This window comes from Wyeomyia smithii, chromosome 2 (assembly GCF_029784165.1).
Source record: "Wyeomyia smithii strain HCP4-BCI-WySm-NY-G18 chromosome 2, ASM2978416v1, whole genome shotgun sequence".
Classification (NCBI taxonomy): Eukaryota; Metazoa; Arthropoda; class Insecta; order Diptera; family Culicidae; genus Wyeomyia; species Wyeomyia smithii.
Genome location: NC_073695.1, coordinates 187,507,597 through 187,647,814, shown reverse-complemented (window position 1 = coordinate 187,647,814; position 140,218 = coordinate 187,507,597). Strand labels below are relative to the sequence as shown.

The 140,218-nt window shown below is 39.4% G+C and overlaps 9 protein-coding genes across 14 annotated transcripts; 5 read left to right on the top strand and 4 right to left on the bottom strand.

Moving 5' to 3' along the window:
- Positions 1-24,126: 24,126 nt before the first annotated feature.
- Positions 24,127-76,721, top strand: LOC129721788 (dynein beta chain, ciliary). The gene is made up of 31 exons (XM_055674736.1): positions 24,127-24,287; positions 42,109-42,314; positions 42,410-42,540; positions 42,607-43,062; positions 43,131-43,283; positions 43,345-43,518; positions 43,596-43,633; positions 58,004-58,519; positions 58,574-58,839; positions 58,898-59,349; positions 59,418-59,778; positions 59,835-61,044; positions 61,105-61,377; positions 62,033-62,062; positions 62,190-63,026; positions 63,087-64,033; positions 64,091-64,292; positions 64,345-65,057; positions 65,110-66,286; positions 66,344-66,705; positions 70,537-70,693; positions 70,750-72,099; positions 72,158-72,327; positions 72,392-72,889; positions 72,985-73,063; positions 73,120-73,722; positions 73,785-74,101; positions 74,156-75,572; positions 75,635-75,783; positions 76,184-76,316; positions 76,373-76,721. Exons 2-31 carry the CDS (start codon positions 42,202-42,204, stop codon positions 76,532-76,534), a joined length of 13,446 nt encoding a protein of 4,481 aa, XP_055530711.1. The 5' UTR covers positions 24,127-24,287; positions 42,109-42,201; the 3' UTR covers positions 76,535-76,721.
- Positions 76,722-94,718: 17,997 nt separating this feature from the next.
- Positions 94,719-97,962, top strand: LOC129722845 (zinc finger protein 436-like). Of its 2 annotated transcripts, none has more exons than XM_055676638.1 (3): positions 94,719-95,459; positions 95,519-96,895; positions 96,952-97,962. In XM_055676638.1, exons 2-3 carry the CDS (start codon positions 95,522-95,524, stop codon positions 97,921-97,923), a joined length of 2,346 nt encoding a protein of 781 aa, XP_055532613.1. In that variant the 5' UTR covers positions 94,719-95,459; positions 95,519-95,521; the 3' UTR covers positions 97,924-97,962. The 2 variants fall into 2 exon arrangements, with proteins under 2 accessions (XP_055532613.1, XP_055532612.1); XM_055676637.1 differs by having other exon boundaries at positions 94,721-95,459; positions 95,516-96,895.
- Positions 97,963-107,692: 9,730 nt separating this feature from the next.
- Positions 107,693-108,989, top strand: LOC129721885 (probable oligoribonuclease). Of its 4 annotated transcripts, none has more exons than XM_055674972.1 (3): positions 107,693-108,107; positions 108,222-108,289; positions 108,350-108,989. In XM_055674972.1, the coding sequence occupies exons 2-3, from the start codon at positions 108,241-108,243 to the stop codon at positions 108,940-108,942; spliced, it is 642 nt and encodes a 213-aa protein (XP_055530947.1). In that variant the 5' UTR covers positions 107,693-108,107; positions 108,222-108,240; the 3' UTR covers positions 108,943-108,989. The 4 variants fall into 4 exon arrangements, with proteins under 4 accessions (XP_055530947.1, XP_055530946.1, XP_055530949.1 ...); XM_055674971.1 differs by having other exon boundaries at positions 107,694-108,107; positions 108,166-108,289; XM_055674974.1 differs by lacking the exon at positions 108,222-108,289 and having other exon boundaries at positions 107,695-108,038.
- Positions 108,990-108,995: 6 nt separating this feature from the next.
- LOC129721886 (succinate dehydrogenase cytochrome b560 subunit, mitochondrial-like) lies at positions 108,996-110,097 on the bottom strand. The gene is made up of 2 exons (XM_055674975.1): positions 109,937-110,097; positions 108,996-109,642 (listed from the first exon to the last, which is right to left on the bottom strand). Exons 1-2 carry the CDS (start codon positions 109,954-109,956, stop codon positions 109,147-109,149), a joined length of 516 nt encoding a protein of 171 aa, XP_055530950.1. The 5' UTR covers positions 109,957-110,097; the 3' UTR covers positions 108,996-109,146.
- Positions 110,098-116,179: 6,082 nt separating this feature from the next.
- LOC129721895 (dnaJ homolog subfamily C member 11) lies at positions 116,180-118,752 on the top strand. The gene is made up of 7 exons (XM_055674992.1): positions 116,180-116,458; positions 116,555-117,236; positions 117,293-117,500; positions 117,558-117,674; positions 117,731-117,922; positions 117,997-118,261; positions 118,317-118,752. Exons 1-7 carry the CDS (start codon positions 116,390-116,392, stop codon positions 118,455-118,457), a joined length of 1,674 nt encoding a protein of 557 aa, XP_055530967.1. The 5' UTR covers positions 116,180-116,389; the 3' UTR covers positions 118,458-118,752.
- Positions 118,753-119,071: 319 nt separating this feature from the next.
- Positions 119,072-120,467, bottom strand: LOC129721641 (GPI mannosyltransferase 1). The gene has a single exon (XM_055674432.1). It carries the CDS (start codon positions 120,465-120,467, stop codon positions 119,127-119,129), a length of 1,341 nt encoding a protein of 446 aa, XP_055530407.1. The 3' UTR covers positions 119,072-119,126.
- A 214-nt stretch (positions 120,468-120,681) lies between these two features.
- On the bottom strand, positions 120,682-120,879 carry LOC129721643 (NADH dehydrogenase [ubiquinone] 1 alpha subcomplex assembly factor 8). The gene has a single exon (XM_055674435.1). It carries the CDS (start codon positions 120,877-120,879, stop codon positions 120,682-120,684), a length of 198 nt encoding a protein of 65 aa, XP_055530410.1.
- Positions 120,880-121,084: 205 nt separating this feature from the next.
- On the bottom strand, positions 121,085-121,804 carry LOC129721642 (cx9C motif-containing protein 4). 2 transcript variants are annotated; one of them, XM_055674433.1, is made up of 3 exons: positions 121,687-121,804; positions 121,398-121,576; positions 121,085-121,263 (listed from the first exon to the last, which is right to left on the bottom strand). In XM_055674433.1, the coding sequence occupies exons 2-3, from the start codon at positions 121,459-121,461 to the stop codon at positions 121,085-121,087; spliced, it is 243 nt and encodes an 80-aa protein (XP_055530408.1). In that variant the 5' UTR covers positions 121,462-121,576; positions 121,687-121,804. The 2 variants fall into 2 exon arrangements, with proteins under 2 accessions (XP_055530408.1, XP_055530409.1); XM_055674434.1 differs by having other exon boundaries at positions 121,398-121,571; positions 121,687-121,754.
- Positions 121,805-130,628: 8,824 nt separating this feature from the next.
- LOC129722515 (uncharacterized) lies at positions 130,629-132,475 on the top strand. Its single transcript, XM_055675980.1, has 3 exons — positions 130,629-131,119; positions 131,184-131,892; positions 131,951-132,475. The coding sequence occupies exons 1-3, from the start codon at positions 130,990-130,992 to the stop codon at positions 132,090-132,092; spliced, it is 981 nt and encodes a 326-aa protein (XP_055531955.1). The 5' UTR covers positions 130,629-130,989; the 3' UTR covers positions 132,093-132,475.
- The last annotated feature ends 7,743 nt before the right edge of the window (positions 132,476-140,218 follow it).

Here is a 140,218-nt window from a genome sequence, read left to right as displayed (position 1 = left end):
TTGAACCAATCTTTGAGAGCTAGAGTTATATCAAAGAAAAACTTGAGTGCATTATATTTTTCTGTTGAGATGTGCATTCTGCCGCTGCAAGCATAACTGTCCCAGCGTCCATAAGGTTTGCATAGATCATGGGACAAATATGCTTGGAACGGCAGTATTGGTGTACGATAAAGTTATTGTACTGGCCTTTATAATACTCTTCTGCTTTTCTTGTTGAACTCTCCGTGAAAAATTTGTTTCTGGTGTTATATGCCATTTTGAATGGCTTAGATTTTATAACAAGCATCCATGTCATTTCAGGCCTCAAAAAGACATTTTCGCAGGTGTTCTATTTTCGGGTGTTCACAAACTATTACAAAAAGTCGGTTTTGCAACAGGGGTTCAACACGAATTTTTACATTTTTGAGTCTTGAGCCATCAAGGCAAACGATGCTATACTGTTGAGTTTCATGTCATGAAGCCCCTTTTAAGAATTCAAAAAAAAAACAAAGTTATGCATAGAAGTGCCATTGTAGCTCGTATCGAAATATCGCTATAGAAGTAGTAAAAACAAGGTTTTAACTTATACAACGTGCTAATAATATGTTCATGATGAACCCAAACAAGTTCAATAAGAATTGGAAGTATTAAAATTAAAAGTTTTCTTGGAAAATTTCGACGCTAATTTTCTAATGGGTTTTTCTCGAGACTATGCATTTTGAGTTGCACTAGTACTGCACAAAACTGACAAAATGTGTTGAATCAACGCATGGACCAAGTAAGATTTGTCATCCATTTCTCGCGCTCCGACATATTTGATAAAACATCCACTTATAGTAACGAAAAATCAACTAAGAGCCGAGTTATCTAGTTTTAGCACAAAACCCATTTGTTCTACGTTGAGATATTTAGTTTTGTAATTGATGAATAACATTTTTTCTTGTTATCGTATTAAAACGAGTTTTAGATATGTTATAGAGCTTGACGCGATAAGTATGATGGCATACTTAACTCAAAATCGACAAATTTCGAGTTATTTAGTTCTAGCATTAAGGGGACGACATGTTCAATCCAGTTTTCCCAGAATGTACCTTAGTATAGTGAAGAAAGACATAGTCCCACGTCAAAAATTTCAGTATACCAGAATCAATGAAATGGTAACCATGTTTTGGCCCGGCGCACAGAGGCGTACCTAGAACAAAAAGCTGGCCAAAATAAGAAAAAAGGTTTTTGTCGCTTTTTTTTGGGAATCGAACCAGTTATAGTAACTAGCTGCGCCATGCATCAAAAAAATGATGATTGTTCGCGCCAAAAGTCCCGCCTCAGATGGGCACGACTGTAAGTCGCCAACCACACCACCACACAGGCTGAGGCCCAAGCGACGCCAACTTGCGCGCGCTTGTTTGCGGCTTTGTTTGCCGCTCGACAATGCTGCCCACTGCCCGGCAGCCTATAAAAGCGCTCTTCGCAGCAGCGCCAGGGTTCAATTTGTATTTATAGTTCAGTTTAATCGTGAGTCGTTAGCTGGCTGCTCTGCCAGTCGGCCTATGGCCGTTGCGCTAGCCGGCCCGCTGCCGGTAGCCGTCGTGTCAGTGTAAAACAAAATTGATAAGTTAAATATATTTCGTAGTAATTGTTAGTACGCGTGTCTTCAGTTTTCATCGCCCGAAAACCTTCCCGCTTCCCATCTGCTGCCGTTCCAACTGGGCCTTAATTGCCCCAACGACATTAGGAAAACGTGCGAGTTTACCGCCGGTTAAAATATAACACAACGTAGGGTCGGTTTGCGCCAACAACAATTGATCAATATTTTGCAGCAAATGAGTTCTTTATATTCAATGCTAATGAACCGGTTGATAGAAATTCCGAAATTTAAAATTACAGCTACTCTTAAGAAGTCTTAGATATTAGTCATTTTTACGTATTTTCGAGCATTTTCAATATTAAAAAAGTTATCAAATCTCGCGGAATCCGATCCTATAATCATCGGAGGAATGGAAGTTCATAACATCACGAACACATCCTCGCAAATATCCCATCCGGTAACGTCCGGATTGGCATTCGCGACCCGTTCGAAAAATGTTGTTTATGACGAATTTTGACGTGATGGTGCCTGCCTCACGCCTAAAACAGCGTTTCAGCTCAACAAAGATAAAATGAGATTAGTTTAGTGAATGAATTTCAACTAACTTAGGTTAACTTAAAAATAACTTGATACACATAATCAATAATCCAGGTAAATAAAACTCCGTACAAAAGGCTTTTTCCAACCTACGTAGGTTTCACGATGCATCATATAATCTGTGAGCATCAACTGGCAGGTCTAAATGAAGATATTTTACTACTTCATTTTTTTTTGGCAAATCCTTCGATTTGTTTCGCTGCCCGTTTTGCGAAAACAAATAATTCGAGCGTATACTGCCGTTCTACGCATAGTTGTCCCATGTTACTTTTGGTCGATTCTCGTTTTTTATCACCAATGAGTCTATTTTCACGTATATTTTTCAAAAGCTTTTTAAAATAACATTGTTTGTTTCGAAAATCTTGAAAAACCATATCAAGTCTGTTTGTCCCATCGATGATCGATATCTTTCTACACATATTTGTCCCACTAGATTTTTTCTATTCTAATTCATCCCAATAACCACTAATTCCCACATTTATAACTTGGGAAGTGCTACAGAGCACTAAAGACTTCTCCTAACAACGTTTGGTACATTACGGGTTTCAGAAATTCGGTACCGAAAATCACTTTGCTTGATTATTTAAATGCGGTACGTTAAAATCTTTGTTAGGGATAACTAAGCAATGTTTGCTGGTTTGTAATCTGAATGTGCTCTTCCTTTTCGAGCATAGAAAAGATAATCGCATGATATTCATACTAATTGCCAGTTGGAAGAACTGTCTTTTGTGTGTAGTCAAAATGGTGAAAGCCCAACAACGTTCAAATATGATAGGAATGGGCGATCTAAAAAAACAGCTTTCCTTTTTAATGGTAAGTCATCTGATACTTATTCAATTAACTAAACTTTCATCTCGACTATCATCACTTGCGTATAAAGACAACAAGATTAGCGAGATCATTTTCGTTAAAGGTTAAACAGCCTTGTATCCCCCCAGTATGAACTTTGTATTGGGAAACATCGAATGCACGTGGTGGGACTGATATGCGTAGAAATTACATATTAGAAGGCAAATTTCTCGGCATTATTAAATGCAAAAACCCTCAACTAGATTTGTTGAAAACAGTCTATTACAAGGTAAACCTGGTTACAAGCCCATAATTGCATTTGTCACATTGACGCAATGCGTAAAAGTATTGTAAAACTTCAACATCGTTTTTCTCGTTTGCATGATTTGAAACATGGGACAAATATGCGTAGAACGGCAGTATACTGCCGGTAACCGCAATTCATTCCCATCTGTAATTTTGTCGATTTTGAGTTAGCATCGTATTTTGGCCTAGCTTTGAGTATATTTTCAGATGTACCGATAAAAAATAGTGGTTTGTTTAACAAAAGTGGAAATCAATACCAAGTCGAATTGTCACATTAGGCAAAGTAACCGCAAGTCAGTCCCAGAAGAAAAATAACCGAAAGTCAGTCCCGATTTACAAAAAAAAACATGCATAATACAGTAAAATGAATGGGGAGTAAAAAAGAGTTCGATACGACCGTTTAGATGAAAATAAGTTATCTAGTAATAATTATCAATTATTGGGATTATTTTTTAGTTGGAATTGGTGATGAATTTATGTGGAGCAGTTTTCTGCTAATACGAATTCAAGTCAATTTTTCTTGGTTCGCTTCTTCGTAGATCTATCCGCAAAATCTTGAGTCTCGAAAAAACTTCCATCTGAATCAAGGGAACCGTTCCAAGAAATCTCCAAAGGTGATGCTCGAACCTCAAATGGATTCGGATCATCTTGACATTCGTTGTCGGATGAACTAACTGCAGTCCCGGCTTCAGTTTCTTTATCCGAGTCCTCACCAGATAAGCTTTCATCGGTTCCGTAAATCATGAGATTTTCCAACGTCGACATTTCTTAAAAGGTTCTCATGGACATACACTTCCTAACAGCGAAGGATTGACAGTTTTCCACGGCAACGAATAACAACACGTCAATACGCACTATAGTTTCAACATGGCAATGTGACTGACTTGCGGTTACTTTTCTCTTCGGTGTAGAATGTAACGGCAAGTCAGTCACACTCAAGGTTTTTATAATAAAATCAAATAATTCAATCAATAATTAGTGCAGGCTAGTATGCAAACTATATTTTAGCATAAATATTGTCAAAATAATTCATCTTAAATAAGTGATAACTGAGCGTGAATTGAATATCTTTCGAAGCTGTTTTCTCGTTTTAACATTTTTACAGATGGGACTGACTTGCAGTTACCGGCAGTTTAGTTTGTATAGTTTCGGAAGAAAAGTAATTTTGAAACACGGGCAGCGTAGCAAAAAGACCCGATGTGCTACCAAATGGGACCAATTACTCTACGTACGTCGTTCAGGAGCTAGGTAAGGTTGAACTGGTATACACAAAGAGAGATGTGAGGGAACTCTACTGTTTGTACGGAAATGCCGTCAGTCGAGACGTACACCAGCCACTTTTGCGTTAGAGAGAGAATATCGATGTGCTGTCTTGCGATTGATCCGACTACGCATTAGTCGAGCTGTGACACCAGACATGCGGCCTAAAGCGTGTGTAAAAGGACTGCGGAGCCGCCACTAGTGATCAGTTCCTGGGACAAGCTTAGACAACCCGTGCGGTAAAATCAAGCGTGACTGCCCGACTGCCCCAGTGATATCAGCTGTCCATCAACATACGGCTAAAGACGTGTTGGGCCATAGTACATCGGCCTGTTCAGATACCGCACATTTCACCACCCGCTGCGGCCAGTAGGCGAGTGCCCTGTTCTTGGCCGTTCGTCAACATACGACTCAAGAACCCGTGTCGGACAATATTACTCCGGCCCCGATTTGACCCCGCTACGGTCTGTACGCGAGTGCCCCAGTTCCTGGCCGTCCTTCAGCACACGGCTTTGCATCGGGAAAGTCCCGAGAAGGGCGAATAATTCGGGTCAAGGCTGGCCGAGCACGTTCCGATCACAGCTACATCACCAGCGGGTATCTCGGAGTGTAACTATAAGCAGCAGAAACCGGCGGACGCGCCGGTGTGATTCTTTAAGACAACGATACGAGAGAGCAACTCGACAGTAGCAGCTTCAAGCGGCGGCAATAACGGACAGCAGTGGGTCGTAGAGCTTTGAGAAAATAACTAAATAAATTCCGTAGATTTTCCTTTAAACTTTGACTTTAATATAAAAGTTTTGCTTTAAAATTCACTAAATGCTGTGGTTGCCAAACGATTAGTTTATTGGGTTTTGCGTGAGCCGAAATTTCGATTTTAGGTTGTGGCCGATCTGAAGCTACATTGCACAATGGTCCAGAAACCAAATTTAGGGGGAATTTTAAGTCTTGAACTCTATTGCAAAATTTTAGAGAAAAACTTTCTTCTACAAATTTGGTCTATATGATAAAGCGCGTTTCGAAAAATTATCAAAAATTAGGGTAACCAACATTTTCGATGCAATCAAGTATCAAACTTTTTTTCTTTGTAGATAGAAGAAAAATTTGTTCTACAATTTTATACCTGCATTAATTTTAAATAGCTTTGTAGAAAAAAGTTTTTCTCTATCTTTGAAAAACAACTGATTTATATTGAAAAAACACATTTTGCTCTCTAACTATTTTATTTCAAGGTTCATCTCAAAACTGTCTATGAACGACTTTTAGAGCTTTTTAAGAGAAACAATTTGCAATGCTGACATCATAAAAATCTCAATTTTACTCAAAGTTATTGATATTTTTTATCAAAAAATATGCGTTTTTCATTTGTATGTCATTCTTTTTGGGGCAAACATAAACAATATCTCTTGGTCTCATTTTGAAGGGCATACTTGACTCTATAATTGGAGGAATTTTAAAATATATGTTATTTTTTAAATTAGAGTAAATTCAAGTTAAAAACAAGACAAAAATTTCAATAATTTTATAGATTATGCATATAAAAACACCCAGATCTATTTTCTGATATTTTTTTCCAGTAACTAGGATTAATTACGTTTGATTTGATCCAAAAAGATTGAAAATCGATCAACTGGTTCAAAAGTTATGATTTTTTGAAGTAGAATACTTCTCTCAGGAAGTTCGGCTACATAGGGATGTGAAATGAAAATCTAAAACCGAAAAAAGTGAAAAATATGTCCAATTTCAAATGCTAATAAATCGGTTAGTATTCGATGGATTTTCTTTGTTTTTGTAGCAATAGATTGGAAAATCTTCTAAGATTCTTTTAAAATAAGATAATTGTAATTTTATTATTCACACTACTGTACTATTGAAAATAGTCAAGCCTTGTCAAAACGAAAAATTCGACCTCTGATTGGTCGTTATATGCTTGCTTCCCAAGCACGGTCGACAGGATCATATACCTTGCAATCAGCGTTACCAGGTATCCAGATTTAGCTGGATTATCCAGATTTTTGAACATGTATCCAGGTAGACAGCTTTGATGTCCAATTATCCAGATTTTTCATGGATGATCCAGATTTTATCCAGATTTTATTTTCTCTGTTCCGCAAAAAGGTCATCACTTCAATTTTGGCGCGAAATTTTGCAATTTTTTCACCTCAAATTTTGCGTACTTCAAGACTTTTATTCGAAAAATTAACCTTTCACACCACGATTTTTTCCAGATTTTTTATTTTGCCTTTTCCAGATTTAAAAAAAATGACCTGGCAACGCTGCTTGCAATTGAAAACATGCTATTTGGCCTATATAAGAGCCTGTTTCAGCCGGAGCCGCTCATAATAGCTCTAGACAGCGACAACAGCAGTCGTCCTTCCTTAGCAGCAGCACTAGCCCTGTGGTTGGTCACCACGTCTCAGGAGCAGCGCGGTTTTTCTCGGCCTGTGTCGCCAGACAGCCTTTATTCCCCCCGTGTTGGGGCAGCATGATGATTGCCATCAGGAAATCCTGTTTCGGAAATCAAAATGCCTTTTTTAAGGCAAATAAACAAGTCATTGGAAGTTAATAGTTTTTGTCAACGCAAGCAAGCATTCTGTGTTGCATCCTAGCAATTCAAATTTGTCGCACCCGTTTAATTTGTGAAATAGCTTCCACAGTGCATGTTGTCCGTGTATCTTAATTCCCCCAATGTTAGGGCAGCTCAAAGATTGTAATTAGCAACCGATTTTGAACCGTAACATGCTTTTTTCAAGGCAAATAAAAAAATTATTGAAGGTTAATAATTTTCTGGCATCAACACAAGCAGACATTCTGTGCGGTATGCAATCAAATTCTGTTGTAGTTGTCTAATTTTCACTTTATTTAGTAAACCCCCCACTGTAGGGGCAGCGCAAAGGCTGCGATCAGCATAACCGACATTGAATAATTAACTACCCTGTCAGTACGCATTCACAAAAGCAGTTAGTTCGACTATGCAGAGCTAATATGAAGTCGATTCAATCAATCAGCATAAACAGAATTTCGTCGTCTCCCAGCTGCCCAGTTGCAACATGATGCAACACGCAACAGCAAGCAAACGAAATCGCTTGATGTTACAAACCGCAATAAGATACGGGTTAAAACCGTTGCGTGTGTGAGAGCACCATCGGTGTTTATTCGCTGTATACACTATCTACTGTTTACTAAACGCAATAATCTGCTTACATGCGACACGGGGACGGGAACATTTTCTTCAACCAAGCTGCACAACACGACGCAAAACATGTTATTTTGTTGCTTCAATGAGAGTGCTATCGGTCCGGCTCGACAAGAAATCATTTTTGTGCATCCGTACTACGAAACTGAGGAAAAACTTTAGAAACTGAAAAAAGAGGTGGAGCTTATCAAATGATCGCTCTGAGCCGGAATGAAGTCACACATATTTTTCAAGTTATATCATTCCACCACGTACGATTAATAATTCATTCCTATTTTAATCCCTATATAAGAGCCTGTTTTAGTCGAAGCCGCTCATAATAGTTCTGAACAGCGACGACAGCAGTCCCTTAGCAGCAGCGGGAGCGAGCAGTGGGTACCATCGATAGCGGATAGCGGCCACAACTGTGGCATAACTGCGGATAAGCGTAGCAGTTTCAGCGGATCTCACCATCGATAGCAGCAGGGCCAGCAGATGCAGGTACAGCGGATACCAATGGCGGCCACAACTGTGGCATGGCTACGGATAGCGTTGCAGTTGCTCAGCAGTTGGGCCAGCGTATAGCTGCCACAAGTGTGGCATGGCTATGCATAGCGTAGCTGTTGCAACGGGTATATCAGCATCGATAGTATCAGGGTCAGCTGATGCAACGACACTCCCTTCACTAAAATGCTGTTTCAGTGTGGTAGCGGGAAGCATAAGCAGCAGGCTTGCATGAAGTGAATACATCAGCCAGCAACTTTCTCTAAGGCCTCTGCCATAGTAGACGCGAAAAGCGGCGCGAACCGATTCGCTCGGCCGTAGGTTAATGTACAGCTCTACTGATGGCTGTACATTAACCAACAGCCGAGCGAATCGGTTCGCGTCGCTTTTCGCGTCTATTATGGCAGAGACCTAATAGGAAAGTTGTATCATTTTGTTCAGAAGAATATTATTGTCGGTAATATTACAGAGATGCGATTGCGTAAATCCGATTTTGAATTGAACAATTGTTCTTTTGAGAACAAAAAAAAACACTTATTTGAAGAGTTTATAGCTTTTGGTACCAATAGCAGTATAGTGACAGCCTCAGCGGTAGATGCAGATGCAGCCGGTACTTCCCTGAGGCCGATGTAAAGGTAATGTGAACGACGCGCTTTCGTATGATAGCGGTGGTATTAGCGGTAGATGCATTTGCCAACACTTCCTCCAGTAAAGCCGTGTCTAGTTTTCAATGTGAAAACACCTTTCTAATTGTGTTGACCGTGCGCCTTAGTCCTCACTATCAAGGTAACACAGAGATGTAAGAGAAACACTACATCCTATGATAAATTGAATGTTATGTAATGTTGTTGTTATGTTATGACCTAGTAAATTGGGAATGCATCATTTGGCCTATATAAGAGCTACATCAGATAATAAACAAACATTTCATCGGATATTAAATTAAACAACTGAAATTTAGAGACACAAATGATTATTTGAAGAGTTAATATTCTTTCGTTTTGCGCTATAATCCAAAGTTAATTATCTTCATCTACATGCATACTCAGATTATTATTACGTGTTTGCGTCGCTTTGTGTTTGGCTACGGTCATGCAGAACGCAAATAACGGCGCGATGCGATTCGGCAAGACGAAATCTGTTGAAATGTATAGCTCTACTTCGCCTTAAAAAGAGCTGTACATTTCACCACGATAAGGCGAATCGCATCGCGCCGGCATTCGCGTTCTGCATAACCGTAGCCTTTGTTCCGTTTAATGATGTCGTATTAAATGTGCATATTACAATTCGGGAGCACTTCAACTTCTCATTTGCACAAAATTTAAAAATATTCAATGAACTTCATTCAAAATATCAGACAAAAAGAAATTACAATACTGCCAATGAACGGTCAACGTTAATTTACTAGAAGAAAAGACTGACACGCAAGCAGCCGGGTTATCTTTCTTGTAGAAGTATTTTACTTCAACCTTGCGGTCGTGGCTTTGCATACAACCTTCTTGTGATTTTTTTAATTAAATACATCGAACACAGTCGTTTTTTATGGTCACCCTATTTCGAAGTTGGTTTCGCAAAGTGCTTCAATTGTGCAAAAAATCGCAGGGATGGATCTATGTTGAAAATAATCAAACCCGGGTTGTTAGGGGGACTATCTCCGAAATAGGGTGACCATAAAAAATTGCAATATTCGATGTATTTTATTTAAAAAAAATCATAACTTTTGAACCAGTTAATCGATTTTCAATCTTTTTGGATTAAATTAAACGTAATTATGTGGTCCCCGTGGCTCTGTGGATAGCGATGTCGGTCGGCTAACTATCCCACACGGTTGTGATATCGGGTTCGATTCCCGATCGAGTCGAGGATCTTTTCGAGCTGGAAGATTTCTCGACTCAGAACTGGGGCACGGTGTATCGTTGTACTTATCCTACACATGCAAAATGTGCCAAAAACAATATCGATAACGAATTCTCTCAACTGATCTAGTTGATCAAGACCGCTATTAGGCTAAGCGTGCGATATTGTTTTGTAAACGTAATTATTCCAAGTTATAAGAAAAAATACCAAAAAATGAATCTTGATGGTTTTATATGCATACTGTATAAAATTATTGAAATTTTCGTCTTGTTTTGAAATTGAATTTACTCTAATTTAAAAAGTAAGATATTCTTAAAAATTCTTCCATTTATAGAGTCAAGTATGCCCTTCAAAATGAGACCAAGAGATATTTTTTATGTTTGCCCTAAAAAGAATGACATACAAAAGAAAAACGCATATTTTTTGATGAAAAATATCAATAGCTTTGAGTAAAATTGAGATATTTATGATGTCAGCATTGCAAATTGTTTCTCTCAAAAAGCTCTAAAAGTCGTTCATGGACTGTTTTGAGATGAAACTTGAAATAAAAAGTTAGAGCACAAAATGTGTTTTTTCAATATAAATCAGTTGTTTTCAAAGATAGAGAAAAACCGATTTATATGGTTGTTTTCAAAGACAGGGAAAAACTTTTTTTTACAAAGTTACTTAAAATTAATGGAGCTATAACTTTGTAGAACAAATTCTTCTTCTATCTACAAAGATAAAAAAGTTAGATACTTGATTGCATCGAAAATGTTTTTTTTTCTTCATATGCATCGAAAATGTTGGTCACCCTAATTTTTGATAATTTTTCGAAACGCGCTTTATCATATGTAATAACTTTGTAGAAGAAAGTTTTTCGCTAAAATGTTGCTATAGAGTTCTAGACCAAAATTTCCCCCTAAATTTGGTTTCTGGACCATTGTGGATTGGAAGGTAAGTCTCCTTGAGCGCATTTTGCCGACCCTGTGAAAAAGAGTGACGCCGGGCAATCAAATAGTAACAGTAGTCAGCTGTGGGCGCTGTCGTTGGTCTAAGGGATTCTTACCCACATACACATCCCGCGGTTCTAGAGCGTGGCGTTGGTGATGGCTTGGGGGCCGTATCCAGGTGTGGGAAGCTCCCACAGGTGTTTATCGAGAAAAAAAACGTGAAAATTAACGACGCGCACTATAAGGCCGATGTTCTGGAGAAGGTTGTGGCCCCGACAATTCGGGATCTTTACGGGAAGGATCATTACTGTAGGGAACAAGGATAATACAAGAGATATTAATTATAATACGATGGTGATTTCCATTAACCAGTTTTCAACAAGATTATTTCATTGGAAAGTGTTAATCATCGGGAAATCAACACTAAATTACTTACAGTATATGTGACGAGTTGAGTCAAGTGCAAAAACACTGTGTGTGTGAGAGAGAGAGTAGCATATGTGTGTGAGAGTAGTGTATGTGGGAGCAAGGGGTGTGCTTTCAACTAATATGCTGTAAAGGTTCTCAACAAACACTGCTTCAAAAAAAATAATTCAGTAAAGAATATCTTGTATTTTATTTTTTTTAACACATTTTTAAAGTCTATTCGAACTTATTGATTACAATTAAAAAAATAAGAGAAATTAATAGCAAACAAAAGTCTGTCAAAAGCAACCTTCTGAAAAGTACTGTCTTTCCGTAACCGCAAATTTTAGACCAATTCGTCTCTCATTGTATTGCACAGCTCTCGCTGCTCCCCATACATTCGGTACACAGCACGACAGCCACTGACGATAGTGCACACATGCAGTGCCTGATGGACTATAATTTTTCATCTCCTTATGTTTGCTGCTTCTTCCAACCTGTCGCTAATGACAGGCTTTGCAACGCGACATCCTTGGTCACAAATCCGAGCGGGTGATTATGATTCACAACAGTACGGTCGACTTTATAATGAAAGCGAGGCGGTGCGAAACACGTTTTTCGCACGTGGGAAATAATATCAACAATGGGAAAATATACGAAACAGTTTGCTTCGTATTCATTAAGGCATCGGCCCACGAAAAAGGAGAAACGAAGGATTACCAGTTCAATATCATCGATGACAGCCGCAGCCGATCAGCAGGCTGTCAACAGCGCGGGCCAAACCAACAAATCACCCTCAAAATGAACAAATGAGGCTATCATATCAACACAAGACACCTTTCTTGCCTGTAAACATTAGCATTATGAATAGTTTATTCATGAAGTTGTTATAGTAAAAAGAAAGCCCAGTCGTCAATATAGTGTCGCACCGCAGTACTTTCCCGAAGCCTCGTCACACGACTGTAGTTTTAAATCGGTTTTCCAAACATTTTCTTTGCAGAGAACATTTTCCCCTAAAAATTCCATCCTAGAACATCCAGAGAAGGACGCTTTAATCGTCTTCATTCCAAAAATACTCATATTTGGTTTTTGATAGCATTTGGTAATTTTAGTCTGCTTTCGGAAAACCGTAAGTGATTATCATGGATTTCAAAATTACGTCTAAAGTCGATTTTCGACCTCAATTTTGGCTGAAACTAGAACGTGATTTTAAACTTTATAACGGTCTTTCTGGAAATGTTTATGGATATTACTAAAGTTCCCAAAAACACTCTTATTGGATGATATTGACCTTGTTGTTAGTTCTTATGAATCGATATCTGCATGCGTATATCATATTTTATTACTACAAAAATTAGCATAAGGAAGTCACGATTTTCCCCCTTTTAGCCTTACTATTTTTCCAATCTATTGCTGCCAGAATTCGGAAAACATGCTGAGAACTGGCTCCTCTCTCAGAATGTTGCCAGATGACGTAGTTCTAAGTCAAAATGTTCTGACATTTTGCGAACCTTTCATTAGAAAAACAAACTTGAATAAAGATATCGTATCAATCAAAGAAATAGTTATCGGTTTCCGTTATACTCTACTAAATTTTTTGGAAATAAATATTGAAATTCAGTCCGCAAATATATATTTCGACTGTGACGTACAGTCTTCCTCAGTGCTTATGTGGACTGGTAAAGAGCAAAGCGTAAATCCTGTTTTTTTATTTGTAGTAGGTAAAAATGAAAATTTAGCACCCTTAATTGGAGTTAGGTAGGGAATTATGCGGTCGATTGTTTACCGTACCATGTCTGGGGTTTTTGGGAAGCAGATTGAATAGCCATGAGGGGTGATTACCTGCGTCTTTATTGAAAAGCGTGCATGAGTGTTGTTTATAAATTTCTAAACTTTCAGCTACGTCTAATTTCCATAAATTATTAACGGGGCGGAGGAGGTGAATGTTATCCGAAGTTAGTGGATGTTCCTCGTTAAAAATATGTTCAGCCACTTTTGATTTGAAATGGTGTGGTGGGGCATTTGTTGAAACTTTACTTGCTTTGGTCACTTCTGCGAAATGTTCTTTGAAACGTATCCCTAGGTTGCGTAAACCATGTCACAGTGACTGCATGCAATTTTATAAATTCCAGCTTTGTTCAGGGTATCAATAGAGTCTTTGGTAGACCCTAATTTTGTTTTGAGTTGGGTATTTCTACTAGTGTAGACAATATCCATCCCAAATTTTCTAAATTTTGAACGAAGTGGGCGTGTCAAGTTAACGTCATATTCAACGGCTACCCTTTTCAGATCTTCTGTAATTGGGTTGAGTGTTGTAAAAGATTTCCGAATTTGAGCACGCTTCTTTTTATCAACAATGGCTTGAATGATACTTTCATTGTAGCCATTAAGTTTAGCAATTTCGAAAATATATTCCAGTTCCTTTTGCTTGGCTACTTCACTTAGAGGTAAAGTTTCCATGCGGTGGATCATATGATGGAAGGATGCCATTTTATGCTGGAAGGGATGGTTTGAAGTGTTAGGTATTACCCGTTTTGTATTCGTGGGTTTCCGATAAATTTCAAATTCCAAGTCCGTAGACTTTCTGACTACAACGACGTCCAAGAAAGGGAGTCTGTTGTTAAGTTCTTTTTCAATTGTGAAGTTTATATTTTTATGGGTATTATTAAGGGATATGAAAAAAGTTTCAAGATCCGCTCTCTTCAAAATACAAAAAATATCATCCACATACCTCCACCATCGAATCGGTAAGATGTTCCTCTTCTCTAATGTACTTTCTATATTTGCCATGAAGAGCTCACATAGAAAGGGAGGAAGAGGATTCCCCATTGGTGCCCCTTTAGTCTGTTTGTAAAATTTACCACGAAATGTGAAGAAGTTTTCTTTCATGCAAAGGCGTGAAAGTTTCAACAAACTGTCAACTTTCTTTTTCCAAGTATTATCAAAATATTGGGAAAGAAGCCAGTCCTCTAAAAGGTTTAAGGTTTCATTCACTGGAACGTTAGGAAATAAGGCCGTAACGTCAAATAAAACCATTATCTCATCAGATTGGATGTTACCCGAGGATCTTAAATTTCCAACGAAATCTCCGGTGCTCTTTACTGATCGACTTGGAAATTTCTTGGGCATGGCTTTAAATTCTTTTACCAGCCATTTAGCCAATTTTTCTGTGGAAGCCCCTACCGCTGAGATAATTTCTCTCATTTCATTTCCAGGTTTGTGAATTTTGGGGAGACCCTTTATTCTTGGAAGAACTGGATTTGAAACACGAAGATTTTGTAACGCATTACCCAAAACGGGTTTGCATTCTTTTATTGTATTTTCTACACGTTTTACCATATCAGTAAGAGGATTAAGTCGCAGTTGCCAATATGGACCTTTATCAATTTTTTGGGTTATTTGTTCATCATAGTCAGACTTGTCCATGATGACGGTTTTGTTCCCCTTATCTGCTTTTAAATAGAAAACAGGTTTTTTACGTAATTCCTCTCCTGTCTTTAAATCAGACGAATTTTCATGACGTGGCAGTGTCTTAGTAATTTTTGAAAAAATTTGGCGTACTTCACCAGTTTGTTCTGTGGAAAGTTTACAACTGTCCATCCCAGCTTCTATATCGATGATCGATTGTTCAATATTGGGTCGTGAAGGAATGGCGAAATTTAGGCCCATATTTAGAAGATTTTGCTGGGGTTGTGAAAACTCGTACGAAGACCTATTGACCACAAAGTCGTCAATGAGGTGTACTTTGGCTGTCTTTCTACTACTGTTATTTCGTAGAAGCAGTTGATTTAACTTTTTCAATCCCAATTTTCGTTTCCTTTCCCCTTCACACTTTTCGGCTACTTTAAAGCCATGCCCAAGAAATTTCCAAGTCGATCAGTAAAGAGCACCGGAGATTTCGTTGGAAATTTAAGATCCTCAGGTAACATCCAATCTGATGAGATAATGGTTTCATTTGACGTTACGGCCTTATTTCCTAGCGTTCCAGTGAATGAAACCTTAAACCTTTTAGAGGACTGGCTTCTTTCCCAATATTTTGATAATACTTGGAAAAAGAAAGTTGACAGTTTGTTGAAACTTTCACGCCTTTGCATGAAAGAAAACTTCTTCACATTTCGTGGTAAATTTTACAAACAGACTAAAGGGGCACCAATGGGGAATCCTCTTTCTCCCTTTCTATGTGAGCTCTTAATGGCAAATATAGAAAGTACATTAGAGAAGAGGAACATCTTACCGATTCGATGGTGGAGGTATGTGGATGATATTTTTTGTATTTTGAAAAGAGCGGATCTTGAAACTTTTTTCATATCCCTTAATAATACCCATAAAAATATAAACTTCACAATTGGAAAAGAACTTAACAACAGACTCCCTTTCTTGGACGTCGTTGTAGTCAGAAAGTCTACGGACTTGGAATTTGAAATTTATCGGAAACCCACGAATACAAAACGGGTAATACCTAACACTTCAAACCATCCCTTCCAGCATAAAATGGCATCCTTCCATCATATGATCCACCGCATGGAAACTTTACCTCTAAGTGAAGTAGCCAAGCAAAAGGAACTGGAATATATTTTCGAAATTGCTAAACTTAATGGCTACAATGAAAGTATCATTCAAGCCATTATTGATAAAAAGAAGCGTGCTCAAATTCGGAAATCTTTTACAACACTCAACCCAATAACGGAAGATCTGAAAAGGGTAGCCGTTGAATATGACGTTAACTTGACACGCCCACTTCGTTCAAAATTTAGAAAATTTGGGATGGATATTGTCTACACTAGTAGAAATACCCAACTCAAAACAAAATTAGGGTCTACCAAAGACCCTATTGATACCCTGAACAAAGCTGGAATTTATAAAATTGCATGCAGTCACTGTGACATGGTTTACATTGGACAAACTAAACGCAACCTAGGGATACGTTTCAAAGAACATTTCGCAGAAGTGACCAAAGCAAGTAAAGTTTCAACAAATGCTCCACCACACCATTTCAAATCAAAAGTGGCTGAACATATTTTTAACGAGGAACATCCACTAACTTCGGATAACATTCACTTCCTCCGCCCCGTTAATAATTTATGGAAATTAGACGTAGCTGAAAGTTTAGAAATTTATAAACAACACTCATGCACGCTTTTCAATAAAGACGCAGGTAATCACCCCTCATGGCTATTCAATCTGCTTCCCAAAAACCCCAGACATGGTACGGTAAACAATCGACCGCATAATTCCCTACCTAACTCCAATTAAGGGTGCTAAATTTTCATTTTTACCTACTACAAATAAAAAATCACAAGAAGGTTGTATGCAAAGCCACGACCGCAAGGTTGAAGTAGAATACTTTTACAAGAAAGATAACCCGGCTGCTTGCGTGTCAGTCATTTTTTCTAGTAAATAAACGTTGACCGTTCATTGGCAGTATTGTAATTTCTTTTGTCTGATATTTTGAAAGAAGTTCATTGAATATTTTTAAATTTTGTGCAAATAAGAAGTTGAAGTGCTGCCGAATAGTAATATGCACATTTAATACGACATCATTAAACGGGAACGGAACAAAGGCTACGGTTATGCAGAACGCGAATGCCGGCGCGATGCGATTCGCCTTACCGTGGTGAAATGTACAGCTCTTTTTAAGGCGAAGTAGAGCTATACATTTCAACAGATTTCGTTTTGCCGAATCGCATCGCGCCGTTATTTGCGTTCTGCATGACCGTAGCCAAACACTAAGCGACGCAAACACGTAATAATAATCAGAGTGTGCATGTTGATGAAGATAATTAACTTTGGATTATAGCGCAGAACGAGAAAATATGGACTCTTCAAATAATCACTTGTGTTCTTCAAATTTACGTTGTTCAATTTAATATCCGATGAAATGTTTGTTTATTATCTGATGAAGCTCTTATATAGGCCAAATGATGCATTCCCAATTTACTAGGTCCATAACTCTGCCGACCGTGCTTGGGAAAGCGCGGTATAACGACCAATCAGAGGTCGAATTTTGTGTTTTGGCAAGGCTTAAGAGTTTTCAATAGTTCGAATGATAAAATTGCAATTTTATGCATTTGGTAGGAATCTTAGAAGATTTTCTAATTGATTGCTGCAAAAACGAAGGAAATCCATCGAAAACTAACCGATTTATTAGCATTTGAAATTTTTCTCACTTTTTTCAGTTTTAGATTTTCATTTCACAGCCCTATGTGGCCGAACTTCCTGAGAGAAGTATTCTAATTCAAAATTAAATCTTCATTATTTCATTTGTTGTCCTTATAAGGACAATCGTTCAATTTATCATAGGATGTAGTGTTTATCTTACATCTCTGTGTTACCTTGATAGTGAGGACTAAGGCGCACGGTCAACACAATGAGAAAGGTGTTTTCACATTGAAAACTAGACACGGCTTTACTGGAGGAAGTGTTGGCAAATCCATCTACCGCTAATACCACCGCTATCATACGAAAGCGCGTCGTTTCATGTGGGGAATATCAACAACGAAAAATGACGCGCGTCTGAGCATAACCCGAACTGTTTCGTCGTGCTGCTCCCATTTACCTTTACATCGGCCTCAGGGAAGTACCGGCTGCATCTGCATCTACCGCTGAGGCTGTCACTATACTGCTATCGGTACCAAAAGCTATTAACTCTTCAAATAAGTATTTTATTTGTTCTCAAAAGAACAATTGTTCAATTCAAAATCGGATTTACGCAATCGCATCTCATTATTTCAAGTCCTTGAGGCTGAGGACACAAAATTAATTTGTTTTATGTTCGTGTATAGTTTAGAAATTATTGTAACCAGTCTACATATATGATTGACGATATAAATAAATAAATATTACCGGCAATAATATTCTTCTTAACAAAATGATACAACTTTCCCATTAGGCCTCTGCCATAATAGACGCGAAAAGCGACGCGAACCGATTCGCTCGGCTGTAGGTTAATGTACAGCCATCAGTAGAGCTGTACATTAACCTACGGCCGGGCAAATCGGTTCGCGCCGCTTTTCGTATCTACTATGGCAGAGGCCATAGAGCTGGCTGATGTATTCACTTCATGCAAGCCTGCTGCTGATGCTTCCCGCTACCACACTGAAACAGCATTTTAGTGAAGGGAGTGTCGTTGCATCAGCTGACCCTGCTACTATCGATGCTGATATACCCGCTGCAACAGCTACGTTATGCATAGCCATGCCACAGTTGTGGCCGCTATACGCTGGCCCAACTGCTGAGCAACTGCAACGCTATCCGTAGCCATGCCACAGTTGTGGCCGCCATTGGTATCCGCTGTACCTGCATCTGCTGGCCCTGCTGCTATCGATGGTGAGATCCGCTGAAACTGCTACGCTTATCCGCAGCCATGCCACAGTTGTGGCCGCTATCCGCTATCGATGGTACCCACTGCTCGCTCCCGCTGCTGCTAAGGGAGGACTGCTGTCGTCGCTGTTCAGAACTATTATGACAGACTTCGACTAAAACAGGCTTTTATATAGGGATGAAAATAGGAATGAATTATTTTTCGTACGTGGTGGAATGATATCGTCAGTTGAATTCAATACTGGCACAACTCAAAATTCATAGTTTCGAGAAAAACGCGTTTGAAAATTTGCGTCAAAAATTACTTTTTTCGTTTTCGTGAAAAATTTCATTTTTAAGATTTCCCATATTTATTGAACTTGTTTGGGTCTATCATGTGCATGTAATAAGCAAGTTTTAAGAATTGCAACCTCATTTTTCTATCTTTTTAGGGATATTTTAGATTTGTGCAATAAAGGCACATCTACTTATATTTCCGGAAATATTGTGAATTTTAAAACGGGTCTTTGTGAGATGAAACTTTATAGTATTTGCCATCGTTTGCCATCGATAACTCAAAACTGCAAAATTTTGAGTTGTGCCAGTTTTGAATTCAACTGACGATATAACTTGAAAAATATGTGTGACTTCATTCCGGCTCAGAGCGATCATTTGATAAGCTCCACCTCTTTTTTCAGTTTCTAAAGTTTTTCCTCAGTTTCGTAGCACGGATGCACAAAAATGATTTCTTGTCGAACCGGACCGATAGCACTCCCATTGAAGCAACAAAATAACATCGTCGGCTTCGTGCAACACTGGCACAGCTCAAAATTTTGCATTTTTGAGTTTTTGATGGCATACGATGCCAAATACTGTTAAGTTTCATCACACGAAATCCCATTTCGAAAATCACAAAAATTCCAGAGTTATGAGTAGAAGTGCCTTTGCTGCACAAATCGAAATCTCCATAAAGTTAGTAAAAATAAGGTTTTAACTTGAACAACGTGCTCATAATATGTGCATAATAGACCTAAAGGTGTTACATAAGAATTAGTAATCTTAAACTTCAAAGCTTTCTTTAAAAACGAAAAATAAGTTTTCGACGCAAATTTTCAAACGCGTTATTCTCGAAACTATGTTTTTTGAGTTGTGCCAGTGTTGCACGAAACCGACGACATGTTTTGTGTCGTGTTGTGCAGCTTGGTTGAAGAAAATGTTCCCGTCCCCGTGTCGCATGTAGCAGATTATTGCGTTCAGTAGACAGTAGATAGTGTATCCAGCGAATAAACACCGATGGTGCTCTCACACACGCTACGGTTTTAACCCGTATCTTATTGCGGTTTGTAACATCAAGCGATTTCGTTTGCTCGCTGTTGCGTGTTGCATCATGTTGCAACTTGGCAGCTGAGAGACGACGAAATTCTGTTTATGCTGATTGATTGAATCGACTTCATATTAGCTCTGCATAGTCGAACTAACTGCTTTTGTGAATGCGTACTAGCCACATCCATGTCACGAACGTCATTCCCATACATTTTGCTTGAAGCCAATTTTCTCTGGCTCTCTGGCTCGATTTTACGTCAAAAGGCTGTCAGTGCTTTCGAAACAGCCGATTAAGCTTCGTTCATGCGAGATCAGCTTTTTCTGCAAGTGGTGTGTAGAAATGTAAAAAGCGAAGAACGTTTTTTTTTTGTTTCGTTAGTTCTCTAGATGTTGTGCAGGACATAAATGAATATGTCCAGACATGTTTCAACACGTTCTGGACCATAAATTCAATATTCATATTGATATGTATTCATTAGAACTTTTCACGCAAAAAAACGTGCAACAGCCTATGCGGCACAATGAACGGAACTTAAGACCATATCATTAACAGTAGCGCCATCATCATCGGCGGCGGCTTCAGGAAACAGTCGCCGTGACATGGGTCTGGTACTAACAGGGTAGTTTATTATTCAATGTCGGTTATGCTGATTGCAGCCTTTGCGCTGCCCCTACAGTGGGGGGTTTACTAAATAAAGTGAAAATTAGAAAACTACAACAGAATTTGATTGCATCCCGCACAGAATGTCTGCTTGTGTTGATGCCAGAAAATTATCAACCTTCAATTATTTTTTTATTTGCCTTGAAAAAAGCATTTTGCGGTTCAAAATCGGTTGCTAATTACAACGTTTGAGCTGCCCTAACATTGGGGGAATTAAGATACACGGACAACATGCACTGTGGAAGCTATTTCACATTCAGTAAATTAGACGGGTGCGACAGATTTAAATTGCTAGGATGCAACTCAGAATGCTTGCTTTCGTTGACAAGATTATTAACTTTCAATGACTTGTTTATTTACCTTAAAAAAGGCATTTTGATTTCCGAAATTGTATTTCCTGATGGCAATCTTCATGCTGCCCCAACACGGGGGGAATAATGGCTGTCTGGCGACACACGCTGAGAAAAACCGCGCTGCTCCTGAGACGTGGTGACCAATCACAGGGCTAGTGCTTCTGTTAAGGAAGGACGACTGCTGTTGTCGCTGTCTAGAACTATTATAAGCGGTTCCGACTGAAACAGGCTCTTATATAGGCCAAATAGCATGTTTTCAATTGCAAGGTATATGATCCTGTCGACCGTGCTTGGGAAGCAAGCATATAACGACCAATCAGAGGTCGAATTTTTCGTTTTGACAAGGCTTGACTATTTTCAATAATACAATAGTGTGAATAATAAAATTACAATTATCTTATTTTGGGAAGAATCTTAGAAGATTTTCCAATCTATTGCTGCAAGAACGAAGGAAATCCATCGAATACTAACCGATTTATTAGCATTTGAAATTGGACATATTTTTCACTTTTTTCGGTTTTAGATTTTCATTTCACATCCCTATGTAGCCGAACTTCCTGAGAGAAGTATTCTACTTCAAAAACAGGATTTACGCTTTGCTCTTTACCAGTCCACATAAGCACTAAGAAGACTGTACCTCACAGTCGAAATATATATTTGCGGACTGAATTTCAATATTTATTTCCAAAAAATTTAGTAGAGTATAACGGAAACCGATAACTATTTCTTTGATTGATCTCAATCACTCTGCTAAGACGCTCGTTATAGATTTTCTAGAAAGATATCGTAGCCAAGAATTCACACTCGCTCTAACACATTCTCCGTAAAAGGCACCTTCTGTTAGACAAGCCATCGTCTTATTGCAGAAGATGAATGATCGGAACGGAGCAGACAGTGTTGCATTTTTTGCTCTTTGTGGTTGAAGACACCCAACAACTTACTCTTCCGAGAAAATTTCGAAAATTCTAAGAGAATGCTACCAGAACCTCAGTTGAGTTGGCGCAAAATCCTTCAAAAGGTAAATAAAAACATAACAATAAAAACAGCCAATAGTTTCAAAATGTATATCAAATGTATGTATATCAAATAACCTCCCAGCCCCAGCTGGTCTCGAGGTACGTACGATGCTAGCCTTAGAAGCCAGATGTCGTAGGTTCGAGTTTCGGCCCGGGAGAGACTGTTAGTGTCAGTAGGATCGTAGCAATTGTCCTGTACACTAAAACAGTTAGCTGCGAAGTCTGTGTATAATAAACAAGAGGTCGAGTTCCGATTCGGAATGTAGCACCAAGGCTTTACCTTTTAATCAAATGTGAATTGTATAAAATCAATCACTACTGATCCTCGTAATCAAGCATTCTGTGAACGTGTTTAAAAGATAAATGAACTCAAAGATAGGCAACACCCTACTTGCTCGTTTTGGCAAAATAAAATCAAATTTTTGTTTATACTGAAAAACACAAATTTGAAGGCAATTGTGTAAATAAGAATTTTCGAAAGAATTTTTGAAAGAGTGATCTGAATAAAAATGTAATATTGTCATACATACTCCGATCGAAGAACCCAACCTCTGAGCAAATATGTTTGAAAAGAGATAGTCAGCACTTTAGTAATGGTGGCACCATTCAACCAAACAGCATTTTCGATACCGTTGACACCGGGAGTGGCATCGACTAAATTGATATTGCAATGACATCAAGCAACCAATGAACCAGAAGCTCTAAGCTACCAGGATGTGGGCAAACTTTTACTTTACGAGTTTTTCATAGTCGTAATACGACAAGCTTTTAAGTGCAAGCGCACCAGGTACTACGAAAGGGCAAAAAACCACCCGAAAGCTAACTGCTATCACAACCTACTCAAAGAGGATCGAAATAATGGAACTTTGTGTGGCTCTTATGAGTCGTCGGTTTCGGCATACTCTATTGTTCAATAGCATTTCAAAATGTTTTCAATTAGAATCCATAGTTTGCAAAAAATTAAGAGCACCACAAGGAAAAATGTTCTACTGAGTATGATGTTGACTAGCATGATATGACAAACATACTACTAAAACGCAATGAGGCTTTCAATACGCTTTTACTGATGCGTGGAACACACATATACAGTAAGGTCTTTTTTTTACACGAAGGATGCGTCCCAAATTTGTATGGGATCGCATAAAAAAAACATTTTTGAATTGCAAATATAACGAAAAAAAAACCGTTTTAAAATGTTTGAACTTCGTTTGAATATGATAGTGGTCAATCTAAAGACCAAAATTCAATATTTTAAATTTTCAGTTTTTACACCAAATTGTGTTTTTTTTTCAAACGGATATATGATCACCTTTGGCCTAAAACGGAAAACGTGATTGTAATGAGGTCGATATCTTGTACCATTTTTGAGTAATTAAGAAAAGCAACCCGCGTAAAAAAACCGTGTAGAAAAAACCGTGTGAAAAAGAACCTTACTGTATGATGAAGCATGTGGAAATACAACTCATCAAATTGATTGCACTCTCGTAGCAAGTTTGAAGATGAAATCATGAAACTATTTACATTTACCTGAGCAGCTCGGGCATGGTGAAGCAACAGTCAAATATAAAATGTCCTAGTTGCGGGAAACAAAAAGAAATGCCCCTATCGGAATATGTCAGAAGGAGCCTACCCACAAAAACTGGAAGCCATAAATTATGTATGATAGTTGTTTAGCCCAGGTGCAACGCGGGGCAAAATTGTTCAAAATGATACAATGATTAATAGTTTCACATTCCGTCCTTCTTTTGCATAAAGTTGAAAAGTGGCACTGCTTCAGCAGCCTGACAAGAAATAGGTTCCCCGATCCATACAACAGCTCAAGGCTGACATCGACTAAACAATAACCCCGAAAAGGAACCCCCGACTACCGGCGTACACCACAATCACACTGTATCATCGGATATCGTGCTGCTGTAGTTCAGTGAAACAGAACGGAATGGGACTATATCACTACCATAGATACGGAATTTATTTATGAAAATAATATTCATAAATAAACTGCTAGCACGAAATGTGCACTTTCCAGAACTAGGATGTCACTCCGTTCGCTGTTACGAGCAAACTTTTTGCTAGTCTTCGGACAGATCTTAATCGGTGCGGACCCATGCTGGGTGCGGTCGGTGGTCTTTGAAAATTTAAAATATTCAAACACTGTGTGTAATACCCTCACGATTATATGTGATATTAGCTATTCTTACTGTAGATGATGTTTTAACTCGTTAAGTTTCTTCAAAAAGAGATTTTAGGTATGTTTGAGGTGTTACGTAATCATACCGATAGAAAATTCAATTTAAAATTGTATGTATTGTGTTGAGAGATGCCTAAAAGTGAAGAAATATTATATTTTGAAATGTGTGAATGGAAACAACACCAAAAAATAACGTAAAAATTTTCGGATATAATCAAAGGATTACACATCAAACTGGATAACATTACCATTTGACAAAGGATTACCCCTATTTGGATACAAGTAAACTTCAACATACCGAAATAATGGATAAAATAACACAAAAGCCGAAAAAATTGGATTATTTCGCAAAATTTTCCAGTTTTCAATATGGCGCCCAAAGGATTTAAGTCGCAATACAGTTGTAACCTTCACCTAGTGGAAATCGATTTGTTTATTTTTAAAAACGTGATTGACAGAATAAAAACTTCGCAGTATCATTTCGCGTGCAACGAAAATCGCCGATTTCGTGCAGGCTTGCAACGTTTGCCGGTGGAAAACTTGGTTATTTGCAATCGGGGCACGTGGCCGATACGGTCGATTTCATGTGATAACCGGTCGCGCGGCAAGAAGTGCCTTGTTTGTGGGCGATTTTCGCCTCCTTACACCAACACTCTGATTTATTGTAGAAAGATGCCAAAAAAGTGAAATGCTTATAGTCTCCGAAAATGTGTCTCTTTCATCAGATAACATTAAGTCATATCACTAAGGAAATTACTCCTGATTTGTTTATGGCGCGATTTGTTTAATATGAAGATCAAATTAATGTTAAGTGAAAGAATAAATGCCAAAAATTGTGAAAAAATAAAAGACCAAAGCGGAAGCAAAAGTGTCATAAAAATTTCTCAGTACAGCATATTCAATCATTTGTGTGTTACCTGCGATTAAAAATTGCTGAATTTTACAAAAAATCAAGAGTTTTTGGAAATATTAGTTTAACATTTTATGTTCCTAGAAACCAAGGAATCATCTGTATCACTCACAAGCATCATAGAAACTCACAGAACAACGCATTACAACCTGAGAAAATATCGTGGATAAAGTCTCTGAGCATAAAACCAGTATGAGATACATTTTAACATCCAACTAACTATTACAAATAGAGTTCTCAGATAATCAGAATATGATGGTAATTTTACTAAAACTTCATGACTGTCTCTGAGTAAAGGAATACTCTTAGATGGGATGCTCTGTAACAGGCTGTTATTTACATGAATACTTTCACTTTTACTTACTTTTGAAAAATTGCGCTCATAATGCCGCAATATCAATCAAGCACAATCAAATATCTCACAGGTTATGATAAAAAAATTTAATACCAAATCGGTTTTTTTTATTGATATAGTAACTTCGGTAATGTTGTAGATAATATTTTTGTAACTCAAAAAAAAGTTCAAATTGTGAATTTACTTACCTTTTGTAATTTTTATGGAAAAAATAGATTTTTGATATTCGGACTGTGCAATATCTTGAAAATATAACGACTTTGGTAGTATGTGGCCGAGCGTTGTCATGCAGCAGAATCACTTTTTCGTGCCTCTGCTCTATTGTGGCCTTTTTCGCGCAGTGCTCGGTTTAATTGCATCAATTGAAGTCGATACCGTTTCCCAGGGATGGTTTTATTCGGTTGCAACACCTCATAATAAAAAGCACTAACCTGGTCCTCCAAATACGCAGCTTGTGTATATTCAGCCGAGCAGCCGGAAGAAGCATGACCGATCAACGCAATGACCTTTCCTTCAGGTTACTGTAATGACTTCATTTTTCATCGCCTGTCACGATACGATAAATGCAACCCTTCCTTTTTTGTCGCAACAACTTTGTTCACAGGCGAAAACATGCCACTCAACGTCCCTTGGCTTCAAATAATAAAGAAAAACTATGTTCTTTATTTTTGAATCGATCCCAAAGCAAAGCATGGAATGGCCTGGTGGGTAATTCCTAATACCGAAGCAAGCTTCTCCTGCGTTTGCCATGGATCCTCACCGTGTAATTCCTCCAATTCAGCCTATTCGAAGGTTTTCGGCCTTTCTTTGTCCGGACAGTCGTCAACATCAAAATTGGTGACTTTGAAACGGCAAGTTTTTTGTTTAACTATCGATACCCTTTAGTCACCGTTTCTTTGAATGAAAATTGCCGCAAATGAAGATTATTTGGTACGAAACCAGACATTTTTACATAACCAAAAGTACATGTGGGTCATTCCATACGAAGTGTACATGCCACTTGGACATGACCATCACAGATTTTGCTCAAAATTGGGGGAATTATTCATCTACTGTCTCTTCGGAAAAATCCCAATTTTGGTATCGATTGGAATACCCCCGCTCTTTAGGACCCCCCTCTTTATTGCAAAGTCACGCAATTTTTGTCAAAAATCCCATTTTTTCTTTTTCTTACAATTCATAGACGTAAGATGCCCGAAAAATACTGATAGATGATTTTTGAAGAAAATAAACCAAGGAATCCAGAAAAAATATAAATTTTGACCGGAAGTGTTGCCAGATAAAATATTTTTGTATTTGAAAACTATATTTACATTTTTCGGCAAATGCAGCCATTTTTATTTTAAATTTTATAATTTCATCGTGTTCCTTGGAAAATTTCACATTAGAAACAACTATCATCCCGAGATACAATGAGCCAATCTCGAGATATAACATTTTTACGAAAAAAGTTCCAAACTTCGTAACTATTTTATTTTATAATTCATAGACGTAAGGCACCCGAAAAATAGTGATAGGTGAATTTTGAAGGAAATAAACCTAAGAATCCAGAAAAAATATTATTTTGCCCGGAAGTGTTGCCAGATAGAATATTTTTGTATTTTGAAATTAAATTTGCATTTTTCGGCCAATGCACAATGGTCCAGAAACCAAATTGAGGAGGAAATTTGGGTCTAGAGCTCTATAGCAACATTTTAGAGAGAAATTTTCTTCTACAAAGTTGTTACATATGATAAAGCGCTTATTGAAAAATTATCAAAAATTAGGGTGACCAACATTTTCGATGCAATCAAGTATCTAACTTTTTTATCTTTGTAGATAGAAGAAAAATTTGTTCTACAATGTTATAGCCCCATTTATTTTAAGTAGCTTTGTAAGAAAAAATTTTTCTCTATCTTTGAAAACAACCGATTTATATTGAAAAAACACATTTTACCCTCCAACATTTTTATTTCAAGTTTCATCCCAAAACTGTCTTTGAACGACTTTTAGAGCTTTTTAAGTGAAACAATTTGCAATGCTGACATCATAAATATCTCAATTTTACTCAAAGTTATTGATATTTTCCATCGAAAAATATGCGTTTTTCATTTGTATGTCATTCTTTTTGGGGCAAACATAAAAAATATCACTTGGTCTCATTTTGAAGGGCATGCTTGGCACTATAGAAGGAGGAATTTTAAAAAATAGGTTATTTTTTTAATTTGAGTAAATTCAATTTAAAAACAAGACAAAAATTTCAATAATTTTATACATTATGCATATAAAAACACCAAGATTAATTTTCTGGTATTTTTCCTTATAACTAGGATTGATTACGTTTAATTTGATCCAAAAAGAATAAAAATCGATCAACTGGTTCAAAAGTTATGAATTTTTTTAAAAATAAATACGTCGTTTTTTATGGTCACCCTATTTCGAAGTTGGTCACGCAAAGTGCTTCAATTGTGCTCAAAATCGCAGGGATGGATTTATGTTGAAAATAATCAAACCCATATTGTTTCGTTGGGTTGTTAGGGGGAGTATCTCCGAAATAGGGTGACCATGAAAAACGGCCATATTCGATGTATTTTATTTAAAAAAATTCATAACTTTTGAACCAGTTGATCGATGTTCAATCTTTTTGGATCAAATTAAACGTTATTATTCCTAGTTATAAGAAAAAATACCAAAAAATAAATCTTGGTGCTTTTATATGCATAATAAAAAAAAAGTTAGAGCATAAAATATGTTTTTTCAATATAAATCGATTGTATTCAAAGATAGAGAAATTTTTTTTTACAAAGTTACTAAAAATTAATGGAGCTATAACAATGTAGTACAAATTTTTCTTCTATCTACAAAGATAAAAAAGTTAGATACTTGATTGCATCGAAAATGTTGGTCACCCTAATTTTTGATAATTTTTCAATGAGCGCTTTATCATATGTAACAACTTTGTAGAAAAAAGTTTTTCTCTAAAATGTTGCTATAGAGCTCTAGACCCAAATTTTCCCCTAAATTTGGTTTCTGGACCATTGTGCAATGCAGCTAATTTTATTTTAAATTTGATGGTTTCATCGTGTTTCTCAGAAAATTTTGCGTAAGAAGTACTCACCACTCCGTGGTAATATAAGCCAATCTTGAGATATAACATTTTACGAAAAATCAATTACGAAATTCAGAACTATTTTCGTAAAAATGCTATATCTCGAGATTGGCTCATATTACCACGAGGTGATAAGTGTTTCTTACGTAAAATTTTCCAAGAAATACGATGAAACCATCAAATTTGAAATAAAATTAGCTGCATTTGCCGAAAAATGCAAATTTAGTTTTAAAATACAAAAATAATCTATCTGGCAACACTTCCGGTCGAAAATATTAATTTTTCAGGATTCCTTGGTTTATTTTCTTCAAAATTCACCTATCACTGTTTTCCGGGTGTCTTACGTCTATAAATTGTAAAAAAAATAATTACGAAGTTTAGAACTTTTTTCGCAAAAATGTTATATCTCGAGATTGGCTCATATTACCTCGAGATGATAGTTGTTTCTTATGTGAAATTTTCCAATGAACACGATGAAATTATCAAATTTAAAATAAAAATGGCTGCATTTGCCGAAAAATGTAAATTCAAATACAAAAATGATTTATCTGGCAACACTTCCGGTCAAAATTTATATTTTTTCTGGATTCCTTGGTTTATTTTCTTCAAAAATCATCTATCAGTATTTTTCGGACATCTTACGTCTTTGAATTGTAAGAAAAAGAAAAAAGGGATTTTGAACAAAAAATGCGTGACTTTGCAATAAACAGAGGGGTCCCACAGAGCGGGGGATATTCCAATCGATACCAAATTTGGCATTTTTCCAAAGTGACAGTAGATGAATAATTCTCCCAACTTTGAGCGAAATCTGTGATGGTCGTGTCCAAGTTTGTGCTTTTTCGTGGTCACTTCGTATGGAATGACCCATATATAACACGTATGGAATGACCCATATATAACACTCAAAAAACAGATATATAACGCCCTCTAGGTAAAACACCTCAGTCCATTTTTTCGGAATTTGCAAACAATAAATATTAAAATATGAGACTACTGGGAATACCCAGTATTTTATGGGACAGATCTATTATACAAATTTAAGAGTTCACAAGGAGCAAAAATAAATCGAAAAAAAATTTTCGTTTGAGCTACTTTAGACATAACTCACATAGCTTTCTTATGAAAAAATCGTGAGAGTTGCATAATTTGCCTAAAAATGTAATGTTTTTGACTACACTGCAACTCCTGGCGATATGCCCCTTTTCCAGTCGGGATTATATACCCAATTGCTTTTGGTTTCACTTTTGAGACTTCAAGCGCTTTATCCCTTTCCACTATAATCTCTACTAAAGGCATAATAACGTGTGAGGAAAAAAATCCGAACAACTTTCCACAAAATGAGGATCCACTTTTATATAACTGGTAACACGACCAGTCGATTCTGTCAAGTGACGCTTGATTGAGAAAAAGGCGTTGTCGGAAAAAGACCGTCGTAAATTGATTTTCAATTTTGTGAGCGAAATAAAGAAAAGTCTAAAAGTGAAGTGTTCCACTATTTTAAAGATCTTGGATATAAAAAACATTCATATACATTACTGTCAAAGTCTTCGAGAATAGAAATACCTTCAAAAGAAAATCTGTTTCCAGACGAAAATGCACTTTGAAAGAGAGCAAAGTTTGAACGAAATTGAGAGCAGAAACGCCTGATCGGTCGGCGAAATCATATTGTGAGCTGAGCAATAAATATCAGATTGATCCAAAAACGGTGAAATGGGTTAAAACCTAAAATAAAACCTTGAAATGGGTTTAAAACTTAGAATATAAGTACCATGAAAATGACTGAGTAGTGTTTTGGCCAGATCTTGCACTGTCACACTATGCTAATGCAACTTCAGCGGATTTGCGGCAAGGCAATATCGGGTTTATTCCGAAAGGATACAATCCTCAAAATGTGCCACAGCCGCAGTCTATTGAAACTTTCTGAGCAAATTTGTTGATACGTATTTACGATGTTGGCTAGAAAGTGAAAATTTTGAGGGGGGGTCAGGTTGTTCAGCGTTCAGCGTTACGTAATTTGACGGAGGGGAGTCATATCGAACGTTACTTATCGTTACATAGGGGGGAGGGGGTCTGAATTCTAGATTTTAAGCGTTACTTTAATACTTTTAATGTCTTTAAGCTTCTTTAAGCTGGTTCGCCTATATCGAACGAGTTTCATATGATTTAAAATAAAATACAAGTAGTGTTTTTTTATTTACTTAGTTGAATATTAAAAAGCAAGATTTCAAAGCGGTTTTCTTGACATTTCGGTCTGTTTGTATATAAATTTTTATTTTTGGTGCGAGAATACTTTCAAAACACGCTGTCTGTGTGTCAAGCATTGCTAGCATCACATTTGGTGAAACGGTTTTCCCTAATCATATGCATCATATTTTAGCAATGAATTTTTACGAAAAAATAAGCTTCAGTTAAAAATTGAAAACATTCATCCAAGAAGCTATCGATCTCCTGTCATCTCAGGCTTATTTTCTAAGCAACTAAGTTCTACAAACCAATATTTCCCTACCACGCAAATACTGCTCAAATGCTGGTTAGGTTTCACACTGTCTTAATTTACCAACGCCATGGTCTTTCTCCAAGGCTCAGAAAGAAGCATCTTGTACGATACTAGGAGAATGATAATTAATGCTAATAATATGCCATTTTACGCTGCTGTTGCCTTTTGAAAGCGGCTGCTGAATATAAGCAAAGTCAAAAAAAATTATTTTAGCTTTAGCATTTAATAGGCAAGATAATCGAAAATTCTAAAATTAACAAGAAATCGCTGTTTTTATAAAATGTTGTATAGTTAGCGGATGAGTCCGAAAATGTATCATGAGCAGAACAAAGATAACTTCATAATGTCATAAAAAATCATTAAACAACTTCTCCTAGTGATGTTTGGAAACTTCCATTACAAGTTTCAAAGCAATATTATTTATCAATAATATGAAAAAAGATCCATTTTTAAGACAATAATGGAAAAAATATATTCCAAGGTTAGAGTTTTTTTTCAGTAACATGCTTCTGAAACATTTGAAGTACGAATAGAAAAACTTTTCGTGCAAAAAATTTACTAAGAAACATGAAGACTAATTTTGTATTATAAGCAAAGCGTTGAATCACAAACCGATCTTTACTTCAAGGACCTCACCTCTTAATTTTACCTGTATGTTTGCTTAGCAACACAAACAAAAGTGGGCAACCATTTTAATCGACCATTTGTAGAGATGGTCGTTGTAGATAACTAGATAACACTGGTAAATACAGGCAGGACTAGAATTTACCACAGTGCAGACAGAGCCATACAAATTTGTCATTACAGAGCATTTTGGAATGCTGGTAGAGGGTCTTGGGTTTTTTCTAAGCCCTTTCTTGGCTTTAGATAAAACCCGAATTTTTGAAACAATGCGGTTTTATTACGCTACTGATTTTTCAATTACCGCGTTCTTTCACGCGGATTTTCGAATTAACGCGGTTTTTTACGAGGTGTGTTTCCCCGCGGCGTGATTGTTTTTATTTTTTTCGCGATATGTTAATTTTGATACAGCGATGAATGTATTAAATCGTTTTGAGACGAAAAGTATTTAAATATCAAAACCCAGAAATTCACCTATAGTGAGATTTGACATTTTTAGCTAGGCCACCTTGTCTCTAGATGATTCAGATCTATGGTTTTGGGCAACGTAATTTTGATCACTTCATTCGGCTTCTACTAAAACAAGTTTCGCTTTTTTGACCGATGAAACAAATGCTCGGGTAGTAGTTCATGAAAGTATCGATATCGAAGATTTTTTTATGCCAAATGTCTTAGAAATGCATGAAACGTCGAGATCAGGTGTTATCTTAAAAACGACTTTCTTGGACTTTGTTTTCCTGTTGGGGGGTTTTTTGGACCACTGCGTCCATTTATTTGAACTATTGTGGTATTCCTTGGTTTGCTGTACTGCGCTCCAAGCTTGTCTACCACTTATTGAGGAAGTGATAGTCGGCGAGCTATAGCGAGATAGGTGCCAATCGGAAATAACTTGTTTTATGTACCTAGTTACCCTGACTGGCGGCGCATACCAGATTTCATTGGGTTCTATGGAGCCTTTATTGAAGTACCTAAGTCTGCGTCTAATTAGTGCTCCGCAATTGCAGAGTAAATGTTCCGATGTTTCGCTTTCTGAGTTGCAGAAGCGACAAATATAATCTTGTGTGAAACTAATTTTCTGAAGGTGATGTTTGCTCGGACAGTGACCAGTTATTAGGCCAGTGAATATACTGAGATCGCTCTTATTGAGACTCAGCAACTTTTAAGAAAATTTTGTGCTTGGTGTTATAAATCTTTTTGATTGGTTAAGAGATTTCACTGCCTTCCAATTGGCGGTAATCTCTCGTTGTTCCCTTCAGGACACAGTCTGAGATACCACAAAATGGTTCTGGATCAATGAAGGTTGATTGGGAGCCAAATCTGGCGAGTTCATTTGCAACTTCATTGCCCTCTATTTTGCAGTGACTAGGAATCCAGTAAAGATTTACAAAATTCAACTGGCTCATCTGTTGTAGAAGGCCAATGCTTACTTACTTTACTTTTATGGCGACAGATCATTAAGATCCTATGCCGAATCCAGAATACGTCTCCACAAAACTCGGTCTTGGACTGCTACTCTCTAGTCTCCCCTTACACCCGCAGCTCTGGCATCCTCGTCGACAGCACACATCCAGCGCGTGCGCGGTCTGCCTCGAAGTCGTCGGCCTCTATTCGGTTCTCTGCTGAATATTACCTTTGCCGGTTGCTCATCCGCCATCCGTTCTACATGGCCAGCCCACTGCAACCTGCCGTGTTTCATCAGCTTGACAATATCAGCGTGTTTGTATACTTCGTTTAGCTCGTGATTCATGCGCCTGCGCCACACTCCGTTCTCTAGTTTGCCTCCGAGTATTGATCGCAGGGTTCTACGCTCGAAGACCCCAAGCGCTCGTCGATCGGCCTCCTTCCACGTCCACGATTCATGTCCGTAGAGCGTCACCGGGAGGATCAGTGTCCTATAGAGGCAAATTTCGTACGGATCTGTAGGCTACGGGACCTAAGTTTGCTACGCAATCCGTAATAAGCCCTATTCGCCGCCGCAATCCGCCTCTTCACCTCGCGGCTCACCTCATTGTCACATGTCACGAGAGTACCAAGATAAACAAATTCGTCGACCACTTCGAAAGTATCCCCATCCATCTCCACCGCAGCACCAACACCCGTAGAACTACCACGCTCTCTGCCAACCACCATGTACTTTGTTTTGGCAGTGTTTATGGTGAGTCCAATTCTCGCAGCTTCCCTTTTGAGAGCCGTAAAGGCCTTCTCAACTGCTCTACGGTTAACACTAATTATATCAATGTCGTCCGCAAAGCCCAGAAGCATGTGAAACTTAGTGATGATGGTGCCGCCTCTCTGCACACCTGCCCTTCGTATTGCACCACCTAAAGCTATGTTGAACAGCAAGTTCGAGAGCCCGTTACCTTGCTTCAGACCATCCAACGTAACAAACGCGTCCGAAAATTCGCCCGCTGTCCTGACGCATGATGTGAAACCGTCAAGCGTCGCACGTAACAGTTTAATTAGTTTTGTTGGGAAACCATGTTCTAGCATTATTCGCCAAAGCTCGTTGCGTTTTACTGTGTCGTACGCCGCCTTAAAGTCTATGAACAGAACCTGTCTCAAGGTGAACATCTGATCCATTGTAGTTCGCCCCACTCAAAAACCCCATTGGTATTCTCCAACAAAGGCTTCCTGCAACGGCCTCAGTCGCTGGAACAGGATACGGGAGAGAATTTTGTAAGCGGAATTGAGGAGGGTTATGCCTCTATAATTACTACAGTCGAGCCTTTGTCCCTTCTTGTAGATAGGGCATATGAGTCCTTCCAACCAGTCCGTAGGTAGTTGTTCCTCAGACCATACCCTTAGGATAATCTGGTGAATTGCACTACACAGTCACTCGCTCCCAACTTTGAAAAGTTCGGCCGGTAAGCCGTCCTTCCCAGCGGCTTTGTGGTTCTTTAGCTCTTTGCAAGCATTCTCCACCTCGTCCAATGTTGGTGGGTCCACAGCTTGTCCGTCCTCCCCAATATCTATCCTGTTCCCTTCGACGACTCTCCTACCTTCCTCACCGTTCAACACTACTTTAAAATGTTGCTTCCAACGCCTGGCCACCTGCGATTTATCGGTTATCAGGTTCCCCTCCCTGTCATTGCACATGGCAGGTACTGGCACAGTCCGGTTCCTGATTCCGTTGATCGTTCTATAGAAGCTCCTCGTGTCGTGCGTGGTGAAGCAATTCTCCGCCTCCGCGAGGGCGCGTTCGTAGTGCTCACGTTTCTTACGGCTATGAAGCCGCTTTTCGGCAGCTCTTGCCTCCCGCATCTGACGCGTTACACGATTGGCTGCTACTGACGTGTTGGCGTAGCACTGTGGGGCAGAACCTAAAAAAGTCGCGACAAAACTAAAAAAATTGAAATTCAGTTTTCATGCCTCATTTTATTTTCTACTTGCAGTAGATATGTTTTCGACTGGAAATCATGATCATTCACTTTGGAAAATAATTTAGAAAATGTGCTATAATATTGTAAAAGTGAGGATTTACAAGGCTTGTAAAATGGAAAAAAAAATTTCTCAGATATTTTCCAGTAGAGCATGCACATACTTAGAAATTAATTAGCTAACTCATATGATCCTCATAAAACAGAGTATAAACTAATAGGTAATGTGATATTAAGACAGTTTTGTTGAAAATAGGGTCGTAGGAGGCATAGTGTGTAAAACAAGTTTTTTTTTGTAATTTTTCGTCATTTTCGGCAATATGAAAAACATAAAGCTCTACGTTGTTCTGCTATGACACTATTTTTGTACTAAAATACAAGATATTGGCTAGTACTAAACCAAAAATTAGCTGCTACTGTGCGTAGGCTCGGTTCTTCTCCTCCGTCAGCTCTAGGCACTCAGCATCGAACCACCCACTACGCGTGGTTCCCGTTGTCATGCCTATCACTTCTCGCGCTGTTTCGCTGACCGCATCATGGATGTGCTTCAACTGCTCGTTCAGGTCCACTCCAGCTTTCCGAGTATACTCTGCAGCAACTCCTTCCGCTGATAACCTCTGGATGTCCAGATGTATCTTCTTCGCCGATCTCGATTAAAATACATTGGACAACAGGGCGCGAATCTTGCCTACCACGAGATAGTGAACCGAGTCGATGTTGGCCCTCGAAAGGACCGCACATCTATGACGTCTGAAAAGTGCCGGCCGTCGATCAGCATGTGGTCGATCTGGGAGCAGGCCTCTCCATTGGGGTGTTTCCAGGTGTGCTTCCGAATGTTCAGACGTGCAAAATGGGTACTGCAGTTGGCCATTCTCTTGGCCGCGGCGAAGTTCACTAACCTCAAGCCGTTGTCGTTGGTGGTAGAGTGAAGGCTTTCCCTACCAATAACAGGACGAAAGAACTACTCTCGTCCGACTTGTGCGTTCGTATCTCCGATGACGATCTTTATATCGTGCTGTGGGCACTCTCCATACGTTTTCTCAAGGAGCTCATAGAACTCCTCCTTTACGTCATCGGTTTTATCGTTTGTCGACGCGTACACGTTGATAAGGCTGTAATTGAAGAATCTGCTCTTGATCCTCAATACGCATAGACGGTCATTAATAGGCCTCCACCTAATAACACGCTTCATTTGGTTTCCAAGTAGCACGAAACCGACGCCCCGTTCCGCTCTATCGCCGCCACTGTAGTAGATGTGATACTTGAAAGATGTAAAGATGTGCCCGCGGTCGGATCAACCGCCCGAAATTCACGTTCTCCGGTTTTAGGCCAACGCACCTCTTTAATGGCTGCTACCTCCACATTTGCCTTCCGTAGCTCTCTGGTCAAGATGCCCGCGCGTGCCGGTTCGTGCAGAATCCTAACATTCCAAGTACCAAGTTTTCAATCGTTGTTCTTTTTCGTTTGCCTAGGTATATACTGATTGTTCCGATTCATATCATTCTCTGGATTGTTCGTAGTATGTTTATTTTCAGCATGCTGCCTTACTAGGGCTGCGATGCCTAGTCTCGCGACGGGGCCGCTGTCTTGGGTGTAGCTGGCGAGACACCGCATTTCATAGTCCAGCCGTCCGCTCCGGATCAGTCGCTGTTTAAGTCGCCCCTGACCTGGGGAACAGACGCTCAGGCAAGCTGCTCTCCAAGTAGAACAACTCCCCCCCCCCCTGTAAGCATACCACCAAGTTCCCACCGGTTCACCGATCTTCCCTTGGTTGCTCGTATCCCAGTCGGTACCACGCGGAGGTAGGGATAGGAGTTGCTGGGCTTATGCTATGGAGTACACTGGGGGCTGGTACGCATTGCCCAGCCGTTCATCAACCAGAAGGCCAATGCAGTCCCAAACAATTCTAGACATGCACTTGTAGGCTTTCAGGGCTTTAAGTGCCGCTTGATTGTCCGAGAAAATGCAGATGTTGGCGTGTCTATACGTCTTCTATAATGGCCGCTATTTCAGCCTGGAAGACTGTTGGCCAGTTTCCCATAGCTATTGATATTTTTGTTCTAGGACCGTACACTGCCGCCCCTGTTACAATCCCCATTTTTGAACCGTCAGTATAGAACTTGATCGATCCAGCCTAACGTTCAAGGTCCTCCCGCATCCCATACTGAACGAGAGGGTTCATACACTTAGTATGGAATATCGTAGTTGGATCTAGGTTCCATCCAATCACTGTTCATGTTCGTTGCTGGTTCAGCAGGTAGGAGATTCAAGACCTCCAAGTGACCTATCTTATCCCCGTCTAGTATCATCTTTTGTCGTTTGAGCTAGTGTGTACTTTTCTTGGCCTCTAGTTGAACGTGTTGATTCAAAGGAAGTAGATGGAGGATAGCTTCTAATGATTTAGAAGGTGTACTCCGCATTGCTCCGGTAGTGGCAATACCAGCTAGCCGCTGAAGTTTATCTAGCTTACTCGTTGCCGTGGTCTCCTTGGTTTTTGCCATCATACTAACGAAGCGTAAGAAATTCGAGGCCTTACTATTGCGGTGTACACCCATATTACCATTTTTGGTTTTAAGCCCCAAGTTCTTCCCACCATCTTGGAGAAAACCCACAACACTGAGTTTGCCTTGCTTATTATTGAATCTAAATGTGCGTTCCAGGTTAATTTAGTATCTAGGATTACACCGAGATACTTAACTGAGTCGCTGTATTTGATTTCCACCACACTAAGATGTAGAGACTGCAGGTGCAGTTTTCTTCTTTTTGTGAAGGGAACAATTGATGTTTTTGCTAGGTTGATGCTCAGGCCTTCTTTAATACACCAAGAGCGTAAGGTTTAGGGCCTGCTGCATCCTATCTGATATCACATTGTCGAATTTACCACGAACCACTATAACTAGGTCGCCAGCAAAGCCCACAACTTCTTGGACTTAGAAACTTTCGAGCCAATGTGATGATTGGGAAAAATTTGACCATCGAATTTCGTTTAGTAGTTGAGCTCAAAAGTTTCGTCTTCTCGCAAAGTGTTTTCATAGAAAATTTCAGCCTTATTGGACTTCGGAAAGAGATTCGTCAAAACAGTTGAAGATTCACTTTTCCGATTGAGCGAACATCTGAACAAAATTTAAAGGTCAAATTTTTCCCATGCAAGTCGTTGGCATCCTAATGAACAGTATCAGTAGAGGATGTATGAAGCGGTACCAAAAACATGTCTGGACGTGCGTAATAAGGAACTCGACCTTTACAACGCAATAGAGAATCGTGTTTAAATGAATTCTCAAAAATGTATACAGCCCTTGTACATTAGTCTATTTCCCTCTCCTTCTCAGCGCCATCTTTCGAAATTTATTTCTTTCGGCTTAAAAATTTCGACAAATCCATTTCTTGGTTCCTTTTCTCTGCCATCTTGCCACTCGCAACGGAAACTGCTCAAACTTTGTTCTCACACAATGTGTCACGAAAAGCAAAGCAAAGTGCTGTTTACGTCCTTCCTCTCTTGAAATGTCACTCATTTGGTGATATCTTTCATACACATTGGTTTTCGCTCTTTCTCTAGGTGCCTATTAGTTTTCCAAATGTGTAGGTACCATTCTCGTTTTGACTTCTTGTAAACTTTAGTGCCCCTAGCAAAAATAACCTTTTTAGAGACATTATTGAGTTTTTCCATAAGCAAACGTAGAAGCGACAGCAATTACTCGAGCAAATACACTGCGGCCTTTTGATTAATAAAAATTAACCTTCTGCGTCCTTTGGCGACGCAAAAAAGTGTAGATGGATTTATTGGAGTCGAACAGTTCTGAAGCCTCGTTAAACCTCGTAGACATGAGCCTTATCGCATCATACTGGCCGTATCAATTATACATTGCTTCTGAGTTCAAAAGTTGATGACCTCGAGAATTCATTTTTGCCTTTTTAGCAGAAACGTCGTTGACGAAGAGCGAGAAGAAACGCGAGGCTAGATTGCTTGCTTGCGGCACTCCAGAAGAAGTTGTGAATGGTTCAGAATGTGTCGATTCAAGACCACCCCATACAACTCTGCCACTCAGGTGTGATCAAAACCATCTCACAAGAACGGCAAATGAAACCAGTTTATGCGGCTTTCGTATTCACACAATCTAACGCTGCCTCAAAGTCCGTGTATAAAAAATCCATTTGCAATCGCGCATTCATTAAGCGAGTACGCAATAAAGAGAACTAAGACAAATTGGTTGCGGGGTGAAATGCATGTCGGTCACAAAAAATATAATACTTACACGTTGCAAACTGTACTGTTTTGATAACTATTTCGAAAATTTTAGAATAATCACATAATGATGTAATTCCTCGACAGTTGACTGTGTTGCATTCGTCCTTTGTATATGAAACGGCGTGAGCATTAAATTTTTCCATCGAAAAGAATGGCGGGATACGGCTTGGTCATGCACAAGTTTCAACTTTCGAACTGCGTTCAAAACGTACTTTTCTGAAACTCTGAATACTCCACAAACGAAACTGTTCCGCAGAGTATCTCGTATTCGCAGCATCGATCTGGTGCAGCAACGAAAAAGCGGCATAAAAATGCTCTGCCAATAGTTCACATTTTCGAAATTTTTGCATCCGTATTTAAGTGAGATTTTGACTCAATAAATCAGAAAAGCCCGTTTGTTTACAAGTTCCAACCGATTTGTCAGCAGATATAAGCTATAAATAAAATTATAATTATTAATTATTATAAAAAAAATAATTATAAATTAAATTAAATTATTAATTGAATTGCCAAAATCAAAAAAAGTTCTATTCGCAGCAATACTTTTCCACACACTCCTTATCGAAATACATAAAATATTTTAGCCAACTGGCAATATTTAACACCGGTCGTTATTCAAAGAAGTACACAATGTTTGATCAGAAATAATCAACGTCAACATTATGTCAAACGTAATCGCTTCAAATAAAATGCCAATCAACCATTTCCATACAAATGGCACGAAATAAACGCGACTCTCAATCAAATTGATGAACGGGGGCTCAAATGTGCCCTTCAGATTGGTTCGCAACCGTACGGTTATCGCACCGACCTCGTTATTATGCTACCGTTACCAGCGAAAAGTACCATTGCTAGTGGGTGGGCACAATGTACATAAAAAATAAACACCTGTTGAATACATTCAGGTGCAACAACTGGAAGTCTGGAAGTGGAAAACTTACTATCGTTAGAGCGGATATTTGAATTGCTGTTTCGATTTCGATTCGAGTACGCTGCTAGTAAACTCCAAACGAGCCCCTTGCCAAAAAAATTAGCTCATAGCAATGGAACCATGTACCTCCATACCTACTTGCCAATGAAAGTTTATACAAGATAATCAAACAATTTCACAGCATGCGAGAAAGTTTACTATCGCGTGACTCACGTGACTGAATAGTCTAGTATGTATTTTACGAGCGCAGGGCGGCCAAAGTACCCGGTACATATACTGAAAATAAATGTTTTATAAGGATCCATTGCCTTCACTGCACACGAGAATTCAACAAAAAAAAACGGAAACGCTTCGTTTTATTATGCTTATTTCTTTTATATTCTTTTCGATCAAGCTAAATATACACAAGTAGTTTTATTAATAGGTATTTCAATATTTAAATTTATGATAGGGGAACTGCTTCATTATTCATCTCAGCCCGAGTATTCATCTCATTCAACATGTAAACACAATTGAAAACAGGAAAAAAACGCATATTTTCTTCTTAAACCAATCTGCTAATCCATGGAATGGGTTTTTCTTAGTTCACTTTAAATTCCTCATAAAGAATAATCCCCAAAAACTCACTTAAAAGCACTAAATTTGCCAACCAAAGTATTTTCATCACTAGCGGACCACTTTTTATTTCCATCACTAAATAAAATCACTCACTACGCTAAGAATACTTCAATCTTTGAAATGTTCACCTTAAATTTCCTAAAACAAGCTTGAATTAGCAGAAATATATGAGATGAATTTCTACAATTCCTAAATTTCAACTGTATGTATTTTCATCTGTTTTCACTGCGTTGAAGAAAATCAAGAGTTGCCAAATCAGTTTCTGTTAATACGAAAAAATCATACTGAAAATGTTGAATTATTCCGACATAATTGACATAAATCTACAGCACTGTGGTGGTTACCTAGGTTACCAGTTTTGCTCGTAAACAACTGAAGCGGATATCTAGGTAACCTACTACGACGGGCTGCGGCTACGTTCATTCATGATAATGTGTTTCATTCATGATTAACAGTGTGATGAATATGGGGGCGTCGTGAGATGAATAATTGAGCAGTGATTCAAGTTTTGAGATGGATATGGAAGCGTTTTGGAAAATGGTTTTGTTTTACAAAATTTAGGATAAATCTAGCTAATTTTTCTAAATATACAATGCTAAACGATTCCATTAGAGTACGTAAGCATATTATGTTTATTCGTTCAATGATTTCGTGAAAATTTGGTATTTAATCCGTGCATTCTTCGTGATTATCGGCTTAATGAGATGAATAATGGAGCAGTTCCCCTATTACTGGGAATTTCGTACTGAAGCGTATACAACAATCGATTTTTTTTACGGATCGTGGCTTACGAATCATTCACAAGAATCTTTGCAGATTTTTTTTTAAATTAACGTACATTAAAAACTTCAACTGAAATATCATTGGGCATTATTGATTTCTATATTTTATTTTTTATAAACCTTAGATATATAAAACAATGTAATATTTTAGATTCGATTTTGTCAACTTATCAGCGGACTCGGTTCAACAGACATTTTTAATTTATTTTTTTTTTTCGTGTTGGAGAAATAGTTTACATGCAACCAAAAAATCTTTTTTTCATAATAATAATTCATCTAACCAATTCACTCTAACAAAATAAAAGTTTCAAAGGAATACTGCTGTTAAAAAACATATTTAGAATCAACCAAAATAAAACATGAATGAGTTTGGAAGCACACTTAATTACAAACAAACTAAATATCGAATCCCAACAATATATGAAACATTTTTCTTTCCATATTATTTGTACAGATCCCAAAAAATTATCCACCTAACTTCCACTTACACCTTACTGTAAGGATATCAGACAGTTTATTTGCACCAGTCATTAGAAATTAGACAAACATGGAAGGAGCTAGTGGAAGTAGCAACTCAGATCCCCGTTTCGAGTTTCTCGGATCGTTTGTGCAGAAAACGCTCAAATTAAAACCGGAGAAATGGCACCGTTTAGTGACACTGTAAGAAAAACTTTAATTTGCTCTTATTTATTCTATTTCACTGACCATCACGTGAGATTCAACGGTTACTTAATGAAATATTCACACATTTACAGAGAAGAGCACAAGACAGTGCTGAAAGAGTTTTTCGATACCCAGGCATCCTTAGTGTTGATTATTATTCTCACACCTTCAGCACAGTTGATTCCATTAGTTAGCTTTCCTATGGTGCAACTAAAAAATAAAGGTTAGTACCTGTGGATAACACTTGCTACTAGACGACATTGATAAAAAAAAACATATTGTTTTACAGGAGTTTACTTCGTTAAAAAGAACACAATCGAGGTTCCCCGCGAGGGTTGCAAGGACTGCTTAGTGGTAGGTGATTTGGCGACCCGCACCATCGATCAGCTGTCGTGCCTCGTAGATGAGATCTTCGTTCCATTGCTATCGAACTCGGACAACCACCAAGGGTGGCCAGAGATGGTCGCACAAGACGTCCAAAAGCAGGTTCATAGCCTCAAAAGCACCGTCTATCAAGTCCAGGGTCAAGTTAGTGGACAGACCGTTCTACCAATGCCCGTCGGAGTTGATAAATGTGTGCAAACCGCAAAAGAGCTGGTAGTAAATGCGGAGTGTTCGATCAATCTCTACCTGAAGAGTGCGATCGAAGGCGTTGTTATTAAATGGGCCACCCAGGTGAACGACGTAATGCTCGAGTCAAGCGCGAATGCATTCAACGGTGGACAGAATCCAGTGCCGTCAGCTGGTAATAATATACACACGTGGCTGCGGTGGTAATATGGTTTAATGAAATTCTTTTGCATATTTCAACAGAGATTAGCTTCTGGAACAACCGTTTGAAAAATCTCACCTACATCTACGAACAGCTACGACACGAAAGGATTCGAAGCATGGCACTTATACTAGAGTTTACCGACAGCGCGTACTACCCATGCTTCAAAACACTCTTTAAAAATGTAGTAACTGGTAAGATACCAGACTGTTTAAGAAGCGCTTCCACACATTGACAAATCAACGATTTTCACAGCACTTGCAGAAGCACGTGACATTACGCTGTATCTGAATCCACTCACACGTCACTTCCAGCAGCTAGAAGACACCGAATTTTCCGAATGCAAGGTTTTACTGAAACCACTTATGCACGTGGTGTGCCTGATTTGGTCCAATTCTCTATACTATTGTCATTCCGCAAAGCTGATCGGTAAGTGTATATTTAATCTATCTTCCTATAATTGGATTTTAATTGGATTTTAATTATTCTTTGTATTTGCTCTACAGTATTGCTCAGACAGATCTGCAATTTAATCATACAACAGGTAACATTAATGATCCAATAGCTTATCAAATTAATGCTTAATGTAATAGTCAATTAGGCCGCTCGGTTGGCTTAATGGTGGCTAGGTCCAGCTTTCATAATTTATGTTTAGAACGTGCTAATGATCCTCAAAGTGCCAAACGGTAGTTTTGAAAACCAATCCTCCCCTCTCGCAGGTGTTGGAGTCGCTGCTCTAATCCAAGAATCTGTCGTTTGCTTTTTTAAAAGTTACTCATACTCAAGTTTGACATAAGTTTAATGCGTCCCTCTGACCGACATGATACAAGGCTGTACTAAGTGACATATTTATTTAAATATGCGGTTTTATATAAAATCAATCAACTGATTGTTTTCCTGCATATAACGATAAGGTTTTTAATTTTGAAACTCAACATCTGTTGTCAAATTAGTGTTTCCTTTAATGAAAGCTTGAAAAAGATTGAGTATTAGTTGCTGAAATAACAATATAATATTTATTCAGCTTTCGACACTTTTAACAAAGCATTGCCATTGCAGTTAAAGGGGAACCCTACTCCTAAAGGTCGAAAAATAATGAATTTTCGTGATTTTTTCAGATGTTTAAAGTTTTTTTTTTATTATAGACGCTTTAACCTTAGGGGTTATTCGTGTCTTGGTTTAGAGTTTAGAGTTTTTTGAATTTCTTTTTTTAGCATGTAAAGTTTGTTTATCTAACTTGTTACATAGCAGTTTTTTTTTAGTTTTAAAAATTGCCAAAATTGCGGCCATTTTAGTAAAAAAAAAATTTATTTCCATGAAAAATCACTATCCACCAGTTAAATCGGTTCAGTAGATGCTGAGAAAAACTTACCATTAGTTAAAAAAAAACATAGTTTCGTAAAAACAGCGTAATACTCACTATATTTGCACCCACGACACGCAAAATACATCTTCAAATGTACCACAATCAATGGCCAAAATACTCGAAAAATTAACTTTACCCTAAACATCCGAAAAACAAATCACGAAGAATTATTATTTTTCAACTTTCCAGAGTGAGGTCCCCCCTTAAGTTGGTAACAACTTCAGGTAGCAACAGTGGTTTGTTTTTTTGGTGACTTTTTGACCCACTAACAACCGCTAAAACACTGCAGATACAGAAATGTAGAGGTTTTCATTCATTTATTGATTTTTGTTTAGGTTTTTAGGGAATCCCAACTCAATGTTCGATACCAAAGTTTAATTTAAAGTAATACAAACTGGTAGGAATAAACATGAAAACTTAAAGAATAGCCAATGTTGCACACCTCATAGATCGTTACCATGACTATCCGATCACGCATGCGAAATACACGAACTGTAATTTCAGAAACTGAGAGAACTGTAGATAGAACGAGCATCATAGCTGTTTTCTAAATCATTGCACCACTACTGGGATTTTAAGTTGTTTTTTTTTTTAATTCATCAAAACGTCTGAAATACATGCTTTCAAATATACGATTATTGTTCTCTAAAGCAGTTTTGAACAAAAATAGATAATAACTTCAACTTACTGAACACTGAAAATTGTTTGTGAATCATCCAGAGAACTGAGCAAAGTCAGGATTGCAAGTGTTGCCCCTCCGTATCTGATCTAGCGATTTTTTGTAATTGTATACTCTAGTAATTCGTCTCGTGACTTTACTTATCCGCGTATTGATTTTTATAACTAACACAATTTCTATGACCCGCGTAAATTGGACGTAAGTTAAATGTCCTATCTATTCTATTCAATAATTATACTAGGCACAATCACATTTTTTAAGTGGTGGAGATATCTGCTCACACAAATTTGAGAAGAGGATTCAGGGTTTAGAGATTGACTCGACCCACCCGACCCACTTAGACCCGTTATCAGCCCTTATCTTTTCGGAACGACGGTTTCGCTGGAAATTGCGGATGACTTTGACATCATAACACGTAACTTTGCGAAGGCGGAGGAAACTTACACCCGACTGAAAACCAAAGCCGGACGAATCGGATTGCGAATAAATGCGCCGAAAACGAAATACATGCGAGCGATAGGCGCCAAGGAGAACGACATCAGCCTCCCAACTCAAATCTCTGTAGACGGTGATGAGCTTGAGGCAGTGATGATGATCATACAGTTTTGTTTTGCGTATTTTTCATACAGATAACTGTACATACAGATTACAGATTTTCTGGAAATAATACAAAGTTACACAGATTCTTTTGGTTTTCATGAGGTCGCGAAATAAACTTCTTGATGTAGTTGAAAAATGAAAATAAACTCAAATGCTGTTGAGCGTGTTGGAGGTTTTATTATATTTATATGTTACGCGTAAGCGTCTGCATGAATGAGTCACCGAATATATGTTAAACAAACTATATTGCGTTTTTTCTATGGAGGGCTACGTCCAGTATATATGTAGATTTTTATACAGATTTTTTTAAATTTCACCAAGGTCACAAAATTTTCTGAGCTTCGAAATACAGATGAAAATGTGGCATCACTGGCCACAGGTGGTCGACGAGTTCGTGTATTTGGGTTACTGGTGACCGCCGACGATAACACCAGCAAAGAGATCCAGAGACGCATCCGGGTTGGAAATCGTATCTACTTTTCACTTTCGAAACACAGATGAAAATGTGGCATCACTGGCCACAGGTGGTCGACGAGTTCGTTTATTTGGGGTTACTGGTGACCGCCGACGTTAACACCAGCAAAGAGATCCAGAGACGCATCCGGGTTGGAAATCGTATCTACTTTTCACTTTGGAAGACACTTCGATCGAGTCGAGACGCATGAAGTTGACGCTGTACAAAACCCTAATAAGACCGGTAGTCCTCTAAAAAAACGAGACAACAACAGAGAACCTTAACGTCCTTGGAGGTTTCGAACGAAAGGTGCTGCGGACTCTCTATCTACGGTGGAGTACAGACGACCGACGGAGAATAGCGACGGCGCATGACCCATGAACTGCACGCGCTGGCGAAAAACAAAAGGTTGCGGTGGGCCGGTCACGCCGTAAGGATGCCGGCCTACAACCCTGTGAAATCACTTCTCTTCAGCAACCTCCGGCACCAGAAATGAAGTAGTGCAGCGTGAACGATGGGCCAGATCGAAAGAGACTTGCGGGTGATGAGGGAACTGGCGAAACACTGCCCAAAACCGAGCAACATGGCGAAAACTTTTTGATACAGCACGAGCCACCACGACTCTTATCTGATTGATAAGGTAAGTAAGGTACCACTCAATCATCGAGGATGATTGATGGATGGATGGTGTTCCTTTTTTTTTTTTAATCTCGCTTATTTTCCGTCGGTCTAGTTCCGCCACTGTTGTTGCCAATCACCGACGCCCAGGGAGGCGACTCCACACCCAGGACCCTAACTCACGACCCGTTTATTAACGGACCGGCGCCAACGGCTTTACTTCCTCATGCGATGGAAGGCGTGATCCCAGAGATTTTTCGCCTCAGAAAATCTCCCGATGTCGGCTAGGATTGAATCTAGACCAGTTGGGTTGGTTGTGAGTGGATCACGCCACCTCACAACCATCGACACCTATGTCGGCGGTGGGATTCGAACCCAGGCGTCGAGCGTGGCTGGCGGAGACGTTACCAACCACACTAGGCCTCCGCAGGATGGTGTTCCTTGAGACACGTCGGTCGAAACGCTCTTCGTTCTCCTAAGTGACGATACTCATAGGCATCATGCCAAACAAGACGCAAATTACAGCTTCCTGGAGTACGACCGCTCCTCGATCATGCGATTAGAGTGCGTTATCGTCAGTTCAACCTCTTCAATGGACTCACCGTAAGCAATGCCGACGATCATAACCTCTACAGCGAACTTAACATGACCTTTCACAACAAATGGAATCTTGCGGTACTCCTGCGGTGATTGTAATGCACTACTTACCTTCCTTTGTGTTGTGAACTAAAGCATGTCCTACATCAAATTGCATCACGAAAGAAAACCCTGTAGAGCATTACTTAGTTGACGCTTGCACCTCACGCTCGACTCCACTCATTAGGTTCTGTATATAATACGGCTGCAGCTTCTTCTTTACGGAAACCCACTTTTTCTTAATGTCTTTCTCAAATTCGACTTCCTTGGAATGCTCCCATAGTGCCTGCTTTATAATAGAGCAGTATTCTTCGATGAGCCTTAGCTCTGGAGCGTGGGGCGAGGTTAGGGTCCCTTGGTGTGAAAGTGACCGCGTTGGCTTCGTACCACCTCAGAACATAATTTGAATAGTGGCACGAAGCTCGATCCGGCCAGAAGATCGTAGGGCCTTCTCCTTGAGGTAGATATAGACACTCCTTGAGGTAGATCTCCCCACTTACAGTCCCGGTTGTCGCAAACGGCGCATCCTGATTTCCACATGAGCAGATCGCTTGCCAGATCATGTATTACTTGGCAACCATCAGACATAAGTCTAGGCAGTAAAGATCAATAGCCCCGGAAGCTGCCGGAAGTCTGCTTTTACGTAAGTTCAAACATCCGTGATTATACAAAGAGGGTTCGTCAGCATCTGGGTGTATAGTTTCCAGGCCCGTGACATTTCCACCGTATTCAACCGTTCGTCACGATTTGGCCTTCTGTACTTTGAACGTTTCTCAATTTTCGAGAACCTGACAGCGATACCAATTTAGTGTAAACAATACACAATACAGCTTCTTGGCCGCTGAGTCTAGGAGACAAATAGGTTCATATAGGTACCGATCTTCGGTCTGGTCTTCGAAAACAAAACTAGTCTCTGTCGTTTCCATCGCTCCAGGAAGAGGCAGTCATCTAGACACTTCTGCATGACTGCCCGAAATTGCCCGGATGCCCCTTTTATGGTCATCAAGCTTTTGGTTCCATATGGTCCCGGTGTCTCACTCACCTTCAAGGAGTTGGCGATCACAATAAGTTCCTCATTTCCAACCCTTACTTTACCGCCTCCTCCTCCTATGCACGGCTGTCGTCGCTTACAATTAGGATGCCCGACAGTCGGACATCGGACATGGAACACGATAGCCGATGTTCTGGCTAGTGGTGATTCGATAGCCAAAGATTGATCACTGCGCAGGTGCCAAACGCCTATGATTTTTGCCATTATATACTATCCTGCAGGCGTCAACTCACGGGTTCGTATTGGTACTACGTGTAGTCTATCGGCCTTCAACCCTTTTGGCCTTGAGGTACGGTGGTGGCCTAACAAGCCAGCCGTCGCATGTTCGAGTCTCAGCTCGGGAGAGCCTTGTAGTGCCAGTAGAATCGTAGCCCTAGCCCCGCAATTGTCCTGTACACTAGAACAATTGGCTGCGAAGTCTGTGTATAATGTGTACAATGTATTCCAATCGATACCAAAATTGGGATTTTTTCAAAGTGAATAATCCTCGTAACTTTGAGCCAAATCCGTGATACATAAAGGGTGAGTCGATAATTATTGCGACACGATAGACTTATTGGTGATTCGGCAACAATTATCAAAATCAAATTTTTTTCAGTAGTACAGTATATCTTTTTATTTCAGTTTACATATGTCGATTTAAGTTTTAGATGAATTCGAGTGCTACCTGCCGAATTTGTGCAATAATTTCTAGTGCATTTTTTCATTTTTTTCCTGTCGCTTGTGCTTCATTATTGCCATAAGGGTTCTGAAAGGACGAAGCTCTAGAAAATTTTGATTTTGACAATACTTTACTGGCTTTCGTTGCGATTTGGGAGAATATGCACCTTGCATGTTTTCAATCTGGAATGTTTCTTAGATTTAAGAAACATCTAGTTTTAGCACTTTCTCAATTTTCGTTGCATTATTTCCGGTTGTCATACTTCTCCTGGCTTGCGGTCCACGACCACAAAAAAGCTCACGCAAGCTTGAAAGTGTCACAATATTATCGACTTACCCTTTATGAACCAACTTGAAGCCTAAAATTTACTGAAAAGTACCGAACTATTTTTAGTAGGAGTATAATTGTCAAAAATTTTCGTAATATAACATTCAAAAACATACAACAAACATAAAAAATAGAATCACAAGTGCTTAGAAAAATGTCATAGTTAGAGTTAACAAAAAAATCTTACGTCAAAGTTTTGCCGAATAGTGAAAACTTATCAGTAAAATCTCTTGAGAATACGTTTCCCAAACTGCTTAGTAGTTTCCAATTGAAGGTATATGAAGACAATTAAAAATACAAGATTTAAAAGGTAGCCCTGAGTGTAAAATTTGCCAGCGTTCTTGTGATTACAAACAAGTTTGAGCTCGTATCTATTGTGCCCAATTAATAATAGCCAGTAGGGGAGAACCGTACAAGACGCACCAGTTGGGTAAGATGGCCCATGCTATTAATTCCCCAAAATACTTACACATGTGGTTTTTTATGACGAAATTTTTCGCTTTTCTCATAAAAACCCAGCTTCTCTACACTGCCCATAATCGCATATTTGTATCATTTGCAAAATTGGTTGTTCGAGCAAATCGCACTTTTATATTTTGACCTTAAATGCTTTGTTCCCTATATATTCTTGCAAATAGACACTTTAACTGAACTTTGTATCATGAAGAAAGCACTACTTTACACTCTGTATGCAATAAACATTACTTTTGAAGTCAAATTGGTTGAAATTTTTGCAATGATACATTTATGCCGTCACTTTCAAGCTACTTTTGGAATATATTACAGGGAAAATGAAGTTTTTCATGTATTCAACAAGCATGAGCTGAACATCAGAAACGGATCACCGGTGATTGGTTACCGGACCAGAAAAACTTCCGAGTTCCAATGGATGCAGATGTGGATTTGGATGGAAGCTTTTTTGACAAAAATGTTGGAAAAGTTTAAGTAGTGTGACAATTATGTGGTTATTTACGCTATGTGACAAAACAACTTGGTATTTTTTACGACCTTTTTCACATAAACATAAGCATATTTTTTCAGATGTAAAAAGTACATACTATTCTAAGCATTTCCCAATAAAAAGCACGAAATCCATAAAATGTCGAATGTTACAATTATGCGATTACAGGCAGTACAGTTCTCATATAAAAAAGTGTGCCATAATGACTAAAATACTTAAAAAACTGTGCAATTGGCTGTGACTCTGTCCAACATGTAGTTATTCATGAATTTTATTTAAGCTTTTATGATTAACTGACTAGTAAATATTACAAAAAACTATGGTTCCCCTACCCTTTACACTTTTGGAGTTTATAATACTATGAGTATTTCAAATTATTTCACTAACTTTCGTTAACTTTTACCTAAAAAGAATCAAAATGAAAATTGGGGCAGAATGCACTATGAAGAGTTTGCAGGAGATTGCTTGACAACTTAGAGCATGTTCCATTATTTTTGATTTTACTTCCGAGACTTCAAGCGCTTCTCACTTCGCATGCTGATTTCTGCTAGTGGCATATTAGCCTACTGCTTTGGAGCATACTGACCTTTGTTGTGGTGCGTTTTGGTCACGGGCATGTTTGGCGGCAATGGTAATTTTTACCAATAAAAGACATTGAAACTGCGTGTTTATAATAAACTTCGTCATAAACATACAATAAATAAATCCTACAATCACCTTACACGTTCAATGTCGCACTGTAAATCGCGAAAATGCTTAACTGGTGCTTTTTGTGCAATCCTCCCCTAACAGTAATATATTACAGCTTACAGTCCACGGTTCCTAACATAAACCAGATGATCCAACTTTACGAACTAATTTCATTTTTGTCATATGACTTTTTTTTTAAGGGGGGGATTTATTAGTAGCTTGAGTATTTATGATAAATATTAGTAAATAATGAGTATGTGTGTCCAATCACAAATGGTCACTTCTCAACACTGTTAGAAATTTGTAATTTTAATTGTTAGGATTTGTTTGCTTTCGCAATTAGGACTTATCGTTCGTAGGGATTTAAACCTACTTGTCAGAAAAAAAGAAGTAAACTTACAACTAACTTAATTGCTAACTTATTGGCTATAAAGCAGACTTGGTAAAAGCACCGCTCCGAGCGCTCGGTGATATCGCCAAATTCTAGGCACCCATCACCACGAGCGTGTTATCTTTTCATGCGACATTCGCAGCAAGCCCCAGCTCGGCGCAAGAGCTTAGAAGCTACGAATGCAGTGCCGTAACCTTTCGTTCGTCACCGGGAGGCACATACACATTGAACGTTTTATCTTTTTCGTTCTGTTTTGAACCGCCAGTGCGTCAGGTCGGCTGGATTGAGGCCGCTCGCGCACGGCATTCGATGTTTACTCTGCTGCAGTGCTGCTATGGATTGATGAGCAGGGAGGGATGATGGCTGAGTGTTTGCTTGTGTAGTTGAACATGATTTTGCATTGCCGTTATTCGGTTTGATGTAATTCTAATTTGATGTGGCTTCTAATAAATGGTAAACATGTCTTGCTCTTGCAATCCGCCAATTTAGATGATGCGTGGTTTGTACTTTTGACGTTGACTATCGAAGTTAGGCCCCTGAATTTAAAAATCTAGTAATTCAACCAGGGAAAACCAGAGAAAAGTGGTCAGATTTTGAGCGCTTATTTTGCAGTCATCTATAATCAGGTTTTCGAGGTTTTGGCATCAATCGATCAGAAATTCTTTTACGGTTAAATTTATGTAACAAAAACAAACTTTTGTTTGAGATACACTATTGAAAAATTGGTAATTAATATCGATTGTCTAAATCATACCGCGCAGCCAATCACTACCTCTCTTCCCAAGCACAGTCGACACTAACGGATACAATCGATCTGACTTTGTTGTTATTGTTGTTATCACTTTCTGTTTCCGATGTTTATGCTGATGCTAGCGGAAAAAAACCTTGCAAATATGCATTTTTTCGTTGGTGTTAATATTACGACAGCGGCCGGCGCCCCATAATTCTGATTCCAAAACCGCACCAGTGACATGCGGACGCTAGGTGATAGCAGCTGAAAAGAGGAAATACAAAAAAGTAAAGGTCATCTCGTGCCGGTTTCACCCGTTATGTTGGTGGCTTTAGTAGTAAATGGCTACTGCAAAACACTTAAATGGCTGGAATTCTGGACGGACTAACCAGGAAACTATAATCGGCAACTGGCACCTTTTGTTGCCTCGAAATTTTGGTACAGAAGCGGCTAATTGAATTTTCTGTTTTACCAAATGCTGCTGCTAGCGGAAAAAACCTTGCAAAAATGCATGTTTGTGTTGGTGTTAATATTACGACAGCGGCCGGCGCAGCTTTCAAGAAACATTTGTCTCTACCATTCCATCATCTATGTAGCCCCTCCTTCTCTCTAATTATCTGACGAAGTCTTGGTATAAAACGTATCGTTCGAACATTTCACCCCATCAGTTTCACTACTAAACCATACCGGATACATACGGACGCTCGGTGTTAGCAGCTAAAAGGAGGAAAAATAAAATAGTAACGGTCATCTCGTGCCGGTTTGACCCGTGATGCTGGTGGCTACTGCAAAATACTAAAATGGCTGGAATTCTGGACGGAAACCAGTAAACAAGAAATCGGCAACTGGCACCTTTTGGTGCCTCGCAGTTTTATAATAGAAGCGGTTAGTTGAATTTTATGTTTTACAATTGCTGCTGTTAGCGGAAAAAAAACTTCCAAAAATGCATGTTTATGTTGATGTTAATTTCACGACAGCGCTAGGTGTTAGCAGCTGAAAGGAGGAAAGACAAAATAGTACCGGTCATCTCGTGCCGGTTTCACCCGTTATGCTGGTGGCTTTAGTAGTAAATGGCTACTGCAAAACACTTAAATGGCTGGAATTCTGGACGGACTAACCAGGAAACTATAATCGGCAACTGGCACCTTTTGGTGCCTCGAAATTTTGGTACAGAAGCGGCTAATTGAATTTTCTGTTTTACCAAATGCTGCTGCTAGCGGAAAAAACCTTGCAAAAATGCATGTTTGTGTTGGTGTTAATATTACGACACGTACGTTTTTCAATTCGGCTATTAGCTTATGTGCAAGTTGTTTGGAAGCACTTTTCTCTTCCGTTTAAGCCTTTAATTCATTTTCGTTACTGAGCCCAGGTCCCTCTAGTGCCCAAATTAATTTCAAGACGGGCTTCGGTAAAATCACTATGAATCATTAAAACACTTTTTAAGTATTTATCGAAGCTTTTTAGAGATTTGACTGAAGCCTGCCAAATGGCAGCATTGGGCACTAGAGGGTTATTATAATTTGATTAGTATGAAAAAATTTTATCATATCAAAGAATATTCATCATTGGAGATTAAATCAAATAAAATATATCTTATTATGTCTCGCTTTTTCAATCAGAATTAACACATGAGTAGCTGAATTGATGATAAATCGCAGCTCTGAATGTATGTACTGGTCGGACTCAATTACCCGGAGCATTGAATTATATTTCACTCCGGATAACCGAATTCTCTGGATAATAGAACCGTTTGTTTATTTTGATTTTTTTTCTATTTTCGCTTGTCAAGAACAGCTAGATTGCTAATAAAAATAAGTGTAAATGTGCCGACATAACTATTTAGAAATGGTCTAATGGTCGATGTCGATGTTTATCATATAAACCACTTTCAGTTTATTTAAGTTCATTTATCTTGGAGATGTCTGAACGGATTTATACGCAACATATTTAGTTTTAAAGGTATAGCTGCCTTCATATTCTACTAAACTTTATCGTAATCGGTCACCAGTTTCTGAAATAAGTTCCAGAATAATTATGAAGGAAACATGAAGCCGCTAAAACACCTTGATACCCTTTTTATATGTCTTTTATTGGTAATTATATAAGCGTTGCGGCTAGATAAGCTGCGGATCAGAGAAAGCGACTAAGAATTATTCAGAAGCAACTCATTCATGCGACGGGTACGGTGACCGTCAAAATAGTGGAAATTCAATAATAATAAGTTGAACCAAAATCAATCTTGCTCCTCCCCTTTTTGCATCATTGAATTGACTACGCAGCATATAACGCAAAATACTGAATCAAAGTTGGTATTTCTAGGTAGAATAGTCAACAAAATCTGAAATCGGAGAAAAATAACAACTCGAGATAATCAAGCCATTCTCTCCGCATAATCGAACCCCGGATAATCGAGCCTCCGGATGATTGTGCCTCCAGATAATCGAGTCCGATCTGTATTGCAATATGCGTATGTACATTGGGTTTAAAATTTCTCATAAGGTTTTTCGAAAAATCCGTGGGTGGCAAAATAACTAACGAATTTGTTATGTCCTTCAAATATATTTAAATAACTTTATTTCTTCGAAAATACAGGACATATTTGCAATTGTTTTACGAAAACCTTCCTTCTGTTCAACATAAGCAGCATATTCAACTAGTAAATGAAATAAAAAGTAATAAAATGCGCTCCTTATTATTTTGTTTTTATTTGCGATTGTTGTACATTCGAACATTTTAATTTTAGTACTAAAAATAGTTGAAAATCGATATGAACCTGATATGTAGAAGGTCCATTCAATAATTTAATAACTAACAGGTGAAAATGTGGGCTATGAAGCAGAGCTACAATCAAGCTTTGCTCGAGATGCTGTGCGGGCTTTACCAAGTTCGAGTAGGAATTTTGTAATATTTTTTGAAATATGAACTCGTGTTGTGAATTGATAATTGATGATTATGCTTCCTGAAACGACGGAAAGTATCAAAATAGTGTCTTGATTATTCTCTACTGTATTCTTTGGCTGAAGGCTTAAAAATATAAAACAATTTAAACCTCATATTAGAGGGAATATTTACCGAAACGTATGGTTTCTTTAAAACTGTGTAATGCGCTTCGGTTCTTAACCGTATATCAAGATTTCTATATTTAAAGAGCAACACCTCGTAGAACACTTTACTTTTATTCTTGCTTCATTTTTCCAAAAGAAGTAAGTTAGTCTCCTGGTTTGCGCAATCAAACAATTTAAACCTCATATTAGAGGTAATATTTACCGAAACGTATGGTTTCTTTAAAACTGTGTAATGCGCTTCGGTTCTTAACCGTATATCAAGATTTATATATTTAAAGAGCAACACCTCGTAGAACACTTTACTTTTATTCTTGCTTCATTTTTCCAAAAGAAGTAAGTTAGTCTCCTGGTTTGCGCGTGTGGACAGTACACGTGTGAAAAAATATCAAATGTGAGAACGAAACAAACAAAGCCAAGTAATTTCAACTGTTGCAATAAAAAAATTTCACCGCATGTTCTTTTAAAACTATAAAAAGAAATAGAAAATCAGTTTAGACTACTGATTGGTTATAACTTGAACCCTTTTTGTATCCTTGGCTACACCGGTGTTGTTAAACAGAGCATTATTTTGCTGCTTCATTTCATTGAATTTTATTAAATTTCATTTCGTTAAATTCAAGACATTTAATTTTTAAAACAACACAAATATATAGTCACCCATTCACCCGCAAACGTCGTCAGCGCTCACTGTGCGCTAGCTCAACGTGTAATAAACATAGCAAGGAGAATCAGAGTACAAGGAGGCGGATATGCCACAAAGCAAAAAAGCAAGCAAAAATGGATCGGGGCTACACCGCGCGCTCCATGTAACTTTTTAAAAACACCAACGAAGAGATATTACCTGTTTGGTGCTATTCTCTTATTCTTCACGAGCCGAGTCGGCGACCGAAGCAGCTAGCTTGAGTGCGTGTTACCTAGCAAGCAAGAGCTCAATTTGCGTTCCGCTCCTAGTGCGGTGCGTGCTTTACCAAGTCTGCTATAAAGAGAGCTTATCGAATGAACGGGAATAGAAGGTGTGACTTTTTAGGCTTAGAAAAAAATTTTCGCACACTGCATACATTGCCCGCTTTACTAAACAGATGATCCAAGCCAGACCGATGTCATGGCAACAGTTTCCTGAAGCAGCCGCCGATGATGATGGCGCTACTGTTGAAAATATGGTCACAAGCTCCGTTCATTGTGCCGCATGTGTTACTGTGCGGATTTTTTGCGTGCTTCTAACTACATTGAATGTAGGGCTCTCCGGAACGTGTTGAAACATGTTTGAACGTGACCATTTATATCCTGCACAAAATCCGTAAAACGTTCAAGACAAAACAATCGTTTTTCGCTTTCTGCATTTCTTCACACCATTTGCAGCAACAGTTGATCTCGCATGGACGGTGCTTAATCGGCTGTTTCGCAAGCACTGACAGCCTTTTGACGTATAATCGAGCCAGAGAGCCAGAGAAAAACGGCTCCAAGCGAAATGTATGGGGATGACGTTCGTGACAGGGATGTGATCCAAGCAGACCGATGTCATGGCAACAGTTTCCTGAAGCCGCCGCCGATAATGAAGGCGCTACTGCTGGAAATATGGTCATAAGCTCCGTTCATTGTGCCGTATGTATTACTGTACGGATTTTTTGCGTGCTTCTAACTATATTGAATGTAGGGCTATCCGGAACGTGTTGAAACATGTTTGAACGTGCCCATTTATATCCTGCACAAAATCCGTAAAACGTTCAAGACAAAACAATCGTTTTTCGCTTTCTGCGTTTCTTCACACCACTTGCAGCAACAGTTGATCTCGCATGGACGGTGCTTAATCGGCTGTTTCGCAAGCACTGACAGCCTTTTGACGTATAATCGACCCAGAGAGCCAGAGAAAAACAGCTTCAAGCGAAATGTATGGGAAAGACGTTCGTAAAAGGGATCTTGATCCAAGATGTTCGTATTGCGCACAAATAAATAAAACAAAACAAAAAAATCAAATTCACCGAACGCCAACAATCGTATATTCTTTAATTCTCTTGGGCACTGAGATCAAATAATTTAGAGTTGGAGCGCTAACCCTCATAAATTTGCATAACTTTCCAACCTGCATCACGAATCCGTAAATTTTTGCAGAACAGCAAGAGCGCTGTTGCCTTCTTCCTAATGCGGTTAGAATTCATGGAATCAATCTGAAAAAAATACTATCAATCGTGGACAGTACAGTTCAAGTACTGATGGCCAAAAAGCTACTTATTTTAAATTCAGACAGGGGTCATTGTTATTATTTTACAAAATCCATGAACATCTCTGAACAGTTAATGATATTATATAAAAATTGTAGGAATCAGGGTTAAAGCATCAGTAATCAGAAATTTATGGAGAGTATCTCAAATAACTTAATGATTTCAAAATAGTTAAGTAGTAGATACATTTTGTTATTCAGTGTGTCTGTAAGTTCTACCAGCTACGATAATTCATTTGATTTGATTGCTCGCTTCCATATAAAGCAACAAACTTTTAAGACTGTTTCTGTAAAATAAGGTTATTCACGACTTTTGTATATGATGCAATAATTTAGCGAACAATGTTTAAATCCGTTTGAGAACTTATTCCTCATAAAACACTAGGAATCATTTCACCCATTAACTGTAGAAATATTTATCTAGTTTCTAAGCTTTCACTGAAACATGTTTGCATATATGTTCGCAGGCGAAGCGCTTCCTCGACCCGTCGTCCATCTTCCACACCGACATCGACGAGGCAATGCAGCGCATCTCGCTGTCGATTCAAATTCTCAAGTACTTCCGTACGGTGTACGATGAATACAAAGATAACATCGCCCCGTTCTTTAAAGAACGCCCTGTGGTCAACTGGACTTTCCACCCGAACGCGGTCTTTGAACGATTCAATGCGTTCCTCGAACGACTGTTTACCATACAGTGGTTCTTTAATACGGTCATAGAGTTTCTGAAGCTTGAGAAGGTTGAAATCGGCGGCCTCAAGGGTCGGGCCCTCAGTGCCCGCATCACCGGCGTATCGGTCGAGTTCAACCAGTGTTTCTCCGTATTCGCGTCCAAGACGTACGATGTCCTGGACCCGGATGATCCAACGTTTAAGGAAGACTTCGTCAAGTTTCAAGATCGCATCCTCGAGCTTGATCTGAAGCTGGCGGCCATCCTCTGTCAGGCGTTCGACGATTGTCACAATCTGGAAAGTGTTTTTAAGGTTGTTTCTATAGACTAAAAATATTGGATTCGAATTCCATAACTTTATTTGCAGTTGATAAGCATCGTAGGAACGGTATTGGATCGGCCTAAGATTCGTGAAGAATTTACAGGTAAATATCGGCAAATACTGTTCATGATTGATGATGAACTGAGCACTTGTGAGGATATCTTCGATATGCAAATGGAGCATTATCGCAAGGATGGGCACATTTTCGTTGACAGAAGTGCACCACCGGTTACGGCCAGCCTACGTTGGGTGCTGCAGCTTACTAACCGTATTACCACACCGATCAAGCAGTTTCAAACTTTACAGCATCCGTATGTACCTTTATGAACAGCTTTTCTAAGTGATTAAAATTTGATCTGAACATTGCAGGGTGGTTCAATCTGACGAAGGTCTGGAGTTGATTGTACGCTTCGACGAGTTGATCAGGAAATTGAAGGAGTTCGAGCGTTCGATTTTCGATGCCTGGGCAGCAACCGTGGATGGAACGATCGAGGAAAACTTGGACAAACCGCTAATCGTACGAAAGCGGAACAGCCCAGAGTTGTCGCTGAATTTTAGTTCACATTTGTTTGCCATCTTGCGTGAGGTTCACTATCTTCGCTTGATGGAAAAAGAGGACATCCCGGAGCGGGGTCTGGAGTTTTCCAACAAGAGTGACATCTTTCGCTCGTACACGTTGAATCTGGAGAAAACTGTTGAGTGGTACAATAAAATACGACGCACCTGTACGGAGGTGGAACTTGAACTGATCAAGGATGAATTGAAGGTGATCGATGAATTGCTGGAGCGGGCGATTGATGAGCTTACTTGGAACTCGGAAGGTAGGTACTTTAATGATTCATTTACAACTGATTTTGATAATTTTTTTTTTTGACCGCAAACTACACAGACGTCACTGAGTACATGAACAGGATTCGCACTCCAGTAGAGCAGTTGCAAGGTCGCATGCACAGCATTCAAACGAATCTTAAGGAAATCCGTTCGCTGATGTCATCCTGGATTAAAAACCCTCTATTCGAGCGTAAGGACTCCAAAAAAGACACCGTACTTTGCTTGGAGGAAAGAAACGATCGGAAGACTAAACGGTACACCGAGCTGGAGGCTGCCGCCAGCAAAGTACATCAGCTGCTGGAGGCCAATATGCACCTGTTTGGCATGGGAGACAAACAGGACGATGAGAATTGGATAAAATATGTACACTTTGTTGATAATATAGTTTACGAGAATTTGCTGTTTATGATTGGAATTAGGTTTGATTTTTTCAAGAATATTTGCTGGATTTAATCAAAAAATGTTTCATTTTTAGTATGGGATATCTTGTAGAGAATATGGATCAGGGGAACAATTTAGCACCGTTATTTGAATCTAGACTGGAACTGTTGGAACCAGATCTAGTGTTTGTACCGTCACTTAATCCTACCGATCCAAATGGTTTTAACTTTTTGCTAGCGAGTTTAGTAACTGATATTACTTATATGTCGTCGTTAATTCCGAGACTGCTGCAAACAGCAGGCAAATCTTATGAGGAAATTATACTAGACAACACTGATATTCAAGACATGAAGGTGGAGATTTTACAAGGGGTGGACAAAGTGATACAGGAAGCTGCTCAGTTCTGTGGAGACTTTGAACGATACAGCTACCTCTGGCTGGAGGATCGAGAGTACAGTATGGAAATTTTCCTCGAGTATGGGCGCCAACTGGAGGCCGATGAACTCGAGTTGATAGCCAACAAGGATCCGGATGCTCCTCAGCCTTGTCCTCCGATTATCGAAGCTTTTCGTGAACAAATCGATCACTATGAGTCACTATATCTAGAGATAGAAAAGATTGAACCGTTTCAGATTTTTAACGCATGGTTTCAAGTAGACGTGAGACCGTTTAGACAGTCACTTTTGAATATAGTTAGAAAGTGGGGCAACATGTTTAAAGATCACCTAGTTACTAACGTCACCTACAGTCTTACGGATTTGGGCAACTTCATCAGAAAAGCAGACGAGGGACTTCTGCAAATCGTCAAGGAGGGAGATTATGATGGATTAGTGAATATAATGGCTTATCTGTTGCACGTTAAAGAACGCACCGCCACCACCGACGAAATGTTTGAGCCGATGAAGGAGACCATCGAGCTACTTAAATACTACGACATGGATATCCCCGAGGAGGTCAATGTGTATTTGCAGGAGCTACCTGAACAGTGGGCTAATACGAAAAAGATTGCGCTTACTGTTAAGCAGCAGGTTGCACCTCTGCAAGCGAACGAGGTTGTCGGCATAAGGAATCGTATAGCCGCATTCGATCTGCACATTACCCTGTTTAGGGATATTTTTCGAACATACGAATTCTTCAAATATGACTGCGGATTGCCGTACCAGCTGATGAACCGAATCAACGGCGATATCGAACGTCTGGAAAAGAATATGTCAGATATTCATGAATCTGGAAGCCTCTTCGAGGTTACCGTTCCTGAGTTCAAACTGTTGAAGCAATGCCGAAAAGAGATGAAAATGTTAAAGGTAAGTGAGTTTCAACTTATTTTGAGGAAAAAATGAAGTACAACTCACTGAATGTTCTAGCAATTGTGGGACTACGTCTTTATTGTTCGTACCAGTATTGAAGACTGGAAAACGACGCCATGGCGAAAAGTCGACGTTGAAAACATGGACATTGAGTGCAAAAAGTTCGCCAAAGATATTCGCTTGCTGGACAAAGAGATGCGACCATGGGACACTTATATGACACTGGAAGCGACTGTTAAAAACATGCTGACATCGTTACGAGCAGTCGGAGAGCTACAGAATCCGGCCATTCGAGAGCGTCACTGGAATCAACTGATGACGTCAACAAAGGTTAATATAGAGTTGTTTGATATTATTTTTTTCCTCTTTTGAATTTGAAAAATTCATTTCTTGTTATTGTTGAAAAAAAAATCCATCCATTCTACATCTAAAAATCGAAAAGTTAAAACTTAAATTGCTTTGAATCTTTTGCCTAAATTTCCGTCGCAAAGGCTTTGAAAGTGTTCCGCACATTACTCGAGTAAATTTGGATTATTCACACGAAGCACCGGTTCCCCCACACAACGGAGCAGAATCAACACTAATTCAGTCCAATTTCCATTCTATTAATACTTGCTAACAAGCCACCCTCGAATAATACAGCCAAACGGCGGCAGAACACGCGATAGCAAGAAGTACACTCAAATTAATTCAACAGTAGTTAATTCGATTACCACGTGTCGTGCCTATATGTGTCGTTTAAAAGCACCTTGTCATGCCTACCCATTTGCTCGAAACGAGGCTGGAGAAAAACTATTAGGCTTCGCTTTGTCACGCTGAATGTGTGGAATGTCTTCATTTCCTTGAGCGCCTTTCCTAAGCTAGACTGTACCGTTTCGCTTTGTAAATAACAATTTAACGTTTTTCTTTCTTTCCTTTCAATAATTAAACCGCTGTAAATACACATTTCTAATGATAACTGTAAATACCGTTTCGTGCAATCCAGAGTTTAGCCAGTCTGCCGCCCGAAATTACAGTAAGTTGTTATGCTATGTACATATGCAAATGTGCCATTACGAACTGAAGCATTAATGTTCTGCCATTTTCATTATAAGTTTTCTCGATTCACCTAATCAACGCTAACAAATATCAACCTCTCGTAGGTTCAATTTATAATGGACAAAAACACTACCTTATCGGACCTGTTAGCTTTGAATCTGCACGAGTGTGAGGAAGAAGTGAAAAACATAGTCGACAAAGCCGTCAAAGAAATGTCGATGGAAAAAATCCTGCGCGATTACAACTCCACCTGGTCGACCATGGAATTCGAGCATGAGATTCATCCACGAACCGGATGCTCCCTGCTGAAAGCGTCGGAGGAACTAATCGAAACTCTGGAGGAGAACCAGGTCGTCTTGCAGAATCTGATGACCTCAAAATTCGTTGCCCACTTCCTCGAGGAAGTTTCCGCCTGGCAGAAAAAGCTCACCACCGCCGATCAAGTTATCACCGTTTGGTTTGAGGTGCAGCGTACCTGGACTCATCTGGAGTCAATTTTCATGAGCTCGGAAGACATCCGAAAGCAGCTTCCGGTTGATTCGGCTCGATTCGACCAAATTGACGCTGATTTTAGGGTTATGATGGAAGAAATGTCCAAGACTTCCAACGTGATCCACGCCACCAATCGTGACGGACTTTGCGAAAAGTTAGACGGCCTCCAGGGTCAACTAACTCTGTGCGAGAAAGCACTTGCAGAGTACCTGGAAACAAAGCGTCTGTATTTTCCACGTTTCTATTTTGTCTCCTCTGCCGATCTGCTGGACATTCTCAGCAACGGAAACAGACCGGAAGTTGTGTGTAAACATCTAACCAAGCTGTTCGACTCCATAGCGAATCTTAAATTTCAAGCTAGCAATGATCACACTAAACGTGCGCTTGGAATGATCGCGAAGGACACTGAGTTCGTGAAGTTCTTCGAACTGTGCCACTGCACCGGAGCGGTAATCTTATTACTTTACAATTATCACATGTTATTAAACGAAGATTTTTTTCTATTACAGGTTGAAGTCTGGCTTAACCAAGTGCAAGCCTCCATGCGGTCTTCTCTGCGGGGCTACATAGCCGATGCAGTCGTAGCCTACGAGGAAAAACAACGCGAACACTGGTTGTTCGATTATCCCGCCCAGGTATCGCTATGCGGAACTCAGATCTGGTGGACTACCGAAGTAGATATCGCTTTCAACCGCCTGGAAGAAGGTTACGATAACGCCATCAAAGATTATTACAAAAAGCAAATTTCTCAACTAAGCACCCTAATTACTTTACTACTCGGTGAGCTGACCAAGGGCGATCGCCAAAAGATCATGACCATCTGCACTATCGATGTGCACTCGCGAGACGTCGTCAGTAAGCTTATCCAATCGAAAGTCGAGAGCGCATCGGCATTCCAGTGGCAATCACAGCTGCGTCACCGCTGGGATGATGGCGAAAAGGATTGTTTTGCCAATATTTGCGATGCCCAATTTCGCTACAGCCATGAATATTTGGGTAACACGCCACGTCTTGTGATAACCCCGCTAACGGATCGCTGCTACATCACATTGACCCAATCGTTGCATCTCGTAATGGGTGGAGGACCTGCTGGCCCTGCCGGAACCGGAAAAATAGAAACAACTAAAGATCTTGGCAGAGCGCTAGGAATCATGGTATACGTATTCAACTGCTCCGAACAGATGGACTACAAATCGTGCGGCAATATCTACAAAGGTCTCGCACAAACCGGAGCTTGGGGATGCTTCGACGAGTTCAATCGAATCTCGGTAGAGGTTCTGTCTGTCGTTGCGGTGCAGGTCAAATCAGTGCAAGACGCTATTCGCGACAAAAAGGACAAGTTTAACTTCATGGGAGAGATCATCGCTTGCGTACCAACAGTGGGTATTTTCATTACCATGAATCCCGGCTACGCTGGTCGTACCGAGTTGCCGGAAAACCTCAAAGCTTTGTTTAGGTGACGCTTAGTTAGATAAATTTGATAAAACAATTCATTTAATTAATATTTTTGCAGACCATGCGCAATGGTTGTACCTGATTTCGAATTGATTTGTGAAATCATGTTGGTAGCAGAGGGCTTCCAAGACGCGCGAGTACTGGCCCGGAAGTTTATCACTCTATACACTTTATGTAAAGAATTACTATCAAAGCAAGATCATTACGATTGGGGTTTACGGGCTATCAAATCCGTACTGGTCGTGGCTGGTTCGCTGAAGGTAATCCTAAATTAAATTTGAGTTACAGTTTGCTAAACATGTTCGTTTCAAGCGCGGTGATCCTGGTCGTCCTGAGGAGGAAGTCTTGATGAGAGCTCTCCGTGATTTCAACATCCCCAAAATCGTTACGGACGATATGCCTGTGTTCATGGGCTTGATTGGTGACTTGTTCCCGGCTTTAGATGTGCCACGAAAGCGTGACATGGAGTTTGAAAAAACGGTGAAACAAGCTACACTGGATCTTGCACTGCAACCAGAGGACAATTTCATCCTCAAGGTTGTCCAGCTGGAAGAGCTACTGGAGGTGCGACACTCGGTCTTTATCGTCGGTAGTGCCGGCACAGGAAAAACTCAAGTTTGGAAAACTTTATACAAAACCTATCAGAACAACAAGAAGAAACCAACCTTCAATGACCTGAACCCAAAAGCTGTGACTAACGATGAGCTATTCGGAATCATCAATCCAGCCACGAGAGAATGGAAAGACGGCCTGTTCTCAGTCATAATGCGTGAACAGGCTAGTTTGTCTGGCGATAATCCCAAATGGATTATTCTGGACGGTGACATTGATCCCATGTGGATCGAAAGTTTGAATACTGTTATGGATGACAACAAGGTGTTGACACTGGCTTCCAACGAGCGTATCGCTTTGACGCCTTATATGAGACTCATATTCGAGATATCCAACCTGCGAACTGCAACTCCAGCTACTGTCTCACGTGCTGGAATTCTATACATAAATCCACAAGATTTGGGCTGGAATCCGTGAGTACTGTTTCTTGTTTGACATACACTTTAACTCGTCATTATCTTTCAGGTATGTAACAAGTTGGATCGAAACCCGTACGATCCCAGCGGAAAAGTCCAACTTGGTGATCTTGTTCGACAAGTACATCCCATCCTGCTTGGACAACATACGAACACGCTTCAAGAAGATCACACCAGTCGCCGAGATGGCCCACATTCAAATGCTTTGTCACTTATTGGAGTGTCTTTTGATCCCAATCAATACTCCCGCTGATTGTCCGAAGGAGTGGCATGACTTATATTTTGTGTTTTCGTGCGTTTGGGCATTCGGTTCAGCTATGTTTCTAGACGCGGCCATCGATTACCGCATCGAGTTTAGCAAGTGGTGGGTTAACGAGTTTAAAACCGTTAAATTTCCACCAACCGGAACGGTGTTTGATTATTTTATCGATACGGAAACTAAACACTGGACTCCGTGGACAGAAATACTGCCCAAGTTTGAAATGGACTGTGACCAACCGCTGCAGGCTGTGTTGGTGCACACATCGGAGTCCATCCGGCTGAGATTCTTCCTCGATCTGCTGATGGACCGCTCACATCCGGTGATGCTTGTTGGCATCGCAGGTTGTGGCAAAACCGTTATTGTCAATGAGAAATTATCCAATCTATCGGAGAACTTTGCCATCGCGAACATCCCTTTCAATTTCTATACCAGTTCTGAAATGCTTCAAAAAGTTATGGAGAAACCATTAGAAAAGAAAGCGGGTCGTAACTATGGGCCTCCCGGGAGTAAAACTTTAATCTACTTTATCGACGATATGAACATGCCTGAGGTGGATGCCTACGGAACGGTGCAACCACATACACTGATCCGACAACATTTGGACTACAGTCACTGGTACGATCGGAATAAGCTTACCCTGAAAGACATCCACAATTGCCAGTACGTGTCGTGTATGAACCCCACCTCGGGTAGTTTCACTATCAACCCTAGACTGCAGCGGCACTTTTGCGTGTTCGCAGTAAGCTTTCCGGGATCCGAGGCCGTTACCACCATCTATCATTCGATCCTTCTTCAGCACTTTGCGAACGCTGAACAGAAGTTCAACATAGCTGTAACGAAAATATCGCAAAATATTGTCGCAGCAAGTTTGGCTCTGCACTCTAAAGTGGCACAAGTGTTTCTTCCGACCGCCATCAAGTTCCACTACGTTTTTAATCTACGCGATCTAACTAATGTTTTTCAGGTACTACGTTTCTTATTAGCATCAAACGCTTCATTCTCCATCACTGTATTCTTCTAGGGTTTGTTATTCAGTACGAATGATTGCTTGATGACCTCCAGTGATTTTATTCGACTGTGGTTGCATGAAACTCAGCGTGTGTACGGTGATAAGCTGCTGGACGACAAAGATATCGATAGTTTTACCAAAATGCAAAACGATTTGGTGAAGAAGTCTTTCGAGGAAATTGACGAATCCATAGTATTCGACAAGCCCAACATCTACTGCCACTTTGCTGGTGGTATTGGCGAGCCAAAGTACATGCCGATCACCGATTGGGGAATATTGACGAAACTGCTGCAAGAAGCTATGATGTCCTACAATGACTTGATCGCTGCTATGAATCTGGTGCTCTTTGAAGATGCGATGATGCACGTGTGCAGGTAAGTTACATCGCTCCATTGGTCAAAAATTGGTCAACTTGCCGTATTATTTTATTATACAAAACAAATTTGCCGTATTATTTTATTTGTGTATCAAGAAAAAAAACCCGAACACCCTTCATTTAAAAAATGTGTGTGTGTATTGTATAGTATCATGCCTTAAGTTTGATTTTAGCATTTGCTCTTCAGTTGTGAAAATGGCGTCTAAGCAAGAGAAGCACCGCATCGAAATTTTTTTCGCGTATCGCGAAAATCCGAACTGCTCGCACGCCAAGTTGGCAAAATTGTTAAATGTCAAATCAACTGTCACCAACGTAACAAACGTAACGTGTTTTGAGTAGGTACGTTAGTTGACTGCAAGGAAGACAGTAACGGGGGGAAATCGAAATCCGAAGGCCGCAAAAACGGCGATAAGAGTGGCCAGCAGTTTCATGTGAAATCCCAACCTTTTCGTCCGAAATGTCGCAAGCAAGCTGAGAGTGTCGTCTACAACTATGATACGAGCCAAAAAACGAGCCGGACTGTCGACATACAAAAAGGTGATGACTCCAAATCGTGAAGCAAAACAAGTCGGCAAGATAACGGCTCCGAAAGCTGTACGTGAAGATGCTAAAGAAGTTTGATTGCGTGCTACAGGTTGATGAAAATTACGATAAGGCAGACTTGTACAGGAATATTATACAGCAACTGGACGAAAACGAACGACCAATGAGTATCTTTCTAGTCTTGACGCTCGCCACCATCAATCGCTCATATCTTCAAGTAAGCAAACGCACTTCGCACACATTTATCGCAAACAATTTGGAAACCCCTTATTTACCCATCACGGTCGAAACATTCCGGCCAGCTATCAGCAGTCGTCTAGGTCATGTGTTTAGAGTGGGAGTGGAGGTTTGCCGAAATGTAAACCCAGACAAGTATGCAGATTTTCTGAGCGCTTCGTATCCTAAATCGTTCACCGTTTCTAGACCTTCTCGCTCACAACAACCGAGCTTCTCTTTCTCCTGACTGACACCCGGACATAATTTTGCTGCCAGCACTGTCGCAGCCTTTGTTGTCCCCAACGCAGCCGGACCACTCCAGCCAGTGACCCACAGTCGCTCCTGTCCTGCCGTAGCGCTCGCCGCCGATCCTTCATCCGATCTACATCTACACTACCAGCATATCAACGGCCTCAGGTCTAAAAATGATCAACTGTTCCTATCTTCCACTGGGTTGGAATACGGCGTGAACGCGTTCGCGGAGACAAATTTGGACGATCGCATTCAATTTTGCCAGCTTTTCAACAACGATTTTTGCGTCTGACGTGTTGATCGTTGTGCCTCAATCGAGCGGAGGCGTGCTCACAGCCGTAAAGCTGTTGTCCAGCTCACAACTGTTGACAACATCGAACATCTATGGCTAAAAATCGCCATAGAGCCACTGCTTCTTTTCATTGGTATACTGTACTTACCACCAGATAAAAGCCGAGACGTTAACTTTGTGAAGCTCCATATTGTTGCTGTACCTGAAATCAGCAAAAAGTTCAGCAAAATAGGAAAACTCGTCTTGTTGGGTGACTTTAATCAACCGCGCCTAATTTGAAAGAGCTCTGGTAGCGGGTATATCTTTGCTGATCCTGTATAGTCACAGTTTTCCTTCGCCAGTCAGTCCCTACTCGATAACATGGCGTTTTAAAGATTACGACAGCATAATTTAGTAGGAAACAACTTAGATCGTGTATTGGTGTGTATGTCCTCTCCAGCGACTCCATTACAAAGGATGGTGCCGTCTCTTTAGCTGTAGAGAAAGTCGTACCAATTGATGCTTATCACCCACCTTTTTGCTTCACTGTGCTTTGTGAACCTTCTGTTTCTTGCTACCAAGATAACGAACTGACTGAACGTGACTGTCGCCGTGGCGGCGACGACATTCTAAACGAGTTGCTGTCCGAAGTTGATTGGTCTGAGGTTTTTCAAAGTTCTGACGTCGACTGTGGTTATAATCGTTTTCCATACAGAAGGTACGTGAGGGGAAGTTAGGATGATCTCCGGCAAAACTCTAAACGTTTTTGGAGCTTTGTTAACTCGAAGCTTAAATAGGATGTTCTTACTATTTCGATGCACCTAAGGAATATTCATGCCGCTTCTACGGAAACCAAATGTGATTTTTTCTTAAAAATTGGCTAGCTTGTTTGGTAAATGGGTGCCTATTACTGAGGAAACAGACATCGCAGTCATTCTAATACCCAGAAACGTGATAGATTCCGACGTGTTTAATATTAACGCTACGATGGTTGAAGCTGTATTGCAGAAGCTGAAGCAGTCCTTCTATCCCAAACGCTCCGTGAACACTAACCAGTGCAAATTCACATCGTTTGCAACGGATGCTGGAGCTCAGGTTGATGCAGTATATACCGACAATAAGGACGCATTTAACGCCGTCAAGCATAATCAGAGCCTGACAAAATCATTTTCAATTGACAATTATCAGGTAATAGTGGCGCTTTGACCCGTCGCTTCCAATTGCAAAGCATTTGTATCATTTTCGAGCACTTTGTGAGTCATTTGTAAAGTACTCGAAAGTTCTTGCTTTGATTTTGACAGCTGAAGAACTTGGAAAGGAAAGCAATGATTTTTAATCGAGAGCGGAGATTATCAGCATCACTCTCCATTATGGTTCTCAATTGAAAATGACAATGAGCGCTGAGAGAGACAGGGGGTTTGCATTAAGTGCTTCACGCATTTATTGGGAAGAGGGAGAAAAGAAAATCGTGACGATATGAAACAAAGGACGCCATCTATCAACTGAAAATGAAACTGTTCGAGACGAAATGACAACGCGAAACATTTCTGTTTCATTGTTATGTTTCGAAAATGTAGAGCCTTGAACATAATATCCTCCTTGCTAAGCTGCATCATCTTGGAATGTCGGACAGCATTTGCAGCTGGTTTCGTTACTTCTTGAGCAACAGACAGCTCTTCGTATAAATCGGGTCAACAGTATCTGAAAGCTTGACTCCATCCTCTGGCGTGCCTCAAGGAAGCAATCTAGGTCCACTGCTGTTTGTGATATGTTTAATGACGTGACGATACTTCTTGCGAATGGTGGAATACTTATCTACGCTGACGATTTGAAATTTTACCTGATAATACGAAATGGAGCTAATTGCAGCTATCGCAGCAAACCTATTGGATGGATTCGTTCATTGGTACAAGTCGATTTCCTGGTAGTGAGCGTGGAAAAGTGTTACGTGATCTCATATCGACGACTCAAAAGACCTTCATCATCGGTGATCAGATGCTTGAACGGGTTGTCGAAGTCAGGGATCTTGGAGTATTGCTGGACTACCAAATCACATTCAAGCTGCATTATTCCGCTTTTCAACGAAGCCAATCGTCAACTAGGTTTTGTTCTGAGAATGGCGAACGGCTCCATTGATGCTTGCGTGCTTTCTATTATTTCTTTCGATACTCGAATTCGCATCGGTCGTTTGGTCACCATACGAAGCTTTATGGAAATTCAGAATCGAATCTGTTCAACATAAATTTGTCCGTCGTGCGAGAAGAAGACTTCCATGGCGCAATCCTAACAACCTGTCCCCTTTCGAACATCGATGAATTTGGTATAGAGCCGCTGGAACCCCTTCGAGATATCAACCAAGTTCCAAGAAACTTGAGTTAATATTTTTCCTTTATTCTGTAAGAATGAAACTTGACAAAGAAACATGATTTGATGTTTCAATAACAAATGGCCGAATTACACATATTATTGTTGACCAATTTTGACCGTAACACCCTTTACATAACTTGTGAATATCAAACAAATTAATACTTCTTTCCTGCTTTAAAGAATCAACCGCATCCTCGAATCACCCCGAGGTAGCGCTTTACTGGTAGGTGTTGGCGGTAGTGGGAAACAATCGCTCAGCCGATTAGCAGCCTTTATCTCCAGTTTAGAAGTCGCTCAAGTTCAGCTGAAGAAAGGTTACAGCGTTCAAGATTTAAAGGTAATCGCTTTGAAGAACTTAGAAGTATTTACTCATGATAGCCATTTATGTTTTAGAATGAATTATCCGGTTTATATCTCAAGGCTGGAATGAAAAACGTTGGCATTATGTTCCTGATGACAGATGCTCAAATTTCCAGTGAAAGTTTCCTGGTTATTATCAACGATCTTCTCTCGTCGGGTGAAATCGCAGATCTTTTCCCCGACGATGAGGTGGAGAATATCATCTCGGGAGTAAGGAACGAAGTTAAAGGTGCCGGTCTGGTTGACACTCGAGAGAACTGCTGGAAATTTTTCATCGATCGCGTTCGTCGTCAGCTCAAGGTTGTGCTGTGCTTTTCGCCAGTGGGAACCACACTGCGTGTGCGATCACGCAAATTCCCTGCGATCATTACCTGCACTCAGATCAATTGGTTCCATGAGTGGCCGCAGGAAGCTTTGATGTCCGTGTCGTTGCGTTTCCTACAAGAGTTGACGATTCTACCGGGCGATTGCAAGGACTCAATTGCACGGTTCATGGCTTACGTACACACCTCGGTCAACTCGATGTCCAAGGTTTACCTGCAGAACGAGCGACGCTACAACTATACAACTCCGAAATCCTATCTAGAGCAAATCAGTTTGTACGATAAGTTACTAAAGGAAAAACACGGCGAGCTGCGCAAAAAGGTCGAACGTCTCGAGAATGGTTTGGAAAAACTTCGAACCACCGCAGATCAAGTTGCAACTCTAAAGCAAAAGCTCGCGGTACAGGAAGTTGAACTGAAAGAAAAAAATGAAGCAGCCGATGCTTTGATCGAAATGGTTGGAGTTGAAACGGAAAAAGTACAAACTGAAAAGGCCATCGCCGACGAAGAGGAGCAAAAAGTGGCCGTAATTGCGCAAGAAGTAGCCAAGAAGCAACGCGACTGCGAAGAAGATCTAGTTAAAGCGGAACCGGCACTGATTGCCGCTCAGGAAGCTTTGAACACCCTCAACAAGGCTAATCTAACTGAGTTGAAGTCGTTCGGTTCGCCTCCTGGTGCAGTGACCAATGTAACCGCTGCTGTTATGGTTCTACTTGCTCCAAATGGAAAGATCCCCAAAGATCGCAGCTGGAAGGCAGCGAAAATCGTTATGGCTAAAGTGGACTCTTTCTTAGATATGTTGATCAATTATGACAAAGAACACATCCATCCAGAAATTATAAAAGCCATACAACCGTACTTGAAAGATAACGAATTTGATCCCGATTTCGTTCGTTCTAAATCGGCTGCGGCTGCCGGCCTGTGCGCCTGGGTCATCAACATTATCAAGTTCTATGATGTATATTGTGATGTAGAACCAAAACGACGCGCACTTGCCGCAGCCAACGCAGAATTGTGCGCCTCGCAGGAAAAATTAGCATGCATCAAACGGAAAGTTACTGTAGGTCATTTTACACTATTCCAAAGTATATTTTTGTGATCAATTTTATCCTTCGTAGTCCCTTGAAGAGCAACTGGCCAAACTAACGGCCGATTTTGAAAAGGCTACAGCCGACAAGATTCGTTGTCAACAGGAAGCCGATGCAACGCAGGCCACAATCCAGCTCGCCAATCGACTGGTTGGTGGTCTTGCCAGTGAAAATGTACGCTGGGCCGAGGCTGTGGCTGAGTAAGCAATTGATTCGCCTTCAAAACATATGTCTTCACATCGCAATGTTTTTGAACCGTTCTAGGTTTATGCAGCAGGCAACCACGTTACCCGGTGACATATTACTGATCACTGCATTCATATCGTATGTCGGTTGTTTCACCAAACAATTCCGGCTTGATCTGCTCAACAAAATGTGGCTTCCGTTCCTGCGGGCCCTCGAGCCGGGTATACCAATTACAGACAGTCTTGATCCATTAAGATTACTGACCGATGACACTCAGATTGCGACTTGGCAGAACGAAGGTTTGCCCAGCGATCGAATGTCTATCGAAAACGCTACGATTCTTTCCAACTCCGATCGGTGGCCGTTGATGATTGACCCGCAGCTACAGGGTATCAAATGGATCAAGCAAAAATACGGCGACATACTGAAGGTCATCCGACTAGGATCCAAGGGATACTTGGAGATTCTTGAAACAGCACTCGCGAAAGGCAGCACAGTGCTGATTGAAAATATCGGCGAAAACGTGGATCCCGTCCTAGACCCACTGCTTGGGAGAAACCTTATCAAAAAAGGAAGGTACGTTATAGATATATGAATTATAGGTTATCAGCCATATCACCCATAATCCGTTGACATAAAACACTTTTCAATTCACATATAATATCCAATAGAGCAATCAAGATCGGAGACAAAGAAGTGGAATACAACCAAAGTTTCCGCTTGATTCTTCACACAAAATTAGCAAATCCGGTAAGCAAGTATGTCGAACTATTAAGCACGCACTTATGTTTATTGACGTTTTTTAGCATTACAAACCGGAAATGCAAGCCCAAACAACGCTTATCAATTTCACCGTCACCCGGGATGGACTTGAAGACCAGCTACTGGCTGAAGTCGTCAAAGCCGAGCGCCCAGATCTGGAGGAGCTGAAGGCGGACCTCACGAAGCAGCAGAATGATTTCAAGATTATGCTAAAAAGGCTGGAAGATGACCTCCTTTCGCGTCTCTCCTCAGCCGGTGGCAACATCCTAGGAGACACAGCCCTGGTTGAGAATCTCGAAACGACCAAAAAGACGGCTGCTGAAATCGAGGAGAAGGTCACCGAGGCTAAGGTTACATCAAAGGAGATTGACGAAGCTCGCGAGCACTATCGACCGGCAGCGGCACGGGCAAGCCTGCTGTACTTCATTTTAAACGACTTGAATACGATCAACCCAATTTATCAGTTTTCGTTAAAAGCATTCAGTGTAGTTTTTCAGAAGGCAATTTCCAGAGCAGAGCCAGCTGATACAGTTCCGTTGAGAGTTCACAATCTTATCGACTGCATATCGTTCTCAGTGTTTCAGTACACTACGCGAGGGCTTTTCGAGTGTGATAAACTTATTTTTATGTCCCAAATGACTTTTCAGGTAATCATGGTTGATGTAGACGCTTCTACACTCCATTAAACGTTACAATACTCGTATCGTAGATACTTTTGATGAGCGAAGAGATCACCCCCGCCGAACTGGACTTTCTGCTACGTTTTCCAATCAAACCTCATGTAACTTCACCAGTAGATTTTCTGACCAACTTGGCCTGGGGTGGCATCTGCAGCTTGGCGTCAAAAGATGAGTTCCGCAATCTGGATCGAGATATTGAAACATCCTCTAAACGTTGGAAGAAATTGATTGAGTCCGAATGCCCGGAGAAGGAGAAGTTCCCACAAGAATGGAAGAATAAAACTGCTTTGCAGAGACTGTGCATGATGCGTGCGCTGAGGCCAGATAGAATGACATATGCAATGACGTATGTTATTCATACTTTATATTCTAGTTAAATATAATCCTTCCTTCCTTACAGAGATTTCATAGAGGAAAAACTTGGTGCTAAGTATGTGGAAAACCGCACTATGGAATTCGCAAAATCGTTCGAAGAAACAAGCCCATCAACACCGATTTTCTTCATTCTATCGCCGGGAGTAAACCCGTTGAAAGATGTTGAAGCACTAGGCAAGCAGCTTGGCTACTCCGCAGATAACGGAAACTTTTATAACGTTTCACTCGGTCAAGGCCAGGAAGTGGTGGCTGAAGCAGCTATGGATAAAGCCGCCACGGCTGGACACTGGGTTGTTCTTCAGAACATTCATCTGGTGAAAAAATGGTTACCTTCACTGGAGAAGAAGTTGGAATATTATTCGGAAGGATCTCATGAAAATTATCGCGTATTTATGAGTGCTGAGCCCGCCGCAACACCATCAGCTCATATCATCCCTCAAGGTATATTGGAATCGTCAATCAAAATCACCAACGAACCACCAACCGGAATGCAAGCCAACCTGCATAAGGCGTTGGATAACTTTACCCAAGAAACCCTCGAAATGAGCGGTAAAGAAGCTGAATTCAAAGTGATATTATTTTCACTTTGCTACTTCCACGCGGTGGTTGCCGAACGTCGAAAGTTCGGCCCGCAAGGATGGAACAAAATTTATCCCTTCAACGTCGGTGATTTGAACATCTCTGTATCCGTATTGTACAACTACCTGGAAGCGAATACCAAAGTCCCATGGGAGGATCTTCGCTATCTGTTTGGCGAGATCATGTATGGTGGTCACATCACCGACGATTGGGACCGCAGAACCTGCATCACCTATCTGGAAGAACTAATGCAGCCCGATTTAGTCGACGGTGAGCTGTTCTTAGCGCCAGGATTCGCCGCTCCCCCGAATACTGACTATGCTGGCTATCATGCCTACATAGACGATGCAATGCCTCCAGAATCTCCATACCTGTACGGATTACATCCGAATGCGGAGATCGGCTTCCTGACCACGACTTCAGAGAACCTCTTCCGAACTGTTTTCGAAATGCAACCTCGCGAAGCTGGAGCCGGATCAGGAACTACGGTTACTCGAGAAGATAAAGTCAAACAGGTATTAGATGAAATTTTGGAGAAGCTTCCCGAAGAATTCAATATGGCCGAGATAATGGGCAAAGTTGAGGAACGCACACCGTACGTGGTGGTGGCATTCCAAGAGTGCGAACGCATGAACTACTTGACAGGCGAGATCAAGAGAAGTCTGAAGGAATTGGATCTCGGTATGAAGGGCGAGCTGACGATAACTTCGGACATGGAGGAGCTGGAAAATTCTTTATTCTTGGACCAGGTACCATCGATTTGGTCCGCCCGGGCCTACCCGTCGTTACTAGGCCTTACAGCATGGTTTGTGGATTTACTTCTACGATTACGAGAGCTAGAAACGTGGTCTGCTGATTTCGTGGTGTGTAATTGATACAGTATCTATTAACGTTTTGACCACATCTACGATTTCTATGTTTCCAGCTTCCAGTATCAGTTTGGCTTGCAGGATTTTTCAACCCCCAATCGCTTTTGACTGCTATAATGCAATCAACAGCGAGAAAAAATGAACTTCCTCTGGACAAAATGTGTCTGCACTGTGACGTAACCAAGAAGCAGAAGGATGATTTCACGTATGAATTAATTTAGTTCAAGAATTTTTATCCCCTTTTGTCTAGATAAACTAAAAGCACAGACGAACAGACGTAACACTGGAACCTAGCTCCATCGCCGCAAAAAACGTTCATTTCAAATTTTCAATCGAATAACAGTCATCGCGCGAAAACTTTGTCTGTGGCGCTGTCATGCAATCTTATACATATTTTGTAGTTCCCCATTTGACACATACAGTAACGCTGGCGCTGATGTCGAAATACATGACGCAGCGCGAACACGACAGCAGATGGTGCTAGTGTTACTAACGTAAAGTACTGGAATCATCCAAACGATGATTTTATTGAAAATTTGATCGACATGTTATGTCTGTTAGTCTGTGCTAAAAGCTTATTGAAATAAATTGCTTCCAAATTACAGCACCGGACCAAGAGAAGGAGCTTATGTGCACGGTATTTTCATGGAAGGCGCTCGGTGGGATGTCCAGCAAGGAATTATAATGGAATCGAAGCTAAAGGAGTTGTATCCTCAAATGCCGGTTATAAATATAAGAGTATGAAACAATTTAGTAACGATGGCGAAGTTCACTATGCATCGACATTTTTCTAGGCTCTTACTCAAGACAAACAGGACCTTCGCAACATGTACGAATGCCCGGTGTACAAAACCAGAACTCGTGGCCCTACTTATATATGGACATTTAACCTTAAAACCAAAGATAAACCGGCCAAATGGACATTAGCCGGTGTTGCACTACTGTTACAAGTTTAAATATTTTATTGAATCGTTTCATCTATCACCGATCAACGTTTAACGTGTGTTATGTTTATTGCAGAAATTTTTAATAGTGTGTAAGCACAATATGAAATAATATCTAAAGTACAAACTATTTGCTTGATATATACCATCGTTCCATTGTCATTTAATAAAAAGCACTCGTCTTCATTGCAAACTCAAACGCGGCTGTATTTCTTTTTGTAGAACTATAACACAGAACTACGTAGTGATATTTATAGTGCTGTACATGAAATACGGTGTCAACTTTGCTCAACAAATTCTTAATTTTTATTGGAGACTAGTTGAAAGTTCCCGGCGATGCTCGGGATCAAAGGTTCTAAATTTAAGAATCATTTTTTTTAATTCATTACTGCTTTAGCACAACTTACTTAAAAAATATTTCACATCTTATACGTTCGTCATCACTTTAAATACTTCAATATTTTGAGAACAGAACACACATAAACTGGAAGTCGCCATATCCAAACGACGTATGGAGTTCCACTTTCGGAATTATTGAAATGGTTGGCCAAATACCACTTTAGGTTATTTTTCTGAAGCCAGAAGCCGCCGTTTTGGAAAATGTTGTGTGGAGTCGTCCCAGTTTCGAATATACCTATTATTGGGTGATATTCGGGCTATTTGACAATCGTTTACAGTAAAACCTCTTTTTAGGAAATTCGAGTAAGTAAGAAGAATTGAGCTTGACCATTCATGCATTTTTCTCCTCTATAATGAAATCTAAAGAGATGCTTGTGATTTTTTTCAAAACGAAAATGTTTGTTGGTGTCCAAGGAACACGTCTGAGAAGAAGTGAAGGTTTTCCGATAACTAACAATTGTGCTTCAATCCACAAAACAATGTAGAAAATGAAAAATGACTTTCAATGCTTAAGTCGCCTCTTAATCTATGTACAAGCCAATGAAATGGGACCTTTCCTCCAGCTAAATGTTCGAAGATCTAGTTTGGGTAAAGGTAAAAAAGTAAATCGAATCCCGTAATGTGTTACTATTCACAAATCTACGAATACATCAGAAATGTAAATTTTCTATGCTCGACTCGCACTGTTGTGCTCGACTCGCACTGTTGTCTCGACTCGACTCGCACTGTTGTCTACTTCTGATTGACGAAATGAATAAATAAAATAATGAATATAATATGTTTCAAAACATGGATTTTTCTGCAAAAAAATATTTGGAAATATTAAGGAAACAACGAACATTTTATTGAAAGAACAATCACATGTCATCGTTTCGAATTCTGATTTCGATGCGACTTGACCTTATGCTTAAAAAGTCAAAGTTTTGCATGTATTATATGTTTTTCAAAAAAAAAAATCACAGAGAGTATTTTAAGGTGTTTCTTTGTATGCAGAAAATCATCTTCAAAAATGCTTCGAACATACGTAGTTTTTTGAGTAATATGCCAGCTTTTAGCAATAAGATACGTGTTATTTTTTCTCAAATGTCTTTCCTGAACATTAACTAACATTTTATTGGAAAACAATCACATATCATAGCTTCGAATTTTGATTTTCAGACAAATTGAGCCTGAATATTCATGATTTTGCACGTTTTACTTAGTTTTGTGAATAATATCTACATTTTCAGTAATCAGATACCTAACATTTCTTCTCGAATGTCATTCCTGAACATGAACGCACATTTCATTGAAAAAAATCACATGTCGTCGCTTTGAATTATGATTTAGAGACAAATTAAGCCTATAAATCTTGGTTTGCATTTTTCACGTAGTTTAATTAAAATTATTCAAATTTCAAATGATCAGGTACTTATTATTTTCCCTTAATTTCATCTTAAAAAAATCACAGATCATAGATTCGAATTTTGATTCAGAGGCAAATTCAGTATGAAAAGTCATGATTTCGCATGTTTCACGTAGTTTTGTGATTATTATCTCGAATTGTAGTAATCATATACCTGTTATTTTTACTCGAATGTCTTTCTTGAACGTCAACGAACTTTTTAATGAAAAAAAATCACATGTCATCACTTTGAGTTTTGATTTGGAGACGAATTGCGTATAAAAAGTCATAATTTTGCATGTCTTACGTAGATTTGTGAATAGTATTTCAAGTTTTAGTAATTAGCTATTAATTATTTTTCCTCGAATGTCTTTCCTGAACATTAACAAACATTTTATTGAAAAAAGGATCTCATGTCATCGCTTTGAATTTTGGTTTAGAGGTAAATTTAGCACAAAAAGTCACAATGTTGCATGTTTTACGTAATTTTGTGAATAATATCTCAAGTTTTAGTAATCAGATACTAATTTTTTTTTCTCGAATATCTTTCCTTAACATTACAAACATTTGATTGAAAAAAGAATCACATGTCATCGCTTTGAATTTTGATTTAGAGGCAAATTCAGCTTGAAAAATCATAATTTTGCATGTTTAACGTAGTTTTGTGAGTAATATCTCAAATTGTAATAATCCGATACTAATTGTTTTCTCCAAATGTCTTTTCTGAACATCAGCGAACATTTTCCGGTTGAAAAACCTTTATGTTACCGCTTATTTTTCTGATTTAGAACGATTTCAAATGATTGTGTAGGTATACCTATATCCTGGGTATAACCTACCAGGACTTTCTCCAGAAAACCCTGTACGCGCAGCCGGCGCGGAATTAAAACGCCAGATTAGAGCTGATGATAATTAATTAACTTTTATTCTGTACATCACTGCTTAAATATACCCTGCAGGTAACTCAGAGTGAGAGGCTTTTCTCCACTCTCGGTTTACCATTTACCTTAAGCTCTTATCTTATAATCTAGTACCGCATGTACGATAGAACGCATGCGAGAGCATCAACACCGTTGAACCGGCGACTTCTGTTTTGTTTACAACACAAAACTTGTTTATTTTATTCGAGTTTGTTTGCCTGTAGCACAGCAGAAGGCTGCGCGAAGTTCTTTGCCGCCTATTGCATAATCTGTTGATACCTAGTATGTTGACAGAGCCGTACGCGGTCCTCTGTCAAGGAAACCAAATGTTTCGCCAACGTTTGCTTAGCAGAACCGTTCGCGGTCTTTCTTCAAGATCTTTCCTGCTTTCTTTACAAATGATCTTGTTTTAGGGGACAACGGCAGGCGGCCGTGTCCTGGTTCTACACTCTACCTGTTTTTCATTTCTTTCAACGGAAGGTTTACTGTCTTTCGGACTAAGCTAAAATGTACCGTATCACAAAATTCTGCGTGACGGAACATAAGGTATTTTCTGCGCGGGGTGTGACGTCACATCTGCCACCCCGCCTAGTTGGCCATTATCTAGAAGAGATAATGGTCACATGGTCTGTTCTGATGGCCGATAGGTGTGTTTTTCTCTTTTTTTTATTACAATTATTCTCGCGTTTTTATGCAACTATATACACCGTTGTTTTTTTATAATATGTTTTTTTTTTCTCTGGCAGATGAAATTCTGTTATTCAAAACTGTAGCACCGTTTTGAGTTTACATTATCATACATGACATTTTCCTTATTAAGAATTAACAATTGCTTACTCGCCTGATGCGCTGCGTCGTGAAGATATCTGCTGTTTAGCTGTCGTGTTCAAGCGCCGGGTTGCAGGGGGTTTGAAACGAGAGGGTGCGTCTGGCAGTAGAGGTTCTCATCGGTTGGTTGTGGTGCAAACTCATCTCTAAGGCTTCATCGGGTTACTTACACTAGTTCAACGATTACCATTGCATTTTAATTAAGACTGCAGTTTAGCTGGTTGTTTTACGATTGTTCAGAGTGTGTTGTTGAACTTCAATGTTGGGTGAGCCGTGTCCCTTTGGCATAGATCGGCTGTATTTTTGTTTGGCTTATAGTATTGTTATGCGCCGTGTGGCGAAAAGATTTGCGATTGCCACTGGCTCTGTTGCATAATGCAGTCACTTGGTTTATCATCTTTAACTGTCTGCGCGGGGTGTCCAATTACCCGCTAGCATGTGTGCACATTTTCAAAGCGTAGTGCGTAAAGACCATAGTTGATTAAACACGAGCAAAATTTTATAGCGTCATTTTGCTTGTTTGGCTTTGACCTCGAATCCTCATTTGTGGAAGTCAATAACTCTCAATGAGTAATATATATTTGGAACAAATTATTACGCCCTTCGCTGTGTAGTTTGCTGTATTCGTCTTCGCGCTGAAGTCTCGATTCTGGCTTGAGCCGCATTGATTGAGTTCTGTTGCACATCTGACCTCTTCAGGGATCAAAAACTGGATACTGCTCGTCTCCTCTTGGTAATAACGTTTGGCTTTACCTCCATCTCGACCATAGACACCCGCCGTTCAACTCCCCTCACAACCGTCTGCTTCCCTTTTCGCGTCATACTGGGCATTATGGTATGCCCCCATCTCAGCATCCGTTGTAATCACCTCGGTCGTCTTCGAGGATCGGGAACTCGTCTCGTTGTCAATTCTTAGATGCTAGTTGCCCTACTTAGCAAGTGGTGCATTTATTTTTTTTTGCCATTCTTTCATCAATTTTTTTTTTCGTTAATTTTTTCCACTTGCTGTTTAAAATTAATTTCACACGCGTACGGGCTCTTATGTTCTATTATATCTTCTAATATTCTACTTAAACACTATGCCCGTTTTTCTTTTTCTTCGGTTAACATAATTTTTCTTTTCCTACTAAAGTGTACAATATATTTTTCTCTTGATTATATCGGATGCTATTGGTTAATCAACGTCTACATTATTCATTCTCAACGAATTTTTACTTCACAATTATTTTTTTTCACTAGAACTCAATCCGATTTACAAAAAAAAATCTTTTTCTAATTCTTGTGCGTTTTTTTTTTTCTTTGTCAACGTCTGTTGCCCGTCGTGGCTCTTTTTCTTTTCATTGAAACATTTCTCTTTCTCATAGCAACTTTTTCTTTTCTTTTATCGGATTTACAATTCTTTTATCCGATTTACAAAAACTCTGTAGGCCACTTTAATTATGATACTGCTGTCTCAGTCCGTCATACTTACGTTCTACTTACACTTCGCCTGATATGCAGTAGTCTGCATAATACCTCTCCCCCTACCCTTCGAAGGTGCGTCTACCTGTTGCTAGTGATTCCTGAAAGATAAGAAGGTTAGGAAATAAAAGAAAAAATTTCGCACTTCCATTCATACTGGGTTGACTACTCCCTTGTCCGTTCACCTGATACGCATTCATCTCAATCGTTCCGGGTAGTCACTCCCGTTGTTTCCAGTCGCCCAATCTTAACTTACAATAGATAGGTGGAATCTTTTAACGCCAGTAGTCCCCTCGTCTGGAAGGTTTAGCCTTCTTGTCCAAAGTCTCTCCTAGTTTTATTGTCGTTCGTTATTTAGGTCATCTCCAATACTTCATTAATTGGTTTTCTTCTCTCATTGGGCCATTAGCCATTTTTAATTAATCAAACCCCGTTCTCATATTCACTATATATTTTTCCCATGTTAACATTTGCATTTTTACAAACAAATGCTGTTCTAAATTCTTTTAACTCCTTACAATCGCCCTCATTGTTACTTCCCGTCCGTCTTTTATCGGGGCATTGGCCATTTTTTCCTACGTCTGCCTCGCACTAACGGGGTCATCTGTACTCTGTGAATCTATCCCATGTTAAATTCGCATTTTATGTAAAAACGTTCCCTGTGTATTATTTACTTCTGTTTTCTGTGTTCCCACACGATAGGTTATTTTTTTTGTCTATAAATTCAACCACGTCTTTCCCCAAGTAAACGTCACGCCCTTTTGACACTTGTCCATCAAAGGCTTTCCATAATATCGGCGACTATTCATATTTCTTCACGTCATTTTATTTCAGTATACTTTTTCATACAGCTTTAGGTGCTTGCTACTTTAACCTATTTTATTTCATTTTATTTTATAACAAAGTTTAAGTTCGTATAATCAGTCATAATATCGTTTAAGTCGGTTATTATGAACTTTCTCTAAACGGTTTCCGTTTTTGATTACTGTGGTCATTTCACTTGGGAATTCCACTACTTCATAAGGTCCTCTCCACATATTCTGGAGCTTTTGACCTGATCCTGTCGGGACTGATTTCACTAAAACTAAATCGCCATACATGGACTGCCATTCATTTGCCTTTCTGTCATAAACTTGCTTGCGCTTTTCTTTTGAATCCTTTAAGTTGGCCTTCGCGTTCGCGTGGAGGTCAAAAAATATTTTTTTCATCTCTTGTGTATATGTTTCATATGTCAAATTGTCCACTCCATTCCGCTTGTAAATGGAGGTGGGAATGCGTGCTGTACGTCCATACAACAATTCGAAAGGGGTGTACCCCGTTGATGAGTTTACTGAAGTATTATACTGAAACGTAAAAAATGGGAGTAAGTTATCCCACGTGTGCGGTTTTCCGCCAATAAATTGCCTTAGGTAAGTTTTTAACTCCCGATTAGATCTTTCCACCAAATTTGCTTGTGGGTGGTACGGACTCGTCGTTATTTTCTTAATTTTCAAAATTTTGCACACATCTTTCATGAGTGTGCTTACAAAATTCGCACCGTTATCTGTAACTAACTCCAACGGTACGCCGAATTTGCAAATATAATTCTCTACAAAAGTCCTCGCTACCGTCTGGCTTTCTTGGTTTTCCATAGGTGCGACAGTTAAATGTCTAGTTAGGTCGTCCTGCATGACCAGACCATAACGATTTCCTAAGTCGGATTCGGGTAACACTACTATATCCATGTATAATTTCTCGAATGGCTCCGATGCGGTTGTGGTGATCTGCATCGGTATCTTGTTTGATCTTCCAATTTTGTTCTTTTGGCAGGAATCACACTGCCGAACGTAGTTCTCGATATCTCGTTTCATCGTAGCCCACGTAAAAAGTGTGCCAATTCTTTGGCGCATTCGTCGCGCTCCTACGTGCCCTCCTAAGGGTGCATCGTGAAATTCCTTTAAAATTGTTTCCACTTGATCTGGCGCAATTACTGTACGCTCGCTATTAGCATTATATAATACTATTTGTTTTTCTAGCTTACCCGCTAGGAACTGAATCATTTGCAGAACTTCCTGTTGCTTGATTTTTCTGAATGATATTAGGTGAATGACCCCGGCTGCCTTTACTGCTGTGGGGCTCTTATTGAAGCTATCTAAAAATTGTGAAAAAAATTTCCGGCAATCGATTAATGAACTTTCGCTGCCGTCTACTATGAAACCGCCTACCTTCTTGTCTTTAAATTTGAGTACACCATCCTCTACGTAGTCCTTCAGTCCTTGTGACAGCTGATACAGTGTCTGAAGTTCTCTGTACGCCGTCCGACTGTTCAAAATGACAAGACGAGCTACGATATTCCTCTCGTCCAATATTCTCTTCGATACTTCCACCGTCCCACTTGGTATCAGGTCATTTGATAATGCCTGTGAAAAGTCATCATATGAAATGTTGACGAGTTGTTGCTCATCCTCGTCCTCAGCGATGTCCGCAATGTCTATTGCACTCAAATCTTGTATTGTGCCGTTCAAATCATCCGAAGCGTTCTTCTGCTGCTCTAGCAGGCGTTTCTGCTGGCGCGTAATCATGGCTATCTGCCTGTGGGGTGAACTTTCTTGCCCCTGACACGTCCCATCTGATAAACGTGACAAAAAATCGGCGACTATATTTTCGCTACCTTGTTTATACCTGATGCTGCATTCCAAACCCTGCAACTTTTTCTCAATCTCGTCAGCGTTGGAGATGTCTCTTTGAGCCTCCAAATAGCTATAAGTGGTCTGTGGTCCGTGTAAACGATAAACTTTTGACCAAAAATGTAATGTTTGAAATATTCTATGGCCCATACAATCGCCAATAGTTCCTTTTCTATGATATGATATCTGGTCTCTGCACCTACAAGTGCACGACTCGCGAATGCGATCGGCCGGTGCATGGATTTTTCATTCGACAGGACGGCTCCAATAGCATAATTGCTAGCGTCTGTCGTAATAACAAAAGTGTCTTGATAATCTGGCCGGACTAAAACTGGTTCTGTAATTAGCGCGTTTCTAAGGAATTCGAATGCTTCCTGACATTCTTTTCCCCACACAAATTTAGCGTCTTTCTTTAACAAATCATTCAGTGGCTTGCGCCTCTCCGCGATGTTGGGGATAAACTTCCCGTAAAAATTTACTGTTCCCAAAAATGACCTTATACCTTTTACGTTTGTGGGTGGCTTAAGGCTTTGAATGGCCTTAATATTTGCATTGGTGGGTTTTATGCCTTCTTCATTAACGACATGACCCAAATACTCCAGTTCCTTTTTCAAAAACTGACACTTTGATGGTTCTATTTTTAAGTTATGTTTACGCAAAGCTTGTAATACTTTTCGCAAGTTATCATTATGGTCGGTGATAGTGTCACCGAAAACTATAATATCATCGAGGTAGACAAATGCTTTCACGTCCCCTATCTCAAAAAGAACAGTATTCATAAGTTTTTGGAATGTTGAGGGGCTGTTCTTTAACCCCATCGGCATCCGTGTAAATTCGAAGTGGCCTTTGGGAGTGGAAAACGCCGTCTTAGCCGCATCTCGGCGGTCTATCGGGACTTGATAGAACCCCGATTTTAAATCAATTGAGGAGAAATATTTTGCTCCTCCCACATTATCCAATATCTCATTTATAAGAGGTATTGGGTATACAAACGGCTTGGTAACTTCGTTCAATGATCTAAAGTCTACCACAATTCTGTATCTTTTATTACCGTCAGCATCCGGTTTTTTTGGTACACATAACACCGGTGCATTCCAGGGACTAGTGCTGGGTCTAATAATACCCTGCGCCCTCATTTCATCGATTTCCTTATTAATGTGCCGTTTCGTGGCCTCCGGAAATCTATATTGCCGCTTATTGATAGGCACCTCCGATGAAGTTTCTATCGTGTGTACGGCGGCGTCAGTAGTGGTTAACCTGTCGCCTTCGAAAAAGAAAATATCTGCATAGCTTTCAACTATATTCTTTACTGTCTTGAATTCCCTCTCAGGCAAGTGCGCCAAATTTAACACTTGCCGTAGTTTTTCAATTCTTGCAATACCTTTTGACTCTGGTGTCAGCTTGTGCTCCAACAGGTCATAGTCAAGCCTCGAGTCTAGGTCCAACTCGGGCATTATAGTATTCTTCGAGTCAAGAAAATTGTTCTTCGGCTCTTCATTTCGATATGTTTGGTGCTCTCTATTTATTTCGTTTTTGTCTACGTCAGCCTCATTGCGGGCTGTGTTGCTAGTATCTCGCAACTCGTTCTGCACTATAACTCTATTTCTGGCTGCCACATAAACATGTTGACTAAGGACTTCGTCTTTGGGCATACTCCACGGACTCAAGTCGTCCGGACTTCTGTTTCCGTGTTTCTTGAACACTATGTAATCAAAATTATTTCCTATTTGAAGCGTATGCTTCTTTAAGAATTCTGCGCCGATTAATCCGTCGCTTGGCAAATTTTCTAATATATGAAATTGCGTCGGGATCAAAAAGTCTCCGACTGTTAAATCCAACATAATTGTACCTGAGGTACGCACAATGTCTTGGCCGATACCTCCAAAAGTGGTTACGTCCTGTGTATTTACCGGTACATTCAAAAGATTCACAATGCGTGCATTAATTATATTCGCACATGCACCTGTATCTAAGATCAGGTTCAACGTAAATTTGACATTCTGCTTAGCCAGTAGGGTTAACATTAAGTGCCCTCTGACATCGTAATATACTCGCTTAGCCACACAAGCACTGTTGTCTCTTATGTGATTGCATGCGGTCCTCCAATCGGCTATTTCTATATTGCTGGGCTCATCGGTACATCTCCGCCAGTCAACATCTTCGCAAATTTCTGCTAAATCCTCGTTAAAATATTCCTGTGCAACAGGGTCCAAAATACCTTCTTTTTGCGAATTACTACTTCTTTCATTAATGTTGGCTACCATAAGCATTTTCTGAGGCATCCGGGTATACGAATTCCTGAACCTCTTATCAGTTGGTCCATTTTGACCGTAATAATTATATTTCCAACCAGTGGCGTAGCCCCTTTGACTCCGCCGACATGAACGTGCGGTGCGATAACTGTAATTGTATCGATTACCGTCGCTAGATCTACATATATTGTCATAATTGTTTTGCTTGTAGATTATTCTATCCCTATTTTTGTGATTATAATATTCATTTCTTCCCAGGCGGCTGTTGCTACAATTAGCGTCTTCGTAATTAATTGTGAAAATATTTCTGCTACTATCAAATTGTCTAAGCGCATCGCGCTGTCTTTCGACCCATTCTAGGCCCTGTATTCTGTTTTCTATTTCCGCGATGTGATAACGCTCATGGTAGTAATCCTCTAAGTCGTCTAGCAGCTCTTCTAACTTCAATGCTCGTTTACCTTGAGCAGCTTCTTTCAATGCGGTGTCACACAAACCCGCCATAAAATGTAATCGAAGACTAACTATCATGCATGACTTCGTACAATTAGTTTCGTAGGAGTCGATTTGCTCCTTAATTTTCAATATCCTCTTTTTATAATCAGGAAAGGTCTCATTCGCCTCCTGTTTCAATGTTTCTACTTGATTTATAACTGCCTCGATACGTATAATATCCCCAAATTCCTTTAATAAATTCTGCTTAACCTGTGGCCAAGCATTTGCGTTAATTCTATGTATTGCGGCAGCAGCTCTGCCTTTTAGTTTCAATAGAATAATATAAACCAGTGGAGCGTGTGATACTCCTTCTGGTATTTCCCGAGCAAAATGCTCGATATGATAAACGAACGCTTCCAGTCCGTCTAGCGATCCATCAAATTCTGGAATGCACTGCATGGCATCTGCTTTTGGAAACGTGTACTCCATTATGAATATAAAATTTTATATATATTTCTTGAAAAAAAAAATAAAAGGTACTGCGGAATAAATACTATGAGGGCAGAATAAATACTACTACAATAAAAGGCTTATGTAGCCTTCTTCCTCTTTTTCCTAGGTATCACTAACGATTCTGTTGACCAGATGTGATAACGTAGCGTGACCGACTCTAATTTCTTCGTCGCGCCATCAAAAAATCTGAACACCAAGTTTCGAACCATTTGGTGTTAAAGCTTCAATGTTTATTTCTGTTAATCAATCAAACAATTATTTTAATAATATTTTTACCCCAACATGTCTGAGATAAAATAGTCATTTTTTATAGTTCAATGTTTATTTCTGTTAATCAATCAAACAATTATTTTAATAATATTTTTACCCCAACATGTCTGAGATAAAATAGTTTTTTTTTTATAGTGTAATTGAACCAATTTTACAACTAATCTAAAATTGTAAATGTTCAAATTAGATGGCGTTAAGAGCTGTTTCATAAGAATATTGCAACATCTGTCTCCTTACGACAACATTCATCATAACATATTTTTGCTGTCTGTTAACATTTCCCCCCGGCGGATATTTAATTGTATCGCCGCGCGCGTTGCGCTTATTGATTTACTTTTTTCTTTGACCTACTAAACATTTCACCGCTACTGAATCGTTTTGCTTATGCCAGCAGCACGATCTACCAATGGCCATTAAAATTACTGCATACAAACCGCGACCTTGACCGTGCCTGGCACAGCTGATCGCAAAAACACTGTAAAATACGTCACCTATTCAACCTGGTGGCATAAGAACGGGACGACAAGCATTCTAGCATATGCTACTATACTGTATAAGTAAAGACGCGATCGCGGAGGCTCTCACGCTCTTTTTATATCGCTAACGATAGCGTAGCTCCCAATTTACATACTTGCTGTATGGCTACCAGTGAGCTAAAACTCTTTTTCAGAACAATTAAGGTGAGTTCCATGTGCGTAACTCTGTCTGTTTGCGCACTACAATTCGTCTTGCCATCGGTGTTGCCGCAGGCACTGCTATTTAATTAGTCAGGTCGTGCGTCAACTAGTTTATTTCGCTGGTACGGAGTCACATTATTTTTGGGCGAAATGAATGAACGATTCTTGTTATAGGGAAGAAAATCAAGAACTTACCGGTTAAAATTTATCTTCCTGTTGCGACAGATTCGTCTGAAAAAAAAAATAAATCGAGTTCGCGTAATGTTAGGTTTCTTCCAACACTTTTTTACACTTTTTACACACTGGTGAAGAAAATCCTTATCATAAACAACGACAGCTCCGCACTTGTGTTCGTGTCAATTTTTAATAATTTTTCACTTCGTCTTTACTCGTATTATTATTGTACAATTGTTTACTTGATCATATTATTTTTCTTCCTCTTGTTTTGTGTTGCTTCTTTATCACTATAAACCACTTTTACATTTTTTTTCTTTCAAGCGCGAACCAAATCTGTTTTTAACACTATAAAAGTTTGTAACCAATGTTCTTCCTCACTATTTTTTTGCTGTTTTTTTTCCTGTTTCCCTAGCAGCACTACTTTCCAAGCTGCTGACCTCGATAAATCGTTAAATACTTTTTCTTCAGTTCTCTTTTTTTCCCTCTTTTTTTTTAAATAACACACTCTCTTTCCTCCGCGCGAGCACTACTTGGATTAAAACTCCGAAAAACTATTTCATTTTTCACTGAACCACAGATACTTAAACCAATACTTTTTCTTTTTGCTTCCTTAGCGTGATTACTACGACCGAGTTTACGACCGCGTCTGACTCCCGAGATACGTCCGAAGATTAAAGAAAAGATTCAATGGCGCAGAAAAGACCACGCGCTGTCACCACATGTGTAGGTATACCTATATCCTGGGTATAACCTACCAGGACTTTCTCCAGAAAACCCTGTACGCGCAGCCGGCGCGGAATTAAAACGCCAGATTAGAGCTGATGATAATTAATTAACTTTTATTCTGTACATCACTGCTTAAATATACCCTGCAGGTAACTCAGAGTGAGAGGCTTTTCTCCACTCTCGGTTTACCATTTACCTTAAGCTCTTATCTTATAATCTAGTACCGCATGTACGATAGAACGCATGCGAGAGCATCAACACCGTTGAACCGGCGACTTCTGTTTTGTTTACAACACAAAACTTGTTTATTTTATTCGAGTTTGTTTGCCTGTAGCACAGCAGAAGGCTGCGCGAAGTTCTTTGCCGCCTATTGCATAATCTGTTGATACCTAGTATGTTGACAGAGCCGTACGCGGTCCTCTGTCAAGGAAACCAAATGTTTCGCCAACGTTTGCTTAGCAGAACCGTTCGCGGTCTTTCTTCAAGATCTTTCCTGCTTTCTTTACAAATGATCTTGTTTTAGGGGACAACGGCAGGCGGCCGTGTCCTGGTTCTACACTCTACCTGTTTTTCATTTCTTTCAACGGAAGGTTTACTGTCTTTCGGACTAAGCTAAAATGTACCGTATCACAAAATTCTGCGTGACGGAACATAAGGTATTTTCTGCGCGGGGTGTGACGTCACATGATGATGATAACTGTACACCACAGAGACGGAGGGAATAATATCAATAAGATCAAGCGTTACGGAGTTACATTTTTATATAGTAGATCAAATGATCAGGTACTTATTATTTTCCCTTAATTTCATCTTAAAAAAATCACAGATCATAGATTCGAATTTTGATTCAGAGGCAAATTCAGTATGAAAAGTCATGATTTCGCATGTTTCACGTAGTTTTGTGATTATTATCTCGAATTGTAGTAATCATATACCTGTTATTTTTACTCGAATGTCTTTCTTGAACATCAACGAACTTTTTAATGAAAAAAAATCACATGTCATCACTTTGAGTTTTGATTTGGAGACGAATTGCGTATAAAAAGTCATAATTTTGCATGTCTTACGTAGATTTGTGAATAGTATTTCAAGTTTTAGTAATTAGCTATTAATTATTTTTCCTCGAATGTCTTTCCTGAACATTAACAAACATTTTATTGACAAAAGGATCTCATGTCATCGCTTTGAATTTTGGTTTAGAGGTAAATTTAGCACAAAAAGTCACAATGTTGCATGTTTTACGTATTTTGTGAATAATATCTCAAGTTTTAGTAATCAGATACTAATTTTTTTTTCTCGAATATCTTTCCTTAACATTACAAACATTTGATTGAAAAAAGAATCACATGTCATCGCTTTGAATTTTGATTTAGAGGCAAATTCAGCTTGAAAAATCATAATTTTGCATGTTTAACGTAGTTTTGTGAGTAATATCTCAAATTGTAATAATCCGATACTAATTGTTTTCTCCAAATGTCTTTTCTGAACATCAGCGAACATTTTCCGGTTAAAAAACCTTTATGTCACCGATTATTTTTCTGATTTAGAACGATTTCAAATGATGATGATAACTGTACACCACAGAGACGGAGGGAATAATATCAATAAGATCAAGCGTTACGGAATTACATTTTTATATAGTAGAAGAAGATATTTATCGTATTAAATCCTCGGTAAACGGTCATCCTCGATTACCGAAGGATTTCGTGGTAACTGTAGCGGCCCTGAAACGCCACACTGCCAACCGGTGGAATGTACTTCGGTGCCTGCTCGGGGCAAAACCCTTTCCCTTTGTCCGACTGCTCCGTATTCCTTCTGAGCACCTGCTCACCAGCAGAGTTGTTAGAACAATTCGCATTGGAACGCAGTTTGTAGTACGAGGAGTGCTTTTCACAAGCAGTTTTTAAATTCTTTCGCACATCTTCGAGCACCTTCTCCCTGTCCTCGGCTACTATTTTGTCGTTATCCGGAGTTGGAGCGTCGCGCAGATGGCGAAATTTCCGGCCGTCGGATACCATGTAATTGAGCGTTCTACAGATCGTTGAATAACGAAAAGTTAAACTGGGATTCATTGTCCGAAACGATCACTTCCGGTACTCCAAACAGAAGGAACGGAGAATTCCCCACGAAGTTTACTAACGATTCTGCCGTTGCTTGTAAGAAGGGCTGCACGATCACGAATTTGGAAAATATGTCCGTTACCACCAGAAGGCACTTATTCCGATTTTTGCCCGAAGTTGGTAGTTGGCCGACGTAATCCATCGCCAGAAATCGCCATGGGTACTGAGCAATCTTCTTTTGCTGGGCAATGGAAGGTGACGTGTTCTGGTTCGAAGCTTTGCTCATCTGGCATGTTAAGCAGTTTCGACCATGCTCGCTCTTTTGCTATTTGAATGCTCATTAGGCTGTATTTTGTCAGAGGCAGGCCAAGCTTGTAAAACCGGAAGAGCCGCTCTTTTGGTGCCTATGAAAATAAAACAACTATGGCTATGGAACTAAAAGCAATTTCAACATTACAATGTTTAGACAAATTTTAAAGATAGAGTATCTCTACAAGTGCTTCATATATGACTTGTTCAAATTCTGCCTCCTTGACAAAATATAGCCTAATGAGCATTCAAAGAGCAAAAGAGCGAAACCAAGCAGTAGAATCTTTCCCTCACAGCATTCAAAGTTGTTTCCAAGCCCAGGTGTGCACGTTCGGAACCGCGAGTCCTCAACTTTTCCGTCCATCCTCATGAACTTACAGAAATCCCCGTTGGCAACACGAAAGTCTGAATACTTAGTCGGCTCCTGTTGAATCATCGTCGCAAGTTCCTGCTGTTCGACATTCTAAGCTCGTATAGATGTCATCTCGACTGAGCGAGACAAACAGTCCGCCAGGATGTGGCCTTTACCTTTTCTGTACTCTAGCTCGATGTCATAAGACTGGATTTTTAAAGCCTAACGAAGCAGTTTCGCATCACCAGATTCGACCCCAATCGAAAACAGCCACAACAAACTTAGAGCATTGGTGACCACCTTAAACCGGCTTCCTTCAACAAATAGCGAAAATGTTCGATCGCCAAGAACACTCCCAAACATTCCTTCTCGACACTCGCATATTTCCTTTAGGTGCTACCCAGACAACCAGAAGTCGCATAAGATTGCACGGATTACCTCGTATAAAGTTCTATGGCACATCAGTATCGTATTGCTGTATGAACAACGTATGTATACTCAACTTTTTGCTAAAGCGGGCCATGATTTTCGGCACGTTATCGCGGTGTTGAATCAGGGCTGCCCCAACAGCATTATCCGAAGCATGCATCGGACTGACTGAAACGAGAAAAAAAGCGAAAAAATTAGGTTCCCCAGAAGCGGTGCTGAAACTAACGCAACTTTTAGCTTTCCGACTTCTACTGCCTCAGTTCAGACGAACTTGCTCTCGGCTTTTTTAGAAGATCGGAAGTCGGTACCACGATCCTGCTGTATTCTCGGATGAACCGTTGATAGGATCCGGCGAAACTTGACAGACGACGAATGTCTTTCACGTTTCGGGGTAGAGCGTAGTTCAAGATATGGGCGATTCGGCTATTGTCTATGGTCTTTGGTTACTACTTTTTCGCTTCCACTTTTTGCTTTTTCTTCATTACTATGAAGATATCGTCTAGGTAAACGAAGACGTTTGGCTCTAAGTCAAAACCTATCACACGGTCCATGAGGCAACACATCGTGAAGGACGCATTAGTCAAGCCAAACGGACAGACTTTGAAACGAAACAATCCTTGTGGGGTCCTGAAAGCGGCATAATCCTGACATTTTTCTTCCAAAGAAATTTGGAAATAAGCATCTTTCAGGTCCCCAACGGAATAAAACTTGGCCTTTCCAAGCCGACGGAATATTTCTTGGTCGCGAGTCGCGAGTCTAAGCACACTCTTACTTTCGCATTCATCTTGCGAACAGGAACAAGAGCACTGGCCCATTCACTAGTGCATTCTTCAATGGCTTCCATCTGTTTGTACCTTTCTAATTCTCCTTCCATCTCCGCCTGTACTGTAGGCGAACATCGGTACAACGGTTACCGACACAGTTTCGCCTCCTCTCGCGAGCGTAATAGATTAACGACTTGGTGATATCAATTTCGTCTTCACCACCGGCATCCTGTACTGCATCGTACACCAATCGCTGGATCAAAATCTCCTTAATAAACACGGTCAAGTTAGGACGTTTCTTGCCTAAATCAGCTATCAGATCTCTACAGAAAGTATCAAGGCGTTTTTCACTACGGCGGTAGGAAGTCAGCAATGTCTCCGTCGAATGCATACCCAACAGTTGTGAGTATTCTTGGCGAAATCTGTCAACTACAGTTCCCGCGAGATTATCTTCGTGAACCATTTGCTCTAGGCAAAATTCGAGCCGTTTGACTGCTACTTCCGGGGAGCTTACCGTGGTCAAGTTAGTTTCCAAGAGAAAGATGAATAAAAACAAAACTGATATAAGCACTGTGAGAAATGAGTTGAATATACTGGCAGCCGGGGTGAGATTGTGCCATCCAGCCCGTGACCTGTCAGCCATCTCTTCCGGGTCAGAAGACCAGTCTTTCTTGGTCGTTTTCAAGAAAACTTATTCAAGGAATTTTAGTGATCGCCATGAGATAGCTGACAATCTCACCCCGGCTTGTAATATTCAGTGAAATTCCCGGTTTTTTCCCGGTTCCAAACAATTCCAGGTTTTTTCCCGGTTTTCTCGGTTGGGTGGCCACCCTGGTTAAGGCTGGGTTTTCCATTGATAAATATATTTATTCGAAAATAGGTCAATAGAAATTAAAGGACGTTTACTCTATTTCAGCTATTTTAGGGCAAACTAACTAAAAAGTCGGTACCAGAATTGTTGGTATTAGAATCAATAAGTGCTAGATGGAAAATGTAAGCAGTTCGACAGAAATATGGTTGCCATTTTTCGTTTTTTATTGACAGCATGTATAGAGCGAATTTCCAGAAATTTGGGTGTGGAACTTCTCGGGGCAATAACCACCACATTAAACCGATCAAATGCGATGCCTTGGTGTTACATTGGGATGGCAGGATAGATGAATTTCAGTAAAGAATCGGTGTTACATAAGCGATAACATGAATGCTCAGGTAGGATGCTTCAGTAACTAGCTGCTGATTAGTCAATGGATCAGTGACGATTAGGAGACGCGGCTCACGAAACGTCGGTTTAATCTGATTGGAAAATGCACCTTGCGTAAAGCGATCAGCAAACGGCCCGCTGTCCTAACGGACGAGATGAAATAGCAAACCCTTCGCCGGAATATGCAATACTAAAGCAGGTATTAGACGACGAAAATATTTGCTATTTTTGGTACGATTTTTATTTGCACAAAATAAAATCTGTATTAAAAATAGCAAATATTTGCTTCGTCTAATACCTGCTTAAGGCATGAAACATGCTGAACACCAACGCGACCGATCGGGTGAGATTCTCGCCGTAGGTTAATGAACAACTCTAATCACGGCTGTTTATTAACCTTCGGCAAGAATCTCGCCCGATCGCTCACGTCGGCGTTCAGTTTGTTTCAGGCCTAACTAAAATTCAAACAAAAAATATATGAAGGAAAATATCGATAAAATATCGATATCGACAGGTAATATCGATTTCAATATCGATGCGCTTTTAATATCGATAAAACGAATATCGATATTTTATTTTTAATATCGACAACCCTAATACTTACAACCGAAGAAAAAATAGTTTTAAATAGAATTCGGTCTGGACACACACTAACAAAAGAGAGAAGATTCCGATGGGGATGGGAATTGGATGAGAATTGTGACCACTGTCAAGAAAAAGAGGACATTCAACACTCTTTATACTCGTGCCACAAATACAACAATATTAGAGTGCAGTACCCGACTCGAGAATACTGCGAACCACTGGAACACATACTCCTAGAAAATTGTGAAAGTGATCTTAAACAAATAACAGAGTTCATCAAAGAAGCAAAATTAATCGTTTAAAACAATACCACCCAACATAAACATACCATCATCACATATTCAAAGCACAATCTAGACGAAAAAGAAAACGTCAGGCGAGATGGGTCGCAAACGGCCTCAGCCTTCTGCCTCATAAATAGCGAACTGCTACGGGCAACAATCAAAAAAAAAAAAAAAAAAACAAACATATTTTTTCCCCTGAACTCCACAACTTGGTTTTCAAAGGTTTTAAGGTTCCTGTTAAAGAAAAGGTAGGTATTTTTAATATAATATGGCTACTAGCTAACAATCATATTTTGCATAATAGTAGGTGATGGTGCGTAAATGCTGCGTTCCCGGGTGCAATTCAAATTATGACGCAGTTCTGCGTTACAGTATGTCGCCGATCAGCACCTTCAAATTTCCCGATGACCCTGAGCATCGAAACCGCTGGGTGCGGGCTGTTCGGAGACAAGAGGGCTGGAAACCTGGACGTACGGCGTGCATTTGTATTCACCATTTTAAGCCTGAGGATATCCTAAAATACGATAAACCGGCTAAACTGAAACCTGATGCAGTTCCTTCAGTTTTTGGAAGCAGTCAGACAAAGGCGGATGGTTTGGTGATTAAACGTGGGAGGCCAAAAAAGGTTGCTGCTAAGGGCCCGTTTATCGACAGTGAATCCAACGATCAACTTCATACCAATGACGAGCGCGAAAATGGAGAACGTGATTTGATGGAAGAACTGATTTTGGACTTTGGTGATTTTTTATCGCGAATAGAAAAAACAGATTGTTTTGACGGTTGGCATCATTACCAACACGATAAAGTTTTACATTTTTATAGTATTTCGGACGAGAACAAAGATAAAGCTATTCGAATCGAGAATAGTGTCAAAGTTTTCGAGGATATGACTATGTACCTTTTTCTGAAAGAGACCAAACAAGCGGATGAGTGTCTACAATGGATTTTGGGACATGAGCTGAAAGTTCGTCGTTGGTCACAGTTTGATAATATTTTGAAAAAATATCGTTACGCTTCTACGAGTGATAAAAGAGAAGATAGTAAACCTTCGCAAATCGAACGACTAGATAATGCTGAATATATTGATAACGAAAATGATAGTTTCGAGCAAGAATTAGAAATAACGATCGAAAATGAGAACAACGATAATTTTAAAATAGTCGATATCGCCATAGAAAAACAAGCTACCTCGCGAGAACCAATTGAATTTCTTTCGATAGATGCCAGTCAAACAAATAGTTACGATTGCATTTCTTTATCGAAGAATCCGCTCAACACGAACAAAGGACGAATACTCACACAAAATGATAACTGCGAAAGAAGGCATGTCAGGGATACTATAAGAACTCTTAAATTGGCTAAAAATAAATGCTTCATCTGTGACCTAGAACACGAAAGTATTGAAGAATTCGAACATCACTTACCAAGTCACATTAGTATGATACCGTATAAATGCCAACGGTGTGTTTCGCAGGACGTAACATTAACGACGCTAGCGTCATTAAATAAACATTTTCTAATGCATTTAAAACCACTGAAATGCCGCACCTGTGATGTGCGGTTTTCAAGCTACGGGACTAGATTGTTGCACGAGGAAAACAGTCATTCGAATCGAGGACCAATATCGTGCGAAGTTTGTGGGAAGGTCCTACGTTCCTTGCGGGGTTATCAGCACCACGTGAAGGTAACTAACATTGTTACTACCATAGTAATGTATATCATGCTTTTGGTTTGTTTCAGGTGCACAGCAATCCGGAAGCAGTCAAATGCCAAGTTTGCGAGAAACAGTTATCTTCTAGTTACGAGTTGAAATTACATCTACGAGTTCACACAAAAGAAAAACCAAACAAATGCCCGTTTTGTACTGCTTCATTCAACAGAGTTTCGAACCTAGTCGCACATAAGCGCCGATTTCATAGCAAAGAAAAGCCGTTTGTATGCCTTTTTTGTGATGACCGGTTTCGGACCAGTGTCGAGCTTAAACGACATTCTTCTTGTCACAACCCAGAATCATCCGATAATGTGGCGGAAAAACAAAATCGGCGATTGACAATAGTCGATTCACAGAAGTTGTATCATTGCAAAGTTTGTGATAAGCGGCTGCCTACTCGAACAAGCTACCATTCTCACATGCGTCAGCACAGAAAACGGTTTCAGTGTAGCTTCTGTGGTCTCCAAATCGGGCAGCGAAGAGATTTTATCGACCACGAGAACACCCACACTGGTGCTCGCCCTTATGAATGCGAGATTTGCTCTAAGCGTTTTCAAACATCATCCACGTACTACGGTCATCGAGCAATCCACTCTGGCGTTAAACGGTTTGCTTGTGATAATTGCGATCGTCGTTTCACTAGACTGAATCATTTGATCGTGCACAAAAAAACGCATTCGGCACCGAAAGCCAAATCAGGTAGCAGATCGTGCAGGAATCGAGAAACATTTACCAAGCACTTGAAGTCACATGAAGATCAACAAGGAAGAGGGAGTGTAGATGAAATAAAACAGGCTCAATCTACGGTCACGATTCAAACCGTTTCGGAAGCTATTCCGTGTACAGCGATTCAGCAGAGTAATGCCACCACGGAACAAGTTCAGCAGCTCATTCGTACTGTCGATGGACGAGAGGCAATTTTACTCTCTGCCGACGTAATCATTCCCAATAATATTATAATATTGCAGCAACAGTGCGTAGAAACGGAGGTGGAAAGTTGACGGAACGCAAATAAATAATATTAGTTTGTTTCTACGATATGTATTTCGTATTTATTTAGAAGTGCACAGCACAGAACTGAACTCTGCGGTGAAACCAGTATCCAGAAAGTCGCTAAAGCTGGCAGGGTGAAATGGCCGGCACATGTTTAAATGTTGAACAACAATCCCGCAACAAAAGATGTTGAGGCGCGCAGCGTGTTCTCGAAAGTGTGGGTAGCTCAAGAAAAAAACCCATGGACCGAATATGTTGGCGTAACATTGTGACGTAGATAAAATCCTTAGGAATATTTCATCAGGAAAGTTAGTAAGTATGCTTATACCAGAGGAAGCTGAGCAAAGAAAGATGAGATGACTTTCTAGAGAACGGTGTACAATTTTTTAAAAATACCATTGCAATCGATCTACTTCTGAATTGTCGGAAAATTAAGATACATTTTTCAGTTAGCCTAACTACCAGACTACGCCGCAAAGAGCCTCTGGGTCTGCCTCTTCTGCTGTATTTTTCCGGATACTAATTGGATTGTAAAGTTAGGGGGAATGTCAGTGTTTACTACCATTGACTTCGTCTTCGCAACATTCGCTATTAGACCTCTACTGTTTTGGAGTAATCGGTGAAGTTTTTTTTTCCTGTATGGACTTCCTCACTGCGACCAGAATCGTAGATCTGTTGTGAGATATGCCCGGGTGTCTGCTGTATCCCGCACTTCTGTTAATAGCAATATCGCTATTGAGAAGTGGCATGCTTATTATTATTGTTCATCAGTGCTTGCGTGTAATGTGATACTCTTCCTTACACGCTAACTGTTCTACTATACCGATACTCGTTCCTCTTGCCAAACATTACCAATTACAACTCCCTGGATAAGTTTCGTCGTGCGTCCTTCTGGCCAGTTTTATTGGTAAGAGGGACTTATTTTGTGTTAAGAGGAAGTCACGCAAAGGTATTGTAGATTTCAGCGTAAAGGAAAAGTAACTGGTGGGGAGCCTGAGACCCATGCTTAAGTCCTTTTTGACATTGGATGGCCTGGTTCTACTAAGATTCGAACCCACGACCATCCGCTTGACAAAGCGGACTCTGTAACCTTGCGGCTACGCAGCTCCCCTCAATCGGTGAAGTTATGAGAGGCTGAGTTTCAAATTGCGTAATAATTCTTCAATTTTTAGCTGATCCAGGCGTAATATAACCTTGCGTACGAGTTAGCCATTTGAATATTTGCTCTTCTTTTAGCCTCTCATTCGCGGTGTCGCAATCCAAAATCTCAAGCACGACGATTTTCTCCACAAAATCCGTCGCTTAGCACATATGAAGCGCGTTGCGGACGATGTACTTCTGCAACGAATCCATACATTCCTTACAGGGAAGGCGTATGACTGGTACCTATGCTATTTTGACGAGTTTTTCACTTGGAAGGACTTGAAGAAAGGATACGGTACATGCACGGTAACCACAATAATGACCAAGAGAACCGGCAGCGGTTTTACGAGCGTAAACTGCATCGAATCTGAGCGTTTCTTTCGTTTAAGATGGAGATCAAACAGCTTAACAAACTGTTAACAGCACCGTCTCTTCGAGGTGATATGGGACAACATGCGAAAGCATAACCAATTGAAATTGTCCGAGACTTGCAGAAACTCGAATATTACGCTTATCGAATCGACGTGTACGATCCCACTTTTCGAGAGTAGAGAAATGGACCAGCTTGACCCCCTAATCGAGTCCACCAGATAGAAGTGGTGAATCGGAGCAGCGACGAGTCGTATTCGGAGCCGGAAGGGGTCAATTGTTTCGTTGGACGGAAAGGTGGGCAGTAGGGTGGGACAAAAAATTCTGCGATTGGTGTACGATGCAGTACAGGATGCCGGTGGTGAAGACGAAATTGATATCACCAAGTCGTTAATCTATTACGCTCGCGTTTCACATAGCCGATATATTGAATTGTTGAAGACAAAGAAGAAGGAGAATTCAGATCAAGATGAAGAAGCCAGAAAGAAAAATGCCACGGCCCGTGCTCTTGAAGCTAATGTGTTTAAATGTAATTCTTTTATATATTGAATCTTCGGTGGTTGAGGTAAAAACGGTTCCTACAAACTTAATTTGGCCTAGGAGTCCTCGGTAATGAGTATTATATGCGTTGTTTATAAGTTTTAAAAATTCTACGCCCCTGCGAGCGGCCTTCCGGCAGTTAACCGGAACATTCGCCATGGCGGACGAAAACCTGCGTGCAGGCATGTTTTCAAGCTTTTTCTGTGTTTTTTATTAATTCCTCCTATTTCCTCCGTTTTCGCGACAAAATTGTTGGAATAGATCTTGCGCTTCAAGTTTGCCCAGAAATTCTCCATCTCCTCCAAAGATCGCTTCGAGTAGTGGGCCGACGCCAAATCTGGCCAGAACACCGTGTCTTCGCCCTTATGGTATTTCTTGATAAACGACACAACTTCTGGCAGGCACTTCGTACTGGAAATTTCCTCGTTCACGGCCAGCCCGGAGCAAAAGAAGAGCAACTTTGACATCCCTTTCTCGCTGATTGTCAGCCACAGCCGCACCTTCTTGGGGAACTTGGTCTGTGAAATATACTTCACCTCGGTGCTCACTTTCTTCGTAGGGGAGGTAAAATACAAAGTGCCCTACTAATCGTTGTCATCTAGGGTTAGATAGGTCTCGTCGTCCATCACAACTGTCACATCGCGATTTGCCAGGAAAATCGACTTGACCATCTTAAACCTCTGTCGCTGCGTCATTCCCTGCAGCTCCGAGACTAGCACCAGTGGACGGGACTGCTGCTTCCTGACATGTATGCCCATGTTTTCCAACAACTTTTTCACTGTTTTACCGCATGCACCAACCTCCCGACCAAGTGCACGCAGTGATTTAGCCACTTTTCCCTCGGTCTTCCTCTTCAGCATCCTTTGAAGCTTCTTGTCGTTCAGGGTCGTTGGCCGTCCAGAACTGGGCTTTCTTCCGATGCAGTGCCGCACGATGTCCGTTTTTGACGTGGCGGGGTACCTTTTTTTACCGCAAACGTTATCCTCTTGAAAAAGATGACGTCCGTCACATTTCTCGAATTTCTGCAACAATTTCTCTGGATTATAATAAGCTTGAACACGCTTAAAAAGTGACTATATTAGAATGTATTTCGATAATGGGATGTAAATCGACAGTCACGCTTTTTTAACCCTTAACTGTATGAAAAAATGCAGGATTCTGAAGTACAAATAGCCGGGAAAAATATTTGAACGAACCGGGAAAAACCGGGAATTTAATTTCGAGTTTTGAGTGTCACCCTGCTTAACGTTTGTTTTCAGTATAATGTGCACTTTTAATGAATATCTTATATTGTGTGTAAGCATTTTAAATTTAATTTTGATGCCATGACGGTAGCACTCCCCTGATGGCAACCGAGAATATCGGACAGCAATATCGAGTCGCAATATCGAAATATCGATAATATCAAATGCGCCAATATCGGTCAAAAATATTGATATTGTGACGAGCAAATATCGATAATATCAAATATCGATAAAATTTCAACAACCCTAGTATCATTTTTTTGCACCAGATGTTTGGGGTAGGTTTATTCATGATTGTTTTATGCCATATTCCTTTTTCTATAGATATTTGTTGGTATTCTCTAATCCAATTTTCCCAAATTTCTTGTTTAGCGAGATGTATTGCGTCTGTAAGGGCTAACGAGATGAAATCCGTTTGGCTTTCTGCTGAGATTTCAAATGCAGCTTTATCAGCTATTTCGTTTCCTATAATCCCTTGGTGGCTGGGAATCCATTGTATTCTTATTGTATAATCCTGTGCGTTTTTAATTTTTTTAATAATTGCCCATGCTATAAAGTTTTCTTTCAAGATTTCTTTGTTCAAGAGTGTGTAAATCGCGCTTCTAGAATCAGTGTATATAATCGATCTCACGTATTTTTTCTCTAGAATTATGTCAACAGCTTTCAAAATTGCTATGAGCTCAGCGTTTGTAATTGAATAGTTGGAATTCAATTTGTCTTTTTTTATATAATCTTCTTTTTCGTCGAAAACTGCTATGCCTGTTCCATCTTTCGTTACTGAAGCGTCAGTGTACAGAAGTACGTGATCTTTAAACTTGTTTTTGTTTTCTAAAAAATATTTTTGCCACATTATCTGGTTTCCCTGTTGTTTGGAAAGTTCGTTACCAAGTAGAGGTTTTATGGTTCTTAGTAGGTCTAGTCCAACTAGTATTTTTTTCGTAGTTTTATTGATCGTTTTGTCTTTGGGGTGAATTTGAGCCACTATGTCATTGTGTTTGAGGACTAGTTCAGTCCAATATGAACCATTGCTTTGTTGTGACAGTATTGTGCGGTTAGTAAAGCAACTCATTTGATTTTCGTGAAAAGTGCTTTTGGTTATGTCTTTCAATGTTAGCAATTCGAATCTGTGTTTTAGGGTTAACTGCCCGGTCTCAGCGTGGATTACATGTATCGGTGTGGTTTTAAGGTATCTCATGGCTATTCTTAGATATGAGTTCTGAAGGGTTTGCAGTTTTTGTATGTTAGTCATTGCAGCTCCTCCGTGTAATTGTGCCCATACTCTAATCTGCTTCGTATTATGGAATTTCCGATTTTGATCAACGTTTCAGGACTGGCGTTATTGTTTCGTCTACCCAGAATTTTTAGAATGGGTAGTTTGTTTGCTCCTCTCTCTCTCGAACGTATTCTATATGTTGTCTGTGTGTAAGAAGTCTGTCTAACATAAATCCTAGGTATTTGTGTGTGTTATTGACTTGAATGTTGTCTTGACCTAATTTGATATTCATGTTAATATTTTTCCGGGAAAAAATGATTGCAGCTGTTTTGGTCGTGTTTATTTTTAGGTTAAGCTGCTCTATTCCTTCTTTTAGTTTTTTTAAGAAGTTGTTTGCTATACGTTCCATCGTGCTAGTCGTTTCCGCTTGGACTAAAACTGCGAAGTCATCTGCAAATTGTATTAGTATACACCCTTCTTCTTCGATTTGATGTAAGGCAGTCGTGTAGAGGTTGAAAATAATGGGAGATAACGGACATCCTTGCGGCAGACCCTCACTAATTGTCTTCGAAGTTTTTCTTTCATTGGTTTGTAAAACTATTCTTCGTTTGTGTAGATATGCGTAGAGCCATGAATTTATCTTGTTGGGGATTTGTAGTTTAGCTAGTTTATCCTGGAGGATTGACAATTTCACCGAGTCAAAAGCGAGCGACATATCAAGAAAAATAGCCATGGATAGTTTTCCCGATGCTTGTGCATCTTTGACGCTGTTTATCAGGTAGTTTACACAGGTTATTGATGAGCAGTTTTTCCTAAAACCAAATGATAGTTTAGGAATGAGGTCTTTGAGATCCGAAATTTCCATCAGTCGGTCCTTCACAGCCGCATTGATTAGTTTAAGGAAAACGTTCATTAGTGCTATGGGTCTTTTTGAAAAGGGAAAGTTGGATTTGCTTGAGGTTTCGGGATTGGTTTTACTAAGGTAGTTCTCCAACTAGTAGGTATTTCTTCAGTTTCGAATACCCTGCTCAGCATCTCAGAAATTTTTAGTTGTAACTCTGGCTTTAAATGTTGTAAAATGCGATAAGAAATTTTGTCCTCACCTGGCGCAGAATGTGCTTTTTTTTCTTGAGGTTTACTAGAATCTCGTCATCAGTTAGGGGCGTTTCATATTCTTCGAGTTCTATCGGCGTGATAAGTTGGAGTTTACTAACTTCAGACATTTTGTTTTGATAGTAGTATGTCATAAATTTTTGGCCGTCTTCTAGGTTCATTTCACACTTACTTTGGGGTGGTTTGACTAGTGCTGTAACTAGCCCCTTGACTATATTCCAAAGATGTCGACTGGGAGTGCTTTCGTATATTTTATCCGAAAGTTCTTTGCAATATGCCCTCTTAGCTTTTCTTATCAGTTTTTTTAACTGCGCTCTTCTTTTCTGTAGGTCCAGATAATTTAATAGAGATTTGCTCCTATTGTATCTTCTTAGCGTGATTGTTTTGTTTAGGTAAGTGTCTTGAATTTCCTTCGTCCACCACTTTTTCAAGTAGTTAGCTTTTTTGTTTTTAACAGTGTAACTTGCTTCTTGTAAAAACTCGTCAAACAATGTTTGCATCTCTTGTGGATTATACATGTATTGGGGTTGTATTTGGTTTATTAAGTTTATCGCCTTTTCTTCGTTTATTCGCTTAGTGGTTTTTTTTTTTATTAGGTGAATGTCGCTGCTTATTTGTGTTACAATGGCGAGATGAATGCTTCCGAATTCCTGCTCTTTTACCTCCCAGTTTGCTTTTCTAGCCAGGCTGACCGTCGTTAGCGTAACATCTATAGCAGAGCTATTTCTACCTTGGGTTGTGAGGCAAGTTGGACTCCCATCATTTAATAATATAAATTTGGATGCTTCGATTTGTTTCATCAATAGAAGGCCCTTTGGGCAGTTTACTGACAGCAGGTCCCAGCTCGAGTGATGCGCGTTCCAGTCTCCACCAATGAAAATTTCACCTCGAATGTTTTCCAAGGTTTCAAATAGATCTTCCACCTTAGTTTTGATGTCGGCAAATAAGGCTCTATCTGGTGGAACGTACACCGATACAAACGTAATGGGATCGAAACCTCTAACTACTTTAATGGCTACTGTCTCGATTGGCAAAAAACTACCAAGATCCATCGTCTCGAATTCCAGGCTCTCGTGAATCAGGATACCCACACCTCCATAGCCGGTTGATCTTCTGTTTGAGGCGAGTCTATAATGTCGCAAGCTGAATGGTTCGTTCTTTTTTAACCATATCTCTTGTAATAATGCAACTTTAATGTCTTCTTCATGCATGAATTGGCTTATTTCTTCTCGCGTGGAGGACGGGCGTAGGCTTTGTATATTGTTTTGTAGTACATTTAATGTTTTACACGACACTGTTGCTGCATTTTGTGATTCTTTCATTTTCGTTTTGTTGAGTGTTATTGTTTATTATATTCTGTATTTCTTTTCCTATTTCGATTATCGAGGCATCTCTGTCTAGTTCTGATGTTGTATTTTGTACCTGGTTTGAAATTTTTTGCAACAATTCTTTCGAGGATTCCACCCATCGTGTTTTTCTCATTTCAGCAAGAAAAATTTGTCTAAGTTCGTGTACTACTCTTTCGAAATCCGTAGCTCGATAAGAGCTTTCCTTGCATTGACAGCAAACCTCGCTTCTAGGGGTTGCCTTCATTGTTTCCGCGAAAGTAATTCCAGAACAGGACGGACCCTCTGATTCGATCGATTGGATTCTTTGCCTATTGCGTTGTGATCTGAAGTTGGTTTGTTGTTGGCCCTGCGAAGATTGTGTTAACGACGGAAATGCCTCTTCCTCATTTAATCCCGCGAAACGATTTGTAAGTTTGGGGAAAGATTGTTCTGCTTGCGCGTAGGAAATATTTTTGTGTTTCATCTCTCTAACAATGTTTTGTCTCCTCTTACGTTCTGGGCAGTCTCTGTTACTGGCAGTATGTTGTTGTTTGCAATTAGAACACTTTGTTGGTTGGTCACAGTTGTCTACCGTATGTTGTCCTCCGCAATTTAGACATTTCTGTTTGGCTGTACAAAATTTGGCACTGTGTCCATACTTCCAACATTTTTCACATTGTCTAATGGGGAATATGTACAGCTCCGATTTTAAATAGCATCCGAAAATTTTAACTTTGTCAGGAACGTTGATACCTTTCAAATTTATTTTAATATTTGCAGTATCAATAAGAATTTTGTTTTCGTCCATTCTCTTGATTCGTTCGACTGAAATAATCTCTCGTTGTACTTCGATATTTTTCTTGATTTCTTCCTCCTCTAGGCTGATTGGAACCCCTTTTACAAAACATAACACCGAGTCTTTGATTTTAGGGATGTAAATTTTGAGATTATGGCCTCCCAATTTTAAACTTTTTAAGGCCTTTCCGTTCGATGTTGTTATTTTGAATTTCCCAATCTTCGATATTTCCGAGAAGTCCTGAAATTTTCTCGAGATTAATATTTTTCCAATTTGTGTCGGGTGTACAGGGAAGGGATGTTCTGTGTCTGCCACTTCAATGATTATTTCTTCCAGGGTGCTCGCATTTGCCACCTGAGTTTGTTTCTGTCTTAGTCCCGGTCTGGTTTTGTTTCCTGTTTGCTGCATTTTTAAATATTTTCTTCTCCTTGCTTCATTAAATTCTCCAAAATCAAAATCAAAATGGCGGATTTTTTTAAAGCGGACTTTTTTCCCTAGGTAGCCAGCAAAAATGGCTGACTTCCGCTGCAAAGTAATCTGTTGTGAGTTACTCGTCAGGAAGCTTTCGTATCCACGAAAATGAAATTTAACTTTAGTAAGAACAAAATAGCCTTTCCAGGCGAAAAATCTTCGATAAAAACACGTTTTTAATTCGAAACTTTCTAATCAATTCGTCGACTAAAAAAAATTCATCCGTACTCCACCACTTTTCATCGCCGAATGTAATATGTTTGTTTGAATTCAATAAAAAAAAAAAAACAGCTGATAAACCCAGCTGTCAACCCAGCACAACACAAAAATGCACACACAAAGAAAATATTACCAAGCGAACACGTGAAAACATCGTTAATTTATGTTAACCTGAATGTTTTCATTGGTTTAGGTAGGTTTAAGTATACATATAATACGCAAAAAATAGGTGAAAACAACGCAACAGCTCAATAAATTGCGAATGCCTAATTTGGGATAAAAATTTGTATGAAGTTTTTGATATTGATATCGATGATTCAAGGTATTCAATTTTACCTAAATGATGACTTCCGTGCAGGTACTAAAAAGCAGAGTCAATGGTATATAGAGTCGCGCGGAGAAAATCTATCGTTTCGGCAACACAGTTTTTGTGCCGTTTGTTGCCAAGAACTATACAGTTCTGTTTTTCACCATGCATAAGCGAATATCATTTTTTGAAATTCTTCACAAGGTACACAGTTTTGAAAGATTACACCGGTGATGTTTTGTTAAATTTAAGTGAACCAGTGTACAGGTTTAATGTTGGATTAAAATGTGTAAGTAAAACTTCGGAAAAACACATATTCTTTATTACGCTCAATTACAACACTTTTCATCCACTCCTAACATTATCACCTTGTTTATTTACATTGCTCGATTGGTTCCCTCGTTTGACACTGATTTGGTTCCTTTGGTTTCATCTTTGCGGGACTCTTAAACATAGACTCTGCTAAAAAGAGGTTGGCCGAAAAAAACAAAAAAAACACGAAAGACCACGGGGGGGTACGAGGGGTACAAAAAGTGATCAAAACATGACCACGTGGCTTAGGAACGGCCCCTTCAGAGTTCCAAGCGAAGTGAAAATCCCTTACAGAATGTTAATTTTTCCACGCGCGTGAAAAATACAGGCTACAAAAATTTTGCTTTGCTTAGAACTGTAAACAAATTCTATTGAACGAAATCGAAGATTGTAGATCGCAACTTTTTCACTTGGGTTTACTTTTTTCACTCATGTAAACACTATAGACAATATATTTATAGACATGCGGAGTGAATGGCAGCAGCACTGATATCGCTGGTTTTTTGTACATATTGTTGTTATTTGTCTGTTAATTAGTTCTGTTCACTAATGAAAAAAGCCGCAGCAAGCGAGAACTTGACTGTTCAGTGTGTTTATATTCATTTCATTTTCATTTCATTTCGCCCAAAAGTGTAAACTCGTGAGTTTTGCTTCGCTTAAACTGTAAACTGCAGGCAGTTGAAATACCGAGTTCTCACGACAAATTTCGCTAGCGAAAATTTACGCTTTTTCACCTGTCAACCCAACAAACAATTTTGTTGGATAACGGCTTGTTAAGCTATAGTTCAACTGAAATCTACTGAATAATAGCATATTAAACTGTAAATCAACAAAACTGTTTGTTGGGAAACTTTTCACTTCGCTTGGAACTGTAAACTACCGCAAATTTGGGTGCTTGCAGTTGACAGTGCATTTAATACGACATACTGAGTAATTTTCATCCATTCTGATATGCAAAACTTTTTCGTGTAATAAAAATTATAACCAAAAAATCCCTTTGTTCAATAATAGCAACAAACGTTTGGTGCTAACTGGCGTTTCATATCACATGGCTTTTCTTCCAAGAAAGTAAAAGTGTTGTGAAGTATAAAAAAGGCAAATAACGAGGAAGCATACCCAGAACAAAATTATTTACCGGTAGGAACGCAAATATCCTTTCTTTAAGTTCTTTGTATCAAATGTAAAATGATTAAAGAAAATACCATCGGTATCATGACCACATTCTGTTTGATTGCTTAAACTCCTGTGTAGTACTATAAAAGCGTTCACGATGGTGGCGGCTTTGCTTCGGCATTTGTTGCGATTCCAGCGCCAATTGTGTACCTAAGTAATTCCCCAAGCTGCACGATTGAAATATTAAACATTAAATTTCTTTTCAGGCAGCACAGTTGCAATGTCATCTTCAGCTAGACCAAAAAGTCCATCACAACACAATCTAGTGTGGATTGATATGGAGATGACCGGTTTGGACGCGCAGAATGATAGAATTCTTGAGATTGCTTGTATAGTAACTAGCAAGAATTTAGATATTCTGGATTCAGGAATAGATGTTGTTATACACGAACCTGACGAAGTGTTACAAGAGATGGACGAGTGGTGCGTGATCAATCACGAGAAAACCGGTCTAACCCAGGCAGTTCGAAACTCCCAAGTAAACTTGGAGGAAGCTGAAAACATTGTTCTGGATTTTGTTAAGAAACATTGCCCAGAAAAGGCTTGCCCTTTAGCGGGGAGTTCCGTTTACATGGATAGGATGTTTCTGTGTCGCTACATGCCACGACTAAACGCTTATCTACATTACCGGATCGTGGATGTCAGTACAATTAAGGAACTATGCAAGCGCTGGAACGGGGCCATTCTTAGCCACGCGCCGCCCAAGCGCTTCAAGCATCGTGCATTGGAAGATATCGAGGATAGTATAAAGGAACTACAGTACTATCGATCTTTCATGTTTTCTTCCAATAAACCCTAGGATAGACGCATTTTGAATTGAGAAATACACATTAAAGTCGTGAATAACACTGGTTTTTAAGTTCAAGTACGCTTTATTACACGATTGCAGTTTTTTATCCAAATAAATATGGTTTCGATTAGTAATACATTAAAGATGTCTTGCTTTCAAAGCAATATTACTGCGTTCACTGCTTTTTTACCTGTGTTCGAATATTGACAAGTTCTACAAAAAAGTAAGTCCTGTGGCAATTGCTCCTGAAACCAGCAGCATGACATAGCCGGTGTTGTATACCTCCTTAATGCTAAGAAACTTGCCAATATCCCAAAACAAGTGACGGACACCGTTCGTAGCGTGAAATGCGAACGGATAGGCTAGCGTAAATTTGAGTGCAAACAAAGTCGGTCCATTGAGACCCTCGAGCATGGTTAGATAGTGGTTGGCATCGTGTGGCAGAACCAGAGCTCCTAGACCCAGCAAAGTAGCGTATCCAGCTAAAGTCATGCCGGTCATACGATGTGTAATCGAGAGCATACTGGTCAGCTGTGGTGCGTAGATCGTCAGATGCGGTGACTGCGGACGCTTCAGCCGAGCATTTCGGTCATCGTGTGATTCACCCTGACGATTTTCCGGCTGAACCGATCTCAAAACAATAGTGCGAGCTGCCAGCAAAGGTGCAGCAGGGCTGTAGCTCTGCAGCAAAGTACGACGGCAGGCGTTTCTGAAAGAACGTTTGCAGATCAGCAGATTTGTTTTATCTTATCAACCAACCGGCTTTTGTACATGTTATTATAGGCATATGACAGAATTAAATGTTGATTTCCGCGATTTTGATAGTGATCAAACATTTACATGATTAAATTTCAGGAAAAAGGTTGACATCGGATATAAAAGGATGTTTGCTTGTATTTTTCCCGAAACTTCAGTTTTATTATGTAATATTTCAAAAATCCAAAACGTCGCATACAATAATAGTTTATTTTTGTTTGATATGACTAGGTTTAAAACAACTCACCTCAGAATGATAGCAGCCATCACGTAGGTACTTATTTTCACAAAATAAATGCCCAACACAATAAAATTCAAATAAGAATTTCAACTTTTTCGGCCTGGTTTAGTTCGCAAAAATAACGTAATGACAACTGGGATTTGACAAGCCGTTCAAGGTCAGTATTTGACACATAAAAGCAACATTAGTCCCAAATTATCACCATCATTGAGCACGATGGCACAAAAAAGCTTTTATGAAATGTTTAGAAATTCGAAACACTTACTCACCAAAGTGCGAGGGGAGTGAAACTGAATATCTCACCAAAAATTGAAAAGGGCGCATGTGCCATGTCTAAACATATTGAATTCTCTCGTTTTTAATCAATATTTTTTTTAATTATTTGTACGGGTACGGGTTTTCACAAGTTTAACTGAGTATACCACTGGCATCGCAAAGACAAGAAAATGATATGATATTTCTAACCCGAGTTCCCCGATGTTTTTGAAAAATGTCTGCAACTGCTTGGAAACCCGGAAAAATTTGCTTGAAATCTGATAAATATAAAGGACCTCTGACGAAAATCTGTAGAATCTATAAAAAACCTGCATATATCAGCGAACTAATAAAAATCTGCACACAACCTCTAAAATTTGCATCCTGCAGGCAAATCTGCACATTTTGTATTCTTGTTTCTAACTGAAAGTGTGTAACACGATAAGGACATCTTCAGCGATAATCTATTTTAGGAACAATTTTATACTACATTCACACCAACTAAACCTGAATAGAACTGGCTAATGCCTTGTTCAGGCTACACCACATATCACCTGATATCGCCAGTTGATATCGGATATCACTTCGGGTGTTCACACTTCAGTGAGATGATATGGTTTGATATTTGCTTTGGTAATTTAAAAGAGAAGAAAACAAATTTAGGATACAGATGTAAGCTAGTTGGTCAGATGCGCTAAACAGCGCAATAGATGAGACGACGTTACTAATATTTAACAACATTATGGTGAACTAGCATTACTGCCAGCAAAATATGCGTTTATAATCCAACCGTGAACGCTTAGATGTAGTGCTTAAATGCATTTGGAGAAAGCTTTTATTTTGTTCGTGCCAAAGTGCCAAAAACGAGCGTAAAGCGAGCGGTGATTCTTAAAAACTGGTGTTCTCTGTTCATTCGCGTACTTCAGCAGCGACCGAAACAACAACGAACGAATGCATGAAATTAATCATATGGATTAAGTTTGAAGACTTTTATTAGCTTTCTTTTTGATAATTAAATTAATTATTGTTTTTCTTGTTTTCTCAACGCAAATATCAAAAAATGACATCTCGAGAGTGCACAAATAAGCAATTATATTAAGGGTTGCTATCTGCAGCATTTCATTGGCTCGCTATTTCGCCTTTTTAACATTATATCAGATACATACAAGCATTTTTATTTAGATAATTGATCATCTTTTGGACTATAATGATTTGTTTTTAAGGTGAGCTTTTATTCAAATAAATCTTTTGATCCTGCAAATTCACTAACTTCTTGAAAACAATAAAAAAGTTATTCGATTGAACAAACGGTTTGGTTTGATTTAACAGCCGTTCCTGTTTAATTTAATTAAAGCCTTCATTGGATTCAATAAAATGTCCTATTGTCTGTTTCTTTTAAAACGAAACGCGTCAAATTCGCCGCAGAAATCGTCGCCATACAAATTGTATAGCAACGATTTCGGTGTAGCATTAGCCGATATCGTATCGATACTTACGGTATCGATACCTTGAGGCTTGAACGAGCCATTGGCATCCCTATACCCAGTAACAGTGAATGACAATGAACTCAAGTCCTGGGCACAAATTAATTTGTACCCGCCGTTAGCAGTAAGATAAAGATGTATAAAAAGAGGCGGTGATATGCTATCTCGTTTACACATATGTTGAGATGTTAGCCCTTGATACATGGCGCGATGCCATAGGGGTGGGCTTGAACATTGTTTTTTTTTATCGATGCAAGCGACTTCGATATCAAACTGGATCGATCCTTTCGCCCCGATATTTTTTCGATACTGAAGAGAAACTACAAAATCGGAAAATATTATTGATTGCTACAAATTGTCTAACTGAAAAGTCTTGTGGACGTGCGCAGATATGATCCATCGCGTTAAAGTCTTGTACAAACAGTGCAGAAATTTGGTTTGAGCTCTTTTTGTAAAAGACACCAACAGGATTGAATATACCCGCTCATTTCTAAGGCGGTTTTCCATGTCTCTTGCGAGAAAAATGCTGCCGCATTTGGTAATATTGTCTGTGCAGAGCAAAATCGTAAGCGCCGAGTTTTTGCAAAAAGGCAGGCAATTAAGATTTTTATTGATTCGCAGATAATTATATTTTTTTCAATCTCTGCAGATTTTTGACGGAGTTTCTTTATATTTACGCTGACTTTCTCAACATCGGTGAAAATTTTTGCAGACTTTTGCCTGCGCGAACGCATTTTTTCAAATCACAGACAATTTTTTTCAGACTTGAGCAGATTTTGTCAGTTTATCGGATAGTTGCTTACATTTTTCAAAAACACCTGGCATCTCTGATTTTCCGTATTAATGATCAAGAAAAAATGGTAGCTTTTCATAGACCTGTTTCAAGTAGCAGACAGAGTATCGATACAGCTGGTATTGATGCTCCGCCCTCAACAAGGCAATCCATGGTTGACGTTTTTTGCTTGTTCGTTTGTTATTGTTGCTGTTTTTCAAGCTGTAAAATCAAAACACGGCCAAAACTGAAATCTTTGTAATGTCGGCAATAATATCAAAAGTGATTTTATATTGTTGTATTTAGGATTGGCACTCGCGATACTAGAGCTACCGATCGGATAACATTTGTTTTTCACGCTTCTGGATCCGGATTGCATCCAAGTTGAAACCGATCGAACATACATTAAGCTGTCATAAGTTGAAAACCGACTGAAATCAGCTGATCGCAACTGTCTCGTGGATTGCCTTATATCAACCTGGCATCGATACCACCAGGGAAAAATTATCGATACTCGAGTATTGATCCTGCTGCAAATTTTGGCTAATGCTATTTCGGTGCGTTTTGTTTTAAAAGAAACAGACAATATTGTGATTTCAGAGAAAAATTAGAATTTTGCGCTCTAACTGACAACCGCAATTGACAATTTCAGACAGCACCGATAAAAATGCGACTGAAGAACTTGTTTGTTAAAGCGTATGCACTCTTAATTTACTGCAATTGAAATTGAATAGCATTGACTTAAAGCCGCCTTGATTCCTTGTCCTCGACTATGCAGCAGAGCCGCATTGATATGGTTTGCAATCAGAATGTTCTACGAATAAACTAGTTATAATCCATTATTTGATGTTGCTTAAACAGTATGCAATATAACATAGTTTTCATTGACTGGTGAATGACCGCCGGTTAAAACTTCAACAAAAAAATGTATCGATGAGATATATGGGAAAAAGACTTCTGAATTTCGTTCAGAGATTTAGATGAACGGCTCAAAAGTTTCGTCTTCTCGAAAGAAGTCACTATTCTAAATTTCAACACAATAAGACTTCGGAAGTCGTGCGGGTAAAATTATACTTTTTTACCAATGAAAAATGTTCGATAGCACACAAAAAATGTGATGCTAAATTTCTTAGAGACGCAATAAACGTTAAAATATAGGGTTTTTTTTTTTGTAAGATTTGGACCACTGCGACCATTATTTTGATCTTTTGTGGTAAAATAAATATTCATATATTTTTCAGCTGGGAAACTCTCTCAGCTTTAATTTATTTTTACCATTGAGGACATTTTTCAAAAAAACCGAAGCTTCTGAGCTCTACCGCTAAACGAAATTCGAAGACCTAATTTCCCCGCAACTTCTGTTGATTCCAGCTCGAAAATTCCTATGCTTCAGAAAGTCTTTTTTTAAATTTGTTTCCTGAGATAACATAAATGTTTTCCAGTACCGCAAAAGTGTACAGCGCATCGTTTCTATGTCTGTCTCCTGCATCTTCAAAATTGAGCTTTATAGACATAGTTGTCCCACGACTTTTATTTTATATACCATGGCTTTGTTGTGATAAATACATCAAATCGCCAAAAGCACGCGAACTTTAACAAACCCGTACCCGCTGTTGTCGTATCATATTCGCTAACCGATCTAAAAATAGGCGAAATGGTGCCCATCACTGATGGCAATAAATCGTACATGCCTTTGATGATGAATATGATATTCTTTGCTCGATCAAGACAAACGAAAACCTAAGAAACAAACAATTAGACCATAATTAACTAATGAGGTGTAGAGAATAAAACTTATTCGGATATTTTTGTATTTCAATTATGAACATTTCATTATCCCCAGTTGAACGTGTATCGAGTGCTATTTTTTACACCACATTTTTACCAGTGTTTGAGATGTCTGTCAGTTGCGGGTGTTGCTTCTTCTTTTTCTTGAAAATACCCTGCATTCTAATTTTTTTGTGAAAGGACAATATTGTTTCAATAAAATCTGTTCATTTGTTTCAAGCAAACGATTCCATTGAATTAATAAGATCGTTTACGTGTTTGCGGGTGAATAAACCAAACAAAGATTTTTCTTATCAAATATTTTTCATGATATTTTGAAAACCCGACTTGTAGCATAAATTATTCGATCATACGCACACTTAGATTTTATTGCCGAGAACTCAACAGCTGATAATGTCAGCGAAATATTCTACAAGTTTTCGGCAAAATTTTCAAAAACATCAGCAATTGAAATGTCAATCCTTGCTGGTTTACGGTAAATCGATATATTTGCTGAATGTTCGTCGAAATATATTGCTGACATTTGTTGAAAACTTTGCCGAGCCTAATCAGCTGTTGGGAAGTTTACCGGGATAAATTAAGTGTGTACCAATCCATCTTTAAAAAATGTCGCTAAAGTTTGGCTCAAACTGTAAAATCCATAATGCCAAGTCTTGTAGATATTAAGTGTCTTGCTAAAATAATCTAATAATTAATGTGCCTAAAAACTACCAAATTTCCCTTTCTCTAACATTGAAACAAGTATTATGAGAAACTGATAGTATGTGGTAATCGAATTGTTGACAGGGTGACAGATGTCAGCGGTTCAAAAAAAAAAAAAACAAGATATACAACACCGGTGTGGGAAGAGCGAATTCGGTCCATATACGCTAGTTCTATTCAGGTTTTGCTGGTGTGAATCTAGTTGTTAAATTTTGAAATCGATTTTTTCAATAGCTTTAATCTTTGAATTTGAAAAATAGTAGAAGGGTGGTATTCAAGAAACGACCTCATGACGTTGACTACCGTATTCTTATATTCCATTAAAACAAATAGTAGAGGGAATTGCAACGCTTCTATTACAAAACTATTATTCTTGTTTACTGGTTAGTCCGTCCAGCATTCCAGACATTTTAGTATTTTGCAGTAGCCATGTACTACTAACAGCCACCAGCATTAAGGATAAACCGGCACAAGATAACCGGTACTATTTTGTCTTTCCTCCTTTCAGCTGCTAACACCCAGCGTCCGTATGTAACCGGTACGGTTTAGTAATGAAACTGATGGGGTTTGATTGATTGATTTCTTTTGGAGGGACTTTAACCTCAAACGGTCATTCGTCCCTCTGCTTTGCTTGAGGAGAAACAGTCTCTTATAAAGCCCAAAGACATACGCTGGATGATGGTGGCATCTCAAACCACCTGGCGGTGCGGGTCTCCTTCAGTTTCGGGTTGTATTCACCCAACGATATCTGAATCGGACTACCGCTGGTGGGGTCCAACTCAGATCGAAGGGAAGCCGAACTAAAAGTGGTAAGAACTGCAGCTAACCACTACCACCGCCGCTGTTGCCCGCTGCTGATCCACTTCGCCTGCCATCGGTGTTGATGTCCGCTGCTGCTGCCTGCTGCTAGTAAAGTGAACTGATGGGGTGATATGTTCGAACGGTACCTTGCCCTTAGGGCATCCTTAACAGTGCGCTTCTATACCCCGTTTGGCAGCCTTTTATCATCACTTCATACCGTACCGGTCGCTGCTAAACGCGCTAGAGAAATAGTAGCCGGGCCTCCGGGAAGCATTGCGCTCTCAAATTTGGCAGCCCGGTTACAGCGCTGCTAAAGGTTTATGCTGGATGAAACGTCAAACAGAGACGATAGCAACGACCGGTGTGAAAACGGGTGAGTGCGTAAAATAGCCGCGCTGTACACAGTCGCCATAACAACTTAAATAGTAGCGCATTGTTAAGGATGCCCTCAGTAGAATTTAAAATTTAGAACTTCAAGCGCAGGCATTACAAACAGCAGGGTACTTCTTGATTTTGACAGTTCGGTTTATTTATTTTTTGTTCTTGCTTGTGTGTCAGTGTTGGTCAAAATTTTATTATCAGCGGTGTGAATCGGTTCATGTCCGAATAAAACAACATTTTTAGGATTTAAACGTTTTTCGGTATTTTGCGGTCGGTATGGATGACAACGAAGATTTAGAACATGTAGAGGAGGACTACTATGCATTTCTTAACGTGCCACGCAATGTAAGTTATCACTTAATATATTACAGACGTCTTGCCGTGTGCCGATAGATGTTTCGTAATCTAACCTTTCGGTTACATCAATGAAATGTTTGGCAGGCTTCGCCAGAGGAAATCAGCAGTGCCTATAGGAACTTTAGTCGAATCTACCACCCGGACAAGCATGTAGACGTTCGTAATAAAGAGAAAGCTGAGATGATGTTCAACCGGACGAAGAAGGCCTACGAGGTGCTATCGGATCCACACCAGCGTGCAATATACGATTCACTGGGTAACAAGGGCCTCCAGACAGAAGGATGGGAGCTAGTTCATCGGACACGAACACCGGCCGAGATCCGCGAGGAGTACGAACGCTTAGCTCGAGAGCGAGAAGAGCGACGACTACAACAGAAAACCAATCCCCGGGGGAACATCACGGTGCAAATCAATGCGACAGACATCTTTAGCAAGTATGAGGATGACTACGATGACGGAGGGCTATTTCCGATTATTGAAGTCTCCGGAATGAGTATGTCTCAATCGATAGAGGCTCCGCTGTCCAGGACCGATACAGCTACGCTCTCCGGTAACTTGCATTTGCAGAATGGAGTTGGAAGCGGAAATTTTCTGCTTTCCGGTAGAAGACTTATTAACCAAGGATGGTTCGAAGTAGACTGTGGAGCAGGAAGCGGACCGGTGCTAGGTGTCAAAGCGTCTAGAAATTTAACTAATCGGATATTTTTGAACGGTGGTACAACCGTTAATTTTAGACAAAATGCCGTAATTCCTGGCATTGCTGGCAGTTAGTATAGATTTGAACAGACTTTTCCTTTAACATAAAACACGATATCTTTGCAGCTCTTGCTGTTCAGTTGGATAAACACACCGTTGGCTATCTGACTTATAATGCTGGCTTACAGAGCTCCATGTCCACAACAATTGAACACAGCACAGACAAATATCATTATAATCTAAGTGCTACTCTTGGAGTTCCCCACTGTTACCTCACTGCCAGCTACACTAGGAAACTTGTCGAACAGGAACTCAAATTAAGAGTAGCTTTGAAGTATACCGATAGCGACCGGATCCCAATTCCATGAATGTAATCTGTATTCTCTTTCAGAGGTGGAACGTTTGGGTTTTTGGCGGAGTACGGTGCGGAAAAAAAAGTTTCCAAATATAGCTCCGTTGTGGCTACCGTTAGTATGGGAGTTCCTACGGGAGTGACCCTCAAAATCAAGTAGTGCAAGTTTCACTCAAAAGCAAATCAATCGTTACATCTTTTCTGTTTTGTAGAATTATTCGCTCAACACAGACGTACCTTTTCCCTATCCATCTTAGCGAGGAAGTTATTCCAGCAGCAGTTTTCTACGCAACAGTCACACCACTGCTGGCTTATTTCGTGGTGAAAAAGACCATCATCGATCCGATGAATGAAGCAGCCAGGCAACGGAACATCGAGAAAGGAAAGGAAATCAACAGAACACGGTAAGATGGCTTAAATTATGCTACCTTATTGTTATTCAAATCCAAATAAATTCACCTGTTTCGTTTGCTCCTAGGATGGCAGAAAAACGTCGCGAGGCAGAATCAGCAATTGCGCTGATGGGTGCTTTATACGAGCGAATTCGCCGTGAAGAAGAAAAACGCAAAGGTCTCATCATAGTGTCCGCGCTGTATGGGAAATTCGACCCCGAAGAGAATGTTGCAGTCGAGCAGCGTGACGATCTTGGCTTCATACAGCACAATCCGAATGTAATTGATGTTAAAATTCCGCTGCAATGTTTGGTCAAGGATTCACGGCTGCAACTGTACGGTTCAACGAAGGTATTTACTTTCAGCTAAAAAATTCACAAGATCAGTGTTATCTTTTCTTTTGCAGAGCGAACTGCCCGGCTTTTATGACCCTTGTTTTGGAGAAGAAAAACTGCTACGAATCGACTATGAGTATCAAACTAAGTCGTACAGTGTAACAATAGCCGACAGTGAAGATATTCAAATACCAAACAATGGTAGCATGTGATGCTTCCACGCGGTTTACATTTAAAGCATTTTTTGTGCAGCGATTGTAGATCGAAACTAGAAGGTAGTAGCTTCCGAAATGTATTCCATATTGCATTCCGTGCGGGAGATATAGCGCTGTATGTCATTAACTAGCGCAATCTATCCCAGGTTGCAAATGTGTTTTAGTCATAACAAATTGCAGTTGAGCGGTTGAATATTAGTTCAATCACGGACCCGATTCTGTTATGGCTGTGCAGCAGAGCGAACTGCCAAAAAATAAATCTGTTGATCAGTTGACCTATGAGAAATTGTATTTTCTTTATGGCGACATCGAAGGTTTTTTTTTTAACATAAAAGGTATCCAGCTCCCACGTGCTATCAGTGATCAAGTTATCCTCAATGTCGTTGATTGTGGCAAGGATTAATATTGTCCGGTTTCCCCTTTCTTTACCGCCTATTAGAAAATCCTTTCGTGTCGAAGCTGAAGCATCATCCCTTTGAAACTACAAGAACGTCATCGTACAAGTACGTCATCGTTGTCCACTGACTAAGAACAATTCAGTCAGGCTCTATGGCCGTTGAGACCAGCAATTTGTGTGAATTTGTGATTCTCACTACCGACTGTTTAAACTATTTTAGCAGTTGTAATTCCTTTTTATTTTTACCGTCACACATACTTATTTGCGATTCAATCGATCTTATAGTTGTAACTCATATCGTAATTCGTCACCAAAATTTGCAGAATCAAAATGTTGGAAAAGAAAAACACCACACTCTGAACCCACACAAACTCGTAAGTATTCCACCCTTTAAACTCGAGCAGATATGCCGGCAGCAACCAGCCGCCTTGGGAAATAAACCACATAATGGGAATAAAAATTGCTTTCCGGAAGCCAATATTCCTGAAATTTTTCACACTCAACGGCAGCAGCGACAGAAACCATACGAAGTACTGCGAAGTGACAACTGGATTATAGGTGACCATTATGAACGCAATGGCGAACAGCGCAAACCCAATCGTTTGACGGTGCTTTCCGTAGCGTATAGTAAGCATCAAAATCAAAATCAGCTGCGGTAAAAACGTAAGAACTTTCTCCAACAAACATGCTGCCTCTTGGTTCGAACTGAGATACTGCATATAGAAGTAGAGGGAAAAATTGTGTCGAGTGTCCTTACGAATTAAATGATACAATATTGACTCGTAGAGAAACTGGTGACCATACAGCAGATAGAAAAAGCACGTTGATCCGATCAATGAAGTGGCAGTTCCCAGTACTAAAGCTACCTGCTTCACATTGGGTCCCAGAACTGCATGGATGTATTCTGTAGCGGAATCCAGTGGTTTGTCTGCTATGGCCAAATAAAATGCTAAGCAAAATCCGATAGGGTATAAACGGAAATGTATCGATAATCCCAGGAAAATACCAGCCAGGAAAAATTGTGCAATCGATTGTTTGTTTTGTAGCAGATAGTAAAGTGCCATGAGAACCAGAAAACAAGAAACACAATCACCGTTTCCTCTCGTTGCTATGACCATCGTCAGTGGGTTGTACAACCAAAAATACGCACTCAACTCGGCCATTCGTATGTACCTGGGCGGTAATGTTTCATTACTACTGTTGAGAATTTCATTCTTTCGTTTGATTAGATACTTGTTGCGGTTATTGAGCGTTTCCAGTTTCAACAGCTTTTTCTCAATAGAAATTTTGTTCTCTCGATAGGAGTTTAGCAGGATCCACTTGATTAACAATCCGATTAGTATGTCGAACAGGGAAAATATCAACTTGCCGAATGTCTGGTGTAGCAATAAATTAGGTACAACTAAATAGGCTAGCAGCGGGGTGTATCGATATGTGTGCCGTTTGTATGGAGAGTTCAAAGCAAGAACATGACTAGCGCCATCAGTTATCACACGATAATCAACGTCTGTGTACTGAACATCCGAGAGATTATCTTGAACTTCGCCGTAATATACAAGAAATCCCCGAATAGCAATACTAATTACAAGATGCTTTTTAAACGGTAGCATCGTGACTGCTTTGTAAATATGTAACCAGAATTAGAACGAATCTGTAAAAAGATGTCCTTGTATAATTTTCCGCATAGGTTCACAGGAATATACTTACATTTTATCACGTTGCTTATGTATACAGGTTTTTAGTACTGATAATGCTTCTACACTACGTATCTATTTTTGTTAGTTTGTTACACACTGCGTTAAAAAGTTCACATTGTTCATTTTTTCATAGTCTCGTCTTCATCTCACTGGCTGCCTTTTGCAAACACTGCTTAAAAAGCTGAAATTCCTTCTCACACAGCTTGTGAGACACATTTAGATCCGTCGTCACACAAGCAGCGTACGCGGCCGCAGTTACCGAGCATTTACTCAGCAGTAAAGGATAATTGCGCAGTCTTTGGTTCGCCCTTTTCACTGACTCCATCCTAGAAAGGTTTACTTTGGACCTATCCGGAATGACCACGATATCTCCTTCGTAGGCACAGGTTGTTCCGCAATGAATGCGTCGTACAATGGCTTCGAGAAGAATATCAGCAAAGCAGTTGCAGTAAATACAGATGAAAAAAGTCTTGGGTTTCGCTGGATCCAGTTGCGCTTTGGTACTATCACGCGGCGACGAGGATCGTAATTCATTTCTGTGTGGGGTGACTTTTTTCCTTACGCTCACGTTCAACGATATTCTTTTCTAGCTTATAATCGCGATCTAGTTTTATTCCTGAACAACACAGCGATACTTTGTGCCACTTCAAACAACACTGGCGCATGTCCTCTAGAACATCGTAGCATCTGGTTTCGTCGAATTTATTTTCTGTAGAAAATGAATGAATTAATTAAACGGTAATTTGGTTGTAACCTAAAACTGTTAAGACATGTTTTGATTAAATGAATGAGTTATGTTACGTAAGATAAGTTCACGTTTGCACAGAGTCTGAAACCACCCACCTTTGAGGCACGTTTGTATGCGACAGGCAGAAGCTTTACAAGGATCTTTAGACTTACTAGACATCCAGCACCGCGGATGTATACAATTTTCCTTTTAGTCTGCAAATTTTTAACACCAGTTACCAGTGAGATGCTTATCAAGATTCGATATACCTTGATGAGAAAATTAATAAGCTAATCTTTTTTTTTTTCGTTATCACATTGTTATGCCGACAGAAACGGTCGAAAGGAAAACATAAAATTTTATTAGGTTTTCAAGGAATTTAAGCATTTCAAAGTAATCACTTACAGTTTTTGCCGGTAGTACTGCTTTGATGAATAATAATAAAAGTACATTTCCAAAACTGACAATAAGAGTTGCCAGATTTGATATAAAAATATATTAGGTAAGATTTTTGAGAAGGTCCTAACCGCCATATTATTGGTATAAAACCTTATAACAGTTAAATGGGGACTGTCACTTAGAGCATCCTTAACGGTGCGCTTATATCCAGCTTTTTACGCACCTTAATAGCGGGTGATATAATGCGCGTTCGTAATTTGTGAACCTCTCTGCTAACGTCAGATTCGCGATTTCATTTTTGGCAACATTAATGTTGCCAGATTAATTGTTTTCTCGCGAATCACATGAAGAGTCAAACTGACATACACGCTGCTTTATTTTAACTCTAATTTGATTAGGATCTACTCAGTTTGGTATTCTTATGCAAAATGTCAAAAAGTGAGTTATCGGGTACTGGATAATTGAGTAACATTTACCCAAATTTTCATAATTACCATGTTTAGTCAGTTTTGAGTTATTATCCATGATGTTTACTCACCCCTGAGTATATGTATATGTCAAAAGTTTTCAACAGCGATATTATCTGTTTCCGAAGAACAATTGGTGTCGCTTTTTATTTGTTTGCTAGCAGTAAGTATTTGATCTTTCATCAAATCAATAATTTCCTAATCAATTACATTACAAACAACATGTAACAATATTCCATAACAATTTCAGCCCAACATCATTATTGCAGAGGGTTTGAAAACATAAAAAACATCTCTTCAAAATGAACAACCGCATGTTGTGTGTCCTGCGATGCCGTTTAAGTCGGGCTTTTATTCGTGATAATGAACGGAAACATTTGTATCGATGTACAGTGCCCAATACATGCAATCGATACAATTTAAATCCTTCGCAGTATTTGGTGACGGATGATGACGGATTTTCTGGTGTGCGTACTGTACAAAAACATGAGCCACAGTTCACGGGCAACTGTGAACCGGTTGGTTGCCGCATTATATAAAGACACGTGAATGATTTAAAACTTTTACAATGTTTCGATGAAAAATAAATCTATGATTTTGATTGTTCTGAAATTATTTGATTTATTGAGTCAGATTTACAAAAACCAGAAATCATCAAATTTCCAAATTTAGGCAAACTGGGTAACTTGTACTCATTTTCGTTAATTCCTGGTTTGCATGAACAGAGTAGATTCTAATCAGTTTTTGACGTATGACGCCGTTACTCAGAAGTGAGTAACCGTAAAAGTACTCAAATTAGGGTACCTCCACTTTTTTCAAAAATGGGTCATATCTAACTCACTTTAGAGTAACAAATAATGAGCGTGTAAGCAAAGTTGTCAAAAGCGGTACATATCACGAATTTTTCATTATAGCGTCCGCCATTATGGCGCGTAAAAAGCTGGATACCCCGTTTGGCAACACTCTTTCATCACTTCATACCGTACCGCCCGCATAATCAATAACCATAAAACGTGCCTAACAACTTGTTTGGGACACTCAAAATATTTTTCACGTTATTGTTACGTGAAATTTCCTGTACTTATTCATTTTCTGTCATTTTGCATGATTTATGTGACAAACATAACATCTACGTGAAAATCACATGCATACCACATACATAAGACATAAGACTGGCGTTTTTTTCTAGTACACGTTGCCCCATAGTACTTCGTACCTCGTCCTGTCAAACTGCTTGATAAATAATGAACAAAATGAATTTACTTTTTCTCGGCTTTATCGAGCCCCAACGAAAATCCCATAAGGAACTGTCAAAAAGTTATTTACAAAACCAATGCAGCATTTTAAGGGAGCTGCGTAGCCGCAAGGTTACAGAGTCCGCTTTGTCAAGCGGATGGTCGTGGGTTCGAATCTTAGTAGAACCAGGCCATCCGATGTCAAAAAGGACTTAAGCATGGGTTTATTCTCAGGCTCCCCACCACTTACCCTTCCTTTACGTTGAAATCTACACAATACCTTTGCGTGACTTCCTCTTAACAAAAAATAAGTCCCTCATCAATAAAACTGGGCAGAAGGACGCACGACGAAACTTCTCCAGGGAATTATAATTGGTAATTGGCAAGAGGAACGAGTATCGGTACACACGAACACTGATGAGCAATAATAATAAGCATGCCACTTCTCAATAGAGGTATTGTTATTAACAGAAGTGCGGGATACAGCAGACACCCGGGCATATCTCACAATAGATCTACGATTCTGGTCGCAGTGAGGAAGCCCATACAGGAAAAAAAATGCAGCATTTTTCGAGTAGAAACGAGACAAACACAGGTACACTGCCTTCAAATACAACTCAAAAAGAGATTTTATTCAGAGCGTGGTTCCATTCGAGTAGTTCATTTTGTACCACCTTTTTTGGGAGATTTCTTCCTGAGTGTTACGTATGTCTTATGTATGTGTGTATACTATGTTTTATCACGTAGCATCTACGTCAACTTGGCAACGTTAAACAGAATGAACTATCGCGTGAACTCTTCGTGTGTTGTATGATGTTGTCTTGGAACATAAAAGTAATTCCTCGATGACTTCTCTTTAGAAAAACCATAAGAATCCGGCATCGAGATTTCACACAGATCCAGTTCAAATTGCGAAGAATTTCCTGAACATAAACAGATGCAGATGCATAACAGTGGTTATCGCCAGCGAATGTCGCAATATCATTTTGCCATTTTGTATGTCGTTTAATTCATTTACGAATTGGCGATTTTGCATGCCCGTGCGGCTTATTGAGCAACATATTTGGATAATTTCTGAAAACTATTCCTAGTCTCTCAAAAATTGGATTGTTTAGGTATTCACGGATTTCCAATTTTTATATATGATCTGAAAGAGTGTAATTTTCTGAGCAAAACGTGATGTTTTAAAACTGTATATCATTATTCTTCGATTTTTAAATGATTTTAAAAATTCGCTCTAAATCGCTATTATGACAGTTGGTATAAGGGCGAACTGTCATTTTAGCGATTTTGAGCAGTTTTAAATCGTGAAGCAAAAGACAACGACAGAATTTTTTTTAAATTACGTTTTACTTAAAAAATGCAGATCTTTCAGATGATATAGAAAACTGATATAGCTAAACAACCCAATTTGGGAAACCACAATTGAAAATTATACGTTGTATAAAACGTAGAACCTATCAGACAATCAAATGCTTTTCACTTTACCGGTAGTTAAATTCTACGTGAAACTCACATGAAATGCATATGTCTACTGAATAAGATTCACAGGATAAATCATCTCACCAGTTCATGATAAACTCAAATGACAATCACGTACAATCTACATGAAAATGACAGTGGAAAACATTCACATAACTTCTCCGGTAATTATAATGTGAAAAATATTTTGAGTGCACACTTGAAAAATTTCGTCAAATCTCGGTATTATTTGTGCCGAGATTTGGACAGCCGAGTGCTCAGCAACCATCTCGGCTGAATTTATTTTGCCAAGAATTTCGGGAAATCAGTATTTGACAGATGTCATTTTATGCCGAGAATGTCGGTACGCATTTTACTGCGCTTTTGGCAGATATAAACCGAGAGGCGGCATACTAGTGTAACGACTACTCGGTTATATAAGCTGAATGTTTCGGCACAATAGAGGCGATTTTCCAGCAGAATCCAATTGCAGAGAATAATTTCGCAGAGAATTCAGTAGTTTTCTTTCAAAAGATAAATTATAAGCTCGATGAGTTTTACTAAGAAAGTAATTTATTAATTTTGAGCATTGAATGTTTACGGAATATTCAAAAGTTTCACGTCCTCTTCTTGGAGTTTCTGTTGCACCGCGTCTATTGCACTTTGAGGTGCTTTCTCCGCTTAGTGCTTGTTTGCACAGGCGTTACACGATTTTTACAAATACACTACTGTCACTTCGCACGAATCTGTACTACACTTTTTCGACTTCCGGCTTGAAAGCATCTGTAGTTTACATAAATTTTAGCAAAAATTTTATCCTCCTCCTGTTTAGTACGTCGTACTTAATACGTTTGCAGAAATTTGTACAAAGAGAAAAGGCCAATGGTTCATGAGAATGACAGCTGTGATACTGAAATTCGGGAACGAGTAAAATTCGTGCCGAGCTATCAGTACAATTTTTGCTGGCCTCGGCATCACCAGTGTTTAACGATAAGTTCGGCTAAAAATTCAGACGAGATTCGTCAAGTTCAGTTTTTTTTGTCGAAACCTCGGCAAATAATCTGACGACTTTCGGTAACCGGCTTTTTCTTGCTGAAATATCGTTGAAACCCCAGGTTGCCGAGTGAACTCGGATATTTTTTCAGCCGAGCTCGAGATCCACACACTTATATTTTATTGCCGAGAACTTAACAGCTGATAAATTCAGTGAAATATTTTACAAGTTTTCGGTGAAATTTCCAAGAACATCGGCAAATGCTTGCTGGTTTACGGTGGATCGATATATTTGCCGATTGTTCATCGAAATATATTGCTGACATCCGCAAAAAAATTGCCGAGTTCAATCAGCTGTAGGGAAGTTTGCCGAGATAAATTAAGTGTGCAGTTTTTAGTGTGTGGATGTAGTCCCGACTGTATTGGGTATCGTTAAACGATGTGGATTATCATCCGTTTATGGTTTTTGATTATGCGGGCGGTCGCTGCGAAACGCGCTAGAGAAATAGTAGCCGGGCCTCCGGGAAGCATCGCGCTCACAAATTTGACAGCGTTGCTAAAGGTTTATGCTGGATGAAACGTCAAACTGACACGATAGCAACGATCGGTGTGAAAACGGGTGAGTGAGCAAAATAGCCGCGCTGTACACAGCCGCCAAACAACTTGAATAGTAGCGCACTGATAACGGTGCCCTTAGAGCTCTAATCGAACAATCAAAACTGTTCCTAATCAAAGCAACGTTAAAACTGTTAAGCCTGTATTACACTCTTTGTCCAATGGTGAAATATTTGACCTCCTGACATAATGGTCAAGTTTATTTGACATCATGGTTGTTGTTTACCCGTGTTTGCCTCGTGTAAAAATTGGAGAGTGACAAACAATTATCTTTGGCCAAATTTTTATCTGTCAAAAAGTGACCAATATTTGACGCTTGGTCAAAGAGTGTATTAGAGCCTTTTAAATCAAGAGGATGACATCCTCTTTCTGATGTGAGAGAGAAGAGTTATTCCTGCAACCATTTCAAGTTAAATGGAATTCTTGCTGGATTTTTTTCTTATCTGTCATGACAGCGAAACCGCGGACCGTTAAGATGTTGGATGCGCAGCAAATACACACTTAAAATTTATTGCCGGGTCTCGGTAATTTTTGCCGAGAACGGCACCACTGAGTGCTCGGGTAAAAAAAGAATGACAGCTGTCACATTTTTCGTAAATCTCGGTTTTCCTAACTGAAATTTCAGCACAAAATATCCGTAATCTCGGCTATCGCGGATATCATGTTCAAAAACCAATAATAACCACGTTTCCAGCAGTTGGCAACACGGCCAACCGACATTCGACGCAACCCCAACGTTGCCAGTATGCCAGATAAATCTGGATTTTGCCAGATTTCTGTTTGCGCGCCAGACAAACAGATAAACCTTAGAATCTGCCAGATATTTGTAAATGAGCCAGATATTTGCCAGATTTGATCCGCGTCGTCTCGCAAAAAGGTCATTACTGAGAGATGGGCCGTGCCTGGCCTTAACCTATCTACACCCGGCGAGAGCAAAAATAAAAGGTCATCACTTTCAGTTCTGCCAGGAATTTAATCCAAAAATGAATGACAGATTTGTGCCAGACTTTTTATTTTCGTTTTGCCAGATTTTATTCAAAACTTAGTGGCAACGCTGTGCAACCCTACAAATTTCGCAACTCGCGTTGCATGCGAGAAAAAAGGAAGGAAATATTTTTGCTATTTTCATCCCGCACATCTTGACAATTGCATATGAGAGTTCGCGTTGGTGCGAGTCAACCAGCTGACATCTCTATCCTAATCCCATTGCTGTTGTTGTCTTGTTTTAGCTTTGACCTGTTTTTGTTTTCTGCTATTTTCAATGTTTTCTGCTAATTTTAATATAACCCTGGTTCGCGTGTTATGACAGGGATGCCCAATAAGAAGACATTGTCTCAATTTCGTAGACATTAGAGTTCGTGTGAAGAAGCGGAAGCCTAATAGTCGCACCCGATTTGATGTTTTCACTGGGATTTTTGCTAACTTTCAATGGAGACCATGTTTACGGATTTCTTATGTGTGAAGACATTTTTTATGGAGTGTTAAGACATTTGAAAAATGACCTGGCACCACTGTGTCATGATTTCTTAACGGCAGGGTTTGTCTTAAGCCTGTATTACACTCTTTGACCAAATATTTGGCACTTTTTGACAGATAAAAATTTGGTCAAAGATAATTGTTTGTCACTCTCCAATTTTAATATGGGGCAAACACGGGCAAACAACAATCATGATGTCAAATAAATTTGACCATTATGTCAGAAGGTCAAATATTTGACCACACACTTAATTTATCTCGGCAAACTTCCCAACAGCTGATTGAGCTCGGCGAAGTTTTTAACGAATGTCAGCAATATATTTCGACGAACATTCAGCAAATATATCGATTTACCGTAAACCAGCAAGTATTGACGTTTCGTTTGCCGAAGTTCTTAAAAATTCTGCCGAGAACTTGTAGAACATTTCGCTGAGTTCATCAGCTGTTGAGTTCTCGGCAATAAAATCCAAGTGTGCATTAGACAAAGAGTGTACTACAGACTTTAAAATCACTTACAGTTGTTAAAATTCGAAATCGATTTTTTTTTTCAATAGTTCTACTGTTCAAATTTAAAAAAGTCAGTGGAATATGTATATTTCTGACATTTCTTATCAAAAGAAATAATAATATACATACCCCTAAAATACCCTATTACTAAAGCAAATGTCAAATCATATCAGCTCACTGTAGTATGAATACTCGAGTTGATATCCGATATCATCTGGCGATATCAGGTGATATCCGACGTAGTCTGAACAAGGCATAACACTCAGGAAGAAATATTCCAAAAAAGTTAGTACAAAATGAGCTACTCGAATGGTACTACACTCTAAAAAAATCACTTTTTGAGTTGTTTTTGTAGGCAGTGTATTTCCGCTATTCGCATAATAGTACTATGTAAAAGTTGCAAGTCCTATGTAAATTTTGCGAAAATGAGTCCATTTAGGCATGTTTTTCAAGAATAGCCATTAGAAAAGTAAGGTTTGATTCCCACAACCACGATTTTAATGACTACTCTTGTAGAGCATGCCAAAATGGACCCATTCCGCAAAAAATAAGAAAACATAGGACTTCTACATAGGACTGTTATGCGAATAGCGGCAGTGTATTTGCGCAGTCCTGCATCGGCGGCGGCTTCAAAAAACTTTGCGTTTAATTGAAAATAAGTTTAGGAGTTTTTAAGCCAAACGCTTGGCCAAACGATGAAAATTATTCGTTTGAATCAGACTTCATTTTTAATGCTAGTGCAAAACGAGAAAATATTAATTTTTTAATAATGTATCAATTGGGTTGTTAAGCTATTCACGGATTTCTGGTTTTTCATATATCAGCTAAAGGAGTGTAATTTTCTGAGCAAAACGTGATTTGAAAAAATCATTGTCCTTCGATTTTTGAATGAAGCTTAAAAAATCCCTCTAAATCGCTATAATGACAGTTCGCCCATAGAGCAACTGTCATTGTAGCGATTTCGACTAGTTTTAAATCGTGATTTAAGAATCGAAGAACAACGATAGAAATTTTTTGAAAATCACGTTTTGCTTAGAACACGGAGCTCTTTCAGGTGATATAAAAACTGATATAGCTAAACAATTGGGTTGTTTAGCTATCCAGCTTTTTACACCCATAATGGCGGACGCTATAATGCAAAGTTCGTAATAAATTACACACATTTTGGCAACTCTGCTTACGTCAGTTTGATTGAAGTCTCCATATATTTTATCAAAAGAAAAATATATCTGGCAACATTTGTGTTGCCAATTTTTCAGAAATCGGAAATCTGACGTAAGCAGAGAGGTTCGCATATTACGAACACGCATTATAGCGACCGTCATTATGGTGCGTAAAAAGCTGGATATCAATTTTTTATATCATCTGAAAGATCTGCATTTTCTAAGTAAAAAGTAATTTAAAAAATATTCTATCGTTGTCCTTCGCTTCTTAAATCACGATTTAAAACTGCTTAAAATCGCTACAATGACACCTTACGCCGCTGTATAGCGCATTTGATGTGCTATACAGCGCACTACTTCCCATAGAGCTTTCTACGCCAGATCTTACCAATACATGCTTAGTCGAGTATCCTTATAAAATCGATTTGTTTTCAACCAAAAAATCAGCTGATATTCAATTTCGAAAAATATTTTACTTATAAATACTAGTTCATTAGTGTTACCTGTTTTATAAAACTTTGTTTTAGTGGAAAAATAGTTGAAATAAAACTAAAAATCGGCTTACAACTTGAATAAAAGTTCGGAGCAGGAGGAAATTTTTTGATACCACCAGCGTGTTAATTATTTGCAACCAAAAATAAAACTTGTATTGGTGAAATCGACCACTAATACTAGCGCAGATAGGAAGGTCTATGTAAGGATATTTAGAGTCGCAGCGAAACGTCGCGGGCAACAAAAGTCGCTATTTCGATTTAGTGCTGTGACGTTAATAGATTGATATCAGTTGTTATCGCTTAGGAGTTCAATAATAATTTGATTAGCGCAATTATATTTTTTGTATTGAAATAAAATTTACGTTATAATGTTGTACAAGCTCCATGTGTTCAGTCCAGTTCTGTCATTTTACACATATTTATCTTTTGCAACATTTTCTATCTTTTCACTGTCAGTCCCCTTCGCAAAGAAAAAAGAGCGCGTCAATATGAGGGTGCGTTTAGCAGATCGATATCATTCCTTCATTCGTGTTTTTCTTCTCGTTTGCCTTCCATTGTTATTTACATTTCGTTTTTTCTTTGCCTCCCTGCGCGAAGGGTCCGTTTTTTTTTTTGCAGAAAAACAGCACTAGCGAAATCCGCTCTAAATTAGTGTAGTTGATGTCGCGTTACGTGTGGTCCGGTTTTAAGATTATATCGCGTGTGTTTTCACCATTTTTTTAGTCTCGTAAGGTATTTTAATTATCGGCGGCTCGAAGGTGTTTCGAGCTATAAGGTGGAGCCGAGGATTAGCGCGTTACTTTTGAGCTTTATCTTAGTGCCGTTCTTGTCGTTGCCTTTTCTCGTAGTCAGGTAAAAATCATCACAGTTAAATAAAAATAAAAAGGATTGAATCAAAATGATGACCAGAAGAAAATCGGTGCATGACATTCAAGCGATTCAACAGCATCAAAAAAAGGAGGAATTAGAAAATCAACAGCAATCGATTCGATCAGAAATACCAGATGGAAGAAAAACTCCCGGTCCGAGTAAGTTGTGTTTTCAATGCTTGTTTTTTGTTTTTAAATTTAAAAGCATCAAATTTGCTTGCAGAGTCCGCACAGCCTAGAAAAAATGCTCGAATTAGTCAGCGAAGAATATCGGAAGCTGCGCCGGGATTGCTGCAAAATGGTACACAGTCGCATGGTGTACCGAACGGAATGGATGCTGAGGATATTCCGAAATTTAAGGGTTATCGCATAATTGAGATCGATCATTTTCTTCAGTGGGCAGCGTATTCTCAATTTATGCATTCTAAGCACTGTCCTGGCGGTTTGTTGAAGCCTTATCAAGAATACATTAGTGGGTGCTATTCTACATTTGCCATGAAATGCAGTAAATGCTCGGCAATTATCACGAGATCTTCAGAAAATTACATACATCACAACAAACTGATGAACCGTTTAGTGAAAGGGACAGTGCAGATGGGCAAAGAATATGACGAAATGAACAATTTCATGGAATCGTTGGAGATACCATTTGTAACCAAGGACGAATTTGGGACCATTAAATCGCAAATGCAGTTGAATTCTTCGCTGGATGATCAATCTGCTTTGCAAAAGGCAGTCGAAGAACTTGAAAAGGCATCGGTAAGCTCGAAAAGAAAGCGCCATGGGAGTTGTAAATATCACTACGAAGTACTGAAAGTATACCTAAATAAAAAAATGCGCAAAATAGAAGAAAATCTGCAACTCTCGGTAAATGATTCTGTGGCGTTAGCGGTAAATGCTCATTTAAAAAATGTCGCACACGTTCAGCTGGTGTAAGTTTCCGCAGTTATAAGTTATATTTGAAAGCTTTACACTCAGTTTTTATTATAGATCCACAAATTCTAATGCTTCATCATCCAGCAGTAGTGCCGCAATCGTTTCTTCTTCCGGTGGTCAACAAAGCAATCGTTTCGGAGCCGGATACTCTAATGGGCCTCCGGCAACCAGGGGTAATGCGTCAAATCCGAATTAGGACTACCGAGTTTTCTTCGCGCAATATGTGTTACTTATGTGTTAATAAACAAAAACGAACATTATCACGTAGTGTGTACCCAGCCAGGAAGTCGTTTTCCTAATTAGATTGATCAAATCGATATTGATCTATGAGATTTAGTCAGTTATTGTGAGATATCGTAATTTTTTACCCTTGTTTACATCACAAAGCAACTTTGTTGACTTTCTCAGGACCTTCTTCCAAAAGTATTGGGCGAGGAGCAAATTATTCTGTAAGTGTAACTTGAGTTTTACCTCATTCAGACCAGTATTTTCCACCGCATTTATTTTATAAGGTTTTTTGTAGAATTTAAAAGTAATTCGCCATACGACAGCATAGAATATATTGAATGAAAGTATAAATATTTGTTTTAATTCACCCCTTGCCGTTGTCTGTTACGTATATTATTTATACGAGGTGTTTGCTGGTGTTATATCAGTTATTAGTTTCGTGTGAACGTTCACTAATCAACCCTGTGATTGATACTACTCGGAATTTCCTTAAGTTTTCTTATTTAAATTGTGGTTGTCTTAAGTCTTTGTGTTGTTTTTTTTTCTCCTACCAAATCATTGTTATAATGTAATCCTGTCATAATAAATTGGTTGGAGTTGAAAGAGGTTTAAAGTCGAACCACAAGAAAAACGTGCTTAAGCAGAGTTTCAGTTAATTACCAGGATGATGAAAACGAAACATACCTACTTGAGTAGAGTTTCAGCTCATTGCCAAGCTAAAGAGAAAGGAAAATACACTACACATGCAATAGTGTAGTGCAACAGTATATTTTGAAATGAAGTTCAGATCATGGCAACCAAATTAAAACATATTTCTCATAATTATCAACAGTATCATATTATGCTATGATAAATGATATATACCTACCAGATATTTAGCTGAAGTTGCTACGAGTTTTGCTCAAGGTTTTATTGAATAAGCCGGACTTGCACCATGTAACACCAACGTGAAAAATTATTCGGATGTTTATTTCTTCAAAGCCAAATAAAGTAAAATATAGGAGATGATGCATTGTGCTTTTTTACTTTTTAACTAGTTGTTTGTCTAACAACTTGTCTATTTCGGTTTCTTCTTGGTGGTTACAATTTAAATGATTTTTTTCCAATTGGTCAACTATGAAGAAAATATATTATTTTAGAAGAAATGAATGAGTTTGTTTTTATTGATATATAACTAGATCTTTTGTCAGACTAAAGAGTATAGTTTATCAAATTTTTTTACCGAATATTTTTACATATAGCCATAGCCATATGTGTAATCATATATTTTTTTATTTTTAAAGCACCCTAAAGTATAAATGTTGAATTTTACCGAAACATTTACGTGATGATTTCGAGGCGAAATGATCTGGAAACACACCAAGTTTTAAAAGAAAATCCTAGATTTAAATGACATCTTGCAAACGTTTTTTCAATAGGCGCAGGAACGTCTGAGACTTAAATTAAACTTTAACAACAAGCTGTTGGAGTTTAATAATGCCTTGAAAAAGTAAAAGGAGACGGATTTTTTTAAACTTAAGTTTAAAACATTTTTTTGAATTTGAATAATTCTATAGCGGTCATTTCGGTTTATCTACAAAGGGCCGAAGTTACAAACGGTTTAATCACAAAAAGACGAACCCTATGGAAGGCTGAATATTATTCCATTTTATTAATCCATTACCAAAACATCATATCAAGAAGACTGGGAATTGGGTCCTAAAGCTATACCAGTTTTTATATATCATTTGAAAAAGCAGCGTTTTCTGAGCAAAACGTGATTTTTAAAAAATGTTCATCGTTTTCCTTCGATTTTTAAATGAAGAGTAAAAAAACTGCTCGAAAGGTCTAAGTTGACGTTTCATCCATGTACGGTATATGAGAGAACTGTCATTTAAGGCATTTCGAGCAGTTTTTTATTTTTCATTTAAATATCGAAGGAAAACGATAAACATTTTTTAAAAATCACGTTTTGCTCAGAAAATTGCACTCTTACAGCTGATATATAAAAATCAGAAAACAATTTTAAACTTTAGGACCCAATTCTGCCTGAGATTGAGCGACAGTTTTGGCAGCGCAGTCTTTCGAGTAAAAGTGGAGCTGACGCATGCTAGTATGTGTGCTGATGAAATTATGCGAAAGCAAGCCGAACGTGGAGGCTGGACCACCACATACGCAGACCCCAAGTAACCAGTAAGCACTAAATCTTTGCCCTATAACAATATTATATTTGATTACAGAATTCTGAGTAAGAACTTATTCTGACCTAAATGCTTGTATATATCTGATATAATGTTAAAAAGGCGAAATAGCGAGCTGATAAAGTGCTGCAGGTGGCAACCATTGATATGCATCACTAATGCTGATTTGGAGCAACCATGAGATTTCTGTTTTCTGACATGTGAGTTAAGAAAACAAAAAACAAAAAAATCAGAACCCTAATTATTTGGTGTCTGGAACGAATGCAAAAAAAAAAATATTCAGAAGTATATGGTTTATTTTGTGCATGTGTTCTTCCTCAATATCGTTTGGAATTCAACAGGGACCTTTTTCATCTGCTGATATTGACGGTTCAGAAACCACCAGTTTTTTTTATCATCTGAAAGATATGCATTTTCTAGGTAAAATGTGATTCAAAAAAATTTTCTATCGTTGTCCTTTGCTTTTCAAATCGCTACAATGACAGTTTGCCCATATACCAACTGTCATTGTAGCGATTTAGAGCGAATTTCTATTCTTCATTTAAAAATCGAAGGATAATGATATAAAGTATTAAAAACCACGATTTGCTCAGAAAATTACACTCTTTCAGATGATATATAAAAATCGGAAATCCGTTAATAACTAAACCACTCAATTGTTTTGTATTGGGTATTTCGGAAAGTTTCATGCTTTCATATACCCGAATTTTGCGTCGAAAATTCTCACTTCTTGAAGTTTTTTTTCATTTACGTGGAGTATCCATGTTCCGTCTATTTTTAATTGACCACTCGATATCGCTCGTTATTGGCACTTACGAAAAAGTGTAATGCGTCTTCTATATATGCATTTAAAACACTACATCGTAATGCTAGTTTAGCATAAAAAAGTATCTTACGACTTCCGCAAGGCCGATCACCAGAAAATCGCTGAGTTTTTCTCCGAGCTCGACTGGAACTCCATGTTTGACTCCGTCGATGCCGATGTCGCTGCCCCAACTTTCTCCAACGTATTGGCCTACGTCTTCGATCGATACGTCCCAAAGAAGTGCGAGCATCCTGCTCCCCGACAGCCGTGGCAAACGAGAGAACTTCGGCAGTTGAAATCCCAGAAGAGAGCTGCCTTGAAAAAATTTACTAAGCACCGTACACTGTCCCTAGAACGTCATTACGTGAGAATCAACCAAACCTACAAAAGTGTTGCGAAACGATGCTTTCTCCGATATCATCAGATCAGATTTACAGAGAAAGGTCAAGTCTCATCCCAAGCAGTTTTGGCGGTTCGTCAACCGTGACATTCAACGGTAAGGAGGCAACCACCCCGCAGGACATCTGTCAGCTTTTCTCCGAGAAATTTGCCACCGTGTTCACTGACGAGACACTGAGCGATCATCACGTCGAACGTGCCGCCAGTAATACTCCACGGTCCGGTCAAACTTCGAACACCTTTCATTTAGACGCGACGATGTTTTCTAGAGCCTGCTGCAAACTCAAAGCATCATTAAACCCAGGTCCTGACGGGATTCCGTCGACGATTCTTAAAACGCAGATTGATAACCTAATATCTCCGCTTCTGCATGTTTTCCAACTATCTGTCGCTTTCGGTGTCTTCCCGTCCTGCTGGAAATCGGCGTACATGTTTCCAGTACACAAGAAGAGAAACAAAAACGATGTGAGCAATTATCGTGGCATCACATCGCTCTGTGCTGTTGCCAAACTGTTCGAGCTTGTCATCATGGAGCCTTCGCCTGCTCACTGCAAAGCTTTCATTAGCACTGACTAACATGGATTCACAGCCGGTCGCTCCACCGCCACTAATTTACTTTGCCTCACTTCGTACATCAGTGACAGTATGGTGAAACGTGCTCAGACGGATGTCATTTACACTGACTTGACAGCTGCCTTCGATAAACTGAATCATCGCATAGCCGTTGTAAAACTTGACAATCTTGGAATCAACGGGAATCTTTTACTATGGTTTCAATCGTACCTTACCGGTCGCCGTCTAACCGTTGCTATTAGGGATTGCCAATCCTCTTATTTCGACGCTACGTCTGGAATACCGCAGGGAAGTCACTTAGGACCGCTAATCCTGCTCTATTTTAATGACGTGAGCCTAGTTATTAAAGGACCATGGTTGTCTTACGCGGATGACCTCAAACTCTATCTTCAAGTTCACACAATTGAAGACTGTCACTTTCTTCAACGTCAGCAAGATGTTTTTGCCGATTGGTGCCATCTGAACCGTTCTCCCAGTTGGTCTCGAGGTACGATGCTGGCCTAACAAGCCAGTCGTCGTAGGATCGAGTCTCGGCTCGGGAGAAACTGTTAGTGTCAGTAGGATCGTAGCGCTAGCCCCGCAATTGTCCTGTACACTTCACAGTTGGCTGCGAAGTCTGTGTAAATAAACAGAAGGTCGAGTTCCGATACGGAATGTATCACCAAGACTTTGCTTTGCTTTTGCCATCTGAACCGTATGGACGTTAATCCATACAAGTGCTCGATTATATCATTTTCGCGAAAAAAACAGACTACATATACATTACAAATACGCTTTGCTAGGAACTGAGATCGAGCGCGTAAACCAAGTTAAAGACTTGGGGGTAATTTTAGATTCCCAGCTCACTTTCAAGCCTCACATTTCGTTCACTGTCGACAAAGCCTCTAGAGTTCTGGGATTCATCTTCAGGATCGCTAAAGACTGTACGAATATCTACTGCCTTAAATCATTGTATTGCGCATTATCTCGCTCTATACTGGAGTACTGCTCGGTTGTATGGACTCCTCATTACAACAATGGCGTGGAAAGAATAGAATCAGTTCAACGGCGCTTTTTGAGATTAGCTCTTCGTAAACTGCCATGGACGGATCGCTTCCGTCTACCAAGCTATGAAAGTCGCTGCTTATTAATTCGTTTGGAGCTTCTGTCTGTCCGTATAGAGACATAGCCAGGGCATTGTTCACCACTGATCTTTTACAAGGCCGCATAGACTGGCCCGCTCTTTTTGAACAAGTAAATATAAACGTGCGACCTCGTGCTCTGCGAAACAATTCGATGCTACGACTGCCTGCTCAACGAACTAACTACGGCATTTTTGGCGCAATGGTTGGTCTCCAAAGGTTGTTCAACAGAGTATCTGCTCTATTCGACTTTAATTTACCTCGAACGCTTCTTCGTCGGCGATATCGTTTATTTTTTTCAAGATCTGACTGGTTCAAATGTTATATTGTTTGTAATATGTAATATTGTATTGACTCTCTGAAGATATTTTAATTTTTAGCTTTAAGTTACACCATTTGGGCACCTGCTTGCCTGGTGGTGAATATACCAAATGAATTGAATTTTGGACATTTTATACCGAACATTATGTAATTTGCTTTGTCCGCCATAACTGATGTTTTTTCGCGTACCTCCTGGAGGCTTTCGAGTTTCCCCAAGGGGACGCGTACCGCAGGTTGAGAACCGCTGAAATATAGTATTGTTGTAGGGTAACGATTTAGTGCTTACTGGTTACCCTAAATGCCCTAAACATCAAAAAACATGATAAAAAGCTATTTGGCATTAACAAGGCTGAATTAGGGCTAATAAAATGCTATCTCCCTAATGCTTATGGTTACTTGAGACTCTGTCTTCGCAGCGATGTAATAGAGGTTTCCGTCAAAAAATATTATTCGCTTAAACGATGTCTTTAAATTTTTGAAACTGATCCCCATTTGAATTTTTTTTCTTTGGGGCTTGACACTGTTTAAAAAAAAAAATAAAAACTGAAAAATGCACATTTTACCACATCCTGCCGCACACACTTTTTTGTGTTTTACCCCTTTTCCTCTTATATTAGTGGTGGATTTCATTCAATGAGACCAATAAAAGAAACCATTAATTCAATATTTACTCAATTTTGTAGGTTATCAACTCACTTCGCTAGATGGAAGTCGCAGAGTGATAGATAGACTTTATTTCCTGTATACAATACAACTCTCCAGTTTGTACCAATGCTGTGTTTAGTTGAATCAGTTAGTAATTAATAAATTAATTTGTATATTTGATCGTTTTGATCATATTCTGGGTTATCTGAAAAGAAAAAATCGCATAATACGTATCTCTGTAAATTTTACCGAAGTTCTCGTAATAAGTTGACAGTTGAAATTTGCGAGTATCTCGGCAAAACTTTACCGAGAACCTCGTTAAAGTTTGACAGGTTTTTGATTTTTTGCTTTTACAGAAATTTGGTGTTTTGATGTATTACCGAGATTTTTACCGAGATCTCAGCTGTTGAAATCTCGGTAATTTATTTTACCGTACTCGGTGATAATATCTTAGTGTGTAAGGGGAGACATCTGGCTTCTTTCTCTTCTTCCTCACCCACCGCGATGATCCCTGTTGTTTTTTCATAAGTGATGCAATTCACTCGGAAAATACTTGAATGTTTTCAATGCTTTTTATCCAGGCCTTAGGAGCGCCTATGCTTTTGCACTGGATTGTATGTGACATTTTTCTGTGAACCCATTGTGAACCCACCGTGGTTCCATGAAGTTGCTTGTTATTTTTCAGTCATAATAAAATGGCGTCTTTTCATAGGACTGTTTTTATCAGCACAATTCCCCTTGCAGGCGATAGTTGTACCGTCTGGGGGTTACCGGAGAATCTGCATCTTTAATATCCTTAAAATCAAACGTGTCATCCATCAATGATTATGATTCATTCATTGACCCATCTGAATTGTACTCTCCGCACAAGCAATATGCCTGGTATGTTCCAAACTTAATCCAGAACGGACTCAAAAGTAGAAATAAGCTTACACTACACTATTCACTTCCGACATTGAACAGCGATGCTGTTCTTATGCTTCACGCAAAACCGTATGAACTCCTTGTGCACTTTTAGATATTTGGTAATTGATATAAGTGATGATCCGAGTCGGATCTCTTACTACACTCGTATTTGTACGTTTTGTACTTTATTTAATATGCTAACTTGAAAATATTTTAGATTATAACAGGTGAAATCATAAAAAAACATAAATCAAAACAACGAAACATGTTGTTCAGCAGCACTGCCAGCAAGCTTGATGATAAATTTTAACGCACTCGGGGTTTTCAATTACAACCAATCAGCGAGTGGTTCCCAAAGAGGATGAAAATCTATACCCAGTTGTCTCCCCTTAGGTTTTTGTTTTTGGGTAGTGTTATCACGGGTGTTATTGAATGTTTGTTATTATCGATTCAATGTTATAAAATTAAATATTTTTCTTTTCTTCTGTGTGTTTAGAAAATCAAACTAACTGGGATTATTATTATTATTTTTTTTTTTGACGTGGGACTACGTCTTTCTTCACATTACTAAGGTACATTCTGTGAAAACTGGATTGAACATGTAACGTTTCTGGTTGGCGGAATGGAAGATTTTAAATGCTAATTACGCTCAAACAACTGTTCCGATTTCAATAGGTAATTGGAAAGCTAAAATATACAAGATTTGTATAACATGATAATTTTAGTTACCATTTTTTATTACCACATACATAAGACATACGTAACACTCAGGAAGAAATCTTCCAAAAAAGTTGGTACAAAATGAACTACTCGAAAGTACCAACCTCTGTAAAAAAACTCTATTTGAGTAGTTTATGGAGGTTGTGTACCTGCGCAGCCCTGCATTTGTCTCGTTCCCAATCGAAAAATGCAGCATTGATTTTGTAAACAACTTTTTGACAGTTTCGTAAGGGGTTTTGTTGAGGGCTTGAGTAGAGCCGTTATGAAGAACATTCATTCCGTTCATTTTCGTCGAGCAGTTCATACTGGTGTTGATACCGGGTGATGTGGGACAAAGAGTACCAAAAAAATCGCACGTGTCACGTATGTCTAAGTATGTGTTATTACTACGTGAAAATGGCGGAAAAGTTTGAAGGTCGAATAT

Bases quoted from the DNA above. Each gene is read 5' to 3' on its own strand.
- LOC129722845 (XM_055676638.1), top strand. From the start codon at position 95,522: ATGGTGCGTAAATGCTGCGTTCCCGGGTGCAATTCAAATTATGACGCA. The intron at 96,896-96,951 runs GTAACTAACATT...GGTTTGTTTCAG, and splicing joins GTTATCAGCACCACGTGAAG to GTGCACAGCAATCCGGAAGC.
- LOC129721642 (XM_055674433.1), bottom strand. From the start codon at position 121,461: ATGTCTAGTAAGTCTAAAGATCCTTGTAAAGCTTCTGCCTGTCGCATA. The intron at 121,264-121,397 runs GTGGGTGGTTTC...CATTTTCTACAG, and splicing joins CATACAAACGTGCCTCAAAG to AAAATAAATTCGACGAAACC.
- LOC129721641 (XM_055674432.1), bottom strand. From the start codon at position 120,467: ATGCTACCGTTTAAAAAGCATCTTGTAATTAGTATTGCTATTCGGGGA.
- LOC129721788 (XM_055674736.1), top strand. From the start codon at position 42,202: ATGGAAGGAGCTAGTGGAAGTAGCAACTCAGATCCCCGTTTCGAGTTT. The intron at 58,840-58,897 runs GTATGTACCTTT...TGAACATTGCAG, and splicing joins TTTCAAACTTTACAGCATCC to GGTGGTTCAATCTGACGAAG. The intron at 75,784-76,183 runs GTATGAATTAAT...TCCAAATTACAG, and splicing joins AAGCAGAAGGATGATTTCAC to CACCGGACCAAGAGAAGGAG.
- LOC129722515 (XM_055675980.1), top strand. From the start codon at position 130,990: ATGATGACCAGAAGAAAATCGGTGCATGACATTCAAGCGATTCAACAG. The intron at 131,120-131,183 runs GTAAGTTGTGTT...ATTTGCTTGCAG, and splicing joins AAGAAAAACTCCCGGTCCGA to AGTCCGCACAGCCTAGAAAA. The intron at 131,893-131,950 runs GTAAGTTTCCGC...TTTTTATTATAG, and splicing joins GTCGCACACGTTCAGCTGGT to ATCCACAAATTCTAATGCTT.
- LOC129721643 (XM_055674435.1), bottom strand. From the start codon at position 120,879: ATGGAGTCAGTGAAAAGGGCGAACCAAAGACTGCGCAATTATCCTTTA.
- LOC129721886 (XM_055674975.1), bottom strand. From the start codon at position 109,956: ATGGCTGCTATCATTCTGAG. The intron at 109,643-109,936 runs GTGAGTTGTTTT...ACGTTCTTTCAG, and splicing joins ATGGCTGCTATCATTCTGAG to AAACGCCTGCCGTCGTACTT.
- LOC129721885 (XM_055674972.1), top strand. From the start codon at position 108,241: ATGGTGGCGGCTTTGCTTCGGCATTTGTTGCGATTCCAGCGCCAATTG. The intron at 108,290-108,349 runs GTACCTAAGTAA...ATTTCTTTTCAG, and splicing joins GCGATTCCAGCGCCAATTGT to GCAGCACAGTTGCAATGTCA.
- LOC129721895 (XM_055674992.1), top strand. From the start codon at position 116,390: ATGGATGACAACGAAGATTTAGAACATGTAGAGGAGGACTACTATGCA. The intron at 117,237-117,292 runs GTTAGTATAGAT...ATATCTTTGCAG, and splicing joins AATTCCTGGCATTGCTGGCA to CTCTTGCTGTTCAGTTGGAT. The intron at 117,675-117,730 runs GTAGTGCAAGTT...TCTGTTTTGTAG, and splicing joins GGAGTGACCCTCAAAATCAA to AATTATTCGCTCAACACAGA.